Genomic DNA, 111,040 nt, shown 5'->3' on the forward strand with positions numbered 1-111,040 from the left:
TTGTTGGGAATAAAAAACATGTTTTTAGCAATTAGTCAGAAAAAGGGACTACTAGTAATATCAGAGGGTTAATAAATTAGAATAATTGGTTCTTAGACTGGGAACTTAGAAGATAGCAAAAAGCTTCTCACACAACCTCAAGATAAAACTCAGATACAGATTGCCTTACTTTACAATCTTTATTTTTCAGCTAAACTAATGTTTGTGCTTAACTTATTGCCTTCCTTGGTACCTTTGGGTGATATATTTAGTGAAGCCCTGTGCCTTCCCTTTGAGGCTGCCAGTTTCACATAGCAGGGATAATGTGTAACCCAGAGGCCATATATCCTAAAAATTGATTCAGCTCATATCTGTAGACTAGCTCTAAGTTTGCAGAGAGATGCTTTGGCCTTGTAAGTAGAGCTATGGGTTGTAAAGCGAAATAGCCCACTATTAATAGTTAATCCTTAAGCTGCTGAGAAAGCTGCTGACAGTCTGTTCTCATTCTCCTAGACTTACAACTTTATATTTCTTTATTTCTACATTTTTATTTTTGGAATGTGCATTTTTATATTCTTATTCTTGGACTCTTCAGAGAGTACATTGGAATTCCTGGTTCTGCAGTGGCAGAGTTTTTTTCCAAATAATTATTTTGTTTAGAGAGGCTACCTTGTACATATTTTTATCCTTTACCAAAGTCCACACAAAGTTTTCCAAAGGGAAAGGCATCAATATTAAGGATCATTAAAATTGAAAGTAAAAAAGATGCTGGAGAATTGTGGTCTGTGATGTTGAAATGCTAGAACTTTATTAAGCAGCAATGATCACAATACAGTCCACACTAGTGACTACTTACAATTTCCACTTTTTTTAAGATTCATTTATTTATTTATTATGTATACAGTGTTCTGTCTGTCTGTATGCTTGCTGGCCAGAAGAGGGCACCAGATCTCATTACAGATGGCTGTGAGCCACCATGTGGTTGCTGAGAATTGAACTCAGGGCCTCTGGAAGAGCAGTCAGTGCTCTTAACCACTGAGCCATCTATCCAGCCCCACAATTTCCACCCTTCAGTGGAATTTATTACTATGTACAGCACAGGATGAGTGGATCAACATAGGTACATCTAATGCCTGATATTAAATTCATTTCCTTAGTAAAGCATAAAAATGTCCAAGAGTGAAATGTTTTATTACTGATAAATACAGGGTTGGCCTATGTGAATCAGTGGAGAAGACACAGGGAAGGCAAGACAGGAATTGAAGGGAGTGTTCATTTTACAGGCTTTCAAAGAGATCACAGGACATGGCAGAATTCTGCCATTTAACCACAGTATTCATTTTAGATTTATGTATTCATTTATTTATTGAGACAGAGTCTTCATATGTAACTTTGACTGTCCTGGAGCTCACTATGTAAGACAGGCTGGGTTTGGACTAACATAGATTCACTTGCCTCTACCTCTGGTGTGCTGGGGTTAAAAGTGTGCACTATCACACCCAGCCCCATTTTAGAGTTTTCTTTTTGGTTAGGCTTTATTTTTATGTGTATGGTGTTCTGCCTGTATGTACATCTGTGCACCACATTCATGTCTGTTGCCAGTGGAAACCAGAAGACAGCATCATATCTATTGGAACTGGAGTTATAGATGGTTTATGAGCCATTGTGTGGGTGCTGGGAATTGAACTCGGGTCCTCTGGAACAGCAGCCATTGCTCTTAACAGCTGAGCCATCCCTCTAGCCCCAGATTTTTGTTGTTGTTGTTGTTGTTGTTGTTGTTGTTTGAGACAGGGTTCCTCTGTGTAGCTCTGGCTGTCCACCTCTGTAGACCAGGCTGACCTCGAACTCACAAAGATCCACCGGCTTCTACTCCATAGTGTTAGGATTAAAGGCATGCACCAGGCCCCAGATTTTTTTTAATTACATATATGTGTGTGTGCATAGAAGTGCAGATGCCCTTAGGGGGCAGAAGAGGGCACTAGATTCTCTGGAGCTGCAGGTAGGGGCAGTTGTAAGCTCCCTGATATAGTTGTGGTATCTGAAATATCATCCTCTGGAAGAGAAGGAAGCATTCTTAGCCACTGAGCCATCTCTCCAGGCCCTTAAATCAAACACAGATTCTTTCCAATTGCTTTTTAGGTTTCCATTACATAGCCAGCCAAAACTTATGTTCATTTCCCTTCAGGTCATCACTTTTTCTTCTTTCCCTTCTTTCCCTCTGCTTTACCAGCAATACAATCATGTTTTACTTCAAGTACATGCATTAACTCTAACTGTATAACTTTGTCCATATCAACCCAAAAGCCCAAGGGAACTGACAAATGGTACTTTGAGCTGACAATTATTTTGTCTTCCTAGAGTCACCCCAGAAGGAGCAGCACACAGTGGCAATGACAGCAAAAGTAAGAAGCCCCTTTTCTTTGCTAGAAAGGTTATTTTCACGATTCCAAGTTTTAGTGGCTAATTCATTTGAATAGTAAAAATCTTTGTGTGTACCATACAGTGTTTACTAATGAAGAAGAGGGCATAGAACGCTACCCGCTCATCCCCGATGCCAGTGTGCTATAGAGGCTTTTCCTCATTGCCCTGGGGGTAATTTCCACTCAAAAGGTGATATTTTACTGCGAGTTTCTCTTTTTATGAAAGTGTCACCTCGGCTATCTTCCACGGGGTCTTCTACCCTTTATGGAGTTTTAGCATGTTCTCTCAAAGCAATGTAACAGACACTTCATATGGCCAATATGATAGTTTTGAGGAAACATCAGGAAAGAGGAGGTGCAGTATGTATTCTGGAACTGCTTTCTAGTAATATTCATTAGATAAACTTGTGTAAATTTGATTTGGTTGTCATCTCACTGTCATCTGAGCTGCTCCTGGGAATGAAGACTAGTATTTTTTTTTCCTAAGTAGTTAACTATGCCCACGAGCCTACAGCCCCTGCACCAAGCTGCAATCTCTAAGGTGGTTCAGGATTTTGTACTTTGGGATGCGTCTATACCTGTGTTTCTTCCAGCAGGCAATTATCCCAGTGACATAACCCAATGGCGAATAACAAATTTCTTTTCTTTCTTTCTTTTTTCCTTCCTTTTTTTTTTTTGACAGGGTTTCTCTGTGTAGCTTTGGCTGTCCTGGAACTTTTTCTGTAGCCCATGTTGGCTTCAAACTCAGAGATCTACCAGCCTCTGCCTTCTGAGTCCTGGGATTAAAGACATGAACTACTACTGCTTGGCAATGACAAATTTCTAATTGAAAAAAAAAATTAGATGTCAGGCTTTGCCTCCATACTGACTTCAGGATGGTGTCTTTATTTCTTTGCAAACCTCTGCAAAGCTGAGCAAAGCAAAGCCCAGCAGTAGGTGATCAAGCTCTCTAGCTGTGGAGGGCAAGATATCTTTCCAAGAGTGATGCTCTAACGTCACACCGTGAAGGGATCTCTATTCGCTGTGGAAGACTCCCAGCTTTCCAGAGTAGACTTGGAAGAATTCAAAGCTACAGAGATCACATTGTCATGACTGCTGCAGTGGTCAAAAATCCAAGAGCCTATGTTTATCTGTCTGCAGACATTCACAAATTGAAAGATAGGAAATTCATGTGATTCTGTTTAGATCACAGATTTAGAAATTGACTCGAACTAGCGAAACGTAGCGGACTGCAAAATGATTACAGTTCTAGACATGACTCATCCCAGGGAGCCCTGGTACAGTGCTCAGCAGACCACATCCCCACAAGAACACAGAACCACACGGTTTCGAGTTTATTAAGGGCTCCCATCACTCTGGATATTGATCTGTGCTCATTCATAAATTTGAGGATACACTCAAAAGGCAAGTCAGACATGACAAAATATTCTTCTGCTCACTGGGGTGAGTCTCAGGGTTGGCTGGTGAGTGTGTGTCTAGGGAGTCAAAGCCATCAATTCTATGTAGTCAGCAAGGAGGAGTATCACTGGGTATCGTTTCAGAAAGGCCTTCTGCATCAGGTGGTGTCCACATGTTCAGGGCTTAGCTATGGAGTTTTAGTTACGAGAAGGAAGGGCAGGTAGGGATGTAGAACAGATAAGATAATGCTTTCCTAGCATGTCCAAAGCTCTGCCTTTTCTCCCTCAGGACTACATTAAACTGCCACTGGAGGCGCAGAGGTATAATTTCAGCCTTTGGGAGGTTGAGGTGTGAAGGTCATAAGTTTAAGGTCATTCTTGTCTATGGACCCGTTTAAGGGCAGCCTAATTTAATGATCTCTTAGAAACGGTCTCAAAAAAGGGGAGGAGTTAGAATCCTGGCTGCTGGTAGTGGGATGAAAGAGTTCCTAGAGGTTACTTGGAGGTGGACAGGAGAGGAGGGAAGATGATCTCTCAATGTTAATGCAGCCACTCCCTTCACCTTAGCCAGGCTAAGTCCAGACTACCAAGGCATTTACTGCAGCCCCTGAACCCAGAAGCAGCATGTAGTGGCTCAATTCATTAGCCAAAGAACTGGGCCAATTTTTCTGCCAGTTCATGTTGAAAGCTAGGGTTGGTCATCTGATGGAAAGTTTTATCATGTGACAGCTAGTTAAAATGAGTTGGAGACTATCTCATCATGTGGGACACGTAGGCACCAGTCTCCTCCCAGTATGGCAATCAGAAACACTGAAGAGAGAGACAGCTAATCATGCAAAGATATGGATGGTAGAGGAAGTCTACTCTCTTGTGTTAACCAGTATTCCTCAATGACTCAATTTTGAGACAACTCCTACTTTTGAGTCAGGGAATCTGCTCACGGTGACATGAAAGTAAGTTGCGTGTACCCAGAGATGAAAAGGAAAAGGGACAGCTAGCTCCTTGTCTGCCCAGTGAAGTGAAGGTAATACCATATGTTCTGCATGCATTGTACAGTACTGTGCTCAGACAAAGCAGGGAGAGTAAGCAACGGCCTATACTGGTCTGGAGAGGCAAAGAGATAGAGACAGAGACAGGCAGAGAAGCAGAAATAGAGAAAGGAAGAGACAGGAGGTGGGTAAGGCCCACCTTTAAAACAAGAACACAGGGAATGTGCACAGAAGGTGCTCTGAAGTGTCTGCAGCCTCTCAGGACCTCAGGGGCAGACCAGTACTGGTGCCTAAATACTAACACTCAGGCCACACCTTCTTGGGTGGATGAAAGAGCAGGAAAGGTCTTTATGAGGACAAGGAGATGAATGTGCAGACTTGGTTGCACTTCCTATTTTTTGTTTTATTTTGTTTTTCGAGACAGGGTTTCTCTGTAGTTTTGGAACCTGTCCTGGAACTAGTAGACCAGGCTGACCCCGAACTCACAAAGATCCACCTGCCTCTGCCTCCGGAGTGCTGGGATTAAAGGCGTGCACCACTACCACCTGGCTTTTTTTTTTAAATTTTTTCAGTCACATTTTTTAAAAAAATTATCTATTTATTTATTATGTACACAGTATTTGGCCTGCCTGTATGCCTGCAGGCCAGAAAAGGACACCAGATCTCATTATGGATGGTTGTGAGCAACCATGTGGTTTCTGAGAATTGAATTCAGGACCTCTGGAAAAGCAGCCCATGCTCTTAACCGCTGAGCCATCTTTCCAGCCCCACACTTCCTCTTTCAATGACATAATGATGTCAGCAGTGCTGCCTGTAGTTTCAAAGGCTTTGCTTCTAGCTGTAATTTCGAGATAATCTTTGCCAGGACACCCTCTTCTTCCTGCCTCTGCCACACCTACAAGCTTTGGTTCTTTGGATATTATTAGTCACAGCTCTGCTTGGAATTGTGCCCGTGGAGCATTGTACTCATTTGGAGCTGTTGACATAGAGGGAATCAGCTACAGGGCACAGTTCTCTCAGGGCACTGCCATAAACTGGAGACAGTTCTTACTGTAGATCCTCACTCTCTCTCTTTTATGACTTACAGAAAGCACCTTCATGGTCCTCTCTTCCCTGTTTAGTCCCACTTCAGAGGGTAATCCCAGGGTGGATGACAGACGGGCTGCTTAGTTGGGTTCATGCAAGAGATTCAGTGTCCAGAGAAGTCTATGAGTCAGAAGAAAGCTAAAGTTGATCTCATAGTTGGCATCACACACTATAGGCAGGAAAGGGGTTGCCACTATCTCTATTGACTTTCTTGCAGAAGTGAAGTAAGTAGAAGTATGGGAACTACATATCAAGCACTAGCAATCTGGGTAGGTAACTGCATTCTAAGCCTGTTCTGTCAGGTCGGAACTTCTACTTGGTATATGCCCAGTGGTAGGTAAGGACAAGGACGGGATAGATATTTGACTGTGACCTCAAGTGCATGTGGTCCTTGCCCTGGGATAACTTACAGGGTTCATGAGGGAAGCGGAGGTAGAAGCCCAAGGTTCATCTAGTAGCCTATGGGATCTATGAGGAGGATCTATTGTATGAGGAAGTACCTAGACTTTCAGGCTCAGTTTTGTCCCTGTTTCAAGCACTCTTGTTTAAAGCCAGACGCAGAGGGTGGGTTTGGAGTTCATTAAACCAACTTTCCATGTTCTTAAGACTAAGGGCATGGACATATGGGTATGGCTTCTCCTATGATCTCTCTCATATTGATCTAATAGCCCACGTCAGAACCCTGAACCTTATATTCTTCTCTTATTGCTGTTTTCTGATTTGTTTTGTTTTGAGACAGGGTTTCTCTATAGCTTTGGAGCCTGTTCTGGAACTCACTCTGTAGACCAGGCTGGCCTTGAACTCAGAGATCCACCTGCCTCTGCCTCCCAAGTACTGGAATTAAAGGCATGAGCCACCACCACCTGGTAAAACCTTACATTCTTGACCTGTCTCGCCATATCACTATTTTAGGGCTGTCTGTGGTCTGTCTCTCCTCTAATCACTCTGGGACTCCTGTGTCGTCTACTCAGCATAGTTCCAACATATCTTACCCTTCGTGGGGGGGGGGGGTCTGAGTTTATAATCTGAGGAGTCCATTTCTCCCAAATGTCTTTTCCCTGGAACTTTTCAGAAGGACAAGGGCCTGTGCTTGCCAAAGTGAGTCTCCTCTGTTGCGTTCACTTTCTGTGCAGCAGGATTTAGGCCTACTGTTCATAGGCCATATTTGTAGATTTAACATGTTTAGTTTACCCTCTGTAATCTATGGGCGTCAGCTTTTGAGCAGTGTGTCCCACAGAGACCCAGGAGCCATCTGCACCCCGACACTCTCTAGTCATACTTTTCCTGACCACCTCTTACCCATACGCTTCTCTACCCTCTTCCTCCTGCTTCTTCTTTTAGTGGTTCTGTCTATTTTATGGAGGGTTAGACATCTTATCCCCCTGTTACCTTGTTCCTGACCCCGAATCCTGGGCCAGACTGTCCACAGAAGTTTATCTAGTGTGGTTCTCCAGCCTCAGTCCTGAGTGTTCTAGCTCTCTGTGTATGCAATTTTATGTATCTCCCGGTGAAAAACGGTCCCACTCTCTCTACCACAAAGCTTATCTATGACACAGACACAACACCAAAGGTAATGATAATCAGTACAATTCTTAGAGACAACAGACCCAGTAAAATGGACATTTGAGTCGATATAGGCGAAACAGTCTTTGAAATTTCCTGCTTCATGGAAAAGGCCCGGATACTAAGGGCCTTTGAAGGCATCTGAAGACAGATGCCCCAACATTACAGAAGAACTTTGGTGACTGTCCAGGTAGCAAAACATCTATCAATTCTAAAGTTTTGGAAGTTGCTTATGATTCACTTCCTGTTTAATTAATGTTATATCCTTCTTTGAAGACAGATAGTTACAGTTTTCTTTAGTTATGATAAAAGATAAATTAGATATGATAAAAATAGATGATCGTATATTTTCTTTAATTTTGCCAGAAACAAATACACTAAATATTGTAACTGTAATTTTTGCTTGAACCTGTTTTGTTATATGTAATTTTACTATGTTAAAGTTAAAACTTTATTTAGACAGAAAAGGAAAAATGATGTGGGATTTTCCTTTGTATGCTATGAATATATTTTACCACCATTGGTTAATAAAGAAGTTGCTTTGGCCTATAGCAGGGCAGAATATAGGCAGGCTGGAAGAGATATATAGGGAAAGAAGGTGGAGTCAGAGAGATGCCATGTAGCTGCCAAAGGAGAAAGACACTAACTGCCAACGAGAATCTTACCAGCAGGCCACAGGCTCATGGTGATTCACAGATTAATAGAAATGGATTAATTTAAGATGTAAGAGTTAACTAGAAATATGCATAAGACATTGGCCAAATGGTATTGTAATTAATAGAATTTCTGTAGATTATTCATGTCCAGGTGGCCACAAAACAAATGACCAGTCTCAGCCTACACTTACCCATGCAGAGAGAGAGTCCATGGCCATGGCAGAAAGCATGGCAGCAGGCAGGCAGACACCACACTACAACAATAGCTGAGAACTCAACAGAAAATAGTAAGCAGAGAGAGATAACTGGGAATGAACCTGGTCTTTGGGAACCCAGTGACACACCTCCTCAAATAAGGTCATACCTCCTAATCCTTTCCAAACAGTTCCTCAACTGGAGACCAAGTATTCAAATATATGAGCCTATAGGGACCACCACATTCGCCATCCCTGGCTTTGTCAAGCCACTTGTAACAGTCACCCTTCTTGAGTATTGAGTACCCTCCTGAGGACTACTCACCTGTGAGCCCTCAGCCACACTCGTGCCCCTAGGACCACCAACTACCCAAGAGGGTCTAGTCCCAGCAGATGCATCAAGAAGAACTAAGAGGCAATGGTGGCTGCAGCCCAGGCCATGATGTGGTGAGTACTCTGTTTCTGGGAGGTTCCCATCCCATCTTCATCTCTGTGATGATTGGAAGTTTCTGTCATCATCTGTGACCAGAGCTTGACTGGGAGGCTCCAGTCCCACCCATTGCCCCAGCACAGACTAAGTACCTACCAAGGCTCCTGCTTAACCAAAAGCCTTAATGAGGGCTTCACACACTGAGCTTAGATCACAGCCCCACAGTCTGTCCCACCAATGATGTCAGCATGCCCAGGAGGCTTTCTTCTTGCTCAATGTACAGGAAAATCTGTATACATGTGAAACCATGGTCCTGGCCAATATCTCTGTTGAGTTCATGACGCAACCAGGCTCTGGCTCCTCTTTCAGCCTGGTCAGGACATCACCCCTATGTGGTTCCTGTGCAACCCACTGCAAGGGTTAGGACTGCCTGCCTACAGTCTTTCAGTCTTTCATACCATTGGTTTGGTAAGCATTGCCTACTGGGAGATTCCAGTTCCACTTATTACCTCAGCAAACCCTTCATAGCTAGGAAGATTCCTGACTGTGGCCTGGTGAGTACTGTAGCAAAGGAAGCTACAATCCCATCTTCTTGCACCAAGGTAAACTGTGAACCAGAATGGTTCAGCCCTGCCCATCACTTTGGGAAGGTAGCAGACTTGAAATACATCAGGGACACTGAGCAAAGACCAAATAAAAAGTCGTGGGCATGAAAAATGATGAAGGATTCCATTCTAAAAGCAGAGAAACATTTCCAATAAAAATCATTGCAGAAAAGAAAATCTGTAAATGAGGGTAAGGGACACCAATTCAGATAAAGGAGACATTTAGAATACCAGTCAAATAGACAAGAGCAGAAAAGAACGTCCCTTCATGCTATCAGTAATAAGGTCTCACGGTTCAATGGATAAAGGCACTTCCCACTCATGCCTGACAACCTGACCCTAATCTCTAGAACTCACAATGGAAAGACAGTACTTACTCCTAAAAGATATTCTCTGACCTCCCCATGCCAACTATGACACATCCCTATACACATCATATGCACAGAATTTCATACACACACACACACACACACACACACACACACACACACACAAACACTTCAGTAGATACAGGAAAGTCTTTTAATAAATTACTATATCTTTTCATAATAAATAGTCGGAAGAATTTGATAGAGGGATAAGAGAGATGGCCCAGAACTAAGAGCATTAGCTGCTCTTCCAGAAGACAGGGTTCAAGACCCAAAACCCACATGGCAATTCACAACCTTCTGTAACTCCAGTCTAAGGGATCGCATGCCCCCTTCTGGTCATCTTGGGCAGTGCACAGACATACACACAGGCAAAACACCCATACACGCAAAATAATTTTGAAAAAAAAAATAGAAAAAGAAACTTGGTAGAAGGCACACATCTCAATACAATGAAGGCTTTTTATGACAGACCTATAGTCAATATTATATTCTATTTGGAAAAATCTTTAGAACTCCTACTGAAATCAGGAAAAGGAAAATGTTCACTCATATTCAACACAGTGCTGGAAGTCTTAGACCAAAAACATGAAATGTAGATAAATGTTCTACAAATGGGAAAGAATTCACAGTTTCTTTATTTCAACTCCTACTAGTCTATACATAAAGAGACCCCAGACTCCACCAGAAAGCATTTACTATATTGGAAGGATACAAAATTATCATGCAAGAACCTGTAACCTGAACTGATAACAGAGCTCAGTTAGTAAAGATGTTTGCAGCTCAAACCTGAATTCTATTAATGGAATTCATGTAAACATGAAAAGAACCCACTCCATGGCATCACAATCCCTGACTACAAACTCTACTACAGAGCTACAGTACTGAAAACAGCCTGGTATTGGCATAAGAACAGACAGGAGGACCAGTGGAATTGAATCAAAGACCCAGATATTAATCCACACATCTTTGAACACCTGATTTTTGACAAAGAAGCAAAGAATATCAAATGGAAAAAAGAAAGCATATTTAACAAGTGGTGCTGGCATAACTGGATATCAACAGGTAGAAAAATGAAAATAGACCCATATCTATCACCATGCACAAAACTCAAGTCCATATGGATCAAAGACCTCAACATAAAGCCAGCACACTGAACCTTATAGAAGAGAAAGTGGGACGTACACTTGAACGCATTGGCACAGGAGACCACTTCCTAAATAGAACCCCAGCAGCACAGACACTGAGAGAAACAATTAATAAATGGGACCTCCTGAAACTGAAAAGCTTCTGTAAAGCAAAGGACACAGTCAACAAGACAAAATGACAGCCCACAGAATGGGAAAAGGTCTTCATTAACCTCACATCAGAGAGAGGTCTGATCTCCAAAATATACAAAGAACTCAAGAAATTGGTCATCAAAAGAACAAATAATCTAATAAAAAAATGGAGTACAGACCTAAACAGAGAACTCTCAAGAGAGGAATCTAAAATGGTTGAAAGACACTTAAGGAAATGTTCAACATCCTTAGTCATCAGAGAAATGCAAATCAAAACAACTCTGAGGTTCCATCTTACACCTGTTAGAGTGGCCAAGATCAAAAACACTGATGACAACTTATGCTGGAGAGATTGTGGGATAAAGGGAACACTTCTGCATTGCTGGTGTGCAAGCTGGTACAGCCCCTTTGGATATCAGTGTGGCGATTTCTCAGAAAATTAGGAAACAACTTCCTCAAGACCCAGTAATACCACTTTTGGGTATCTATCCAAAGGACGCTCAATTGTGTCACAAGGTCATGTGCTCAACTGTGTTCATGCATCATTGTTTGTCATAGCCAGAACCTGGAAACAACCTAAATGTCCCTCAACCCAAGAATGGATAAGGAAAATGTGGGAAATGTAGTACACAATGGAGTACTACACAGCAGAAAAAAAGACACCTTGAATTTTGCAGGAAAATGGATGGAGCTAGAAAACATTATTTTGAGCGAGGTAACCCAGACACAGAAAGACAATTATCACATGTACTCACTCATAGGTGGTTTTTAAACATAAAGCAAAGAAAATGAGCCTACAAATCACAATCCCAGAGAACTTAAACAACAATGAAGACCTTAAGAGAGATATACACAGATCTAATCTACATGAGAAGTAGAAAAAGACAAGATCTCCTGAGTAAATTGGGAGCATGGGGACCTTGGGAGAGGGCTGAAGGGGAGGGGAGAGGCAGGGAGGGGAGCAGAGAAAAATGTAGAGCTCAATAAAAATCAATAAAAAAAAGAACCAACTCTATAACATTGTCCTCTGACAGTCACCCACATGAAATTGGGACCACACGCCCACACTACAAAACCAGTAAAGTTTCTGTATACCAACAACAACAACAACAACATCCTAAGGAGAGAAAGCCAGGGAGAAAATGCTATTCACAACTGTATTTAAAAAGAAAAACAATAACAACAAAACTAAAATATCTTCAGGAGTTCATGACACACACCCATAATCCCAGTATTTGGGAGGCAGAGTCAGGCAAGTCTCTGAGTTTGAGATCAGCCTGATCTACAGAGTGAGTTCCAGGACAGTGGGAGCTATGAAGAGAAGCCCTGTCTCAAAAAACAAAACAAAACAAAACAAAAAAACCACCCTAAAATATCTTGGAACAAAACCAGCCAAGGGCAGTACAAGATGGAAAGAATTATCATCCTCATGGATTGGAAGAATCAGTGTGAAAATGACCATCTTATCAATGACCACATACAGATTTAACACCTTTGACACCAAAACACTACCATCATTCACCACATAAATATAAAAGTATCCATCTTAAAATTTATTTGGACCAGGCAGTGGTGGTGCATGCCTTTAATCCCAGCACTTGGGAGGCAGAGACAGGCAGATCTCTGTGAGAGCAAGGCTAGCCTGGGTTACAGAGTGAGTTCCAGGACAGGTACCAAAGCTACACAGAGAAACCCTGTCTCGAAAAACAAAATAATCAAACAAAAATTTAATGTGGAAGTCCAAAACAACTGAGAGAGCGGGGCTGGAGAGATGGCTCAGTGGTTAAGAGCACTGACTGCTCTTCCAGAGGTCCTGAGTTCAATTCCCAGCAGCAACCATATGGTGGCTCACAACCATCTGTAATGAGATCTGGCCTGCAGGCGCACACACACATGCACATTGTACACACAATAAATAAATAAATATTTAAAATAAAAGAACTGAGAGAGTCAAATAACCCTGAGCAAAAGTAGTGTTGGACTTATCACAACCCTGATGTAAAATTATACTATAGCTCCATAGTAATAGAGGCAGCACAGAGCTCGCTGTAAAGCTATACCACAGCTCCATAGTAATAGAGGCAGCACAGAACTCGCACAGAAATGGAGACGGAGACCAGTGGTAGAGAAAAGCAGCCCCCTGCCTCAACCCTTTCAGCTACAACCACCTCATTCTTGGCAGACACCTCAAAATACTCATTGGAGGAAAAGTCTCTTCGACAAATGGTGCTGGGAAAAGTGGATTTCTACAAATAGAATAAAACCAGAACTTTATTACACACTGTGCATAAAAATATCTGAAAATGGTCAAAAGTCTGAAACAGTTAGAAGAAAAAGTAAAAAAAGTAGAAAAAGTAAAGAGGGGGACCTTTAAGACATATGATGTGGGATTCCACTCTGTATGCTGTGAATACCACTGGTTAATAAAGAAGCTGCTTTGGGCCTTTTGTAGCACAGAATAGGACAAGGTGGAAATTCCAAGCAGATAGAGGAGGAGAAAGAAGGCGGAGTCAGAGACGCTATGTAGCTGCTGAAGGAAACAGATGCCCAGGAATCTTGCTGATAAATCACAAACCTCGTGGTGATACATAGATTAATAGAAATGGGTTAATTTAAGATGTAAGAGCTAGCTAGAAATACGCCTAAGCTATTGGCCAAACAGTATTGCAATTACTGTGTTTTCTGTGCAATTATTTCAGGTCTGGGCAGCCAGGAAATGAACGAGCAGCCTCTGTCTACAGACATAGTCATAGGTAAGGACTTTCAGAAAAGGACTCTGAAATGGAAGCTCACAAAAGTGAGAAGCCATTGGAAAATACAAATTAAAACAACTTTGAGATCCCATTTCAACCCTGTCAGTTGAAATATAATTTCACCTGTCGGAGATCAGCTTTGACAAAAATACCACTAACCAGGGTAGGGGCATGAGGTTTAGAAAAATAGTAAAGAGAATGAAGATGTGAGTGAAAACAATAAAACAGAAAACATAGGATAGTACCTGGAGGGAGTTTCAGTGAAACTGAAACCGCCCACATTTAATTTCCACAAAAAGGTAGGAGTAAGATAAAAAACTGCATTAACATGATACAAGGAAATGAACATATCAGCTGAAGGTTCCATTCTTAGCTAAATATTCTGTTGCTAGAACAAGACATTCTGTAGGCATACTACTCCCTGGGTGAAATCCATAGTTATCTCCCTAAGGGAGTAGGAACTTAGTTGGATCCTTAGACTTTTATTTGAGGTAGAAATAGATCTATACTCCTCTATGCCTGAACGAAATTCAAGTTCCAACTCTCTGACCTTTGCTCAGGGTGGAAAGGCAACAACTCTGAGCAAGCTGAAACTCTCTGACCTTCAGACAAGGTGGAAATAGGCTCACATTTTTGGGCCTCCACATTCACCAAGAAAATAAATGATCGTAAATGCTGGCAAGGATGTGAGTAAAGGGGAACACTTATTCACTCTTGGTAGGAGTGTAAACCACTATGGTAATCAGAGGAGATTCCCCCCCCCAAAAAAAGCTACAAATAAACTACCACAAGAACCAGCTCTCTTTCTCCTTTGCATAAACCCAAAGGATTCTTGCTCATCCATGTTCCCTGCTGCTCTATTAGGAAAGATGGAATCAGCCTAGGTGTCCTTCGGTGGAGAGATGAATAATCAAAGGGTTACATTTTTCCATGAATAATTCCCATGAAGAAAAATAAAACAAGTTGCAGGAAAATTGCTAAATTATAACATTATAGTAAGAGAGGTAACCCAAGCTCAGAAAGCTAAATAGTCTACGTTCTCACAAGCAGATCTTAGTTTCTAATTTGTATGTATGCATAGTTATGTGAGAATGAGAGACAAAGATGTCAGGAAACTAGAAAGGGGACTAAACAGAGGAAAAGGACACATGAAGGTGGGATTCGGGGGCTGGAGAGATGGCTCAGCAGTTAAGAGCACTCGTTGTTCTTCTAGAGGACCGGGATTCAATTCCCAGCACCCACATGGCAGCTCATAGCTGTCTGTAACTCCTGTTCAAAAGGATCTGATTTCCGCATACAGATATACTTACAGGCAAAATACCAATGTATATAAATTAAAAATAAATAAGTTATTTAAAAAAGTAGAGTAGTAGGAGGGTTATAGAACCCATGTGATATGAAAGTAAAAGGGTGAATGCTGGGGTGAAGCAGTAATTCAAGGATGGGGGTGGAACATGGGAGAGAGAACAGGAAGAATAGGACAGGGTATTTAGAAAATGACTGTCAGATAATTTTCATAGAAAATAATAGATTTCTTCCTGTGTTTCATGGTTTTTGTTTTTTCTGTTCATGAGACAGCCCTGAAAATGTGAACTTGTAGTAATGATCCCCTTCCAAGTGCTGGGAGTGTAGACTTGCATAGAATTGTATTTTTAAAGCAGCCCTGGACGGATACATGGGTCAACTGCTATGTAATCAGAAGGGAAACAGACCTTTCCAAATAACTCCCCAAACCTATTGCCACAAAAGAACAATATGCTACTAATTAAAACTTCTGTCACCAACCATGATATCGCACACCTGTACTCCCAACACTGGGGAAGCTGAGGCAGGCAGATTGATTTATTCAAGCTGCAGACTAGATCAGCCAAGACTATATAGCAGGATTCTGTCTCAACAGCTAAGAGAGGTAGGTTGAGGGTAAGGGCAATCAAGATAAACATATACATGAAATTGGCAAAGAACAAATTTAATATTAGAAAAAAAATCTAAATTTATCCTCTCTGAATGTAAAGTGAAAGGACAAACTATAAACAGAAGTATGAATTTGATGTTTGTATGAAGTTAAGGTTATATATACTCAAAAATAACACTTGAATCTCAAATGGCTCTAGAAATCTTGGGAGCGATGCGTTTCTCTCTTTTGGGAGTAGTGCTCAAGACAGGGTTTCTCAGTGTGTAACTCTGACTGTCCAGAAATTGCTCTGTAGACCAGGCTGGCTACACACAGAGATCCGCCTGCCTCTGCCTCTCAAGTGCCAGCTATCTAGTGTGGCTACTGGGATTAAAGACGTGTGTTACCACTGCCTGGTCTGTAAAGATGACCAGTGTGGCTATTTTACGCTATGATCTACAGGCAAGCTCTATTTATTAAAATACAAATGAAATATCACTACAAGCACCCAGGCACAATTCCTCATTAATGTTAGCACATCAAACCCAGCAAAGTCATTTCTAAAGGCTGCTAACCACCCATTTCAGATTAAGGATCAGAAACTGTAGGGACATTTAAGACTTGCTCTGCTCCTCATGTCTCCTTGAACTCCTGTGTCCATATCCCATTCTGTGCTGTTTGAAATTATTTCTTTACATCTTCAAGCATAGTCAAGACGTATTTTGTGATTGGCTCATTTTAGTTTGATTTTGTTCAGCGTTTTTTGTAATTCCAAGAAGCTTTGACAAAAAAAAAAACCCTCAAAAAACAAAAAACAAGAGCTGGCCGTGGGGGGGTACACACCTTTAATCCCAGCACTCAGGAGGCAGAGACAGGAGGGCAGATCTCTGTGAGTTTGAGGTCTACAAGGCTCCAAAGCTACATAGCTAAAAAAAAAAAAAAAAAAAAAAAAAAAAAAACCACAAAACAACAACAACAACAAAAAACACCCAACTTTGATAAGAGCTTTATTCACATTTCTTCAGAAAGTATTGCATCAAGACATACTGTTGCTGTATCTGGGTATGATGGCAGTCATCTGTAATCCCAGCACTTGAGCCCCTAAAAGGAAGATTAAATCTAGCTTCAGGGAACCTAATACTATAGTTAATTGTGTGTAATTATTTCGTCTAGGATGGACCCCCAGTCCCTACAAGCACAGTGCTAAGATTCTAAGTGTCCTCTGAGGGATGGTTGACCCTCTGAGACATGTTCAGACAATTTGAGAATCCCAATCCCAGCAGAGATGCTGTGGTTTAGCCCTCCTGAAGGAGTGTATCCAGCTTCAGAATCCTTGCAAAGCAAGGTGTGCTTCAGCCTTGCCTCTAGTCTTTTACTTATATTAGCAATGGGAAATTGTACATAGAGTCTCCTATGGTAGGCAAGTGCCCCACACCTGAGCTGTATCCCCAAAGCTTTCATCGGTTTATTTTCGTTTTAAAGATAAGAGTCTTACCAAGTTGCCAGGCTGACCTTAAATTCATTGTGGCACAGACTCTCCTGCCCCAGATCTTAAGCCTGCACCATCAGTTCGTCTTGAATGTGAATTTCGAGGCACGGTTGAGATCCAGGCACGTGTCCCAGGCTCCAAGGTGCGAAGTCCTCAGGCTGGGTGACACCAGGAGTCTTACAGGTCCAGGCGGCCGCGTGACTGCGAGCGCGGATTGGCCAGGCCGGGCAGGCCCCGCCCCCGAGGCGCGGCGACCAATGAGCGCGCCGAGGACTGGCGGGCGAGCTCGCGGGCCGCAGCCGAGTTTCTCCGACGCCGCGGCCTGTGCTGCAGAGTCGGCGGGGAAACGACGTGCGACGTGCGACGCGCGGCTCTCCTGAGAGCCATGTCTAGGCGGGAATCCGCAGCCAACGCTTCCTCCTCGGGCGTTGCTCCCCGGCGAAGCTCGGCGGGGTCCCGCGGCGCCGGTCGGACGGCGGCGGAGGAGCAGAACCGGAGGGGCCGGGTCGGTAGCAGCAGGGGGGCGGGCGGCGGCTGGAGAGAGCCCGCGGGTGCCACCGCCGAGGCCGCGGCCGCAGGCGGCCGCCGCGAACCGCCGCTCTGCTTCGGGGTGAAGAACGACGTGGTGGGCGCGGTGATAGGTGAGCGCGGACGGGCGGCGGCGGGAGCAGCGCGGGGCGCGGTTCTGGGACGGCCGGCGGGGTCTGCGGGAGAGAACCTCCTGGGAGACTCGCGCGGGGTCCGCGGTGAAGCCGGGTGCTGACGGGCGGGTCTCTCCGCGTTCCCGGAGTGGGGCAGCAGCGCGGTACTGAGCGGGCTGTTTGGGCGAACACCCTCGAAGGTGACAAGTCAGAGCCTGGGCTTTGCCTTCGTTTAGCTGAACTGAACTGCAGAAAGCTGCATACGGGGAGTCCTAGCGGTGCAATGTTCAACTTCTCCTAGATGCATGTACAGCGATGTGGATGTTTCCCTCTGGCGTTAATTCTTAGCTCCAGTTACAGTTTTTATCCCCTGGGTCCTTGGAGTTAATATTTTTAGTTCTAAGAACCTGCGTTGTAGCATATTTATCATATTTTAAGGCTGTTTACTAAAGTAGACAGATTCCGTTTCCAAGGTTCATGCTCGAAGAATCTAAGCGAGAATCCCAGTATTTGAACACCAGAGAGCCAATAGGATTTTCTGTTTGTTTGTTTTTGTTGTTTTAGAAACAGGGTTTCTCTGTAGCTTTGGAGCCTGTCCTGGAACTATCTCTTGAAGACCAGGCTGACCTCGAACTCACAGAGATCCACCTGCCTCTGCCTCCCAAGTGCTGGGATTAAAAGTATGCGACACCACTGCCCAGCTGCTAATTACCTTTTTTAAAGAGAAGGATAAAGAAGGACATGGTGATGTAGGCCTTTAACCCCAGTCCTCTGGAGGTGGAAGCAGTCCTGGTCTATATATCAAGTTCAGGCAGGTTGGCCCTGTATAGTGAGACCCTGTGTGATGGCCATTTGTGGTTGTCAACTTGACTATATCTGGAATGAACTGCAGTTCAGAATGGAGGGCACACTTGTGATCCAGATCTTGAGGCAGGAGGAACCACACCTTATGCTGGAGTCCTGTATAAAGTCAATGGAAGAAGGAAGTGTTCCTTCTTTGCCTGCTTGCCCACACCTTGCCAGAAGATCCATTCCTTCGCTTGCAATGGAGCCTACCTCTTTGGGGTTCCCACATATTTTACAGAAGACCAGTTGAGACCCCCAGCTTTGTGGGACTGAACAACTACTAGCTTATTTCCATTCACAGTTGGCCTTTCTCCAGTTCTTTCCCAGAGGGACCTACAGCCTTTTACAAAGATAACGAACTGTACACTAGGGGAAAGGAAACAACTTCCGGGATCGCTTGGACACTGATTCTGAATTGACGCTGATTCCCGGAGATCCCAACGAACATTGTGGCCCTTCTATTAAAGTAGGGGATTATGGAGGTCAGGTGACTAGTGGAGCTTTGGCTGATGTCCAGCTCATAGTAGGTCCCTGAACTCATCTGGTGGTTATATTTCCCCAGTTTCAGAATGTATAATTAGGATTGATATACTTAGAAGTTGGCAGAATTCTCATATTGGTTCCCTGACCTGTGGGGTGAGGGCCATTATGTTTGGAAGGGCAAATGGAACTCGTTAGAGTTGCCGCTGTTGAAGAAAATAGTGAACCAGATACAATATTGCATCCCTGGAGGAACTGCAGAAATTAATGCCACCGTCAGGAACTTCAAAGATGCAGTCAGTGTTAGCTCTCACACATCTCTCTCCCTTTTAACTCCCCTATCCGGACAGTGCAGAAGACAGATGGATTGTGGAGAGTGACCGTACCTATCAAAAACTCGATCAGGTAGTAACTCCAGTTGCAGCGGCTGTACCAGATGTAGGGTGTCCTTACTTGAGCAAATTAACACATCTGGTACATGGTATGATTTAGCAAATGCCTTTTCCTCAGTACCTGACCATAAGGACCACCAGAAACAATTTGCTTTCAGTTGGCAAGACCAACAGTATACCTTTACAGTTTGCCTGCTCTCTGTCATAACTTAGAAGAGATCTTGATCATTTGTCTCTTCCACAAAATATCAATCTGGTGCATTATATTTATGACATTATGCTGATTGGATCAAGTGGGCAGGAGGTAGCAACCATTTTGATAACACATATGCACATCAGAGGATGGGAAATAAATCCAACCAGAATTCAAGGGCCTTCTACCTCAGTGAAATTCTTAGGAGTCCAGTGGTATGGGGACATGCAGAGATATTCCTTCTAAGGTGAAGGATAAATTATTGCACCTAATCCCTCCCACCACTGAGAAAGAAGCACAATGTTTACTAGGCCTCTTTGGATTCTGAAGACAGCACATTCCTCACTTGGGTGTGCTACTCTGTCCCATACTAAAGTGATTTGGAAAACTGCTAACTTTGTGTGGGGCCTGAAACAAGAGAAGGCTCCTCAACAGGTCCAGGCTGCAGTACAGGTTGCTCTACCACTTGGACCATATGATCCAGCAAGACCCTATGGTACTTGAGGTGTCAGTGGCTGATGGGGATGGTGCTTGGACCTTTGACAAGCCCCTCTAGATGAATCACAGAAGACATTTTGGATTTTGGAGCAAGGCTCAACCATCATCTGCAGACTCTTCTCCCTTTGAAAGAGGACTATTGGTCTACTATTGGGCCTTAGTGTAAACTGAGCGTTTGACAGTGAGCCACCAGGTCATCAAGTAGGACTTGCATAGAAGCAGTTTATTATCATATGGAAGTGGTATATACAAGATTAGGTACAAGCAAGCCAGTAAGTTGCTCCTCTCCATGGCCTCTGCATCAGCTCCTACCTCCAGATACCAGCCCTGCTTGAGTTCCTGTTCTGACTTCCTCCAATGATTGACTATGATCTGGAAGCGTTAACCAAATAACGCTTTCCTCCAACTTGCTTTTTGGTCATGGTGTTTTGTCACAACAATAGAAACCCTAACTAGGAAACCATGTTTTTAAAATAAAATCTTTTTAAGACAAAAAAGAAGGCAGTCTTTTTGTAGTTATAGTCTATGTTTTACTCTTAGGAGATGCTGAACACCTTATAGACTTAAATGTTTCTGAAGAATGTCTGTTCAAACCCCTCACCCTTCGAATTTGTCAGGGATTCTAACCAGGGTCCTAGGCTACTCAGACAGGTGCTGTACCACTCGGCTCTACCTCTCCTTCCTTGCTAGATGTGCTGGTTCAGTGCTTGAAATGCCTCTACTTAGGAGGCAAAGGCAGGAGGATGGCCTTGCGTTTAAGGCCAGTTTGGGATGCTTTTGTGAGTCATTGTCCTAAAACACAAACAAACAAAACACAAAAACAAAAATCCTGAATTTTGCTATTGTTAACAGTGGCTCCAATTTCTTTACATTGTTTTCAATGCAGTTTGGATCCAATTTTTGTACGTACTGGAATAGACTCTTTGCCTCCATCTCAGTGAAAGAAGCCTCCTACTCTGCACACAATGTGAAATGTCTGCTAAGTGTCATGGCACACGCCTTTAATCCCAGCACTCGGGAGACAGAGGCAGGCGGATCTCTGTGAATCTGAGGCCAGCCTGGTCTACAGAGAGAGTTCTAGGACAACCTGGGCTCTTAACCAGAGAAACCCTGTCTCAGAAAACAAGAAAAAACAAAATAAACAAAAAACAAACAACAAATATGAAATGTCAGCCTCTTCCCCCTTCCAAAAGAGAAAGTATTTCCTGCACCCTAAGAACCTGCCCTCGAATGATCTGAGGATGAGCCACACAAAGGCCTTTGAGGGAACTACATAGACCCCTTTTACTGATTTCAGTTCATAATCATAGATTTCTTTATTTTTTTTAAACAGGTCGTGGTGGGTCAAAAATTAGAGAAATCCAAAATATAACAAACACTAGAATACAGGTAAGTGATTTGTGTTCCTGAAACCTGAGAGCATAACTCTTCATAAGGAACCCCTGACTAGCATCTGCTTTGTGCTTAACGTGGTAAAGTACACGGCCAGAGCTCTTCATGTTCTTAATCATACTGACAGTGAAAGGCGTCACTAAATTCTCAGGCTGAGAAAGCAGCCCTTGTCTTCTGCAGAGTCTTGTCTCTACCCTGTATTTTCCATGGTTTTCATTTTCCCTTAGTTGTCCAGCTTTCTTCTAGTCTCCTCACCATTCTCCACTAGTCAGAGGAGTCTCCCTAAAATATAGTCATATAGTTCCTTTTCTGCATAAGAGCCTTTGGTGGTTCTCTAGTCTTTTTTTTTTAAGCTATTTAGTTGGGGTACTGGGGACTGAACCCACAGTCTCGTGTGTATTCTAGGCAAGCATTCTACCACAGAAATACATCCCAGACCTTTTATTTTTATTATATTTATTTGTGAATGTGTACATATGTGTGCATTCATATACTAGCACCTGTGACATGTGGAGGTCAGAGAACAGCATTCAGGAGTTGGTTCCCTTTCAGTATGTGGTTCTTAGAGATCTAGCTCAGGTCACTGGGCTTGGCAGCAAGCACCTCTACCCACTGAACCATCTCACCAGTCCAACCCAAGGTCTCAATTTTCAACACAGATTGGCCTGGAACATGGTATTTAGTTCAGACCGGCCCTATAACTCCAGAGTCTCCTGTTCTTCAGCCCGTGAATGGTAGAATTACATGTGTACACTACCTGCAGCAGCCAAGATCCGAGCCTGGTAATCCCAGACTCCTGGGCATAGTCCACTTGGCCTGGCATATTTGAAGACTGCCTAATACTTCCTCACACTGTCACCCTGCAGTTGTCTCTTTCTAGGCAACTTCCACTGAACTTCAGATGAGTCAAGTTATGACATCCTCCCAGCATCTTATAATGGCTTCATTTAGCACTTAACACAGAGTTGTTTATATCTGTAAACCCTGGAGTTGACAAACATTGAATAACCATCCAAGAAAGACAACACTTGACGTAGAGTAATTTTCAAGATGAATATTGATAAGTACATTTAAATATGTCATTTGCTAGCCCTGGTGCTGTGGGCCTATAAACCCATTTGCTCAGGAAGATCACAAGTTCAGGGCCTGCCTGGGCTACAGTATGAGTTCATAGCCAACCCCGGGTAAATTAGCATGACTCTGACTCAAAATACAATGTGAAAAGAGGGCTGGGAGATAGTTCCCTAACCTGTGTGAAGCCCTGGGTTCAGTCCTCAGTGGTGTAATAAATTGTATTCTATCCTAGTTCTCATTACCCTAGCCTTGAAAACCCAAATCTGCAGGGCAACGGTGACACACACTTTTAATCCCAGCACTCAGGAGACAAAGGCAGGCAGCTCTCTGAGTTGAAGGCTGGCCTGGTCTACAGAGTGAATTCCAGGACAGCCAGGGCTACACAGAGAAACCCTGTCTCAAAAAACTAAATCAAAAGCAAAACTAACTCTATCATTGCATACATGTATACATACATGTGTTAATTAGAGAATCCTTTTATTTTAATTTTACTTTTTATATGGGGCGGGGGGAGCACAAACACCAGAGGGTTGTGTGTGGTGTTCAGTGGGATCCAGAGATTGAACTCAAAGCCAGGCTTTGGGAGTGAGTTCCTTTGACTGCTGAGCCATCTGAGCAGCCCCTGTATTGTTTTATTTTTCCCTCTACCAGTGTGTTCTGAATTTAAGTTTACAGATTGTCATTGTTACCCATCAGGAGTCATAGGATCCTAGTCAGACTGGATATGGAATAGTAGCAAGACCGTGTTTACATTCTTTCTTACTATCTGAAGTAGAGTAATTAATTATTAGGCTTGATGAGGAGACTTCAATCTCACCTTTGTTTCTCCCTTTTTAACTAGGTAATAAAAGGAAGTCCTGAGGCAGAAATCAAAATTTTTGGCAATAAAGCCATGCAAACAAAAGCAAAAACAGTGATAGATAATGTTGTTAAAAAACAACAAAATTACATTCCAGGACACAAAGTTGGTAAGTAATTTTTACACACTTAAGTGCTTTAGTTTATTGTTTTTATTGATGTTGTTATTGAGACAGATTCTCACTATGTAGCCTTTGGCTGGTCTGGAACTGTGTGTAGACCAAGCTGACCTTGAACCATAAAGATCTGCCTGCCTTTGCCTCCCATGTGCTGGGATTAAAGGCATATACCACAATGTCCAGCTACTCTAGATATTTTTAAATTTTATTTATTTATTCTTCTCTGATATATTACATCCCAACCACAGTTTCCCCTCCCTCCTCTCTTCCCAGGCCCTTCCCATATCTCCCCTCTCCCTCAGATCCACTCCTCCTTCATTTCCCTTAAGAAAAAAGCAGGCCTCCCATGGATATCAACCAAACATGGCATAACAAGTTATAATATGACTAGGTTCAAACCTTCATATTAAGGCTGACAGGACAACTCAGTGGGGGAAAAGGGCCCCCAAAGGAGACAAAATAGTCAGAGACAGCCCCCACTCCCACTGTTAGGAGTCCCACAAGAACTCCAAGCTACATAACTGTAACACATATGCAGAGGACCTAGGTCAGACCCATACAGGCTCCCTGATGGCTTCAGTCTCTATGAGCCCCCTGTGAACCCTGGTTGATTATGTGGGCTATGTTCTTCTAATGTCCTTGACCCCTCTGGCTCCTATAGTCCCTCCTTTCCCTCTTCTGTGGGATTCCCTGAGCTCCACCTAATGTTTTTGGCCCTGGGTCTTCTCCCATCAGTTACTGAATGAAGCCTCTCTGGTGACAGTTATACTAGGCTTCAGTCTATAAGTATAGCAGAATATCATTAGGAATCATTTTATTGATTTTTTTCTTGTCGTATTTTAAAGATACTTTTTACCATTATTTTTTATTGGTTTTGTTCTCTTCTGTGATGCAGAGTCTCCATATGTAGGACAAGGTGATCTCAAACTCATAATCCATTCATTCACTCAGCCTCCGGAGAAATGGGAATACAAATGCGCTTCACCATACCTGGTTCTTTTTCAGTGTTATAAACATCATACTTGATTCCTTTCTTCAGGCAAAGCTTTAGATGTTCCAGATCTACACAATTTTTCAATAAAGGGCTAGATTACTTTGGCTTTTTAAAATTACATAATGTCAGTAAAGTTGCTTGCCACCAAGAATAACAAACTAACCTGAGTTCTATCCCCAGAATGCATATAGTAGAAAGCGAAAACTACTTCCTACATGTTGTCCTCTGACTTGTACCCCATGGCATATTCAGGGACATGTGAGTGCACACACATACACACACACTGTAAAAATAAGCAAAAATAAATGGATGTAAAAAAAACATACATAATACCTGTGGCTACTTAACTATTATGGTTAAATCTAGTCTTACTTTTAGCCACAGGTAAGTTCAAATGAGAGAACTCTTTAATGCACACTTTAGTATTAAGGGTAAAGATTGGTCCTGTGTGTGTGCTCTAACTTGTATTCAGAGGCCAGCAGTAGGTCTGGGTGCTCTCCACCTATTTTAGGTAGGGTCTTTGATTTACTGCAGACTGACTGAGCTACTCAAGCTGGCCAGCCTGCTCTGAGAACCTCTGTGTCCACCTCCCTCTTCTGTGGTTCCAGGAGGACCACCATGCCCACTTGGAGCAGACGTGGGGGCTGGGGATCCAAATCTGGTCCTCATGCTTGCTTTGTGTTTTACATAGAACCATCTCCCTAGACCCTGGAAATTACAGATTTTTTTACATTAATATTAATATCCTCATATAAATAAACACAAAAATATTGCATTGGGGATCTTGTGCTGTCAGGATTTACTTCAAAGCTAATTTTGTAAAAATCTTTTAACAGATATTATTGAATTCCAACCTTCTGTTGGAACAGATACCAGCACAAGTGACAGTGTAACAGAAGATCAGCCTTTGATAGATTGGGACCAAATCCGAGAAGATGCTTTGAAATGGGAAAAGAAAAAGTGGGCAGGTCAGTGCTGTATCCTACCATTTGTGGGCAGAGGCACTATTTCTTTACTGAAGTTCATGTCCTCTGTAACCCAGCTTCTTAACCTGTGAGTCATGACCCCTGCAGGATCATGTAACTGAATTTAAAGGTCATGAAAAATGTGGCAACAGTACAAGGTTTCTGGACACTCAGTGACCAAACATTAATCAAAATCAGAAGCATAATAGATCTGAAGCGTTTTGGGCCGTGCTCACCTGTGTCACAGCACAGGCAGCCTTCACCACAGCCTTGGTTTGGACATGCGCTCTGTGTTTACACATAGATGGTACATTCCATCCTACCGCACACCATCACTAGATGCCGCCTGAAATACCTCTGCTCAGGTTTGATACTCTATGTTATCAATTGCAGGGTATTTTACTGTACATGCAAAGTTTTCTGACTGTAGAGAAACATAATGCTTTAACTACAGAAAAAGAGTTGGTAGTTTTTAGGCATTCCTCAGCATATTAAATATCAAATTAGTATATCTTTGAATTATGCTGTTTTAGAATGTTTGATTCTAAAAGTTGCTGGTCAGGCATGGTATCATACACTTTTAATCCCAGAATTCTGTGGGCAGAGACAAGGAGATCTCTTTAAGTTTGAGGCCAGCCTGGTCTATATAGCAAATTCCAAGCCAGCCAGGGCTACATAGTGAGACTCTGCCTCAAAAAAAAGTAAAAGAATAATTAAAAAATTGATATTTGAGTTGCAGAGGACTCTCAAAAAAGAAAAATATTCAATGATTTGCCTTGGAATTAGCATAGAATTTCCAACAGTTTATGAAATCACCGTTTTGTACTATATATTTGTGTAAAGTGACATTCTTAAGCATAAATGATTAGAATATAAAATACTGACAATTCTAAAAACTAGTGATAGTGCTCTATACCCTGCACTATAGTTATTCAACTAAGATTTAATTCTTTGTATAAAAATAAATAAGCTGGGCAGTGGTGATGCACATCTTCCTAGCACTCAGGAGTCAGACTGCTCTACAGAACAAGTTCCAGGACAGCCCGGGTTATGTAGAGAAACCCTGTCTTGAAAAACCAAACAAAAAAAATAAAAGAAAAAATAGATAAGCACATCTATCTCATTAGAATACAATCTTACATTAATCTTTAATAAATGGTAAAATTCTATATATACCAAAGAATTTTTTAAGTAAATCTCTGATTTAATATCAGTGATTGTTTGATATATTTACCTGTTTTATATAACAGTCAAGGTCATTTAAAACTTTCACAAGTGAAAAGTGGTTCTGAGATAAAAGTTTAAGAAGTCCTGCTTCATGAAATGTCTACTTTCAGGCTCGAATTAAGCACGAAACTTGGCTATTAAAATGAAGCAACAATACAGCATCATTATTTAATTTTTGGTTGTATAGGCTGGAGAGAGATGACTCAGTGTGCAAAAGTATTTATTGCACAATCATGAGGACCTGGGTTTAGCTCTTAGCACCCCACCCACATAAAAAGCTGGATGTGGTCCTGTGAATGCCTGTACCTCTAGCTTGGGGTTAGAGGGGTGGAACCAGGAGGACTGGCAGCCAGCCTAACTGAAAAATTTGAACTCCAGGTCCACCAAGACAACTTGCCTCAAAAAAATAAGATAGAAAGGGATAGAGGGGAATTGTAGTAAGAGGGGGATGGGCCACATCCCACTGCCTGGCTAGCTTAACCCCCGAAATAACCACACAGAAATTATATTAATTAAATTACTGCCTGGCCTATTATTTCTAGCCTCTTATTGGCTAACTCTCCCATATTAGTTTAACCCATTTCTAATAATCTGTATATCACCACAAGGTCGTGACTTACGGGGAAAGATTCTAACCAGTGTCTGTCTCAGGCAGGAGAATCATGGTGTCTTCCTGTCTGTCCTTCTTCCCAGCATCCAGTTCTGTCTACTACGTCTACCTAAGTCTGCCCTATCAAATGGCCAAGGCAGTCTCTTTATTCAACCAATGAAAGCAACACATAAACAGAAAAAACTCCTACACGTATCCAGAGAATATGTGATGTCCTTTGGCCTCAGTAAGCTGCAACATACTCTTACACACAGATGTTTGTATACACATTCATACATACTTCACATGTACACAAAAATAGTACATTATTAATAAACTAATCAAAGTGTTAGTGACTACATCATCGTGTGGGCCTGAACCTCTACATGTTAAGTTTTTAGTGCTATGGGGCACTGCGTAAGGATTTAAGCTTAGAAGAGGTGCTTTTACATCCTCAGGGTCTGCAGAGTCACAACAGAGCTTGTCATATAAGCAGCAGGATCAAGTTCAGATCTCCAACACCCACATATAAAGGAAGATGGGGGCTGATCGTCTGTAATCTCATGGCTTGGGGAATGGAGAAAAGTAGATCCTAAGAGTTCACTGGCCAGCCAGTCTAGCCAGTTGGTGAGCTTCAAATTCAGTGAGAGTGCAACTGAGGAGGACACCCACTGTCATTCTCTGGCTTGCACGTGCACACATATATGCATGCATACATCCATACATGCATACACTATGCTCACACAAAGAGAGACTCAGACAGACAGAAACAACCTCAGAAAATTGAGAATTTATATTTAAGGCCAAAAAGAAGTAGTATGGGGGCTGGGAATTTGTGGATCAGTAGTAGAGTAAGTTTCTGAACAAGAAGGTCTGGGTGTGGTTATCAACATTACAAAAATAAATGCTAATGGTATGGGCCTGAAGAGATGCCTTGATTAAGAGTGTATGTACTGCTCTTGCAGAAGACAGGAGTTTGGTTCCTAAGGATCAGTTCCAGGGGGAATTCAATGCCATGACCTGCAAGCCTCACTCACATGCTCACATGTAGACACACATTCATACACATAATAAAAGTATCCTGGTGTGATAGCAGATGCCTTTATTCCCAGCACACAGGAGGCAAAGGCAGGCAGATCTCTAAGTTTAAGGCCAGTCAGAGCTGCATAATGAAATTTTGTTTCCAAAACTAAATAAATAAAAATAAATAAATCTGAAAGATTTTAAACTAATGTTATGGACCTTTGAAGAAAAATTAAAGTCAATCTAAAATGTTTTAAAGCAAATTCATCTGTTGCAGTAAGTTGGGCTTCTTTAAAAATCATGCTCTCCAGCCAGGCCCAGTGGTACACACTTTAATCCCAGCATTCAGAGTGTATGAAGAAGGCAGAGGCAGGTGGATCTCTTGTTAGTTTGAGGTCAACCTGGTCTACATAGTGAACTCCAGGACAGTCAGAGCTACACAGTGAGACCCTGCATAGAAAAAAAAATCATACTTTCCTTTCCTTTAACGTAAAAGATTCCTTCCTGGAGGCTGTAGGCATGCCTGAATGATTAAGGATACCTGCTGCTCTGGCAGAGAAGCCTAGTTCAATTCCCAGCACACTTGTTGGGTGACTCACAACTGCCAAAGGACCTAACTGCCTTTTCTGGCCACCCACAGGCTGTGGGTGGCATACACCCACACAGATATGCATAAACATATATAATAAGTAACAAAATACAAATTTTTTTAAAAGAGTCCTCCCTGGGTGAAAAAAATATAGTTGAAAGAGAAACCAAAAGGAGATCTTTTAGACTGGCATAAGCCTAGACAGCAACATGTAGAACTATCAAAAACTGTGCGCATAGAGAACTTAATATTATTCTAGTTTGAAATCTGTAGTTTTGAATAAGTGTTAGTAAATGTACATTCTCATTTTTTATCTAAGTTTGGATTGTCATCTTTGTCCCAGATTTACCTCCAATTAAGAAAAACTTTTACATAGAATCAGCAACGACCAGCTCAATGTCACAAGTGCAGATAGACAACTGGAGGTGGGTAGTTGCTTCATTACCTCAGTGTTCTTAGGTTCTTACTATTGACTTGTTAGGCAAGGATTTTGAATGGTTGTATTGTAACACTATTCCCAGCTTTCATGTTTGCTCGACTGAAATCTTAGCTGCATCTTATATGATGAGTTTTAGAGCAGTGTTGTCAAATACTACAGTGGAGCATGGTGGCACATGTCTGTAATCCCAGCACTCAGTAGGCAGAGGTAGGAGAATCATGAGTTCAAGGTCAGCAAGACTGTCACAAACAACAAATGTCCAGTTGTGATGGTGGAAGCTGGTCTGTTTGTGTCTCAGAGGCCATGCTTAGCACCCGAACACTTACTGTGGTTCTTATAGCCAAGGAACTAAATGCAATGCTGGGGATGTAACAGTCAACCTCAAAATGCATGATAGTGACCCCATAGATTATAACGTACCTGAAGAAGTACTATTTTGAAGTGATTGTAGCTGCAATAAACAATGCAATGCATTATTCACATGTATGTGGTGACATGACGGTGGTAAACTAAAGCTATGCTAGTCAGAGTATAGTGTGTTTATGTACAGCTTATAAAACTTCATGCTGAGAATAGACAACTGCTACTAGTTTATATATTTGCTATGCTTTTATTATTATTTTAAAGTATATGCATTCTGACAAAAGTATTCTAGGGCTGGAGGTGCCTCTTAGTAGTAGAGTACATGCCTAGCATGTGCAATACTCTGTATTTGGTCCTCCCTGTCCCTCCCCTGCCAAATGAAAAAGTTACTCTAGGACTGAGGATATAGCTCAATTGGTAGAATGCTTGCCTAGCATGCACAAAACCCTAAGTTTGGTTCCTAGTATCGTGACGGCAAGATGGCACATGCCTGCAATCCCAGCCCTCTAGATAAAGGCAAGGATCAGAAGTTGAAGATCATCCTTGTCTATATAATGAGATTGATAACAGTCTGGAATACAAATCCCTGTCTCAAAGAAAAAAAGAGCTGCTGTATGTCACATTATCCTCCTGCCCCTACTTTTCCTTTGATGAGATTATAAGTGTGTACCATCATGCATTCGAGGCCAATACTCTACAACTTCGCTATTTCCTCAGCTAACAGTGAAAAGGTTTTTAAAATTTGTTTTTTTAATATGGTAATTTCTTTTGTAATGAATCCCATTGCTTTTTAATTACACTTATATATGCATGTATGTGTGCATACATACATGCACAGCATTGGCGCACATATGGAGGCCAAAGGATCACTTGCAGCAGTTGCTTCTCCCCTACTCTGTGGGTCTCAGGGATGGAGCATCAACTTCACTGTCACGCACCTTTATTCACTGAGCCATCTGACTAGCACTTCTTTTCATTTTTAAAAATTTCACATATGTGTACTGTACTTACATCATTTCTCCCTTGCCTCTCCTCCCTCCAACTCCTCATTTGTCCCTTCCACATCTTCTCAAATGCATGGTTTTTTTCTCTTTCTCTTTGTTACTATTACATATCATTGTTACATGAATTAAACAACCTGCTGAGTCCATTTGTTGTTGCTTATATGTATGTATGTTTTCAGGGCTGACTATTTGGTGGTAAATAACCAGTTAGGGCCTTTGTCCTTGGGGATGACTGATTCTTCCTCCCTCAACATTCATAGTTCCCTATAGCTCTTCATTTGGGGGTGGGACCTTATGAAAGATTGACCCTGTCAATCTTGGCATGTCAACTGGTATTTAGGAATATATTTGAGATTTCATGGGTATATCTTCCCTCTCATATCTAGAAGACGCGATTTCACCAAAGGTGACCTGGTCCTCTGGCTCTTGAAATCGTTCCACCTTGTCTTTGGTGGTGTTCCTCTGGCCTGAGATATAGGGCCTGTCTCAGATGTAGATCTATCAATTGGAGCTGGACATTACAGTCAGTTTGTTCTCTCAGTTTTGGCCAGGTGTACTTTTCTGTAATTATCTGTCTACTACAAAACAAAGAATAATTTTTCAACCTCTTGAGTTCTTATCTGAAGTAATAAGATTTTTTTTGTGAGTCTATGATTGTTTGGGCTGCATGTATATATGTATACCACATACATTAGGTTCCCAAGGAAGCTAGAAGAGGGCGTAACTGGAGTTACAAACTGTGATAGCCACCATGTGGGTACTGGGAACTGAACCCCAGTTCTTTGCAAGAGCAAATAGCACTCTTAACCACTGAACCATCTCTTCATCCCGTTAATAGCAACCTTAAAAACTGACACAAATCTTACAAATAAGTCTGTTGTAAAAATGACAGGCGGGCATAGTAGTGCATGTCTGAAATCTTAGCACTTTGGAGTTTGAGGTAAGATGATGAGGAAAGAGTTCAATGTCAGTGTAAACTACGTGTGAAGTTTGAGACTAGCCAAGTCCACATGAGGTTCTGCAAAAAAAAAAATAGATGTAGCAGAAAGATGATTGAGATAATGCTAAGCCTTGGTCAAATAACTCATCTTAGGACATCTGCTAGCCTAGTTTTATATTATCATGCACATATTTGGGTCCCATTTTCCATATTTATTTATTCATTCATTCATTCACCCATAGAATTAGGTTTTCCTTTACCTCTGCACCCTCACTTAAGAGGGAAACAGGGTCCTAGTTCTTTTGTTTAGTTATTTGTTTTGAAACAGAGTGTATAGCCCAAGCTGGCCTCAAACTTTTAATCCTTCTGTCGCCACTTCCAAGTGCTGGCATTCCAATTGTGTGCTACCATGTCCAGCCCTTCATTTCTTAATCTATAGCACCTTAAAAAATCTGGTTTTAATCAATCACAGATGACTTTCTGGCTATTACCTGAACTGACTGTAAGAAATATGCTTTTCTTGGGCAGGGCCGTGGTGTCACACGCCTTTAATCACAGCACTCGGGAGGCAGAGGCAGGTGAATCCCTGTGAATTCGAGGCCAGCCTGGTCTTCAGGATCTAGTTCCAGGACAGCTAGGACTGTTAAACAGGGAAACCCTGTCTCGAAAAACCAGAAAAAGGAAGGAAGGAAGGAAGGAAGGAAGGAAGGAAGGAAGGAAGGAAGGAAGGAAGGAAGGAAGAAAGGAAGGAAGGAAGATGCTTTTCTTTTCAAGTCAAGAGAACAAATCCACTAATACTTGTATTTTCTATAAAGGAAAGAAAATTTTAATATAACGTGTGATGACTTGAAAGATGGTGAGAAACGTCCTATCCCTAACCCTATATGTAAATTTGAAGATGCCTTTCAAAGTTACCCAGAAGTTATGGAAAACATTAAAAGAGCAGGCTTTCAAAAACCTACACCAATTCAGGTATGCTTTTGTTAACTCCAATATTTCATTGAACACTCCCCCCCCCCAGATAATATCTGTTAAATGTTAGAAGTTAAATCAGGGAATAGCTGTGTCTTAAAAGCATGTGCCCAGTACCTCCTGCAGCACTGCCAATGACTGACAAGATGTGTTTAAAAACCTAGAGCTGACGGGCACAAACGGATGGCAAGAGGAGTTGTGATTTTTGTTTCAGTATTGATCTTTTTTTCAGTCACAGGCGTGGCCAATAGTTCTACAAGGAATAGATCTTATTGGAGTAGCACAGACTGGAACAGGAAAGACACTGTCCTATTTAATGCCTGGATTTATCCACCTAGACTCTCAACCACTGTAAGAACTCCCTTGGCTCTATTTTTTTTATTAGGGATTTATATATCTATATAAATATACTATATAAACATATATAGTATATAACAAAAACTGTAATTAAGTTGTGTCATTTCTTGCATTGGTCAAAGTGATGCCTCTTCTTTGCCAGGCTGCACATGGCTATGCTTATGATATATACTGTCATAAAGCCATTTTAGGAAGCAATAGATACTGTCTACCAGAAGTCAATAAAAAACACTGGAATCAAATTGCCTAAATTGTTCTAAATCATATTGTTTAATTAAATTTCTATGAATGTATTGTCCAATATAGTTCCATTCAATGAAAAAATGTTTATCATTTCAAATGAAATGTTAAAAAATGTCATGTTAAATGAACAAGTAAATATTTGAGGCAGTGGATTTGTGATGTATGTGACTTATTTTCTGGCTTTTGTCATTTTGTGGTAACTCTACCTTTATAATAAAAATTATAGAAACTTATACCAACAGCTTATTTTTTAGGTATATTAGTTGTAATTAATAAAATTAAGTCTACACGAGGAACTTATTTATTTATTTATTTATTTTGAGACAAGGTTTCTCTGTGTAATAGTTCTGTCTATCCTGACATCTGCTTTGTAGACCAAATTGGCTTCAAACTCACAGAAATGCCTGCCTCTGCCTCCCAAATGCTGGTATTAAAGGCATGCACCACCACCACCTGGCCTACAGGAGGAACTTTTTAATCATATACTTCACCAAAAAATAAAAATGTGTCTTTTCTGCTTCTTTGACACTCATCATTACAAATCTTGCTCTAAATGACCTTGCCATGCACCTGAGACAAATAACTTACTATTATTGTTTCCTTTTAAAGAGCTAGAGAACAAAGAAATGGACCAGGCATGCTAGTCCTTACACCAACCCGGGAATTAGCCCTTCAAGTAGAAGCTGAATGTTCTAAATATTCATATAGTGATCTTAAAAGGTAAGTCATTTCTATAGAAGTGTTATATTCACCTACACATTTGTAGTAACTTTATTTAAATTGTGTATGTGTGTGTTTCTTTGATTCAAATTCACAGTCTTGTGCATATTTGCCAAATGCTCAGCCCCTGAACTATCACTCCAGCTCTACAAATTAATTTTCAATTGGTACACAACAATAAAATCATATTTATTAATGGGGTACCATGTTATGCTTTGGTACGTGCATGAATTATGTAATGTTTAGGTTGAATTAAACGTTTCCTCAAACTTTTCTTTTTTGAGACAGGGTCTCTCTCGCTGTCCTGGAACGCACTATGTGTATCAGGCAGGCCTCAAAGTCACAAAGATCTCCATTTCTCTGCCTCCCTAGTGCTGGGATTAAAGGAATGTGCCACCACTGGGCTTCTTAAATATCATTTTTTGAGTTGTAAACATTCAAAAGCCTTCTGATTCTTTAAAATGTACATTTTTATGGACTGACATGCTAGCTCATCAGTTAAGAGTGCCTGCCCCTTACAGAAGACCCAAGTTTGGTTCCTAATACCTAAGTCAGCACACACCCACTTAGAACTGCAGCTCCAGGGAAATCCCACACCTCTGGCTCCAAGAGCACTTGCACTTATGTGCATATACTTGTGTTCAGACAAACACATAATTAAAAATAGTAAAAATAAATCTTAAAAAACATACACTATAGCTAGGCAGTAGTGGCACACTCCTCTAATCCCAACACTTAGGAGGTAGAGGAAGAAGGATCTCTGAGGTCAAAACCAGCCTGTTCAACAGAGAGAGTTCCAGAACAGCCAGGGCTCCACAGAAAAATCTTGTATCAAAAAACAAAAATACATTGTATTATTAAAATCACTGCTGTATGGGGCTGGAGAGATAGCTTAGTCAATAAGTACATTTGACTGCTCTTCCAGAGGACCCAGGTTCAATTCCTAACACCCACATGGAGGCTTACAACTGTCTGTAGTTTTAGTTCCAGGGGATCTGACACCCGCACACAGACACACATTCAGGCAAAGCGTCAATGTATGTAAAATAAAGATAAATAAATAAATAAAATTTTAAGTTACTGCTGTGCTGTAATAACACAGCAAGTTCTTGCTCTGAGTTTACCTTTTATTATCATAGCTTCTGACGTCTTCGTTAGTTTAATAACTTAGGAATCTGATTTAATTAACAGTAGCCATGTCATAAAGCTCAGAAATGTAGAAATATGGTTCTTTAGGAAACACTGTAGGCTGGCAGTGTGGATAGTTTGCATAATGGGACGGCTACTCCTAAAAACATCAGATATTCTTTTATTTCATCTTATCTATAACCGAAATGCTTAGGTTAGTTGCAAATTTGTGTTATGATGGGATGTTCTTTGTGTAAACATGAACTTCTGGATTTTTTTTAAAGTGTTTGTGTATATGGTGGTGGCGATAGAGATGGACAAATACAAGATGTTTCAAAAGGTGTAGACATCATTATTGCAACTCCTGGAAGATTGAATGACCTACAAATGAATAACTTTGTCAACCTGAAAAGTGTAACCTATTTGGTAATCATGGAGTAAGGGCTTGGAATACTGGGAGGAAAAAGAACTGAATTTGTAGAAAATCGGGGAGGGAATGGCTGTTTATTGGGCTTTGTAATCTGGAACTATTTTCCATTCTGTTGAGCATAGTAGGAAAGTTATACATTCGGTTTTTCTCATTCAGTACTCATAGAAACTGTTGGGAATCAAGTGAAACAAATCAGTCTGCATTCTATGTCCACAGAAAGTTTATTCTGGTCTTGAGAAGTTGAAATGTCTTAGATAATAGGGAAAATAAGTGTTTAGAAAAGAGATTGGCCACATTCTTCGTTTTGGATACAGGTTTTAGATGAAGCAGACAAGATGCTGGACATGGGATTTGAACCCCAGATAATGAAGATTTTGTTAGATGTACGCCCAGACCGGCAGACTATTATGACAAGGTAAGTATACCTAATTATGTATGTATTCAGAGTAGAAATCAGTAGATTAAAAACTTATTCTATTAGGTTACTTTCTCAACTACCTTTCAGAGCTTTACTTGAAAGTACTTTGAGATTCTTGAATGTAACAATGAATACTTTATCTTTGACTATTATACCTTTCCTACATAATAAATGGGTTTGTTATTTTTGTTACCTTTTTTTGAAACAATATGTAGTTCTGTCTAGCCTAAAACTTTCCATGTAGACTAGGCTGGCCTCAAACTCACAGAGATCTGCCTCCCAAGTGTTGAAATTAAAGATATATACTATCATGCCCAACTATACTTTGTGTGTGTGTGTGTGTGTGTGTGTGTGTGTGTGTGTGTGTGTGTGTGTATGCATATGCACTGTGGCATCTGTGGAGAGGTCAGAGGACGACTTGCAGGATTAGGTCTCATGTGGGTTCTGGGAACGGAATCAGATTGTTAGCCTTGGCAGCAAGTGCTTTCGCCTGCTTGAGCCACTCATGAAGGATTTTACATGAAATTTGTGTTTCTTGGAAAGACCTTATGTTGAATAGATGATCACTTATCTTTAGAGATAAATATTTGATTTCTGATTACTATTCCTGATATAAAACCGAGAAAGCAATGATTGTCTGTGTAATCTATAAAGAATAATTCTTCCTAGGCCCATTTTCTTTATTTGAAAGATGGTTCAGTGATTTAGAATGCTTGTTGCTCATACAGAGGAACCAGATTCAGTTCCCAGCATCCACATCAGGTACATATCAGCATCCACTCCCACCTGTAACTCCATTTCCAGGAAGTCTGATGCCTCTGGCCTATAGGGGCAACTGCAATCATAAGCATATACTCATGCACACATGCGTGTGATGAAAATAATAAAACTAAATCTTTTTTAAGAGTAGTGTATGACTCCCCCTCCCACAAGGCTCATGAAATATACAGAAAATTGAGCAGAAAGAATATAGAAACCAGAGATCAGGGAGGACTTTAAAACAGTGTCTTCTGGACATTGTGAGCAGTTGCTACACAAGACCTGCATACAATCGATCTAGTCAATATCCTAGCAGGAATTAAACAACGTGGGATGGGATATTCAAGGCAGTTGCCACTTGCCAGTAGAAAGCCAATTTTCTTCAGGGGTGGGCCCCTGTTAGGCTCTTATGCTAAGGTGGGTAGCCCTATACCCACATGCATGTGGTAATACGTTTGAACTCAGTAAGGTGTGTGTGTGTGTGTGTAAAGAAGACACAGTAAAAGGGGGTAGGCATGAAGTTGGGAGGTGGGAGAGAAGAACTTAGTAGGTGTTGGGTAGGGTAATAAAGATTTGATCAAATAAAATGCATTTGTGTATTAGTAGAAAATTTTTAGTTTACAGAAAGGATAGTTGAATGACTGTGGAAAAAATACTAAATCACTTTTTCTGTTATCTACCATTTCAATAAAATGGAGTTATATTTCATTGTATATGAAGGTACAAAAGGGGGACCAATTTCATTTTATATATATATAAATATATATATAAAATGAGTGTGTGTGTGTGTGTGTTGAAGAAAAGTATGAACTTTTATGGCCTTTGACCAATATACTTAAAATGATTTGTATGGGCCTAAGCACTTGATTTTCCTTGCTGACACTGTGTGATATAGATTGTTTAATTTTGGCGGTTTGTTTGTTTTGACTTTTATAAAGAATGAGACACAACTAAACTTTTATTACCTTTTTACAGATAAAAATTTATTTGACGTTATAGAGGCATTATTAACCTTTTGGATAATATAAACAAAGAATAAGTAAATGAAAAAAAACTTAAAAGTTATGTCCAGTGGCTTGACTGCAGCTAGACAGCTCAATAGAATTTAACTGTAAATTTGTTTGACTAATTTCAGAGATTAGGAACATAAAGATGTCTTTCATGAGTAGTTTGGTACACAGCATAATTAAAGAAATTTGGTAACATGTTATAATAAAGTTTTGATGTTTGTGTATCTTGTTTTGTTTCCAGTGCTACTTGGCCATCTGCTGTCCGGCGTCTTGCACAATCTTATTTGAAAGAGCCAATGATTGTTTATGTTGGTACTTTGGATCTAGTTGTAAGCTTGTTTTTATTTCTATTAAAACTTTTTATAGGGCTGGAGAGATGGCTCAGAGGTTAAGAGCATTGCCCGCTCTTCCAAAGGTCCTGAGTTCAATTTCCAGCAACCACATGGTGGCTCACAACCATCTGTAATGAGGTCTGGTGCCCTCTGCTGGCCTGCACACACACACACACACACACACACACAGACAGAATATTGTATACATAATAAATAAGTATATATATAAAAAAAAACTTTTTATAATTACACTTAAAGAACATAGGTAAAGGCAGTGGGATGTACTTCAGTGAGGGAGTAGATATTTAGGATCCATGAAGCTCTGGGTTCAGTCCCAACACAAGGGGGAAAAAGGCTGATTTTGATATGTCTGTTTTGTCAACTCATTAGTTTACAGAGTGTGTGTGTGTGTAAATATTTTCTAATATATTATGCATATTTCTAATATGCATATATACTAAATTATATATATATGTATATATATATATATGTATTAGAAAATAGAGGGATTAGGAAGAGGTCTCAGTGGATAAAGTGCTTGCTACTCAGGCATGGAATTCAGATCCTCAGAACCGAAGTGAAAAGTTAGGCAGATGTGGCAATCACAAAGACAGATTCCCTAGGACAAGCTGACTGACTAGTGAGACTAGCCAAAGTCAGAGAACTCCAAGTTCAGTGAGAGACCCTGTCTTATTTATTAAAGTGGGGAGCAACTGAGGAAGATCTTGTCAACTTTGGGCCTCCATACTCAATGTTTCTGCACACATACACATAAAAAATAATAGTAAATATAGACTAATACTTTGAAAAGTGATAAACATTCAGAAAAAAAACTATGTGAGTACTTCATTCTTTGACTAAGTGTTACTACAATCTCTTTTATCTAAAGAGATTTTTTTCATTATGGTTAAAAAATGACACTAGTCAATTTTGTATTAAATTGACAAAGCACTTCCTGAGTTGAGATTCATGTTTTATCACCTCATCACTGATATACAAAGTTCAGGAATATAATGCTTACAAACATGATATTACTTGATGGTTGTCCTTACAACAGTAGTCAATAGCTTTTAGCATGCCTGTCAATCATTCATGTGTTCCCAGACTCAGTGTGGGTAAATAAGTGATAAAAATCAAAGACTGAGCAGTAAGTGTTGAGTAGAAATAGCAATTTTGCTATGCTCACTACCTTTCTATTTTCAAAGTCTTAACTTATTATAAATGCATTTTTGAGTCATTTGTGGGTGGTGCTAACGTACTATGATCTCTGAATTATTTAGGCTGTAAGTACAGTGAAGCAAAACATAATCATCACCACAGAAGAAGAGAAACGAACTCATATCCAAACCTTCCTAGAGAATATGTCACCTAAAGATAAAGTCATTGTGTTTGTCAGCAGAAAAGCCGTGTAGGTATTTCTTTGTGCTTTCTTTATCATCAGCAATCCAGCTGACTTACTCATGACTGTTTCTGTATATAAAATTTCAAATGGGGAAGTTGACAGACTGTTTGCTAGTTGATGAAGGTATTAGAATAAGCACTTCAGTTCACTAACTTTCTTCTTTGGTTCAGTGCTGATCACTTATCAAGTGACCTGATTCTTCGACACATATCAGTGGAGTCTCTGCATGGCAACAGAGAACAGAGTGACCGAGAGAAAGCCTTAGAGAACTTTAAGACAGGTGAGTTATAATTGCTGTCTGTGGCAGTTTCAGGGATTCCAGTACCTGAGCTTGCCTGAGTGATGGTATCTTTTCATGTTTCCTATTTCTCAGTCTGTCCTCACCTTGTAAACCCAAAATAGACTTGTTAGAGCTCTGAATATTAATCTGCTTCTGAGAAATAACTAGCTAACTGTACAAAGACCAATTCATGAATGAGTCACGTCAGAATACTAACTTGTAGTTGAGACTGTATTAGTTTCCCTGAAAGATGTATGTCTTAGTTACTTTGCTATTGCTGTGTTAAAACACCATGACCAAGGCAACTTAGAAAAGCTTTATTTGGAGCCCTTCACCATCATCATGAGCTTGACAGCAGGCAGAGAAGGTGTTGGAGCAGCAACTGGGAGCTCATAAAGCAGAGAGCTGCCCTGGGGATGGTGGGAGGCTCCTGAAACTTCAGACCCTCTCCCAGTGATGTACATTTTCCAACAAGGCCACACCTCTTAATCCTTCCCTAAAATTATAACTACATGGACCAAGCATTTAAACATAGGAGTCTATGGGGCCATTTTCATTCAGATCACTGAAACATTTCTTTTTCCCACATTTGTTCAGATAGTTCAGGAGAGGACCATTTGCTGAACTGTGGTATGGTGTTGTGACTTGCCAGTAGTTTAAAAGTCTTTCTCAGATGTGAGGGCGATCTGGCTGCAACATCTGTCACCCCATTGATCTCCAGGGTTGATTCGGCTGATCTGGCTGGCTAGGCGGGTGTCCCCTTCCTCCCTCACCGCTAAAAAATAAAAGTCTTTTCTGCTTTCACTATAAGCAATAATCATCTAATTAAATACTAAAAATAATAAAATTTCACATGTCTTGGACTGGCTGTTACCAGACAAGTTTAGTGTTTATTTGCCTTTACTCTTTAGGTAAAGTGAGAATACTTATCGCTACTGACTTAGCATCTCGAGGTCTTGATGTCCATGATATCACTCATGTCTACAATTACGATTTTCCACGGAACATTGAAGAATATGTGCACAGAGTAGGACGTACTGGGAGAGCGGGGTAAGCCAGGGGGTCAGCCCAGGAGAGAAGCCAGTTCTGGGTTCCCTTCTCTCCCTGCAGAAACCCATTTTATTCTCTTGTATATGTTCTGTTCTTCTCTAGACCCTTATTGACTCTTTTATCCCTTTTTATCTGAATGAACTAGATCCCGCCATGATTGTAATTTAAGTTTTTTCAATTGTTGTCCATAGGTTTTGTGTGGGGTTTTTTTTTTGTTCTTACTTAGAATTTTGTTCATCTTTTTAAAAGATTTGTTTATATAGATGAGCACTTTATTTGAATGTTCATCTGCACATGAGAAGAGAGTGTAGAATTCCCATTATAGATGGTCATGTGGTTGCTGGGAACTCAAGACTCTGGAAGAGTGGCCAGTGCTCTTAACTGCTGAGCCATCTCTCTAACTCCTGTGTGTTTGGGGGTTTTGTTGTTTTCAGTACCGGGGCTGGAATTTAAGGCCTCACATACTAGGAAGTGCTCTATCACTAAGCCATATCCCTGGGCCTCTTTGTACTCCCCCCACCACACCCCTACCCCACAGTCTTACTAAGTTGCCCAGGCAAGCTTTGAACTTTGTGATCTTCTTGTCTTAGCTTTCCAAGTATGTACTTGTTTGTGCTAATGTTTTTTTAAAAGATTTATTTATTATGTATACAGTATTCTCAGTATTCTGCATGTAGGCCAGAAGAGGGCACCAGATCTCATTACAAATAGATGGTTGTGAGCCACCATGTGGTTGCTGGGAATTGAACCCAGGACCTTTGGAAGAGCAAGCAGCGCTCTTAACCGCTGAACCATCTCTCCAGCCCCCTTGTGCTAATGTTTTAAGCCTGCAGTATTCCAGCAGTAAATGTGTTCAGCCATTACTTTTATTGTTATTGACAAAGTATTCAGATTTGTATTAACATGAGAAGAGTACTTTTTTATCCCTGTTGAATCATTGGGCTGTTTTTAAAGTAACTGAAAATTCCACCAGCCTTCTGGACCCAGAATTTCTGTGTTTCAGACCTGATGAACCATAAATTAAAAATATTTTTTTAAAAAGTACCTGTGTAGGATCCATGGCTGCTCTTCTAGATGCTGAGTTCAATTCCCAGCATCCATATGGCAGCTCACAACTGTCTATAACTCCTATTCAGGGCATCTGGCACTTCATACAAACATACATGTAGGCAAAACACCATTGTACATAAAATTAAAATAAAAAAGTAAATAAATTTAAAAAAAATTACCTGTGGTGAACAGATTTTTTTCTAGTCTTTGTTACCAAGATAAAAAAAATTATAACATCTGTTTTTGTAGAGTGTGTATGTACACATATAGTAAGTATAATCTAGGTATGGTTTACATTATTCAGGACAGTACATAGATGTGATACCATTTTATGGAAGAGTCTTGAGTATCCTCTGATTTGATGTCCTCATGGGGTCCTGGAGCCAACTCCACTGAATGCAAAGAAATGACTTTATTTAGATTCTAAATTGCAGTTCATGTGATATTTACTCTATAACACATACGTGTAAAGGTTGAGGTTTCTTGTTTTTCTTGTTTTCTGTATTAACCAAATTAGGAGTATATGGTATAAAATAAATTATGTGAACTTTTTTCCTCTTAAAGGCGAACTGGTATGTCAATTACCCTTATCACAAGAAATGATTGGAGGGTTGCCACTGAATTGATTAATATTCTGGAAAGAGCAAATCAGGTAAGAATTTGCAACTTATAGAAATTTTTATATTAATGTTTTAGTTATACATTATGTCAGGTACTGAAGGCCTGCTTGGCAAGTAAGGTATATAACAAAACACTAGTAAGAGGGTTATGACATGGCAGTGATTGTGAGCTATGGGAGTATATGACTGGGAATGTGACATGAGTGAGCAATAGATAGCCGTGGGGACACTCTAGGGTCAGTGGTGAGACAGAATACACGAGAAATGATACCATTAAAGGGGGTGTTGGAGCCGGATGGTGGTGGCACACACCTTTAATCCCAGCACTTGAGAGGCAGAGGCAAGTGGATCTCTATGAGTACAAGGCCAACCTGGTCTACAGAGTGAGTTCCAGGACAACCAAAGCTACACAGAGAAAAACCTGTCTCAAAAAAACAGACTGAGGCAGACTGAGAGAGAGGAGTTGACCAAAATGAAGGATGTAAAAAAAAAAAAAGCCATATAGTAGAAAGCTACTGTTTTATGATTCAATTAAATATATATATGTCATTTAGATGGCTCAACAGGTAGAGGCATGTACATGTAGGGCTGACAACCTGAATTTGATCCCCGGATCCCTTAGTGTGGCAGGAGAAAACTGACTCCCAAGAGTTGTCCTTGGGCTGAACCTGAACATATACAAAATCAAATATAAAGTTATTAAAACGTGAAGGAGCTGCAGAGATGGCTCAGCAATTAAAAGCACACTTCCAGAGGACCCGGATCAATGCCCAGCACCCACATGATGGCTCATGATCATCTCTAATTCTAGTTCCAAAGAATCCCCTTTCTGGCCTCTGCAGACACCAAACTCACAAGTGGTTTATAGATATACATGTAGGCAAAATAGTCATACACATAAAATTAAAAAAAAATGTGTTAAAGGAACTGTTAGGCAGCTAGGAAACAATAGAAACAGAGTAGAAGGATGAGCACATGATTCTGTAGCTTAGATATATTTAGGACTTAACTGGCAAAGAAAGACCTTTTTTTTCCTTCCTTTTTTTTTTCTCTTTTTGAAAGATGTCTTGTGATTGTGGGCTTCTCTGAAACAATTTAAAAGTTATCCAGCATATTGTAGAAAGGAAGTCAGAATCCTAATAACACATTTAATAATTTCAGAGTATCCCAGAGGAACTTGTCTTAATGGCCGAGAGATACAAAGCAAATAAACTAAAAAGAGAGATGGAAAAAAAAATGGGGAAACCTCAAGGAAAGCCACAGAAGTTTCACTAATTTACTCGTGTGCTACAGGTAAGTTTTTATGGTGTAGACATTCAGATCTTTGTCTTTCTTTTTGTTTTGTTTATTTTTTGAGACATGGTCTCTTTTTGTATCACTGGGTGTCTTGGAACTCACTATGTAGACCAGGTTGGTTCTAAACTCAAAGATCTGCCTGCTTCTGCCTCCCGAATTCTGGGATTAAAGGTGTGCACTACCACAACCAGCAAAACTCTGTCCTTCAAAACTAGGTTCAGATGGTGTATGTATTACAGTCAGGATACTTTCTAAGAACTGCTAACATAATAAATGATGAATTCTTACTTTTTCACCTATTACCAAAGTCTAATTAATAAACCTTTTTTTAGACATATGCCACCCAGGCTGGCCTCACACCCGCAACCTTTCTGCATTTCTACCTTAGTTTTCTGAGTGCTAGGGGGTTACAGGTGCATAACAGAATATCCAGCCCAGAAGTAATTTATATATTTATCAAATAACTCAAAAAGTATCAGGTTTTGGCAAGCACATGAAAAAATTGGACATCTTGTTCACTGTTGGTGAGGTTGTAAATTGATTTGTCTCCTGTGGAAAACACCATAGTGTTCCTTAGCAATCTGATGTCACCAGTCTACTTCTGGCTATATATTCAAAATGAACAGGAAGCAGGACCTCAAAAATGTATGCTCTTATTTCAGAGCATATACTTTAAAAACAACTCTACTGTCTTAGAAGGAACCTTGTTGTGGAATTTTTTTTAAGTATTCAAGGATGTGTTGAATTTGTTTGACTATGTAAACTAGTGTTGCGTTTGTTTATGTTGCAGAATATTTTCTTAACTATGTAAAGATGTGTTGCATTTGTTTAATTATGTAAAGATAGTATTGCTCTTTTGCCTGCCTAAAGCACCTGATTGGTCTAATAAAAAGCTAAACAATAGTGAGGGAGGAGGTATAGGTGGTACTTCTGAGCAGGGAGGGTAAGTAGGAGGAAGAATTTAGGTTCGAAGAATGAAAAGGAGAAACCAGAGAGATGTCAAGGGCCAGACAGACAGACATGGAGGAGGCAGGAAAGTATAACATACAGAATAAAGAAAGGTAAAAATCCCTGAGGCAAACATGGATTAAACAGGTTAAATTAAAAGAGCTAGTGGGATAAGCCTAAACCAAGGCCGAGCATTCATAATTAATAATAAATCTGTGTCTTTATTTAGGAGCTGGTTGGCAGCCCAAATAAATTTCCAACCACACAACCCAAAGGTCCAAAAATAAGTTAATACAGTGCATCACATAGATAACAGTGGACAGACAACCTTAAAGGGCTTGTGGCCTGTTGCAATCAAAGTGAATCTTGAGGATATTATGCTTTAAATGAAAAAGCTGCAAAAAAAAACCCAAATACTATATATGAATCTAGTATGAGGCATGTAAAATAATGAAATCCCAGTGAAGACAGCAGGATCAGCAGTTCTAGGGTAGCCTGGGCTTACTGAAGCCCTGTCTTAAAGAAATGTCACAGGGACAAAATAATGCTTTCAAGGGTGAGTGGGAGTAAGGTAAGCAAAGTGGACGATACTGCTTAATGAGTATAGAGTTTGAATGTTGTACGTTGAAGACTATAGAAATTGCACAACAATGAATATAGTTATCAGCACTGAACTACACACTTGAAAATAATTGGATATATATTTTATATGATGTAATCATACTGCCCTTTTGAAAACTGGAAAGAATTTTGAGCTGAGCAGTGGTGGTACATGCCTTTATAAGCATTTGGGACATAGAGGCAGGCAGCTCTCCGAGGCCAGTTTGGTCTATAGAGCAAGCTCCAGAACAGTCAGGGCTATACAGAGAAACCCTGTCTCAAAAAAGCAAAACAAACAACAAAAAAGAAATTTGTAACTTTTTTCCCCTGCTTGTTTTTCAGGATTCAAGATTTTATTCAAAGTGGAATTGTTCAAACGTACATCAATGTGAAGAGACTTGGCTGATTCTTAAAATAATAGTGTTTATAAATGTAGAATTCAATGTTTTATACTTTCTTTAATAAAAAGCAATAGTTTTTAACTTTGTTTAACTTTTTTTCATTGTCATTAAGGTAGTACTAAAAGATTTTATTTATATTTTTAATTGAAAAAGAGAACTTTTGGGGCTGAAGATGTAGCTCAGTGGTAGGGTGCTTGCCTAGCATGTACAAGATCAAGGGTTCAACCCTCAGCTCTGCAGAAGACAAAAACAAGAAGACAATTATCACCTGTAATGTTGCTGCACCAGCATCTGTGAAGAGTCTGATGCTTGCTCAGATGTTATCATGCACTGAAAAGATGCTGTGAACAAAATTGTGGATTTTTGCAATAAAAAAAGTTGACTTTTTTCTTTCTGGATGGTATTTTAGTTTTATATTATACAAACAGTTATCTGGATGTACTATGTTCAGAAAAGCACAGATCCCCTTCTGGAAGTGTGAAACAATTAACAGAGAAAAGGTGAGCTATTTGTCCCTCTTTACATTTCAACACATAACACTTAGGCTGACATCCTGGGAAAATCAAACAGCGTTTGCATTAACGTTTCTTCGGTCTCATTCGTTTTCTGCCCCCTTATGGTTTTGTGTTACCTGTTCCACTGTAAATGACAGTTACTTGAATGTTTATGAGCCCTGGGGTTATTGTAGCTCTAATCTGTGTCTGTATATTTGTGTATTATGCATGATGGTGTTAGGCCATACTCACATCTATATTATTCATCCGGTGTTTGCTGAGATTCTGTGGCAAGATAATAATAGAGCCTGATAGGAGCAAGGAAACCATCAGAAATCAACAGCTGAATCTTCAGAAAAATACGCAAGTAGCAGGTAAATTTGAGGTTTTCAAGACAGGGTACCATGTGTCCTAGGCCTGCCTTGAACTTGCTGTGTAGCCTAAGATGACTGTCAACTGTTGATCCTCCTACCTTGACCTCCTGAGTGCTGAGATTACATGCCTGTCATTTTAAACGGCTTCCTTTTTTAGGTACCCTTTGAAATGTGACAGTTACAAACAGTCCCTTATTTGAGGAGACTGCATTCAAAGCCCCGCAGTAGATGCCTGGAACTGGATAGTACTGAATCAAATGCATGTTGTTCTTGCGCATGCATATCTGTAAACAGAGACTGCGCTTTGTTTCCCAACCACCCAGACCTGAATAATCACACAAACTATATTAACTACAACACAGTTTGACCAATGACTCAGGAATATTTTTAGATAGCTCTTACATCTTTAATTAATTCATTTCTACTAATCCGTGTATCACTACGAGGCTGTGGCTTACTGGTAAGATTCTGGCATCTTTCTCCTTCGGCAGCTACATGGCATCAGCCTGACTACACCTTCTTTCTGTATTCAGTTTAGTTTTCCCCCTACCTATATTCTGCCCTACTAGAGGCCAAAACAGCTTCTTTATTAACCACTGGTAATGAAACATTCATAGCATACAGAGGGGAATCCCTCATCATTTCCCCTTTTCTGTCTAAATAAAAAGGAAAGTTTTAACTTTTAACATAGTAAAATTACATACAACAAAGTTGGTATCAAGCAAGAATTAGTTGCAGTATTTCTTTGTGAATCTAAAGTTTCATATCTAATTTATCTTTTACCATAACTAAGGAAAACTATAATTAGAACTATCTAGTCTTCAAAGACCCCTGAAGGATATATTACCTAAGTAAACAGGAAGTGCATTGTAAGCAACTTCCAAATTTCTAGAAACGAAAGAGATATCTCATCACCTGAACAGTCACCCAAAGTTCATCTGTAACGTTGGGGCATCCATCTTTATAGGCCCAGAGTATCTAGCAGGGTTTCTCTGTAGCTTTGGAGCCTGTCCTGGAACTAGCTCTTATAGACCAGGCTGGTCTCGAACTCACAGAGATCTGCCTGCTTCAGCCTTCCGAGTGCTGGAATTAAAGGTCTGTACCACCACTGCCCATCTTGGCAGACATTTCAAAGAAGTAGGAAATTTTAAAAGCTGTTCTCTGCCTTATACTGGCAAAGTTTGTCAGTTGCATTCCTGCAGAATGTCTAGCAGTTTCTTTTGTGAAGCAGGAACCCATCTTTTGGAAAGTTCAGCAGTCACTTTTCTGTGGGTCCTGCACATCCAGTTAATACAACATACTGTCAAGCAGTCCAGGCAAGAACAATTTCTTGCCCAAATGGCTAGTCTTGGCACATTAAAGGCAAATTCCATAACAAGTTTCTTCCATGCCCATCAACCTTTCTAAAGTAGTTGGTGCTGCCAGAAGCAGACATGTCTCACTGTCAGGAAAAGTCTAAGTTCTTAAAATCTTTTAAATGCCATATTCTGCAGGTCTTTGAAGTGTTGAAGATTATCTCACTGAAATATCTCTGTATATCTAGAAAAACTAACATGACAAGTTTGACTATTATAAATGACTATTAATCTAATTTTTAATTATGTGTTACATTTTTTAATGAGCTGTATAAACCATACCTTAAACAAGAGTGACAACTGTACAATCTGGGCACTGGGCAGATTTCTATCACTTGGTCTTACAGAACCTGCACCCAAGTACTGGGATGATGTGAGAACAGTCAGAGCCCCAATAACCACTAGATTACCTCATTTAATACCAGAATTGAGGCACAGGGCTCTGAGTTCAAGGCCAGCCTGGTCTACAAAGTGAACTCCAGAACAGCCAGGACTATACAGAGAAACCCTGCCTCAAAAAAGCAAAACAAAAGAAAGAGGAAAAAAGAGAAGAAAAACACACTTTTTGAGGGAGTAAAGTGCTGGACCAGCATGTATGTGGTCCTAAGTTTTATCCCTTTTTGTAACAGAAAACAAACAAACTGCAACCATCACATTGAAAGTGAACTGGTAATAATTTGGAGCTAAGAAGATGGCTCTATAGTCAAGAGAACTTGCTGGGAATGGAAAGATGGGTGAGTGATTAGGAACACTACTGTTTTTACAAAAGACCAGGTTCACCATGGAACTGTACACTTCAAATGGATCAATTGTGTTGGGTGCATGATATTTCAATAAAGTTGTTCCTTAAAGTGCTTTAAAAAGCCATCAGAACAGTAAGAAACTAGTTTTCCAAAATCTAAGCATGAGTTGAACTCAAAAGAATGGTACAAACCCAGCCTGGTAGTAAGTATATGGATGGAATCCCAGATACTGGTGAGGCTGGGGCAAAGGGAGCTGAAGTTCAAGGCCTCTGGTTTTATTTTTATCATATTTAGGTGCCTGAAACTGAATCCAGGGCTTTGTGTATCTTTCTTTTCGGGAGTGGGGGAAAAAGATACATTTGAAGATGTTAAGTAGAGCTTGATTTTTTGGGGGGGGGGGGGGGGCGTCTGGCATTCTTGTTCGTTGTCCTCAAAACTTTCCTCCCCACACTGACTTTTTCTATGGCATTCAAACCTACTGTTGTTAAGTACAAGGCGCAAAGACTGATAAAGTCAACTACATTAAAACTTTTAAATCTTATTTATTGTAAGATACCAAAAAGTAAAGAGAACACATATGGTAGGCATGATTTGTTATACAGGAACTAACAACTGCAGAGCGACAAGGACGAGGCTCCTGCGACCATCCATGCACTAAGTACCCTGGTGACTGCTGCTTGAATGCAGAGGAGTCCCACACCCATTTCTCTGCGCTGAGTACCACTGATTTCATAGAAACACATATGAAACAAAAATAAATAAAATATAAATTACATACATACACGCACATGGTAAAGGACCTGAAGTAGAGATGATGCAGAAGTCAATTTTCCTTTCCTTTCCTACCCTAGGACACAGGACAGAACCAGGCATGGCTTCCATGTCTATTTCCTGTATTTGTACAAAGCCTAAATCAACCATTAGGGTCTCCCACAACCTTCTGTAGACTTCTGTATCACGACTGTAGGTGAGAAGTGATACTCATTAAGTACTTAATGCATTTAATTGGAGAGGTATGTTTTCCAAAATGGCAAGGTTTTCATTTTCATTACTTAATTTTTCTTTATAATCTTGATATTTGAGTGAATTTATGAAAAAATGAGAACTAAATAATTGTATTCATTTTATTCACCGTTGTGAAATTTTGAGTTATTAGAATCACATTTGGGGGGGTTGCTTTGCATTCAAAGAAACCATGAGCCACATGATAGACAAGCAGCCATATGGGGGGCGGTGTCGAGGGGTTGGGGAACTTCAAGAGAAAGAGAAAGGAAGCACAAATACCAGGTAAGCCTCCTTAGGTTCTGACCAGCACCCAAAAAAAGAAAAACAAAACCATTGTACCTTTCAAAGTCAGGACAGATGAGCAGACTCAGGCCAAACCTCATGTTGACTCACAGGGATTACTGCTGGCTTTTGATGTTTTGTTTCTTGAGACAAGATCTTATTCTGTAGCCCAGGCTGGCCTTGCATTCGTGGCAACCCCCATACCTCAGCTTCTCAAGTGCCAACACACTTAACATATCAGGGATCATATCACAGTCTCATTTTCTAGGTTTTCTACTTTTAAAAAATATTTATTTTGTATGTGTGTTTATGTGTGAGCACCAGGTGCAAGCAGGATCCTGTAGTGGTCAGACGAGATTCCCTAGAACTGGAGTGACAGTTATGACCTGCCATTGGGTGCTGAGAACCAAACCCAGGTCCCCTGAAGGAGCAGTAAGTGATCTTCACTACTGAGCCATCTCTCCAAGTCCCTTCATACTTTGTTTTAAGTAGGTTTCAGGTAACCCAGGCCAAGGATTACACTGAGCTATTGTTCTGCCTCCGCCTCTCATGTGCTGGGACTAAAGGCATACACCACCACAATGGACTTAAGGCACTTTAACCCAATTTCATTTCAAAATATAATTTCAGGCTAGGAAGATGGCTCAGTGAATACAGTACCTGCCTTGCAAGCATAAGGACCTGAGTTCAGATCCCAGCAACAACGTAAAAGCTATAAAGATAATGTTCATCTATAATCCCAGGACTGGGGAAACACAGACAGGTGAATCGTGGGACTCACGGGCTAATCACCCTGGACACCTCCATGAGCTCTGGGTTCAAAGGCAGACTGTCTCAAAAAAGTGAAGCGTGATCGAGGAAGACATTTGGCATCAATCTCTGTTCTAAACACATACTCACAAGAACACATTATAACACATAGACAAATGCATTAATCTCAAAACTTGTCAAAAATTGGAAATCCATTGTTTCTTTCATATTCTATTTTCCTTATCAGAAATTCTTTACTTTTTTGGTCAATTAGTTCTTGAGAGAAGAGATTGAACTTTGGAATAAAATAATGCATCAGTTTCTCTGTCCTGAGGCATTCAACAAAGAATGTCAAAAAGTTATCAAAGCATCTGCTGAGGTGCTTGGGGTCCCATTGACTGTCCTGTGGGTTCTCAGTCCACATGTGAAGGATCGCAGTTTTCACGTGGTAAGAACAGAATTCATCTAGTTCTTGATACTCTTTTTTCAACTGTTCCAAAAGGTATTTCATCAATTTTAAACAATCTTTCCTGTTTTTTTAAAAAAAGATATTTTTACTTATTTACAACCTGCATCTTTTGAGACAGGGTCTCTCTTTGTAGCCCTGGCTTTCCGGGAACACACAGACATCTACCTGCCTCTGCCTCCCAAATACAAATGTTGGAATTAAAGATGTGCACCATCTTGTCTGTCTTTTTTCCTTTTTAAATGCATTTCCTTCTTTATTTATTTCCAGGTTTTTGAGGCAGAGTCCCATATAGCTCAGGTTGGCCTTAAACTTGTCATGTAACAGAGGCTAGCCTTCAGCTCCTACTTCTTCCCCCCTCTCAAGTGCTGGGATTGCGGTGTGTACCACCACCCTTGGCTCAGTCTCACTTCCTGATGGTGTATATTCTAACAAGAAAAATGACCCACTTAGTGTGATTTAAAGTTTAGGCAGTCAGTTCCTAAACAGCAACAAAACTACTCCTTGCCAGAGCAGCTACCACTATCCAATAAGAACCACTCTTTGGCCTCTTCACCTATCATGAAAATAATCTACTCAGTCAGTTATAGTGTGTATGCCTATAATCCCAGCACTTGGGAGGCTGAGGTAGAAGATTACAATGAGTTCAAGATCAACACTGGCGCCAAGTGGTGGTGGCGCACACCTTTAATCCCAGCACTCGGGAGGCAGAGGCAGCTCTGTGAGTTCAAAGCCAGCCTGGTCGATAAGAGTTAGTTCCCGGATAAGCTCCCAAAGCTACAGAGAAACTCTGTCTTGGAAAAAAAAAAAGACTTTAAAAAGAGTATAATAAATATTATGTTGATATAATATGTATATATACATACCTCCTCTGCTTCCTTCCCTTCCTCCATTGCTCCTTTCCCCTTGATCTCTACCCTAAATCATCCCAGCACCACCTTCTCCCAACCCAGGCCAGCAATAATCATCCTCACATCTGGGCTATGGCGCCAAGAGAACATTAAATGTTAACATCATAGGCAATATTCTGTTTAAATAAAGGACATTACCTGCAACATTTCGCTCCACCAGCTTCACAACATGTTTTGTTTATCCCATGATTTGTCAAAATGTATTTTTCAGTGTGAGAGAAAGACAGGCGCCATGTCTTGCCTTAATTTCAGAAAGAAAAACAGCTGTTTTACTAAAAGAAGCCACATGTAAATAATACAATATTTACATTTAGATCCTACACTAAAATATCATTCTGGAGACATTTAAGAGGAAGACAGACCAAAAGAAGTGAACGGATACAAAAAGTAATTATTAAAATAAATATTATACACCAAAAGTGGGTCTAAATGAGGAAAATTCAGGGCTGGAGAGAGGGCTCGGTGGTTAAGAGCATTGCCTGCTCTTCCAAAGGTCCTGAGTTCAATTCCCGGCAACCACATGGTGACTCACAACCATCTGTAATGAGGTCTGGTGCCCTCTTCTGGCCTGCAGACATACACAGACAGAATATTGTATACATAATAAATAAACAAATAAATTTTTTTTAGGAATGAGGAAAATTCAAAGTTCAAAACTTAATATACTTAGCCAAGATCAGATATATTATCTCTTATATTGTGTTAAATTCATGTCATTAATATTTTGCTTCTCTGGTGGTTTAACTCCCCCAGAATCTTTCAAGAAGCTTTGATTTGCACAGATAGATGAGCTGCTAAGCAGGTTTAAAGAGGCTGCGAAACTAACACAAGATCACAGAGCTGGTCAAGGGAAAGCCTTGAGATTCAGAACCACAATAGTGTGAGTCCAAGCAGCACTGTCTTTGCTTAAAAAGAAACACAATTTAGTATTCACTATGTAGTTGAGATGACCCGAATCTCCTGTTCCTCCGTCCCTTGCCTCTGTCTGCTCCCCTCTTGGCAATAGTACAAAAGCCATGCATTTCTCAATCCTAGCTAGCCACGCTCATTTTGTGATCTGTTTAGTCTGATGGTTCTGGAAACGCCTGCACACCGTGGACTGTTGATCTCGTGCTGCCTTTGTATGTAACACTAATGATCCTTTTACATTCTTCCCAGTGATCTTCACATTTAACAAACCTTGAAAACGATTTCCAACTTTGGCATTCTTAGGTACAAGATAAAAAGGCTCTCGTCTTAAATTGGTCCTAACTTTTGTGCCAAGCCAGTTTTTGATGGGTAGTCCTTCTTCGGTGCTATTAGGCCAGGAGGTTTTTAATTCCAAAGCCAGAATTATATCCACAGATATTTCTTCCGGGTTTCTGATCAGAAGTGTTACAGCAGGGCTTCCTGGTTTTTTCTCTTCCACATGGACATCTATATCTGTTTACACATATTGAAGAAAGAAAGGGTTGATCAATTTTCTCTGGAAATATGGAAAATTTACAGAACTATAATTTAAAATCCAAAGCCTAAGCCCCAATTAACATCAGCTTCAATATACAACTACACCCCATGAGGCACATTGTTTTAGCATGTAACCAATAACTATCTGGAGACACTGTCAGGATTCTATCTAGGACCTGTGGTGAAGCATTTCTAAAGACTTTGGATTGGAGAGTGCTGTAACTAATTTTCATTTAGAATTTTAAGTGGTATTTAGAGAGAAGCCACATCACAGCAGGAAACAGAGTAGAGCAGACCACAGCTACGTCCAGCAGAGAGGCCGCGAGTACACAGTAGCAGAAGTGAGAGCAATTGCCGAGATTCAGGCTATGGTCCAGTGGTAGTGCTTGCCCAGTATGCACAAGATCTTGAGTGCAACTCCTAGTGTCCCCCAAAAAATATTTTCAAGGCCAGCCTGCGTTATTTAATAATACTTCATCTCTAAATAGAGAAACATATTCTCAAATCAAGAGGGCACAAAGTCTGTGAGCTAAGGAAGGAAGGCAGATGCCTTTGCTGTGATTGCAGGAGTCTGTCCTATAAAATGGTGACATTTCTATTTCCCAAAACAAAACAAGCAGGAGGAAGAAAGACTGAGCAAAGGGGAGCTCAACATGAGCTTGCTGGGAGTGTTGGTGTAAGGTTTTAATGTTAGCATTCAAGGGACAAGGCCGGCCTGGTCTACATAGTGAGCAGGTAGTACACAGGTCAGCCAGGGTTCCATAGTGAGATCCTGTTGCTGAAGATAGACGAACAGCTCGATGTCCATGTGGAGACAGTAGGGTGGTCAGTTCAGGGAGCTTTGGGAGGTGGCAGTAGACTACTCCAAGTAAAGACTGCTGGAGTGCCCACAGAGCGGGGAGAGGGAAAGAGAAGTTGGGGAAAGAGACAGAGAGATACACTCATGGGTGCACGGAAAAGGGAGAGGCCATCGGAGATCAGGAGAGGAATGTATGTGAATAAAACTGCATCTGGTCTGCAAGAAGCAAAACCAAAAATCTCACCTTTGATTTCTTTAACTTCTTCTTTAATGATTTCCCTAAACTTTGACAGCATCTTGGAAGCTGATAATATTTCCCCTTCTAAAAAGTGACTCAGAGGATTTCCACCTGCAATTCTTTTGAACTTCACATAATAATAAGCCCCAGTGTCACAGTACTCCTGCAGCTGGGCTCTGGGAACTTCCAGCTTAAACATGACATCAAATTCATTAGGAGCAGAAATCTAAGGGGTAGGAGAAACAGCATTAAGATATTTTCTTGTAAAATATTTCCAAACAACTGCATTTTTTGGTGGAAATTTCACTTGAGACTCCGCATATGAAAAAGCAAGTGAAAAGCAAGATCCCAGCTAGCTTTGGGGGTGCACACATTTCATCCCTGCTAGCCTTGGGGGTATACACATTTCGTCCCAGCTAGCCTTGGGGGTGCACACATTTCGTCCCAGCTAGCCTTGGGGGTGCACACATTTCATCCCAGCTAGCCTTAGGGGTGCACACATTTCATCCCAGCTAACCTTGGGTGTGCACACATTTCATCCCAGCTAACATTAGGGGTGCACACATTTCATCCCAGCTAACCTTGGGGGTGCACACATTTCATCCCAGCTAGCCTTGGGGGTGCACACATTTCATCCCAGCTAGCCTTGGGGGTGCACACATTTCATCCCAGCTAGCCTTAGGGGTGCACACATTTCATCCCAGCACTTGAGAGACAGAGGCAGGGGGATCTTTATGAGGTTTCAGACAACCAGGACTATATAGAGACCCCGTCTGGAGGGGTGGGGGGTAAGAGAGAGGAGAGAGGAAAAAGAGAGAGAAGCAATATTATTGATTTTAGATTGTAGATTAAATTCTCTCAATTTTTTTAAGCACAAGCAATAATGTTTGTTTCGTTTGTTTTAAAATAGGGTCTTACTCTGTAGTCCAGACTGTCCTGGAACACATGGCATAGCCCAGGCTAGGTTTAAACTCAAGTTTGGTTCCTAGCATCCACATCAGGCAGCTCACAGCCACCTGTAACTGCAGTGCCAAGTAACATGATACTCTCTTCTGGCCTCCACGGGTCCCTGTACACAGGGTACATATAAACTCACACATATACATAAATAGCATATGAGTAATTTTTCTAAATAAAAGCCTTTCCACAAAAAGAACTCTAGTGTTGGATTGCTTCTCTGGCAAACTGTTCCAACACAGAAAACAAACAAACAAAATATAAATAAAATTTACATATCAAAACCCTAGGAATAGGGGTTAATCCCAGCATTCAAGAGACAAAAACAGGTAGATCTCTGTTGAATTGACACCACCCTAGTCTACCTAGTGACTATCATTCAGGTAGGGCTAAAATGAGGTTCCATCTTAAAACACAAAGTCACCAAAAACACTTTTTTAATGAACTTAAAAATGTTGTTGTGGTTACTTTTTTTTTTTTTTTTAAGGTTTTTGAAGACAGGGTTTCTCTGTGTAGCTTTGGAGCTTGTCCTGTAACTCGCTTTGTAGTCCAGGCTGGCCTCAAACTCACTGAGATCCGCCTGCTTCTGCCTCCTGAGTGCTGGGATTACAGGCATGTGCCACCACCCAGAGTGATGTTCGTTACACACTGCAGCCACCCTCCTGCCACAGTGGTCACAGAAATGTGTGTTGAGGTGACACACACCTATAATCCTGGCCCTAGGAAAACTGAGGTAAGAGAATCAAAAGTTTGAGAGACCAGCCTGGGCTACACAGTAAAACCCCATCTAAAATCAAAACAAACAATAAAACTCTTTTTCATGTTCTCAACAACAATCATAATGTACACTTTTCCAAATTAAATACCACAGAGAGCTCTGGGAGACGGTTTTGCTCAGCGTGCAGGAAGGCCTGGGTTCCATGCCCAGCACTGTATAAACTAGGCGTGATGATGGCGTATTTCCAGTGCTAGGGAGGTAAGTCAGTAGGATCATCCTTGGCTACACAATGCATTAGAGGCCAGCCTGGGGTACATGAGACCCTGTCATAAAGTAGTAAAGTAGACTAAAGGAAATAAAAGTATCACACAGACTTCATCAGAGTTGTGCTTTAAAAACAATTATTTATGTGGGTGCTTTGCCTACATGTATGTCCTTGCACCATGTACATGCTTGGTGCCTGTGCAAGCCAGAAGAGGGTGTCAGATCCCCTGGAAGTTCAGATGTTCAGGATAGTTCACAGATGGTTGTAAACTACCAAGTGGGTGCTGGGAACTAAACCCTGGTCCTCTGGACCAGTAGCCGGTACTCTTAACCACTGAGCTGTCTCTCTCCTGCCCCCTACTGGTTCTTATGCTATGTTTATCTCATTTGCACATCTCTTGCTAGCACCTTTAAATAGGTCATTTTAGTTTATTAGTTTTGTACCTAGTAATCTTGCTAATTCTTTTTTTTTTTCTTTTTGGTTTTTTCGAGACAAGGTTTCTCTGTAGCTTTGGTGCCTGTCCTGGAAGTAGCTCTTATAGACCAGGCTGGTCTCGAACTCACAGAGATTTGCCTGCCTCTGCCTCCCGAGTGCTGGGATTAAAGGCGTGCGCCATCACTGCCCAGCTTTTTTTATTATTATTATTTTAATAGTTTGTCCATAAACATAATTATGCCATCTGTACATAATAGTTTTTTGCCCTTTTGCCAATCTTACTCATGTGGCTTCTTTTTCTTGCCTTATTGTAGGGACTGTATGCATTAGTTCGTTTTTATAATCTATTCATGCTGTAAGTTGCTATGGTTTTTTCTTTTCCTTTTTATTATTTTTGTTTTGTTTTGTTTTTGTTTTGAGACAGGGTCTCTATAGAACCCTGGCTGTCCCAGAACTCTCTATGTAGACCAGGCTGGCCTTGAACTCACAGAGATCCACCTGCCTCTGCCTCCCTGCTGAGATTAGTGTTGCCATATTATTTGGATAAAACTACTAAATTAATTTACTTCTTGCAATCTTCATTGTGTTTCACGTCTGAGCCATACTGCCACTATCTTCAGGAATTCAGCTGGGCCTGCTCTCCAAAGATCACCAGAGTTAGGCATGCTGGCTGTTGATGCTCTCTCTCAGAAGGAGGTCGCAGAAACCTCACCTGAGTGTCCAACCACCTCATGCAACTAGCTGTAAACAATTCTGACCATGTCTCTGGAAATAACTAGACTCAATCTAGATATACTTGGGGAAGGATTAAGAAAGGCGACTGTTGGGAGCCACCTGGAGGCACAGGTGGTCCTGCAGTTTGGAGGTAGCCACGTGGGGCTGAGCAACCCTGCCTGCACCCTTGCCTGCACATGCTCAGAACAGCAGAATGGCATTAACCAATCAGGACAGCGTTCAAGCCGCTCCACCGTTTAAAAGCAGATGCCTCGGGACCCTACTTCCTCTCTCTAAGCTTTCTCTCGTCCCTGCTCTATCGCCCCTTCCCCCAATTTTCCTCAAGGGAATGCTCCAAATAAAGATGTGACCAGAGAAGGAATTCTCGTTTTTGGTGGCGTTCATTCCTGCGGGACAGGATGGCCCCCCGCAACTGGTGCTCGAAACTCCGGGACGCTGAGGGACCCTGACAACTACGCCGGGGGACCCTGAGAAAGCCCGGGAGAAAAAGCCAAGATCAGACACCAGCACAGAGAGCCTTGAATTTCAGAACTCTGAGAACATGGAGCGGTGAGTGACGTCGGTTGAAATCCCCAGAAAGGGGAGGAAAAGAAATGTAAAAAGGAATTTCAAAGGATAGGCCTAAATAGAAAAGAAAATACAAAAAAAAAAAAAAAAAAAAAAAAAAAAAAAAAAAAAAAAAAAAAAAAAATCAAAGTTAAGGTATCTGAAAGAAGGTACAGAAAGCAACGGGGAAGAAAAATCCCTTAAGTTCAGTGCAGGTGGAGCTGAGAAAAAGCGAGGTTTACGGTTGGGAGATCCGCGGCTTCCTCCGTGCGTACTCGCTGATAGAGACTGGAGGCAACAGTCTCGTAGGGAGGCAAACTTGATCACTGCCTTCCCTATTCTTAAAGAGCCACAGAGCTTTTGGAGGTGATTTTCGCCTAATTTTGTTAAGAGAGCTCAGTCTCTGGCTCTCACGTACAAAAAACTTTAATTTTTTGACTGAGAAAGACAAGCTGCTTGATCGTGCTGAGAGTGCTGGCGGCAGCCGGCCCGCCTTTGAGCGGTAATGCCTGATTAGAAACACGGAAGTGGGCCAGGCACGGTGGTGCACACCTGTGATCCCAGCTACTCAGGAGGGAGACGCAACCAGTTGCTGGCGGGGAGTTTGCTGGAGGCCTGCGAATAGCCAGGTCGCGGGCGGGCTAAAGTCCGTGTGACATCAGAGGCTATATGTCCCGGCCTTCTGGCGGGGCTATGGTTTTTGGAGGACCTTTTCAGCACCTGAGCGGACTCGCCTGACTGAGGCGGAAGCTGCGTGGTGAGCAGCGGCGCCATAGAAAGCAGAGAGGAGCTGAATCGGCTCTGCGGAAAAACTGTGTTTCCATAGCAACATGGGCGAGCGGGGAGGTGAGTTCCCAGAGAACGGGGCTCTGCGCGCGGGCGGACCGGGCAGGAGAAGCCCCTCCACGGGTGGGCGGATGCCCCCCCTCGCCGGAGCTTGAAAAAGACTCACAGCCGGTGGTGCGAGTTCATTGCCTGAGGTGAAACGGCGAGCCCGCGCACGGCCCGGGGCGGGGCCATGCGGAGCGCGCCACATTGGGCCTCAGAGGCGGAGCTATGGCAGCCGCCGCCGTCTGCTGCCGCCGCCGTCCGCTGCCGCCGCCCTCAGCCAAGGTCGCTAAGAATTCAGTCAGATAAAAACATTTGTCGCCAAGAATTCAGTCAGATAAAAACATTTATCCCCCAAACATCGCCCCTTTGTCAGCAGGAAGTAGCCAGATGATCGACGTCCATTCTCCCTCAAAGAACTGGTCCTAATTATCATAATAAAGGCGCGTCAACCTGGTTATCATTACCTATTGCCCCTGGCAACGGGTGAAATAAACAATGTTACCTAGAGGTTTTTTCATCTGAATAGGGGAGCTGGAGAGATGGCTCAGAGGTTAGCCATCTAACCTTCCAAAGGTTAGATGAGATGACTGCTCTTCCAAAGGTCCTAAGTTCAATTCCCAGTGACAACTGCTTTGGTTTTTAAACAATAGAGGGGGACTACACTACCAGTGACAGCTTCCCCCAGAGAAAGGATTTCTCTTGCATTCTTTACACTTAATTTTAATTCAAAATTTTGCTGGTACAGGCAAACAAGATTTGCTCTTTGAAACGGAGACATGCAAGTCTCTAAGTTCAAAACCAGCCTACTTCCAGTACTGATTGTGCTGAATTTTTACACTGAGAGTTTTTAGTACTCTTAAATGTTTATTTGGGAGGAGAGTTTTGTTTATGTTTTTCTAGGAATGCTGACATACATCTGGATGCCAGCGAGACCGACCAGAGAGATAAAGAAGATGACCCAGTGGATGCTGAGTGTCCTGCTGTGGAAGATTCGTGCGGAGGCAGCAGAGATGACCTTCTGGGCGGTGCCAAGAGCAGCTGTTTCACACCATCGACTTGAGCAACACCCTGTGCAACCTCTTATCTCTTAACAATTTTCTGACTGACTCTATTCTGCCTTTCTCCCTCCTTGGGGATGGGTGGGAGCAGAGATATCCTTGGCATGCTGCGTCTAGGTGGGGACCAGATTGAAGAATAGTTTTGCCTTATTGCTCTTAAAGACAATAATTAGGGGGAGATGTTGGGAGCCACCTGGAGGCACAGGTGGTCCTGCAGTTTGGAGGTAGCCACGTGGGGCTGAGCAACCCTGCCTGCACCCTTGCCTGCACATGCTCAGAACAGCAGAATGGCATTAACCAATCAGGACAGCGTTCAAGCCGCTCCACCGTTTAAAAGCAGATGCCTCGGGACCCTACTTCCTCTCTCTAAGCTTTCTCTCGTCCCTGCTCTATCGCCCCTTCCCCCAATTTTCCTCAAGGGAATGCTCCAAATAAAGATGTGACCAGAGAAGGAATTCTCGTTTTTGGTGGCGTTCATTCCTGCGGGACAGGATGGCCCCCCGCAGGCGACTCCATTCACTCAGCTATAGCATGGTCATCATCCGTACTGGGATCAGACCTTCCACTCTGATTGCTTTCAATCACATAGCCTCTCTACCAGAACTCAGGAGGAGCCGAGTTCTTCCAAAGAGGAGTGTTAGGAGAAACTAGCAATCGATATTGGTCTGTCTGCTAACTGAATGAATTTCAAAAAAAAAAAAAAAAAAAAAAGAGCGTGGGCTGTTCCAGAAGGGAAGTGAATGAACCCAAGGGTGTGGGGAACCCCAAACAGATGAGGGAAGTGAGGCGGAGTGGGCCTGGAGCCCCTCCAGCAAAGCAGGTCCTGGCAGCTCACCTTCACATGCTCATAGTAGCTGCCAGTGTTCAGTTGCTGCACGCCTTTGAACTCTGACTCACGGTTCTTCATTCTAGTCAGCAGACGCTTCACGACCCTATTCACTACGTCGGCCGCCACCGAGATCTCCATGCTTTTCAACCTCAATTTTTCCAGTACATTCTTGAGTTTTCCCTCGGGGGTCTCTTCCGGTTCCTTCCTGGACGCCCGAGGCGTGCTCAGCTGCCTAACGGAGCGCGCGCCTCTCCTGCGGCTAGGACCCTTTGCGACCTCAGGAGCCTTGGGGTGCGCGGGAGGCAGGAGCTCCTGGAAAGCGGGCAGTTCGGGGTAAAGGATGGCTGGAGGCAGGTGCTCCAGGAAGGCGGGCTGTTCGGCGACTCCTGCGGCGCCAGTGGCTGAGGACCGTAGGTCCGTGATGCGCATGGACGCCTGTCCCGGTCGCGCTCGGGTGGTTGGCTTCTCCGTGGGGCCCCCGTCACGCTCCGCACGCCGCGACCGCGCTCCCCTTTGCGGGCCGCAGCTTCCGGCGTGGGACGGGGCGGCCACGGTCCCGTTGTGCTCCGTCGTGGTGCACGGTTTCTCCGTGGGGTTCCCGTCACGCTCCGCACGCCGCGATCGCGCCCCTCTTTGCGGACCACAGCTTCCGGCGTGGGACGGGGCGGCCACGGTCCCGTTGTGCTCCGTCGTGGTGCACGGCTTCTCCATGGAGCCCCCGTCACGCTCCGCACGCCGCGACCTCGCTCCCCTGTGCGGGCCGCAGCTTCCGGCGTGGGTCGTGTTGCGCTTCGCAGCCGGCTTCTTAGCGCTCGACGCCGGTGGCCTTTCGCGCTGACCTTTCATAGCTGTGTCTCACAACTCTGGAAGGGAAGAATCGACTTCGGGGAAAGACCGCGGGAAGGAGAACTCTCGGTAATCGCTGGAAATCGAAACCCAAATATCTGGCGGGAACGCAGCCCGCCTGTATCGCCGCGAGCAGGCTCCGGGACCCACGTGAGCTCTCACGTCGCGACCAGGAAGAGGCAGTCCAGGAGTTGAGAACTTTCTCACCCACTCCCGGGGACCTGCTGAGCCACTGGCTGGGAAACCACCCACCCCTCCTTTATCGCAACGACACGGAAAACACTGACTACCGCTCAGCCAGATTTGCTGACCTACGAGATTTATTTAGGGACATCGTCGCTCGTACATTTGAAGTTGATAATGTTTTCTGTGTAAACTTTAAATAGGAATTTGGTGCTCTTGTTCATGAGAAATAGAGATACACAAAAGCTTTACAGGTAGATGACTGCCTGGAATTAGTATTTCAACTTATTTGGCTTTCTCAAAGCACACGAAATCTTCAAGAACTTGCTTCAAGTTCCTATGTGAGTTTAAGTAGCGCAGTGTAAGACACCTACTGATCTGACTGCTCAGATTCTAGAGCACTTCAATGCGGACTTTGAGAAAGTGATCTCTAAAGTCAATCTTGGCAACAGTGGTTGTTTCTTTGAAAGCTGTGCTTAGCACAATAAATTTACCTTCTTCCGCCTTCACCTGACAAAAACTAAAACCGGCTCTTTCTGTAGATTTGCACAGCCCAGAACACCACTTAGCCTCCGGCTAACAGACTGTGTAACTCCACTCCTTATTACATAGTTCTGTGTGTCCACCAACACAAAACTCACAAATCCCTACGGTGATTAACTTCCCAGAAAGGTGGGGGGGGGGGGTAGACAATGGCACGCAGTGGGTGGTGAGGTGACACATCGCCTGGATAAAAAGACACTAATCACTGTGATGCTGTCCCATCGCCCCTACAATTCTTTTCCCTCCTTCCTGTGAATGCCAGTACATGAGTTCCCAAAATGGGAAATGGTCGTCTAAATATTGGCTTTTGAATGCCAAGCAGACATGCCTGCGGACAGAAACACTTCCTCCTTTCTCCTTTGCAGAAATATGCTTTAGACATGAAACTTCTATATTTAGAATGCCTTGCCGGGCATGATGGCACAAACCTTTAGTCCCAGCACTTGGGAGGCAGAGACAATTCAGCTGAAGTCTGAGTTCAAGGCCAACCTGCTGGTCTACAAAGCAAATTCCAGGAAAGCCAGGGCTACAGTGAGGACCTGTCTTTCTTTTTTCTCTGCTCCCCTCCTTGCCTCTCCCCTCCCCCCTTCAATCCTCCTTCAAGGTCCCCATGCGCCCAATTTACTCAGATCTTGTCTTTTTTACTTTCTACTTCTCATGTAGATTAGATTTATGTAAGTCTCTCTTAGTGTCCTCATTGTTGGCTAAATTCTCTGGGATTGTGGTTTGTAGGCTGACTTTCTTTGCTTTATGTTTAAAAACCACCTATGAGTGAGTACATGTGATAATTGTCTTTCTGTGTCTGGGTTACCTCACTCAAAACAATGTTTTCTATTTCCATCCATTTGCCTGCAAAATTCAAGCTGTCATTTTTTCTGCTGTGTAGTACTCCATTGTGTAAATGTGCCATATTTTTCTTATCCATTCTTCGATCGAGGGGCATTTAGGTTGTTTCCAGGTTCTGGCTATGACAAACAAAGCTGCTATGAACACAGTTGAGCACATGTCTTTGTGGTACGATTGAGCATCCTTTGGATATATACCCAAGAATGGTATTACTAGTTCTTGAGGAAGGTTGTTTCCTAATTTTCTGAGAAATCACCACACTGACATCCAAAGGGGTTGTACCAGTTTGCACTCTCACCAGCAATGCAGGAGTGTTCCCTTTTCCCAACAACCTCTCCAGCATAAGTTGTCATCAGTGTTTTTGATCTTGGCCATTCTTAAGGTGTAAGATGGAATCTCAGAGTTGTTTTTATTCGCATTTCTCTGATGACTAAGGATGTTGAACATTTCCTTAAGTATCTTTCAGCCATTTTAGACTCCTGTTGAGAGTTCTCTGTTTAGGTCTGTACTCCATTTTTTTTATTGGATTATGTGTTCTTTTGGTGTCCAATTTCTTGAGTTCTTTGTATATTTTGGAGATCAGCCCTCTGTCTGATGTGTGATTAGTGAAGACCTTTTCCCATTCTGTAGACTGTCGTTTTGTCTTGTTGACCATGTCCTTTGCTTTACAGAAACTTTTCCGTTTCAGGAAGTCCCATTTATTAATTGTTTCTCTCAGTGTCTGTGCTGCTGGGGTTCTATTTAGGAAGTGGTTCCCTGTGCCAATGCAGAGAACCTGTCTTAAGAAAATAAAAAAACAGTCGGGCGGTGGTAGCCCATGCCTTTAATCCCAGTACTCGGGAGGCAGAGGCGGGTGGATCTCTGTGAGTTCGAGGCCATCCTGGTCTACAAGAGCTAGTTCCAAGACAGGCTCCAAGGCTACAGAGAAACCCTATCTTGAGGGAAAAAAAAAAGAAAGAAAACCAAAAAAAGAGATTCACAAGAGCCTGTTCTCTAGAATGTGCTGATTAACTATTTATTTATTTATTTATTCATTTGTTTATTTGAATTTTTGAGACAGGGTTTCTCTGTGTAGCTTTGGAGCCTGTCATGGAACTTGCTTTCTAGACTAGGATGGTCTCTTGTCTCTGCCTGTTGAGTGCTGGAATTAAAGGCGTGCGCCGCCACCACCCGACCTGATTAGCTTTTTAAAATCGGCCATTCCTAGGTGCAGTTTTTAGGTAAGCATGATGGCTCGTCCAGCATCCATCTAAAGGTGGAAGGGGAGAACCAGCACATCTCTCCCACACACACAAAAGTGCACAGTACAGTGATAAGCACATTTACACTGTTGGGCAACCCTCACCACCACACATCTCCAGAAGTGTACATCTTGCCAAATAAGCGCAACCATTAAACAGTTCTTTGCAGCAGTCTCCTTCGCAAACGGCACTTCACTTTCTGCCCGTGATCTTGACTTCTTACTGCCAGTGCTTTAAGTTAGTGGGGTCCTTCATTTGTAGAGTTTGTCTCTAGTAATTCACTTACTTGATCAATAAATATTTGGCTGCCTAAGACATGTCAAGTTCTGTTATTAACTCTTGGTATTTGCTAACAATGATTCTTGTCTTCCTAGAGCTTATATTCTCTCAGGGGAAAACAGGCAAAAAAGCAACATCAATGTGTAGGTAGATTATCCCATATGGTAAATGATAATCTCTATCGAAGAAAGAAAGGGACCTCTCATCCCAGCACTCAGGAGGCTGAGGCAGGAGGGTCTCTACGAGTACAAGGCCAGCCTGGTCTACAAAGTGATTTCCAGGACAACTAGAGCTACATGAAAAATAAAGAAAAGAAAAGGAACTAGAGAGGTAACTCAATGGTTAAGGTACTGACTGCTCTTGAAAGGATCAAGTTCATTTCCCAGCACCATTTCATAGCAATCAATTCCAGGGGATCCATTATCCTCTTGTGACCTCCAAGGACATTAGGTATACACATGGTGCACAGACAAAAACACAGGTATTTTTTTTAATGAAAAGGAAAGTAACCAGGCAGTGGTGGTGCATTCCTTTAATCCCAGCACTCAGGAGGCAGAAGCAGGCAGATCTCTGTGAGTTCGAGAACAGCCAAGGCTACATAGAGAAACCCTGTCTGAAAAAAACAAAACAAAAAAATAGTACAAAATGGTTAGGAAAAAGGCATGTGCATCCCGAAAGCATGACACTTGGGGATGATTTTGAAAGGGGCATAATTCACTGCAACAACCATTCCGTAATTGTTTTTCTTCTAATGTGAATCTTTCTAAGTTTATCTGCTTAGCCTCACCTGTGGTGGCACAGGTCCACAGTTCCAGCTACTCGGGAGGACAAGCAAAGCATCTCTGAGCCCAGAAATACAAGTCTGGGTAAGAGAGTGAGCGCTTGTCTCAAACAAACAATAATAAATATGAGGTCCATTGTTGGGGACCCTGATACAAGGCATCACAGACTACCTTCTACATAAGGGTTTAATATATTTTCACAGTAGAAGTTCAGTTAATCATATACTTAAACTACAGGCTTAAAATAGTTAAGATTTATTTATTATGTATACAGTGTTCTGCCTGCATGTGTCCCTACAGGCCAGAAGAGGGCACCAGATCTCATTATTGCAAAGCCACTATATGGTTGCTGGGAATTGAACTCAGGGACCTCTGGAAGAGCTGTCAGTGCTCTTAACCGCTGAGCTATCTCTCTAGCCCCAGGCTTAAACTATTTATGAAGTTGTTGTGGAATGATCTCTTTGAACACTATAGATATGTATTACTCTCATTGGTTAATAAAGGAGATGACTGACATACACTTGGACAGGTAGAGTTAGATGGGACTTGTAGACAAAACGAGAGGATGAAGAAGTGGAGCACTCAGAGGAGACTCAGAGAAAAGCAAGATAAATTTGTCATGCTGGAAAAAGGTACCGTGAGCCATCGATGATGACCTGGAGTTCTCTAGCAAGTGTCCTGGATACCACAGACCAACCAGAGAAGTGTGTGTGTGTGTGTGTGTGTGTGTGTGTGTGTGTGTGTGTGTGTGTGTCCACATGTCTAAAATAAAAACATGTGCAACAACAAATAAACCAATACTGAATACAGTGTAAAAAACATTTTTTAAAAAATAGTTTTTACTTGTTTTTGCTTTTTTTTTTCCTGAGACAGGGTCTCTCTACATGGTTCTAGCTATCCTCAGACCCACTCTGTAGACCAGGCTGACCTCAGACTCACAAAGATCTGCCTGCCTCTGCCTCCTGAGTGCTGCGATTAAAGTTGTGTGCCATCGTGCTCAGTTAAACAAATAAATTGTTAAGGGGACTGGCCAGATGGTTCAGCAGGTTCAAGTATCTGCTACCAAATCAGGGGTCCTGAGTTCAATTCCCGGAACACACAGGATGAAAAGAAATGACTCCCTCAAGCTGTCCTTTGATCTCCATATATGCACTGTGGCATGAGTAAGTCCATGCACATACGCACATGCAAATGGATACATGCAATTAAGTTTTTAAATATCTATGGTTAAGTGGAGAGGAGTAAAGTGAAAGATAGCATCATCAATCACACAATCCATGTTCAAGGTAATAGCATTCCTATGTTGTGTGATGTGTGCCCCCCTCCCCGCCCAGTGGTTCCAGAGCACCAACAAGCCAAAAAAAAAAAAAAAAGTATTTCACTCAAACCTAGCTTAGTGAAACTGAGTTCATTGGCAGCATGTGCAGGAGGATAGGTGACTCAAAGGCAGCTGCAGCACAGAAAAGCCCACCCCAGCATGGATGCATCCATGGTTGCATTCCTGGAGCTCTCTGCAGGACTTGCATGGCTGATGGCCGTGAACTCTTTCCCCTGGCAATAGTCCCTGCTTATATAGCCTGGGATGCGGGTAACCTGGAAGCTTAGAAATCTTGCTTCAACTGAACTTGTAAATTGTGTTCAACTTTGGAGCTTTTTGAGACTCCCTCCTCCAGGAAGGAATATTTCAATTTAGAGGAAATCATTGTACATGCATATAAAAAGTTACTTATATCATGATTAATAAAACCCAGAGACAGAAATTGGGTTCATCCTGAAGGTCAGCAAGCAAAACAGCCAGTCACTGGCTCTTACCTCTACCTCAGTACAAAATGGTGACCATGCCTCCAGAAATCTCAGAATGAGACTGTGTCTGTGAGCTGTCTCCTCCTCCCCTCTTCCCTTTCCCCCCCGCCCCCCTCCCCTCTCCCCCTCTCTGCCCTCTCCCCTCTCCTCTTCTTCTCTCTCTCTCTCTCTCTCTCTCTCTTTCTTTTTTTCTTTTTTCTTTTTTTTTGAGACAGGGTTTCTCTGTAGCTTTGGAGCCTGTCCTGGAGCTTGCTCTTTTAGACCAGGCTGGCCTTGAACTCACAGAGATCCGCCTGCCTCTGCCTCCCGAGTGCTGGGATTAAAGGTGTGCGCCACCACCGCCCGGCTCAAGAATGTTTCTTATTAATACAAGCAACAAAACTGTATATGTGATGATTTTACTTATCAGAACACGGATTGCCTTAGTCAAACAACCTCTCAGAAGAAGGCTTTAACACTGTCAACTCCAGAAGACTGGACATTGAACCTCCATTGAAGTCCACCTTTTGCCTGCTCCCACTGTTCCACCACAAAGGTAATTTGAATTTATTGTCAATGGTACCCGAATTTCAGACTGTAGTTTTCACAAAGAAAATCACAATTGTTAAGTATTTTCTGGCCGACAAACCTTCCCACCGACGCAATAATCCAAATTAGACCAGATCAGACCGAATTAGAAGCCGGCCAAGGAAAAAAGAGAGACCACCTGTTCCGTCGCTGTGGGCGTGGTCTCACCTTCCCGAGGGAGGGGTCACCGTTTGGCCCGCTTTCATGGAGGTGGAGTCTGAACTGCGGCCACTCCCAGGGGAGGGAGCTTGGAATGGAGTTTTCCGCCCAACATTTTAAGATGGATGCCAGGGGACTCGGGTGAAGCCCCCCATCTCAACAATTCAGACTCTTTGTATAAAGGGGTGCCGGGGAACTGAGGTGACGCTTCCGACCAAACAATAATGTGTCCGCAAATTCAAAGAATCTGATAAGACAAACTGGTCAAACTCATTGTTTGTCAGTGGCAACCTGGCTATAAAGACTGGCCCACCTGAAAGGTCTAACCTCAACCTTCAAGGCAGAATCCCCAGCCGGCGCCATATGAACCCGGCAGCAGGAGAACGCACAAAACCCGTCTGCGCGCGCCACCCCACGGCCTATGCGACTCCAACCGCCAATCAGAGGCGACGCTGGGCGCAGGCGTGCTGCGTTCTGACGCAGAGCAAGGTGGCGGCGCCCAGCCGGCTTCCACTCGCCAAGTTGTTTCGGGTTCTCTGTCCGCCCTCGGCATGTTCCTTCTCCGGGACCGTGGCCGCTGGGCCGCGGCGTCCCTCGGCAAACGCCTGCCCTCGTGTCGCCTCCGCAGCGACAGCGCCGCTCCGTGCCGCGCGCACTTCGATGTGGTCGTGATCGGAGGGGGGCACGCGGGCACCGAGGCGGCCGCCGCCGCTGCTCGCTGTGGCTCGCGGACTCTGCTCCTCACACACCGCGTGGACACGATCGGTGAGCAGCCCGTGGCCTCGGACGGCCTGAGGCCAGGGGTGGCGCGCAGCGGGGACTCTGCCGCGGACCGAGCGCGGGCAGAGTTGCGGTGGGCGAGAGCGGTGGGTGCGCGGGGTGCGGGAGCGGAGGACTGGAAAACGCGCTAGGTTGCTGGGTTAACCTTCCCGGATCTTCACCTCAAAGACAGGGTGAGGGAACATTTTCACGCCCGCTCGATTAAGCGACATAGTGCGCTCACCGAGAGCTTGTCAAGCCCTTGTGACAAATGGCGCCATTGAGAGTGTCGTGCCTAAGACTTGCTGGTTCGCGGGGGTCGCGTACGCGCCACCTCTTTATCTCTTGTCACTTGACGAACATTAGAGTGATCGCATTTCTTGGTTCTTGCAAGTAGTGTTATTTAAACGTAGAAGTACACTTGTCGGTTCAGCACAATGCATAAATCACAGTCGTGCAAAATCTTTATTCTGTCAACTCAGTAATATATGTTTAAGAACATTTGAGAAGCCTATTAATAATTATGATAAATGAGTTTAATAAAAGCAGCCCTAATTTGAAACGAAATGATTGGGGGCTGTTGTTATTTTTTTGTGACAGGATCCCAGTGCCTGACTGATCTGAAACTTGCTGTGTAGACCAGTCTGGCTTGGAACTCACAGTGATCCACCCATCTCAGCCTCCAGAGTGATGGGATTTAAACTGTACCCCATCACACCTAGCCAAATACAGTATCAACAGTTCCTTGGCTTCCAGGAAGAAGAATGACTGTCTCAGAAGGTTCAGTCCATAGGAACACGGCGGGAACGAGCCACTCATCCTCGGCTACTCCCTCCTCTCTTTGAAGTTAGAGGAAAAAGGTTTTTCGTAAATGAGTCTAATTACCTATAGGAGCAACTCTTTATTAAATAATATGTACAAGGTGCTCGTTTATTTACCATGACCGTGTCCATTCTCTTTAGGTCAGATGTCCTGTAATCCTTCCTTTGGTGGCATCGGAAAGGGGCATTTGATGAGGGAAGTAGATGCCTTGGATGGTTTGTGTGCGCGGATCTGTGACCAGTCTGGTATACATTATAAAGTATTAAACCGGCGTAAGGGCCCTGCTGTGTGGGGGCTGAGAGCGCAAATTGATCGGAAGCTTTATAAACAGAACATGCAGGTGAGCGGAGGTGAGGACAGGAAGGACTGTGGGTCTCTCCAGCTGCTCTTTCAACTGGCCGTCTCTCTTGACAGAAGGAAATTCTGAATACGCCCCTGCTCACTGTTCAGGAGGGAGCTGTAGAAGATCTAGTTCTTACAGAACCAGAGCCTGGATATGCTGGGAAGTGCCGGGTCAGTGGTGTTATTTTGGGTATGTACTGGCTAATAATGCTCATCCCAGCAAACAGACCCTGTGAGACATGTGCTTTAGAGAAGAGTATGGAGATGTTTTTCCTATGCTGGGAAATTCTTGTTTTCTCTGCCCAGGTAAGGAAAATTACGGAAACAGCCCTCTATCTCTTCATTTTGTCCATCATGGATCTCAGCCAAATTCCGGGTTCATCAGTACTGTTTTAGCGTAAGACTCCAGAGCCTGCATAGGTTTATCTTTTTCACAGGTTCATCTGTCATAAATTTGTTTCTGTACTTGTTATTTTATGTGTGACGTGCATGTGTGTGTAACTTAGAGGACAGCTTTCGAGAGCTGATTCCCTACTCTCAACAGGTGGTTACCAGGAATGGAATTCAGGTCACTGGGTTTGGCAGCAAGCTTCTTTACCCACTGAGCCACCTCAACCATGTCCCCTTCTTTTTAATATCCCTCCCCCCCCCATATATCCTGGGCTGGGCTCTAAGAGTATAGCAGAGAATGACTTTGAAAAACTTCAGACTCACCTGCCTTTACTGTGGTAGTTTCTTGCAGAAAGGAAGGTGACCTTGGTGGGTTGGAGCCAGAGATACCACCTAGTCACACCTCTCACACGGGAGGTTTATTTGGGGGGAGGTGGAGAGGCATCCTTTGAGCATAGGCAGAAGGAAAGAGAGTGAGGGGGTGGGAGGAGTTGGCCCTACACGGGCGCATAAGGAGAGTGCTCTACTTGGTGTCTGCCATGGCTATAGTGTAAGGGCTCGTCTGCTGTTGATGACGTGTCTTACTAGGTCCCTGAGAGCAGGCCAGTGTAAATGCCTGAATGCTAACTCTGCCTCTTAAATGCTTTGATTATAGGCACGTGCTGTCATGTCTAATTCATGTCAAATTCCCTTCTCCCCACTGAGCTGCATTCCTATCTTAGTTAGAGTTACTGCTGCTATGACGAAACACTATGACCAAAGGCAAACTGGGGAAGAAAGGGTTTATGCGGTTTAGCTTTCATATTCGTAGACCATCATTGACAGAAGTCAGTACAGGAACTCAAACAGGGTGAGAACCTGGAGGCAGAAGCTGATGCAGAGACCATGGAAGGGTGCTGATTACTGCCTTTTCCCCCAAGATTTGCTCAGCCTGCTTTTTATGGCACCAAAGGGTAGCACCATTGTTGTGATAGGCTGGGCCCTCCCACTTTATTCACCAATTAAGAAAATGCTCTACAGGCTTGCCTATAGCCCAGTCTTATGGAGGTCTTTTCCCACTTGGGGTTCCCTCCTCTCAGATGACTCCAGCTCATGGCAAGTTGACATAAAAATTAGCTCTCACAGTTCCTTATCATAGGTCTTTTCTAACTACCTAATTCCTGGGCCTTTGCAAGGAGAAACTAATTCAGTCTTCCTGTTTTCTCCTCTTCCCTGTATCAATTACCATTCTTCCAGCTACTGTCTAGTATTCAGAAATAGAATAAACTTTTTTTTATGAGTCAGGTCTCCCTGTGTAATCGAGGCTGGCCTCAAATTTACAAATCCACCTGCTTCTGCTTCCCTAGTATTGGTATTAAAGGCATGTGGCACCACACATGGCCTGTTTTATACATTTTTTTATTCCTTTAAGTTTCTGACAGTTTCAGAAGGATGAAGAAATCATGTCATGTTTAGCCGGAAGTCTAAAATCAGCTAATTTTCCTTTTTTTTTTTTTTTTTTTGGTTTTTCAAGACAGAGTTGTTCTGTAGCTTTGGAGCCTGTCCTGGAACTAGCTCTTGTAGGCCAGGTTGGCCTCGAATTCACAGAGCTCCGCCTGCCTCTGCTTCCTAAGTGCTGGGATTAAAGGCAGGCACCACCACCGCTAAGCAATTTTTCCTTTTTAATATTTTTATTTTATGTGTATGAATGATTGTCTCCATGTATTTGTGTACAATGTGTGTATGCCTGGTTCAGCCAGAAGAGGGCAATTGATCCCCTAGAATTGGAGTTATGAATAGTTGTGAACTTCCATGAGTGTCCTGGGAATTAAATATAGTTCTTTTGTAAGAGCAACCATTGCTCTTAACTGCTGATCCATTTTTCCAGCCAATAATTTTCTAAATGAACCTTCATAATTACACTGTGCCCATGTGATCTTAGGAACATGCATTTACTGCTTTTGGGGTGTTGTTTTTTGGTTAGTCGGGGTTTTTTTTGTTGTTGTTTGTTTGGTTTTGGTTTTTCAAGACAGGGTTTCTCTGTGTAGCCCTGACTGTCCTGGAACTTGCTCTGTAGACCAGGCTGGGCTCCAACTTGCAGAGTACACTTGCCTCTGCCTCCCAAATGCTGGGTAAAAACGTGCACCACCACCACCAAGCTGATTTTAGGAATATGTGAATTGGTAATGATATATCATGTTTTCCCTACCACACTTTTTAAATTCTTGAGATTGATTACGTGTGTGTGTGTGTGTGTGTGTAGTGTGTGTGTGTGCATGTGCACACGCCCATATGCATCCAGGTATATGTACATGTGCGTAGTGGCCAGAGGTCAGCGTTAAGTGTCTTCCACACACTTATTTTTCTGTTTGTGGAGGCACATGTCTCAGTGGAAGTCAGAGAACAGCTTGTAGGAGACAGCTCTCTCCTGCCACCACGTGAGTTCCAGGGGTCAAGCTCAGGTCATCAGGCTTCATGGCAAGTGCTTTTTTGTCTGATGAGCCATCTTGCCAAGCTCCTGCATTGCTTACTTTTGGAAGCAAGTGTCTCTGACTGATCTTGGAACTCACTGATTCAACTAGCATGGCTGAACTGTCTCTATCTTCCCAGTGCTGGGGTCACAGACACTGACTATTGTACCCTACACACTTAACTTTCTTACTCATTTAAAATTCTTTGTCTTGGGTGGGAAGTGGGAAGGTGTTTACCTAAAGGCAAAGCTTTCAGTTATAAGTTGGATGCTTTCTAGAGATGTAATGTATAGGATGGTAACTATAGTTGATAATATAACATTGTACCCTGAGATTTTTCTAAAGGAATAGAGCATAGGTATTTTGAGGTACATGCATGCGCAGTAGCTGTTAGGTAGTAGGTATGCTAACTAGGATTGTAAGAGTCATTACACAAGGTGGACCCATAACAAAACACCATGATATACATCATAAAATATATCGTTTATTTGTTTATACCTTAATAAACAATTTTTATTTAAAAAATTGTATTCTGGCTGGGCGGTGGTGGCACATGCTTTTAATACCACCACTTTGGAGGCAGGAGCAGGCAGGTTTATGTGTTCAAGGCCAGCCTGGTCTACAGAGTGAGTTCCAGGATAGCCAGGGCACACTCCAAAAAAAAAAAAATGTGCTTTATTGCTGGGTGGTGATGGTGCATACCTTTAATCCTATCACTTGAGGGGCAGAGGCAGGTAGATCTCTGTGAGTTTGAGGCCAACCTGGTCTACAAAGAAAGTTCCAGGACAGCCAGGACTGTTATGCAGAGATACTCTATCTCGAAAAAAAGCAAAAAAAAACCAAAATTTTTCTTTCAGTTTATGAAATAAATTTATTAAAAATAAAAATATTTATTAATTAAAATGTATTTGTTGGGCTGGAGAGATGGCTCAGTGGTTAAGAGCATTGCCTGCTCTTCCAAAGGTCCTGAGTTCAATTCCCGGCAACCACATGGTGGCTCACAACCATCTGTAATGAGGTCTGGTGCCCTCTTCTGGCCTGTAGGCATATACACAGACAGAATATTGTATACATAATAAATAAATAAATATTAAAAAAATGTATTTGTTTATGAAAAATAAAATTTTCATACTTTAACAAAGTTTTTTGGTGGTAGTTTGGGTTTTGTTGTTGATTTTGGGTTTTAGGGTTTTTTGGGGGGGTTAGTTTGTTGTTGTTGTTTTTGTTCCTTTTTAGGTTTTTTTTGAGACAGGGTTTCTCTGGGTAACAGCAGTAGCTGTCCTGAAACTTTTTCTGTAGACCAGAATGGCCGAGAACTCACAGAGATCCATCTGCCTGTGCCTCCTGAGTGCTAGGATTAAAGGTGTGTGCCGTCATGTCCGACTACACTTTAATAAAGTTTTTAAAAATAACTAAAAATTCTCACATTTCTAGAGGCAGGAAGCTTTTCTGTAGTTCTGATAGAAAGTACTCACATCTGTTTTGTTCTAGTAGTTTACTGGTTTTGTTGTCTTCTGGTCATTTAGCAGATGGAAGCACAGTTTCTGCAGAGAGTGTAATTCTGACAACGGGGACATTTCTGAGAGGCATGGTCGTAATTGGATTGGAGACGCATCCTGCAGGACGTTTGGGGGATCAACCCTCTATAGGGTTGGCTCAGACTCTGGAGAAGTTAGGATTTGTGGTAGGAAGACTGAAGACTGGGACTCCACCCCGACTTGCCAAAGATTCCATTAATTTCAACATTCTAAACAAGCACACACCAGATGATCCATCCATCCCATTCAGCTTTCTCAGTGAAACAGTGTGGATCAAGGTAAGATGGTTTATGACAACCTATTTTGATAGCTGATGCTGGCTATTGATAGCAAAGGTATCCTATCTTTCTCTTCATTTGCTTTTATTTATTTATTTGGGTTTCCGAGAAAGTGTAGTTTTGGAACTTGTCCTGGAACTCACTCAGTAGACCAGGCTGGCCTCAGACTCACAGAGATCCACCTGCCCCTGCCTCCTGGGTGCTGGGATTAAAGGTGTACACCACCACCCAATTTCTTTTGTTTTTGTTGTTTTTTTTTAAAGATTTATTTATTAATTATGTATATAGTGTTTTCCCTGCATGTATGCTGCAGGCCAAAAGAGGGCACCAGAGCTCATTACAGATGGTTGTGAGCCACCATGTGGTTGCTGGGAATTGAACTCAGGACCTCTGGAAGAGCAGTCAGTGCTCTTAACCTCTGAGCCACCTCTCCAGCTCTTTGCTTTTTTTTTTTTTTATTTCATTTTGTTTTTATTTATATGTTTGTATCAGTATGAGGTGTGTATTGCCTGTGGAGGCCAGAACAAAGTTTTGGAACCCCTTGGAGCTGGAATTACAAGAGATTGTGAACTGCTCATTCTGGGTGCTAGGAACTGAACTCTGAGCCTCTAGAAGAGCAGCAAGCATTCTTAACTACTGAGTCATCTCTCCAGCACCTCCTATTTTTCCTCTCTTTTATGTGTATGAATGTTTTGTCTTTATTTATGTCTGTGCCGTGTGAATGTTTGGTATCCAAGGAGATTAGCAGAAGATGTTGGATTCCACAGAACTACAATTACAGAGAATTTTGAACTACTGCATGGATGCTGGATATTAAACCATGTCCTTTGGAAAGCAACCACTGTTCTTAACTGCTGAACCAGTCCCATCTTTCCTCCCTTCTTCTTCCTTCCCTCCTTCCTTCCCTCTCTCCCTCCCTCCCTCTGTCCTTCCTTCCCTTCCCCGCCCCCCCCTCTTTTGAGGCTGGGTTTCTTTGTGGAGCCTTGACTGCCCTAGATTAGGCTAACCTCACTAGGCTGACCCAAAACATACAGAGATCCGCCTGCCTCTCAAGTGCTGGAATTAAAGGCAAGTGCTACCACTGCCCAGTACAGCTGGCATTCTTAACTACTGAACCATTGCTCCAGTCCCCCACGTCTTTCTTTTTCTGATTTGTTTTGTTTTTGAGACCGGGTTGGTTATCTAGAACTCACTGTGTAGCCTGTGCTGGCCTTAGAATTTGTGACAGTGCTACTTACCACGCTCAGCTTCTTCTGGTGGCAGTTTATATCACTATTGCTTAGGGTTTAAAAGAATCTTTAAAAATAATAGCTAAGGCCAGTGAGGTGGCTCTGCAGATAAAAGTCCCTGGAAACCTCATAGAGGTGGTGAGAGAGAGCTGACTCCCAAAAGTTGTTCTCTGATGTGCACCTGAATGCAGTGGCATGTGTACCCACGCATACACATCATGCACACATAGCAATGAATAAAAATGTGAAAAAAATGAAAGTGTTAGCTCATTTAGCAGTTGGGTTTTTCCTGTACATTCTTGTGTCTTCTACATAACTTACTTTGTACAATGCCTTGGTTACTTTTCTATTGCTGTGGTAAGATACCATGACCAAGGCACATACAGAAGAGTTCATTGGGGGCTTACAGGTTCAGAAGGTGAGTGTGACCATCACAGCAGGGAACATGGCAGCAGATGTGGCGCTGGACAGGTTAGAGCTTAAGTTGTGATCCAACAAGCCTGAGGCAGAGAGAGAAAGCTAGCTGGAAATGGCCCTAGTCTTGAAACCTCAAGCCCACCCCCAGTGACACACCTCCTCCAACAAGGCCATACTTCCGAATCCTTCCCAAACAGTTCCAACAACTGGTGACCAAGTATTCAAATATATGGCCCTGTGGGGGCCATTGTCATAGAAATCACCACATACACTAATCTTTTTGAAAGTTTCAGATTTACAAACTAGAAAAACAGACTAGGACTAGGGAGATGACTCAGCAGGTAGAAGTTCCTGCCACCGAGCCTGGAGACCTGGACTCAGTCCTCTGGACGCAAATGGTGGACAGACAGACCCACTCCCAGGAGCTGTTCTCTGTCCTCCACACATGCTGAGACATGCGTTTATGCACACATACACATGTAAGCACATGTACAAAAATGTAATAAAATACAAGACTGTCAAGCTGCCTTTAATTCTAGCACCTGAGAGGCACAGGCAGGCAGATCTCTTTGAATTCCAGGACACCCAGAGTTGTTAACACAGAGAAACCCATCTTTGGGAGGGGGGAGGGGGGCGACAAGACTGTGATAACAAACTTTTTTATTTAAAAAAAAATTTAGACTTATTTTTATTTAAAGTATATCAGCTTTGCCTAAATGTGTGTTTGAAAGCCACTCATGATAAGTATTTTGCCATATTACCTCCCCATAAAGTTGTGCGTGTATATGTGCATATTTATTGTATAGCACAGTAAAACACATTTTGTTTTATGGAGCATTCAACAGTAAATGGCGCAGATTGTGAGCCTTTCTCTCTAAAGAATTCAATCTGAACCTCAACTAAATAGACATCCTTTTTTATAAATGCAGAGCAGTGTTGAGATTGAGGACTGAGCCAGTGCTGTTATTTAATAGGCGACCCCCGTCAAAGTCTCCTGATTTCCCATCCTCATCCTGATCTGGCTTTGTACAATTGGTTTTGTTTGTTTGTTTGTTTGTTTTGACGTTTATTTGTAAATTTCTTTGTATTTGTTTGCATGTTACTCATGCTCGTGCAAGTCAGATGACAACTTTTAGGATTTGGTTCTGTCCTGCCACGTGGGTCCTAGAGATTGCAGTCAGGTGAGCAGGCCTGGCAGCAAGTACCTTAACCTGCTGGTCCGTCTGGATGGCCCAACACTTTCTGCATTGTGTTTTTGTTTTTCGGGTTGTTCTTGCTTGTTTGTTTGGGTTTGTTTTTTTTTTTTTGGAGTGGGGGGGTTCGAGACAGGGTTTCTCTGTCCTGGGACTAGCTCTTGTAGACCAGGCTGGCCTCGAACTCACAGAGATCCACCTGCCTCTGCCTCCTGGGTGCTGGAATTAAAGACATGCGCCACCACCGCCTGGCTTGTTTGATTTTTGGATGAGGGTTGTGCGGAGTATTGAACCTAGTTTGCACATACTAGGTGAGTGCTCTGCCGCTGAGGTAAACTCCCTATCTCCACCTGTCAGTATAGTGTGTTTAGAAGTAAGGGTTAGGGGCTGGAGAGATGTTTCAGCAGTTAAGAGTACTGTCTGCTCGTCTAGTGGTCCAAGGTTCAATTCCAAGCACCCACATGACAGCGTACAACCGCCTGTCACTCCAGTGCCACGGAAACTGCATGCATGTTGTGCACACACATACAATCAGGCAAAACACTTGTAGACATAAGATAAAATCAAATCCCCCTGGGTAGTGGTGGCTGATGCCTTTATTTTCAGTATTTGGGAGGCACAGTAGGCAAATCTTTGTGAGTCTGGGTCTACAAAGTGAGTTCCAGGGCAGCCAGAGCTGTTACACAGAGAAACCCTGTCTTGTGAAACCAAAAGTAAATAAATCTCAAAAGCAATCGCGCTGAGTATTAGTAATTGAGGTCCCAGTTTCTCATAAACTTCCTGATGTGAGTAGCTCAAGTATTCTATTGTTTTGGGTCTGTGTGTGTGTGTGTGTGTGTGTGTGTGTGTGCGTGTGTGTGTGTGTGCGTGTGCTCACACTGTGGCATGCAGTAGAGATCAGTGGGAGTTCATTCTCCTCCCGTGTTGGTTCCTGGGGTTAAAATCAGGCATCAGGTTCACCTGTGTCTTTTTCTGCTGAGCCATCGCTGGCCCACTTTAATGTTTTTGCTTTGTAGGATGCAACTTAACACTGGCATTTTCTTAGCTTGTGTACTTTTAAACCTTTCGGTGACAGGGCTTTGCTGTGCACCCCAGACTGCCCTCCCATCCAGTCTTCCTGCCTGTTTCTCAAGTGCTTTAAATTTTTTATTGTAGCTTGTTAGTTTGGGTGGTTGGGGATGTGGCTGGGTTTGGAGGGCGAGTGCTTGCCTAGCATACACAAAGCCCTGTGCATTCCCCAACATGACAGAAACTTCTCCTTGTGGCGGATGTCTATAATCCTAGCCCTTGATAGGCGGAGGAGAATCAGAGGTTTAAGGTCATTCTCAGCTACATAGTGAGATTGAGGCCAGCCTGGGCTTCATGAGACCCTGTACTTTTTCAGGTTTAAAGCAGACACACACTTGTAATCCTAGCACTCAGGAAGCTAAGGCAGAAAGATTTGTGAGTTTGAAGGCTGCCTGTGCTACTTTGTTAGATCCTGTCTCAAAAAAAAATATTTCACAAATTTGGGAACTAGTATAAGGAATTAAAATTTAGATACTGTTGTGTTTTTTTTTTTTTTTTGGTATATGCATGAGAGCAGGTGCCTGGGCATATGAGAAACATCAGATATACCCAGAGATGGAGTTATAGGTGGTTGTAAATCCTCCTGGTATCTATGCTGAAAACTGAGCCCTCCGCAAAAGTAATCATAGGTGCTTTTTACTGCTGAGCCACCTCTCCATTGTCTTCCCACCCCTGCTGTAAGATCGGGTCTCAACTGAATAGCTGTACCAAGACTTGCTGGAACTCGTGGATGTGTGAACCACCACATCTGGCTTGTTTCATTCCTCCTCCTCTTGTTTTTAGTTTAGTTTTATTTTTTAGATCGATTCTCACTGTGTAGCCCAGGCTGTCCTTAAACTGTAGACCAAGATAACCTTGAGCTCTTGGAGATCTACCTGTGTGTACTCCAGTACTGGATTAGTGGCTGTTTTAGAAAACATTTATTTGTTTGGGTGGATGGGTGCCTCTGTGCTATGACTCATACAAAGGTCAGAGGACAACTTGAGAGAGTCATTTATCTCCTTCTATCATGTAGGGATCAAACCCAAGTGATTAGGCTTGGTGACAAGTGCCCTTATCCCCTGAACCTTTGATTGATTGATTGATTGACTGATTGACGCAGAGTCTCACTATTAAGCCCTGACCTAGAACTCACTATGTAGACAGCTGGCCTTAAACTCAGAGACCAGTCTGTCTCCAAAGTGCTGAAATTAAAAGTGAGTGCCACCATGCCTGGCTTCCACTGAGTTGTCTTGGTGGGTTCTGTTTCATTCCTTCTTGGTGATTTTTAAGACATTTATAGATAACAGATCACTTCGTTTATATTTTCATGTTTTAATAAAGAAAAGCTCACACCATTATCACAATGAAACTTTGTTTAACATTGGGTTTTCATGAGAGAGGGTCTCGCTATGTACCTTTAGCACATCTTCCTGCCTTACCTTCCTAAGTACTAGGATTACAGTTGTGAAGCACTGAGTCCTACTAAAACATCATTCCTTTTTGATGGGTGGGGGAGTGTTTTCAAGACAGGGTTTCTTTGTGTATCCTGGCTGTCCTGGAACTCTCTCTGTAGACCAGGCTGGCCTCAAGCTCACAGAGACCTGTCTCTGCCTCCCAAGTGCTGGGATTAAAGGTGTGGTTGACCGCCACCCAGCTCAAACATCATTTTTCAGTGTCATCTCATATTCAATTTTTCCTAATTTTCTCAAATGTACTTATTTCTCTCTCTCTCTCTCTCTCTCGTGTGTGTGTGTGTGTGTGTGTGTGTATGTATGTATGTATGTATGTATGTATGTGTGTATATTTCTGCCCTGCCCCCTCGATTTCTCTCTCCCACTCCCTCTCAAAAGTGTACTCTGACTTGCATTTGGAGATCAAGGGCAGCTTTGGAAGTTGTTTCTCTCCTTCCACTGTGGGCTTCCTGGCACTCGAACTCAAAATGTCTCACCTCATCCCTCAGATGTGTTTTGCTTTAAACAGGAACCAAAAGAAAAGTGCACATACTACACTAGAGGACGTTTTATTTTTTTTTTTTAATATTTATTTATTTATTTATTTATTTATTTATTTATTATGTATACAATATTCTGTCTGTGTGTATGCCTGCAGGCCAGAAGAGGGCACCAGACCCAATTTCAGATGGTTGTGAGCCACCATGTGGTTACTGGGAATTGAACTCAGGACCTTTGGAAGAGCAGGCAACGCTCTTAACCTCTGAGCCATCTCTCCAGCCCCTAGAGGACGTTTTATAACTACTGCTCCAACCCCTAGGCTTTTTTTTTTTTAATCCCGAGTGCTGGGATTAAAGGTGTATGCTACCATTTCTGGCAGCACCCCTAGTATTTATGTATAAAAGAAGTTAAGTCATTCCCCAGCCCCCAGAATTTAGCATATTCTTGATTTGCCTATTTCCTCTACCTTCTTTCCTAGAAACTGATAATTAGATTTAGAAACTTGCTTAAATTTAGGTTCGTCTATTGAGTTGTGCTTATTGTTGGCAGGAATACTAATTATGCTCAAATTTAATGTGTGCTAAAGTAAGTCAGTATTGTGTAGGTTTTATTTGAATAAGAGGCAAATCAGTAAGTAAAGAAGCAAAATAGCTAGCAGTGGTGGTGCACACCTTTAATCCCAGCACTCGGGAGGCAGAGACAGCAGATCTCTGTGAGTTCGAGGCCAGCCTGGTCTACAGAGCGCGTTCCAGGGCAGGCTCCAAAGCTACAGAGAAAGCCTGTCTTGAAAAAACAAACACACAAACAAAAACAGTTATATGCCAGCCATGGTGCCCCACATGCAATCACAGCTGTCGGGAAGTCAGTAGAAGCTTCTCTACACGGAGCATTCAAGGCCAGTCTAGGCTACTAGAGACCCTGTCTCAGAGAGAGAAGCAGTGAAATCTGTGCTGTATGTGCTTTCTGTTTTCTAGCCAGAAGATCAACTGCCATGTTACTTGACTCACACCAGCCCCAGAGTGGACGAGATTGTCCTTGCAAACCTGCACCTGAATAGTCACATCAAGGAGACGACACGAGGGCCCCGGTAAGGACGAGAGGGAGTGCTTAGCCTCTTTAAGGAATGAGGTAAACTTTGTCATCACATTTACTTTCAATTTCAATGTCTTATTGTAGGTACTGTCCTTCCATTGAATCTAAAGTTTTACGTTTTCCAAACCGTCTACATCAGGTTTGGTTGGAACCGGAAGGAATGGATTCTGACCTTATCTACCCTCAGGGGTTATCTGTTACACTGCCAGCTGAGTTACAAGAGAAAATGATAGCGTGCATCAGAGGCCTGGAGAAAGCCAGAATGGTTCATCCAGGTAAAGAAGGTCACGGGTCTACTTCAGTAAACAGTGAGGTGGTCTTCCATTGTTGCTTAGTGCTCCATAAAATAAGCCAAAGCTGGACAAGGTGACACACATCTGTAATTCTCTGGGAAGCTAAAACAGGAACCTTTCTTCAAGTTTGAGGCGGTGTGTGGCTACATAGCAAGACCCTCTGTCAAAATCTGTATTAATAGATGAAACCCAGCGTGTATACATTTCCCGTAGTCTGATAGACTTTGTAGTTCCTCTTTGAGGCAGGTGCAGCGATTTTGGCTTACCTTGTGCACTGTTCTTTGGCCAGGCTATGGTGTTCAGTATGATTATTTAGATCCCCGCCAGATAAGTCCTTCTCTCGAGACACATTTGGTTCAGCGGTTGTTCTTTGCTGGGCAGATAAATGGAACCACTGGCTATGAGGAAGCTGCAGCTCAGGTAAGATTTGTTTTGTTTTGCTTTGCTTTACTTTGCTTTGCTTAAGACAAGTTCTCTCTAGGTAGTCTTAGCTGTACTTAAACTTACTATGTAGACCAGGCTGGCTTCAAATCACCTGCCGCTGCTTCCCAAGTGCTGGGATTAAAGGTGTGCTCTACCATGTCAAGCTCCAGGTAATAATTTATTCATGGGGCTAGAGAGATGGCTTACAGGTTAAGAGCACCAGCTGTTCTTCCAGAGGTCTTGAGTTCAATTCCCATCAACCACTTTGTGGCTCACAGCCATCTATAATGAGATCTAGTGCCCTCTTCTGGCATACAGGCAGAACACTGTATCTATAATAAATAAATAAATTCTTTTAAAAAGAAAGAAAGAATTTATTCAGGTGTTGCTATAAACCAAAAGAGACCATTTCATTATACAGATCTTGGATACAACAGTATTTCAGGCTAAATGGATATAGCTGTTGATAGCTGCTATATATAATACACTTGTTTTGTTTTGAAATAGGGTCTTGCTATGAAGCCCAGGCTGATCAAATAGAGACTCATGAGCCCAGATGAGCCTCAGACTTGCTGTATATCCAAGGCTGGCCTTGAAAGTCCAGTCCCGCTCTCACTTTGCTAGTGCTGAGATTACAGGTCTGCTTTGCCTCCCTAGTGTTGGGATTGCAGACATGTGCCATGGTGCACAGCATGTCGGGCATAATTTTGAAAGCATGTATAGTTAGTTTCTGAGTCCCTAGATCTGCTAGGATATTGAGGGGAAAAAATATGGAATTGCTTCTAAAGTGTGAAAAAATAACATTAAATTCTTTTAAGATTTTTGAAAATTATCATGTTGTTGTTACTATTTTGTCTTTCTGTGTTGTGTATGTGTGCACATTGTGTATCTTGAGGCCAGAAATTAGCATTAAATATCCTTCTCAATTGTTCTTCACCTTTTTTTTTAATGTATATGAGTGTTGTGTCTGCATGTATGTCTGTGTGCCATGTGTGTGCCTAGTACCTATGGGGGTCAGAAGAGGGCATTAGGTCCCGTGAACCTAGAATGCACATGATTGGCGCCACCATGTGGGTGCTAGGAATCAAATTCAGGGCCTGTGGAAGAGCAGCCTTAACTGCTGAGCCATTTCTCTAGCTCTCTGTTTTGTTTTGCTTTGTTTTTCCTATTATTATGTATGGGAAGGGAATATGTGCACATGACTGGAGCTGGAGTTGTTATAGGTAGTTGTAAGCTGCCCAGCATGGGTACAGTAAACCAAACGAGTTCTCTTTAAGAGCAGTATACACTCTTTTTTTGTTTGTTTGTTTGTTTGTTTTTGTTTTGAGACAGGGTTTCACAGTAGCTTTGGAGCCTGTCCTGGAACTAGCTCTCATAGACCACAGTATACACTCTTAACATCTTGAGCCAATCCCACCACCTTATTTTTTGAGACAGAATCTCTCATTTCACTCACCAGTTAGGCTAAACTGACTAACCAGTGAGTCTCTTCCTTCTTAGAGCTGAGGTTACAGGTCTGTTCCACTCTGCTCAGCCTTTTCATGAGACTGTTAGGTATCAAATTGAGGCCCTTACACTTTAGAGGTAGGCATTTTATGAAATCTTTTCAACCTTCCATAATATTCTTTACAACTGTTTTGGTCACTGTTCTATTGCTATGAAGAGACACCATGACCACAGCATCTTATAAAAGAAAGCATTTAATCTGGACTGGTTTACAGTTTCAGAGGCTTAGTCTATTCTCATCACGGGGGAGAACATAGTGGCATGCAGGCAGACAGTGCTAGAGAAATAACTCAGAGTTCTATAACTGGATCCACAGGCAGCAGGAAGAGAGAGATACTGGGCTTGCTTTGGCTTTTAAAAATTCCAGCCCATGCCCAGTGACACACCTCCTCCAACCTTCTAAGCCGTACCTTCTAATCCTTCTCCCTGATGACTAAGCATTCAGCCTCAGGGGGTTTTTACTCAAACCATCACATAGTGGTAAATTATATCTTTTGTGTGTTTGTACATGTAAAGAGCTAGAGAAGTCTCACAAGTAGGTTTATAAAGATTATCCACCCCCACACTCCCAATCCTCTGCATAATGAATCCTAGCATTCTAACATGTGTTCTGTTTCTGAATGTGGATCGCATTTATGTTCCTTATGAGCCTGCTTTCTTCCTACCCTGTATGTTTGTTTTGGTTTTTTGAGACAGGGTTTCTCTGTGTAACCCTGGCTGTCCTGAAACTCGATTTGTAGGTCAGGCTGGCCTCTAACTCAGATCCACCTGCCTCTGCATCCAGAATTCTGGGATTAAAGGTGTATACCCCTGCTGCTGCTGACCGGCTCTTCCCTTTGTGTGTGGTTTTTTTTCCAGGTTGTGTGCTAAATAGAATAGCTATTTGTTCAGTTCATAATGGCCTCTTAAACATTTCAGTCCTCTTATAGGGTGTGATAGCTGGAATCAACGCCAGTCTTCGGGTCAGTCGAAAACCACCCTTTATTGTAAGTCGTACAGAAGGCTACATAGGAGTCTTAATTGATGACCTCACCACACTGGGCACCAGCGAACCATACCGCATGTTTACCAGCAGGGTAGAGTTCCGTTTGTCACTGCGCCCAGATAATGCTGACATCCGCCTCACATTCCGAGGTAACTTAACCAAATCCTGTAAGGTATTGCACTGCTTTTTTGGGGTTTTTGTTGGCTTGTATAGTTGTTTAGAGGCAGGATCTCTTACAGCATAGCTGTTCTACATCCTGCCTTGGGAAGGGGGAGTTGGGGTGAAGGGCTATTGACAGTGTCCCCATGTGTAGCTTGGCGAGCTCTGAATTACTGTAGTCTCCCTCCCTGGCCTCTGGTGCTCTTATAATGGTGTGTGCTGCCGCCCTGCGTTCTATTGCTCTCTAAGACTTCTTCCCTCTTCCTTACCTAGCCCATAAGGACGCTGGCTGTGTGTCCCCACAGCGGTATGAAAGAGCTTCCTGGATGAAGTATTCTTTAGAAGAAGGCATGTCTGCGTTGAAATCCATTGAGTTTTCAAGCTCCAAGTGGAAAAAGTTAATTCCACAAGCTCCTATAAGTATTAATAGAAGCCCTCCTGTCAGGTATGGTTTTCTTAGTTTTTACAGAAAAATGAGATTTCAGAGACACATCATATACAGGCCCCCTACCTACACATTTTAAATGAATGCAGCTTGCTCTTAGCTTCTCAGAAGCTTTAGTATAATTCATCTTCTTATTCAGTGTATATCAACATGTGAGCATGTGGACATTAATCTCAGCAGTTAGGAGGTGGAGACGGGATCAGGAGTTTCAGATCAGTCTAAACTGGGCTCTGTAAGACCCTGTCTTCAAAAATAAATTTTAAAAGAAAAGTAAAATGTGTATGTCTGGGCTTGTAACTTATTTATAGACTGTATGTTTAGCATGAGCAAGGCCTTAGATTCAGTCCCCAGAGTCTCTGCCTCCCAAGTTTTGACTGAAAGCATGTATCACCATAGCTAGTGAAAATTTTTTCTTAATAAAGTATATTCATGTATGATTATAAGTTAGTTTTTACATATAGGTGATTTGCCTACATGTATGTATGCGCACTATATGCATGTCTGGTGCCCAGGGAACCAGAAGAGGGCATCAGGTCCCATGAGCTAGAGTCACAGATGGTTATGGGCTGCCCTGTAGATTCTGGGAATCAAACCCAGCCCTCTGGAATAGCAGTCAGTGTTCTTAACCCCTGAGCCATCTCTTCCGTTCTTAACTTTTTGTATATTATAATTTCTTTGTGGTGCCCATCTTTTGTTGTTCTTCCTCAATTTTAGAAGCTCCAAACCAAAAAGTAGAAGGACACATTTTCTTGGCTAGGTTCCAACCAATTAGAGTGGTCCCATCTAATACATGGACTATAATAAGGAAAATCATTTAATTTAAAAAAAATACATTGATAGACAGTGGTGGCTCACGCCTGTAATCCCAGCACTCCACTCGGGAGGCAGAGGCAGGCGGATCTCTGAGTTCAAGGTCAGCCTGGTCTATAGAGTGACTTCCAGAGGAGAGCCAAAGTGTCACAGAGAAACCCGTCTTGAAAAAAAAAGAAAAAAGAAACTAACTTAAAAAACCCATAATATTATAAATTCTTTTTTGTTTTTTTCATTGCATTATATATTCTAAGTTCTTTTGTTGTTGTTGTTGTTGTTGTTTGTTTTTTAAGACAGGGTTTCTCTGTAACAGCCCTAGCTGTCCTGGAACTAGCTCTTGTAGACCAGGCTGACCTCAAACTCAAAGAGATCCTGCTTGTTTCTACCTCCCAAGTGCTGGAATTCAAGGCATGCGCCACCACCGCCCAGCATGTTCTAAGTTCTTATTTGTATTTATTATAAATTTTTTGAAGTACCATGCCTTCTGAGATTTTCTTTCCCTCAATTTACTTACATGGCCTCTGAGACTAAAGGACGTTCATAGAGGAGCGCTTTTGCTACAGGAACAGGGGTGTGTCTGTGTTCTGTAGTCCAAGCCAGCCTTAAATTTGCTCAAAAGCTGAGGTAGCTTAGGATAAATAAACCTGCACCCTGATCATCCTGCCCCACACTCAAGTGCTAGGACAAAAATAAGTTCTGGGGACCTTGAATAACACAAAATGTGTGTGCTCACCATTGTTTTTTGTTTTCTCCATTTGAAAAAAAAAATGTGCTTTAAATAGGAGACGGAGCCAGCAGGGCACAAATCAGTAATCCTCTGTACTTTAGAGGTATGTTGTGCATATCATGATGGCATTGGTACTCTCCCTCTGTGACACTTGCTTTCTGTGACGGCTCTTAGGGATGTTGTGTGCTCCCAGTGTTTGTTGTGTTGTATTTAGTTTTGAGAGTGGGTGGCCCAAACTTTCTTTGTGACTGACAATTACTTTAAGCTCTTGACCCTTTCATGGTAGACAGACTCCTGGTGGCCTCTTTTATGACGGCACTAGTCCTATGGCTGGCCTCACCTCTTTATATTAGTCTATTAGTTATTCGGATCTAACTTACAAATTCGGAAACACCACATTCTCACCATTGAAGTTAATATATCTGTTTACTAGCTCTGTTAATCAATTTTATGTTATAATAAAATATCTGAGGCTGCATATTTTATTTTATTTATTTATTTATTTTTGGTTCTTAAAGACAGGGTCTCTCTGTAGCTTTGGAACCTGTCCTGGAACTAGCTCTTGTAGTCCTCAAACTCACAGAGATCCGCCCACCTCTGCCTTCTGAGTGCTGGGATTAAAGGTGTGTGCCACCACCGCCCAGCGCATATTTTATTTTTGAAAAGCTTTATATGGCTACAAATTTGGAAGCTGAAACTAAGGTTAGGCAGCTCCCTCTCTTTGAACTCTGTTGATGCTTTTTTAGGGTATTATAACCTTTCAGATCGATTCACAGTGGCATTTAATTTGAATGTAACCCATGAGGGCCTAGAGAGGTATCTGTGGTTAAAAGTGTTTGCTGCTCTTCAGAGACCATATAGAGAGATGGGAAGCCAGAATCAAGGCGTCAAGGCAACTCTTCTGACGAGAACTCACTAGCGTGAACACTAACTTCAAAATAGAGTGTTGATATCTTCTGAAGAGCAGAGACCTAATTGCTGTGGTCACTGTCCTTCCTCGGGTGTGCCTCAGCAATATGACATAGAGACTGCACTTCCAGAGCCTGTGAGGGACACCAATCATATCTGAACCCTAGCATGCAGAAGGATGGCTCATTCATAGTATACTAACCAAGACTGAATAGATGTGAAACACTTTCCTCATCCTCTGGATGGATGTGACAAAGCCCTTGTTAGCAGAGGATATTCTTTGTAAGTAGAGAGAGAGGGGGGATGAGAGGGAGAGAGAGCTCACGAGTGCCTCATAAAACCTTAATAACAGTGTAATTCTAATGTAGTCGGGAAGTCAGGAAATCAATACTTTTGGGTGGGGGTTTTTAAGCTGAGACTTCATGTAACCCAGGCTGTCCTCAAACTTTCTGGGTAACAAAGGCTGGCCTGGTATTCCCAGTGTTCCTGCCTCTGCCTCTCAAGTGCTAGGATTATAGGCATGTGTTACCAGGCCAGAGAGAATCGTGTGTGTGTGTGTGTGTGTGTGTGTGTGTGTGTGTTGCTATGAGCATGTCAAATCCCCTGGAACTGAAGTTATAGACAGTTGTGACCTGCCATGTGGGTGCTGGGAATTGAACCCAGATTCTCTGGAAGAGCAGCCAGTGAACCATCTCTCCAGCCCCAGTTATTCCTTTTCTTTTCTTTCTTTCTTTTTTTTTTTTTTTGAATACCTATTTTACAGATGCTAAACTCTTTATTTTATTTTATTTTGCATCAGGGTTGCAGCCCTGATTGGTTAAGTAGACTAAGCTGGTCTTGCCTTCTGCCTCTGCCTCCTGAGTGTTGGGATTAAAAGTGTGCACTACCATGACTGACCGGGTGCTACTGTATTTGCTCACTGTACATGGAAAAAAATTAAAAGTCTCATTTAATTATTCTAATATTTGGTATTACACCAAGGAATTTTGTTCTTAGTTTGCCTTATAGGGTATAAATCCTTATGTTGATAAACTCTTTGCATTGGCAGTGCTCTAGATGTTCTTAAGTATGAAGAAGTTGACATGGAGTTGCTGGCCAGTGCTGTTCCCGAGCCCCTGAAGAAGTATACTGCTTATAGAGAGCTGGCTAGAAGACTGAAAATAGAAGGTAAAAGGGAGTTGTTTTCCTGCGGTGCCTGTATTCTCTTTTCTGGATGTGCAGATTATGAATGCGCAATAGACCTATCTAACTACTTGCATGCCTGAGGATAATGCTGGCTTTAGGTTTTAGTAGGTTTGCCCTCCAGAGATACTAAGCAGTGAAAAGGACACAGAACGGGATCATTATGGGAATGGTGTACAGGAAAACACCTTTACTCTTTGGAGAACAACCAGGGTGGTAAGAATGGTGCATTCCATGCAAGGTTGGCGTTCTCTTTCAATTCCACAGAGGTCTATCAGTTTACCATGCTTTGGCTGTGTGTGTAGAATGGCCCATATGTTGACTGCCATTGCATTATATAATTTTATAAAAGACTAGCAATGAAAAGAAACCTGTCAGGAATTCTAGAAACATTTTTCCAAATGACCCATTACTAAAAAATTAAATTTGATTTAAAAAATAACCTTGATGGGGCTGGAAAGATGGCTCAGTGGTTAAGAGCACATGCTGCTCTTCCAGAGGACCTGAGTTCATTCAGTTCCCAGCACCCACGTCACACCAGTAAATTCGGCTTCGAGGAATCCACAGGCAGCTGCACTCGTGCACACACACCACAGACGCACACACACCACAGACGCACACACACCACAGACGCACACACACCACAGACGCACACATACACATGGTTAAAAATAACTTGTGAAATCTTAAAAAACAAAACTCATCACCTAGTACTAGTGACAACCTACAAGAAGAGTACAGACTTTATTTCGCCATTATGACTTCTCTTCTAAGAAGCTTCTTTAGATATTTAGGGTGGAGCACTGGAAACAGCTGTTTAGATTACTTCTTTTTAACTTGGTGCACAGCTTTACTTTGTTCAGTAAATATTAGGTTCCAGTTAGCATAGTCCAGAAGCATTTATCATTAACTTGCTCCCAGGAAATAACTCAACCATGACATAGCTGTTCTTGCTCTGTGAAGACCAGTACTTATAAAAATTCCAGCACCCACTTGAGGTTTACAAGAAACCAGTTTGGGTTAAAGTACAACATATATGGGTAATTTTCAAGTTGCCACTTTAATATCCCAACCTTACAAGTTTCTTTTAATCTTTTTCATTTTTAACTTTATTTTTATTTACATTTTTATGTTTGCTTCTGTGTGTGTAAGCACATGTATGTAGGTGCTCATGGAGCGCAGAAGAGGATGTTGGATCCTCTAGAACTGGAGTTACAGACTTCAGTTGTGAACTGTGTGATATGGGTGTTGGAAACCAAAGGACCCTTTATAAGAGCAGCAAGCTCTCTTAACCACTCTCCAGTGATTTGTTTGTTTGCGACATGGTCTCATGTAGCGCAGGCCATCCCAAACTCCTAAGCAGCTGTGGAAGACCATGAGCTCTTAGATCTCCGAAGTGCCAGGATTTCCATTGTATGCCACTCACTGTACCTGGTTTTGTGCAGTGGTGGAAGATGATGTTTGAATCCCTGGGACCACTGTAACACACATACACAGCTTCACATGAAAATAACTTAGAAAACCATTTTCTTGGAAAAACAGCCCATCCTTAGGACTTAACATTTGCACTGACAAAGTCAGATTCAGCTGGGCGCGATGGCAGACACCTGTAATACTTACTACCCCTTTGCCAGTGGAGGCTGGATGACAGTCAGTACTTTAAAGTCACCTTAGCTGTATGTAGTACAGCTCTGTGATACCCTTCAGTTTTTTCACCTCAAAAAGAACACCAACTAGGAATTCAAGGTCAGCCTCACTGTAAGTTTGAGGCTAGCCTGGGATACATGAGATTATCTGCCCTACCTGTCCAGAGGATCAAGTATTGTATGAGGTGATGCAGCCAAAGCTGTTTGTAAATAGTAAAGGGTTGTACAACACAGTTATGTTTCATAATAGAATTCTCATTTTTTTTACCAGCTAATTATGAGTCAGTATTGTTGTATCAGCTACAAGAAATAAAGGAGGTTCAGCGAGATGAAGCTTTCCAACTGCCACAAGACTTAGATTATCTAACAATCAAGGATGTGTCGTTGTCCCAAGAAGTTCGAGAGAAGCTACACTTGAGTCGCCCACAGACAGTAAGCAAACAAGCAATGGGAAAAAAGAAGTTAGAAGCTAAGTCAGAAAGGGCTAGTGCTTTATTTTAATCCTGTACTTAGAATGGTCACATGAGTGATCTTGAGAAACCTAATCTTGGGGCTGGAGAGCTGACTCTAGAGCTAAGAGTCCTTGCTGCTTTGCAAAGGACTCTGGTTTGGTTCCCATGGTGGCTCCCAAGTGACTCCAGTTCCAGGGAATTTGATGCCCCCTTCTGACCTCTGAGTGCACTGCATGTACATGGTATACTTATGTACATTCAAAAACACTCAACATCTGGGCAGTGGTGGCACACGCCTCCCAGCACTCGGGAGGCAGAGTCAGGCGGATCTCTGTGAGTTTGAAGCCATCCTGGTCTACAGAGTGAGTAGGACTGACAAAAAAAAAAAAAAAAAAAAACAAACCACTCATGCGCATGACAATAACCCAGAAAGAAAATTTTTCTTTAAATATTTTTTTAAAGACTTGGTTTGACTGCATATATACTTTCATTCTAACCCTGTGCTAAAGCATTGGCGCACACCCTTTATTGTACAGCCACTGAGGCAAAGCAGTGTAATGTTAGCATAATGCTTTCTCATCTAAAACAAAAACGAAAAACAAAACTGATTCTTTCCCTTCCTCCCAGTAATTATGAAAAGACAATAACTGAGCTACAGGGGGACTTTGTGCTCCCCTCCTCCTCCTCCCCTTCCTCACTCCATCATGAGATTTTGCCTGGCTTGAACTTAGGCAAGCCTTGTCTGTTATGTCCTGAAAACACTGCTTCCTTTAAGTAATCCACTCTTAGCATCTTTCCATCCCCTCTTCCTCCATGATCCCTGAGCTGGGAGGGAATAGTGTTGGTGCAGATGTCTCGTTTAGGACTGAGCACTCCAAAGTCTTGTATTTTCTGCATGTTGACCAATTGTGAATCTGTGTTAATTGCCATATATACCACATTATTTTCTTTCTTAAAAGGGGGGGGGGTTATATGTATGTTTTCCCTACATGTGCTTATGTACAGCACATGCATGTCTGGTGCCTGTGGAGGTCAGAAGAGAGCATCAGATTCAGGTTCCCTGGAACTGAGTTATAGATGGTTGAGCCAGTCACCTTGTGGGTGCTAGGAGCTCAGCTAGTTTAACTAATGTAGTCCTGCCGGACTCTGTAGGACAGGCTGGCCTAGAACTCAGAATCACCTGTCTCTACCTCCTGAGCGCTGGGATTAAAGGCTTTCTAATGGCCACCATCACCCAGCTCTCAGATAATTTTTAATAGCTGGATGTGATGGCACCTGCCTGTAGTTCTATCATAGTGGGAAATTTGATGTGTTTTTATGTGCCATAGCTCACTTTTGTTCTTTCGTCATTTTAATTCCTAGATTGGGGCTGCTAGTCGTATACCTGGAGTGACACCAGCTGCCATCGTCAATCTGCTCAGATTTGTGAAGGCCGCTCAGCAGAGACAGGCAGGAGTGACGGAACACCAAACCAATTAGTACTTACGTTGATATAAAGAAGCTTCCAGACAGAATTGTAACTTTCATTTCATAGAGGACTTTTAGAAAGAGAAAGAGGGCTTAGAGAGTATAAAAGGAGATAATAATACCTGTAAGAACAGCATTGTTAGATTATTTTACGTTTGTCCTTATAAGACAAAGGTTACAGTTGTGCTTTTTTAAGTATTTTTATGCAAAATACTTCAAGACATCAGTAGGTCATGTAGCATTCATCAAAGGGTAATAATTGAGCCAGAACTAAACCTGAAACTGAGTGTTGGTACAAATTTTAAGTAATCCCATCTGTTACGAGGTTGAAGCTGGGCTGGACAGTGGTGATGATGCACACCTTTAATCCCAGAACTTGGGACGCAAAGAAACCCTGTCTCAAAAAAAAAAAAAAAAAATGATCAGGAGTTCAAGATGAAATTGGCCACACACAGAGACCTGGTCTCTAAGAGCCACTTCCAGAGCCTATGCCCCTTTGGCCTGCCCACTTTTGTCAGTTATGCAGAAGCGCTTTTCCTGATACTCTGGACTTTTCGCACTCATTCTCTGAAGCGCTTCCATTCCTGCCTGCTTTCTTTCAGCCAAGTGGTATTTCTCCCTCTTTCCAGCTCCCTCTTCCTGGCAGTAAAACTGTCCTTGAGCTCTAGAAACAAAAAGTATTCAGGGGCAGGAGAGATAACCCAGAGTCTTTCTGCCTGAAGAAGACCCGAGTTTGGTCCACATCAGCCTGATGCCTGGAACTGCAGTCCAAGGGGTCTGGTGCTCTCTTCTGATCTGCTATAAAATCTCAGGGGGGTTGGCTCCAAATGCTTGATGAGCATGTTATTTTGTCAGGAAAGTCTGAGGCCATCCAGAGACTAAGCCTGAGACTGCAGAATAAGACAAGCAGTGCCCATTTGGTGAGTGGACATGCTGAGGGTATCAAGGCCCCAGTCTGCCAGTATGGAGACTGATGAATTTATGTGATAACCCCACCCCCCATATTGTATGCAGGTGGTTAGTCTACTGTCCTATGATGTTTTTACAGGTAAACTTAAGATGGGGAAATTTCTTAAGCCCATATGTCAAGTTAATTTGGTATTTTTTACTCATAAAGCACACCAGACCACAGGCTTAGTCTTGTCTGCTTACTGTGGTTAGAAAACGGTGATTCAAGTCCTGAACTAGAATGAAAAATGAAGACTGAACTGGCAATGGTGGCACACACCTTTAATCCCAGGACTGGGAAGCAGAAGGTGGATCTGTATGAGTTCAAGGCCAGCCTGGTCTACAGAACAGGTTCCAGGACAGCCAAGTCTGCACAGAGAAACCTGTTTCAAAAAACTCCAAAGAAAAATGGAGACTACAAAACCACCCCGATTCACTCAGCTGTCTTTTCCTCTTTTGAGAACAGTTTTCAGCTGGTGTGCTATTACAGCATTATGTACATCATCCTAATACTGGGAGAGGCAGGGAGAGCAGGAGAAATGGGTCTGCAGGTAAGTGCAATGGCTGCTTTTTCAGAGGACAAGGGATCAAGACAGGATCCAATACCTGGCCTCATGGCCATGTGATACACAGACATACATGTAGGCCAAGCACCCATACGCATACTTTTTTCTTTTTTAGTTTGACAGAGGTAGCAGGAAGCTCAGAAATTCAAAGTTATCGTCAGTTTGAGGCTAGTCTCGACTACATGAGACTCTCTGCCTCAGGGGTGTAGGTGGGTGAGGGCTGGATGCCCATACAGTTTCTAATTCTGGAATTGTGTAGGTTAAAAGCTGACCCAGAACATTTAAATCTTAGATTTCAGCACTTTGGAAACTTTCAATAGTCATTAGTTTTGAACATTAGTGGAAACTTTCAATAGTCATTAGTTTTGAACATTAGTGGAAGTACTATAAAAGAAACACAAACGTATTTTGTAAGCAGGTTAAAGGTGGTCATATTTCATACAATAAAAATGTTTGCTGATCCAACTGACCTGGCCATGATTTAACATTAATAAAGCAATCTATAATTACTGATGAACCGTGTCTAGTGCCGTATCCTTTCTTTACTGGTGCAGGGATAGTATGTGCTGCATTGGGGTGACCAATGTGGGTCCCTTGGCTAACCTTTATGTGTAGACTAGGTGATGAATATAACTAGATGGGCCAGACGGTTCTGTTTGGGTTTTTTTTTTGCGGGGGGGGGGGGGGTTGAGACAAAGTTTCTCTGTAGCTTTGGTGCCTGTCCTGGAACTAGCTCTTGTAGACCAGACCTGCCTCTGCCTCCCAAGTGCAGGGATTAAAGGCATGTGTCACTACCACCTGGCCCTCCCAGCCCTGTTTGTTTCTGTAATACTAGCCAGGCTGTTAGCCTACCTAGGAAGAAGCCTCATGTTTGCTTAGGCTTCTGCTAGAACTTAGTGTTCCAAGGCCTCTAGTCACTTTGGCCCTATAACTAAGGTCTGATTATAGGGAAGGCAACCAAATATTTTGTTATAATTTAGCATGACTATTTGAATGTAGTTCAATGTAGTTATGAATATAGTTAGATTTGCTTGTTCATCTAAATTTAGTCCAGGTCAGGTCAGGGTCTATTGATTTAAAATTTATTTTTATGTGCATTAGTGTTTTGTCTGTATGAATATCTGTGTGAACTTGCCATTTCCCCTGAAACTGGAGTTACAGTTGTGAACTGCAGTGTGGGTAGTGGGAACGGAAGAGCAGCCACTGTTCTTAAGTGCTGAGTCATCTCTTCAGCCCTGATACCTTTAGAGATGTAGCTTTTAATCAATACCATGTGTGTGTACAAATACAAAGAATACATAGGCTTTAGCCAGGCATGGCATGTGACAGCATTTGACATTTGAGCATAGCTTGGACTGTACAGTGAGAAATCCCAAGACTTGAGAGACAAAATTGACTCAAATTGGAGGCAAGCATAGAACACAGCAAAACAAAGCCAGGCTAGCCTGTAATCCCACTGTTGGGGAGGCGGAGACAAGAGGAAAGCCACAAATTTAAGGTCAACCTGGTCTACCTAGTACCTAGGAAGTTCCAAACAAGCCAGAGCCACATAGCAATGTGATCAAAAGTAGAAGGGTGAAGTGGGGAGAGATAGCTCAGCAGTTAAAATCACTCACTACTCTTTCAGATGACTTGGGCTCAATTCCCAGCACCTACAATGGTGGCTAATACCCAGCTGTAACTGAAGTCCAGGCATTCCACACAGCCCTCTTCTGGTCCTTTACAGGTACCAGGCATGTATGTGGTGCGGATATATATACACCTACAGGTAAAACACATGAGCTCCAAGCTAGCTGAGCTGTGAAGAGTTGGACTTGCCTCAAAAAGGGAAGCGATGCCAGGTGGTGGCATGGGCCTTTAATCCCAGCACTAAGGAGGCAAGGATATCTAAACTAAAGGCCAGCCTGGTCTACAGAAGGTCCAAGACAGAAACCGTCTCAAAAAAAAAAAAAAAGAGGGAAGAGGGGGAAAAGATGGTGAATTTTAGTGTATGTAAAGAATTTAGCAAGTGGGTGAAGGGGGAACCTCTTGCATAATTTGCTCTTTTGCTTTTATGTAGGATATAATACATTAAACTTAATGTTCTTTGTTGCCTATCTCCTAGAGATCACACTAGACAACCTGGTTTACAGAGCAAGTTCCTGGAGTTCCATGCCAGGGCTGAATGCACAGGGAAAACCCATCTCCCAAAAAAAAAGTTATTTCAAGATACTTTTGGTGGTGTGGCCTTTAATCCCAACACTTGGGAGGCAGAAGCAGGAATATTTGTCCTGCCTGAACCTGTCCCAATAAGTACTTTAAAATCCACTTATTGATCCAAATATAATAGGTTGTAGTAGGCTGGAATGAAGGATCACAAATTTAATGACTGCCTGAGGCTGACTGAATTTTTATAAAGGAATTAGTAAAGTAGTATACCTAACCTACCATGTTCAGTACCCAGTACCCACTTCCAAATTAAATTGCCAGACTAGCTTGATTTAAAACACCCCCGGATGAGAGAGTAGTAGTGTAGCATTGAAGAGCATTAACAGTGATTCATCCTTTTACTAGAGTCATGTGCCTGTGGAATAACTTAGCAATTTTTCTTCCTCTTGTCCTCAGGGTCAGCAGCACCCCTTTACCCACTGAGCCGCCTGGCTTGACACTATTTCTAAGGATGTTGGACTCCCAAACCTGTGTAATCCAAACAGACCTGCAACTCCCTGAGGAGCCAGAGGAAATGTCAGTAGCAACAGCCCTTTATTGATAGGCAAAGGCCAAATAGTTTCCAGCATTAAAAATACGGCAAAGCAGGGTAGGGTGCCTTGGCACTCACATTTAATCCCCACACTAGAAGTTGGAGTTTGAGGCCAGCCTGGTCTGAGCTAGTTCTAAGGACAACCAGAGTTAAAAGAGAAATCCTGTTTGTAAAACTTAAGCCCAAAATATTTCTCTAGAATACCTTCCTCCTTCCTTTAACCTTTCCTTTAAATTCCTTAGATTTATTTTATCCACACATGTGCACAGACCATTAGACTCAACCAACTTAAAATGCTGAAACACCATATGAGTGTTGGAAACTCAAAATGCTCCCTCAGTTTACACAACAGAATCTGAGGGCAAGTCTAGTCATTTGTAACCTGAAATGTAATCAGCTAGCCTACTTAAAGCAGGTACTTTATTAGCTTTCACTTCTGGGCTTATCAATGCCAAAGGATTACAGATGCACTCCTGCTATGTAGTTAACTTAGTAGTGGGCTTCTCTAGCAGGCAATGCCTCGAGGCTCTGGATCCCATACCCAGACCTTTTCCAAGTTTTGTGCTTTTAGTGCCAGGAGGTGGTGCTATCCACTGACTTCTACACATGCACAAATCTTCATATCCAATGAACTACATCTTAACATCTCTTGGATTCAATCCTGCCTTTATCTGCTTTCCAGGTAGATCTTGCTTTCTTACAGCTTAGTAAAATTAGCAATCTATCAATAACCTGACAAACCTTTAGCCACTGATTTACAGATCTCACCCAGTTTAGTGAAAATGCCACTTCTGACTGCTTATGGCCCAGGGACTTCAAAGTGATTTTTAACCCTAGACAATCAGCTTTATCTAAACTTAAACTAGGCCACCTGTTGTGATCAAGTTACCCATGAAGAGCAGCAAACCCTTGCTGGAATAGTGGTGCAGGCCTTTAACTCCAGCACTTGAGAGGCAACTGTCTTAAAGCCTCCCTCCCCCATAACAAAGAACAAACCCCTAACACACAGAACTATATTATGCCACCATCTCCAGTTCAGTGAATATCCTGGGTACCTCAATTCATAATTGTGTATTACTAATTATATCATTTTAATTCAGACTTGAAACAATTCTAAAATTAGGTTTTAAAACAGGATGTTCCTGGGCTAGAGATGGCTCCAGTGTGTAAAGAAGCAGCAGTAGCTGTTCTAGAGGACAAGAATTCAAATTCCCTCTGAACAAAGTAGTTAAACGTTCAATTCCCAATCAACATGGTGCCTCAAAAACAATCTACAGATGATCTGATTGATGCCCTCTTCTGGCTTAAAGCCATACACTACATGCAGTCACAAATCATTTTAAATTTTTCTTCCCATCTATTAGCTAAAATTTGAATGATGCCATTTACAAATACACACTACCAACAGTGTTATATATATATATATATATCCCCCAGAAAACCATGAAACAAAAATCCTAAGCTTTTAAAAACTTGCTGAGCATTTATCGTTTCTCTTTGGTTTTAAACTGTAGCCAACATTTACTATCTCTCCTTGAATGTTTTTCTTTCCTTAGACTAAACCACTAAACCAAAGCCTGCCTCCCATTTTAGTTCTCAAACAATACTCAGTATGGTAGGGCCATTTATCTTTCATGTACCCAGAGTGAGGAGGGTATAGTTCCAGTCCCCATGCCTGCCAAGCTACATACTGAACTATAATCCGTTTTGTCAACCAGTAACTAGATTACCTATATCTTTGAGACTCCCACAGCTAATTAAGATTACAAATTTACATTTTTAAAGTCATCTATTGGTTGGGGCTAGAGATGGCTCAGTGATTAAGAGCATTGACTGCTCTTCCAGAGGACCTGGGTTCAAGTCCTAGCACCCACATGGCAGCTGACAACTGTCTTTAACTCCAAGATCTGACATTCTCATACACACATACATGCAGCACATTAATGTAAACAAAATAAAAATGAATTATATTTAAAAAAAAATACTGTCATCTATTGGGCCCTTAAAATGACTGAGCTCTGAGTCAATACAAATCCCTTGGGACACACCTTTCCAAGCACTTAGAAATGACGTTTTAGCATTGACGAGACAGATTTCTCATTAAACTTGTTTTAATGGGTCTCAAAATTCTGTGACAGATTTTTGGTCAAGTTGTTTCCATTAAAAAGTACTGATTTTGAAAACTAATAACTTAAAACTGCCACACACAAAAAAATGGTCCACAAAACATTCTCCTTTCCTTCTGAAGGTTTTACGATGCATTGTTATCATTAACCAGTCTTTTACTATTAAACTTAAATGGCCAATTGAGACAAACAGTTCTGAGACCGTTCTTCCACCACTGATTAAGACTGGGGTGGCAGGTGTTAGGGATAATATTCATTTAGCCTTCTGAGCTTTCTGGGCAGACTTGGTGACCTTGCCAGCTCCAGCAGCCTTCTTGTCCACAGCTTTGATGACACCCACAGCAACTGTCTGCCTCATGTCACGAACAGCAAAACGACCTATACAGAAAAAGATCGTTTTGTGAGAATTATCTCATTTATCATTTCATATTCCATGATATTCAGTACAACAGACTTTTAAGTTATGCTTACCCAGTGGAGGATAGTCAGAGAAACTCTCAACACACATGGGCTTGCCAGGAACCATATCAACAATGGCTGCATCACCAGATTTCAAGAATTTAGGGCCATCTTCCAGCTTTTTGCCAGAACGACGATCAATCTTTTCTTTAAGCTCAGCAAACTTGCATGCTATGTGAGCTGTGTGACAATCTAGTACAGGAGCATAGCCAGCACTAATTTGGCCTGGGTGGTTCAGGATAATCACCTTTAATTTAAGAAAGAGCATTTAATTTTTGCCTTCAAGTTCTGGTTACATGCAATCAATCTCATACACTTGCAAACTATGTTGTTACCTGAGCAGTGAAGCCAGCAGCTTCCATTGGTGGGTCATTTTTGCTGTCACCAGCAACGTTGCCACGTCTAACGTCTTTGACAGACACGTTCTTCACATTGAAGCCCACGTTGTCCCCTGGAAGAGCTTCACTCAAAGCTTCATGATGCATTTCAACAGACTTTACTTCTGTCGTCACGTTAACTGGAGCAAAGGTCACCACCATTCCAGGTTTTAGAACACCGGTCTCCACTCGGCCCACAGGGACAGTCCCAATACCTAAAATTTACAATAGGCATGGTGAAGGCAATTGGAGACATACCTCAAAACAATTCACGTCAGTGTCCTACTGTTCTACTTACCACCAATTTTATAGACATCCTGGAGGGGCAGTCGCAGAGGCTTGTCAGTTGGACGAGTTGGTGGCAGGATACAGTCCAAAGCTTCCAACAGGGTGGTCCCACTGGAACTACCATCTTTGCGAGTGATCTTCCATCCCTTGAACCAAGGCATCTAAAATACAAGACATTAAAGTTATTAATAACCTCATTTCCAGCTTTCTCCATTCAAAAACCATTTAAAAGTCACTTACATTAGCACTTGGCTCCAGCATGTTGTCACCATTCCAACCAGAAATTGGCACAAATGCTACTGTGTCAGGGTTGTAGCCAATTTTCTTAATGTAGGTGCTGACTTCCTTAACAATTTCCTCGTATCTCTTCTGGCTGTAGGGTGGCTCAGTGGAATCCATTTTGTTGACACCAACAATTAGCTGTTTCACACCCAGGGTGTAAGCCAGAAGTGCATGCTCACGGGTCTGCCCATTCTTGGAAATACCAGCCTCGAATTCACCAACACCAGCAGCAACAATCAGGACAGCACAGTCAGCCTTTAAGAAATGAGTTATACTTCGTTAATTAACGATAAAGCTTTCCCACCGGAATGCAAGTCAGGAGTTAGTAGATTTTACGAACCTGTGATGTGCCTGTAATCATGTTTTTGATGAAGTCTCTGTGTCCTGGGGCATCAATGATAGTCACATAGTACTTGCTGGTCTCAAACTTCCACAGGGAGATGTCAATAGTGATACCACGCTCACGCTCAGCTTTCAGTTTGTCCAAGACCCAGGCATACTTGAAGGAGCCTTTTCCCATCTGTGAAGTGATTCATAGTACACTCAAACCTCTGGTTTTTAAGAAAATTATTTCCTGCTTAGAGGGTATTCCCACCCTCCTCCTCTCCCTTCTTATACTTGCCTCGGCAGCCTCCTTCTCAAACTTCTCGATGGTTCGTTTGTCGATTCCACCACACTTGTAGATCAGGTGGCCGGTTGTAGTGGACTTGCCGGAATCGACGTGTCCAATAACGACGATGTTGATGTGAGTCTTTTCCTTTCCCATTTTGGCTTTGAATTAGCGGTGGTTTTCACAACACCTAAAAAAAAAAAGGTGGGGTGTGATAAATACCTTTGATCCGCCAAGCAGCTTGAGAATTAAGAGTTTCGCTCCAACCTCAAAGGGGCAAATTCCAAGGATTTCTTCCATTGCCAGGCTGGCCTGGCTGCAGTCTCCACCCACCAAAACGTGAGCAAACTCCAACGCCATTAGATCCCCTCCCCCAGTAGAGACGAGCGGTGCTCCGAAAGGAGGCTCCGGGGTGACTGAACTGCGGCCGGTACACCACGGGGTCACAGGAAGCAGCGGCCAGCGAGGGGCATGGCCCTCTTTCCTTTGTGTGGGTGACTCACCCGCCCCGCTCCGCCGGGCAGCCGCGTCCTCCATTTTGAGCTCCTGGCTACAGGACCCGGGAGCGGCCATCTTTCCGCGCACGCAACTGGTGCCGGGCGGACCGGCCTCACCCTCGTCGGCGGCGAGATTCACAGCGCCGCCGGGGCAGTGTGTCGGGCACCGGGACTACCAGTCCCGTAATATGAGCCCCACGCCTGGTCACCTCGGTGAACCCCAGGCCTCGCCCCGTCCGAGTGGCGTCGGACATGTGCTCCGAGACGGGCGGGCCCCAGCGCCCGCACTTTGGCCGCCTTCTTCCTGCCCGCCCAGATGTCTATGGGCTCCAGAGGATCCAAACCCACAACCTCCCTTTGTTAGCCCAGGCCGCTGGAGAAGACCGGGGCGCAGGGCCGAAAGCGAAGTGCTCTCCGAGTGGCACGCGGCCGCGGCGCGGAAGCCACGCTAGGCCTCAGAGCGGACACGAGGCGAGGATCCGGGGCCGCCGCTAGGCCGCACTCACTCCCTCCCGCCAGGCCCGCCGATCGGGGCGGCGATGCTCGCAGGGGAGCCCGGCGGACGACGCCCGCACGCTGGCCCGGCCCGCTCGAAGCGGAGCTCCCGGGCCCACAGAAGCCACACCCGCCACTCACCTGCGTTCTGACGGCAAACCCGTTGCGAAAAAGAACGTCCGAGGCGACTACCGCACTTTTATACCGTTCTCCCCCACCCTCGGGAGGAGGGCGGAGCCAGCACACGACACCACTTTCCCAGTTTGCCCCGCGCCGGCTCCCCGGCCCCCGCTCCGCACGCCCTTCCCCCACCGCCGGGGACCGTGGGCTTGTGCACTCCGGCCCACCCGCGAGCAGCCTTCGGCGCATGCTCCTCCTCCCCGCTGTGCAGGGCGGGCCCGGAGAATCCGGGCTGCGACGGAGGAGAGAATTTAGCGACGGTCCCTGGGATTCCCCGGGGCGAAGGCGATACCTCCTTTTGTATGAATTACTCTGTGCTACAGCTGGGGGTGGGGCGGTGAGGAGCTGGCCAAGAGGGCGTCCAGAATCCGTCCCTACCCTTCCTGACTCCACTGCCAAGGCTCTATCGGGATCCGGGTGTCCCTTCCCACGGAGGCCACCTCCCGACGTCAGCCCTGCCGTCTCCCCCTGCTCGCCCCCCACCCTCCTTGCCGAAGAGGAGCACAATGCTGGGGACCCCTCGTGGCCCCAGAAGCCAAGGGCTTAGCTCAGGGACCGAGAGCTCGACGGATCTGCCCCTGTCCTGGCCTCTTGGTTCGTTCCATCCAACGCCAGCTGCTTCTCTGGAAGCCTGAAGCGCGCTTCACGCCCTAGGAATTCCGTTCAAAACGTACTTCAGTCCTACAGTTAGCTATACTTCTCATTCTAGGCTTGTTAACGCTAAAAATGATTGTGTGTGCGCGCATTTGTGTGTGCGTACAGTTATTTGACAGAGCACGAGGAATCTGAGAAGAATCTATTCACTCCACATGGTCTCATTTAGAGGCCAGCATCATCAGTCTTGCCCTAACACTTATGAAATCAGGGCTTATCAAAAATTGCTCGTCCTGTCATTTAAATGCTTTTCTTTCCTGCAGTTCCAGGGATAACTGTATTTTTTGTTTTGTTTTGGTTTTTTGAGACAAGGTCTCTCTTTAGGCCTGAGTGCCCTGGAACTCACTGTGTAGACCAGGCTGACATCAAACTCAGCAGACGTCCGCCCTACATCTGCCTCCTGCGTGTGCCACCATGCCCATCCTGGCCATTTTTAAATGCCTCTCAGGGCAGGCACTCAAAAGTGTTACTGAGAAGAAAGAAAAACTTCTTTGTTGTTTTGTTTCTTAATGCTAGGAATGAAAAGAAGTATTTTGAATGGGATATGGGCTGGTGGAGAAGGAACCCAGGGCCTCTGCACACCAGGCAAGCACTCTAATCTTTAAATTACATTTTTAGCCCATAGAGCATTTATTTTTAATAACCTGACTGTGGGTCATTAGATCTCCTCTTCCAGATGTACAACATCACTGCCTAGTAACAAGCATTTGATGTCTTTGAACCAACTTAGTAAGGCGCATTTGAGGACCTACTGTCCAGTGTCCACAGAAACACATGGGATCCTCAAAGGAACTCTTTGCTTCTGTACAAGAGTTCACAGTCAAGCTAGAAAGGAAAAAGCTGAAATATAAAACAATTTTGAAAAGAGTTCAAAGCGAATTTACATGATGCTTACTTGCTTCTTATCTATTATCTAGTTCTAGTTTTCAACTTTTTCACAACCCAAACTGTTGTTTTTTTAACTTTTTAAAAAGTAGCATTATCTAGTGTGTGTGAATGCATGCCACAGCGGCTGTGTGGGGACCGGAGGACACCTTTCAATAGTTACTTCTCTCCCTCAACCACGTAGGTCCTAGGGATCCAACTCCAGTCAGGCTTTGCCGAGAACGCCAGACCCACTTCACCACCCCACCACCTCCTTATGTTGCTTTTGTTTGTTTGAGACAGAACCTGATGTAGCTCAGGCTGGCCTCAAACTCACTATCTTGCCAAGGCTTGCCTTCAACCTCTAAGCATCTACCTCAGTTTCTCAAATGCCGGGATTACTGGTGTGCCCCAACACAGGCTTCTTTTCTTCCATGATTGAAAAAGAAAAAAAAAGAAAGAACTTTCAGTAATTGCCTTCCTAATTCTTATTTTGCAGCTCTTTACAACCTTCTAAAAGCAGGTTTTCTCAGTCATCAGGAGGTTTCTAGCTTCGTTTTCATTTAACTCTGGTCATTTGTAACCAAAGAATCTAGGACAAAGTTTCCCTAAAAGTAGATATAACTAATCATTTTCTATCCACAGAAGCTTTTTCTGGTCCAGGAGGGTATTAAGGGATCAAACACAGGGCCTATGCACGCTAGACACAGAAAGCCTTCTCTCTAATGTTCACATTACCTTCTCTCATTTCACAAATTCTTTTCACAGGGAATTTTTCTGGGATTCTTAACCAATCATACAAAATTATCTTGATACCCTAGTGCCTATTTATAACAAGAGAAATTGTAAGAAATACACGAAAACCAATCAGTAGCAATAGAACCAATCTCTCTGCTCTCATTTATTTCCTTGGAAACACTGGTTAGTGATTCCTCTTTGGAACTAGTTTCCCACAGTCAGCTAGCTATATTAGTGTATTATAGTAGTAATAACTGTACCACACTAGATAGTATTTTCCATGCTTGCTTTAACAATGTATGCTTCTAATGGTTTAGGCTTATATATTATTGGGGTAGTACAATAGTACATTTTTTTCTGTTTGTTTTTGTTTTTGTTTTTTTTTGTTTTTTTCCCAGATAAGGTTTCTCTGTATAACAGCTCTGGCTGTCCTGGGATTCACTTTGTAGACCAGGCTGGCCTCATTCACAGAGATTTGCTTGCTTTTGCCGCCCCAAATGCATCACCATGCCTAGCAACAGTACATATCTTAACAAGAAGGGCAAATTTTTGACCACATTAAGAAGTGAATATTTCATGACCTAAGGGATTGAAGCAAAGATTAAAGAAAGACTGAAAGTTTGGGTGTTTTATCTGTTTTAATATTTTTTTAATTTTATGTGTATGGGTGTTTTGCCTGCATCTGTGTCTATGCACCACGTGTGTGCCTGGTGTCCTCGAAGGCCAGACTGTGTCGGGTACCCTGGAGCCAGCTACAGATGGTTGTGCGCTGCCGGATCTGGGTACAGGGAACTGAACTCCTGTCCTCTGCAAGAGCAGCAAGCGCTCCTAACTGTCATGCCATCTCTCCAGTCCTAGGTGTTGTGTGTTCGAGGGCTGTTTTCTGGGGCAGATCTTACTGTATAGCCCTGGCTGGCCTAGAATTTACTATGTAGACTATGCTGTCCATGAAGATCCTCTTGACTCTCTCTCCCAAGCTTGGGGGTTTGGCCTTTGTTCTATTCTGTCTGTTGGATTTTTGTTTGTTTGTTTGTTGTTGGGTTGTTTTTTTTTTTTCGTTTTTCGAGACAGGGTTTCTCTGTAGTTTTGGAGTCTGTCCTGGAACTAGCCCTTATAGACCAGGCTGGCCTCGAACTCACAAAGATCCACCGGCCTCTGCCTCCCAAGTGTTGGGATTAAAGGCGTGCGCCACCACCGCCCGGCGTCTGTTTGTTTTCTTGAGACAGAGCCTCATATATGCTAGGCTGGCCTCAAATTCATATGTCACTAAGGATAGCCCTGCCTCCACCTCCACCTCTCAAATGCTGAAAATATAAGCATTCATCACTATGCCTGGTTGTATGCAGTGCTGGGGAATCCAACGTCGGGCTTCCGAAATGTTAGGCAAGCACTCTAGCAACTGAGACTGGTCTTCAGTCCTGAAAACTGAAAGTTGAGTTTGGAAAGTTTTATATGAGGTCCAGATGAAGACTAGAATCTCCTCCTTAAGGACAGTCTTGATATTTAACCCCCAGTACTGAAAGAAATGAAAAAGTGAAAGTAGATATCAGTAACAAGGAAAAGCATCAAAGATAATTTTAGTTTATTTAAAAAAAGTAATTTCCAAGACGTATGTAAATTTATTGAAATAACATCGCAAACAAATGGTTCTGTACAATCTGGAAACTAGTAATTGGAAGTGTGCGTTCAGTTTAGTTATTCTAATTGAGGCCAGCCTGATCTACACAGAGAGAGCTCCAAGACAGCCAAGGCTACACAGAGAAGCCCTGTCTCAAAAACCAAAAAACGATGAAAGGACAGGGCTGGAGAGATGGCTCAGTGGTAAAGAGCACTTGCTCTTCTTCCAGAGGGGAGAAGTTCAGTTCCCAGTTATAGGGGATCCATCACCTCACGCCTCCCAGGGCACCTGCATTCGTTGACACAGGTCCACAGCGCAGACATACAACATACCTACATATAATTAAAACTAATAAAAAAATAAAGGCTGCAGAGATGGATCAGCACCTAAGAGCAGTTATTTAACTGGTCTTCCTGAACATATAAGATCAGTTCCCATCTTCTGGGGAACCTGATGTCTCTGGCCTCCAAGGATAACCCACTGAGGAGGCAGAGGCAGGAGGGTCTCTGGGAATGTTCGAGGTCAACCTGGTCTACAGAGCAAGTTTCAGGACAGCCAGGGTAACACAGAGAATAAATAAATAAATAGAAATAAAATGAGTGACTCTAACTTCTAAAGTATATGGACCTATTACAAACTGTCTTACAGAGGTGTGTTTGTGTACATCCGGCAATATGTTGCTTTTCTTTAAGAAACTAGACTTCCACAGCTTATGAAAAGTACATTTCCTGATTGAAATATATCTTAAGCTTTTGCCTATTGTTTAAAAAAATTCAACATTCTAATCAAACATTCTAACTATAATTAACTGACAGAATGGATCCAAAATTACTGTTGAAACAAAAATGATACTCAGCCATATATTCACCATCACCATTTATTATTGCTATTATTGCAGTTGCTATTTGATAGTGGAGATTGAACCTAGGCCCTTGCACGCACCAAGCCAGCATTCTATCTGCATTCTAAGGCAGTTAAAAAATATTTTACTTCAGCTGGGCGGTGGTGGTGCACGTCTTTAATCTCAGCACTCGGGAGCAGAGGGAGGCGAATCTTCGTGAGTTTGAGACCGGCCTGGTCTACAAGAGCTAGTGTCAGGATAGGCTCCAAAACTACACAGAGAAACCCTGTCTCAAAAAAAAAAAAATTTATTTCCTTGGATTTGAAGGTAGTTTCACATAGCCTTATCTCCCTAAATCCTGGGATTTTAGGTGTGGATTTCAAAATCTGATTTGCTTTAGTTTTTGAGACAGTGTCTTGCCAAATTGTCCAGGCAGGCATTGAGCTTGGGATGATCTTGCCTCAGCATCCTAGATAGTTAGAATTACAAACCTGAGACACCAGGTACAGCTCACATTTTGGTTATGCTAAAAAAGAAAGGCAGAGAGGAAATATTTAAAAACTGAACCACTCTTCCCAAACCTATCCAAGAATGTAGGTCTTTTCTTAGATATTGAAGAGAGCATACACTTTATAAACGCCATATGGAGGATGCTATCTAAGATACCAACCCGAAAAAGAGAAAAATCATATAAGACTCCTTAGTTTGTAAGTAGCCTACAGGGAGCTCTTGAAGTTAGATAATGGCTGGAACTTTCTACAGAGGAAGGGAAAGCGCCAGTCTTGTGTTTCAGCATAGACACCTTTTAGTCGAGGAGACTCCACACGTAGTTTTGGTCGACCCTGGCCACAGCCTGGGCTCCTGGCAGGCAGCCACTTCCGCTTCGGGGGTGGGGAGGCAGCGCAGTCCCCTCCCTTCTCCTCCTCCCTCCCCCCCCCCCCCCCCCCCCCCGCGGGCCAGCGGCGACTCCCTGTTGCCGGTGCACTCCCTTACCACCTGCCCCACCGAGGGCCACGTCTGTTCTCCCAAGAATGAGGTGGCCCAGGCCACCCCTCCACCCGCCCCCACACTGAGGTCACTTTCGTGTGTCCTCAGTTTGCAAAAGAGACCTGGAGGGTGGGAAGGTTCAAGGGTTTCTCTTCTAAAAGACTGAAGTTAATATCAGGATTTATTAAAAGCACATTTTGCGCAACCTCTGTTTTGAGCGCAGCCCTAACTCATTTTTGTCTCCTTCTCCCCTACTTCATGTTACAGCTGATACAGTATGCTTTTTACTAAAATCAGTGCTGAAAACAGTGACTTTGTTGAGACTGGTCTTCAGTCCTGAAAACTGAAAGTTGAGTTTGGAAAGTTTTATATGAGGTCCAGATCAAGACTAAAATCTACTCTGTAATTCCAAGATCTGACACTCACACATAGACACCCATGCAGGCAAAATACCAATGCACATAAAATAAGAATAAATTATTTAAAAAGAAAAAAGGAAAAAAAGAATAGGATTAGATCAGGAAGTGGTGGCACATGACTTTAATCCCAGCACGCAGAGGCAGAGGCAGAGGCAGCTGGATCTATGATCCAACTTGTTCTATATAGCAAGTTACATAGTGCAACCCTACGTAGAAACAACCCCCCCACACACAAAGGCAATGAAATAATGTTTTGAAGTGATAATCCAACTAAAATGGCCAAATTTTCAGTCTATAATGTAGGACCACTATCAACATTTTTGAGGTGTAGCAGTTAAAAGTTACTCATAGTGCCAGGAGCAGAGGAAGCCCTGTGTGAGTGAAGTCCTGAGTGAATGTTTATGCATGATGTAGCAGGGCGGCCATGTAAGGACCCATAGCCCTAGGCTCACAGAGATGACAAAGCCTTCCTGGGGGACACAGTTTAAAAAAAAAAAAAAAAGTCCAGCAAAGCTTTTTTACCTCCTCCATATTTCCAGCCTGGAGACTCTTCCCGACAGAGACTGTTTCTACTCAGATTAGCTAAACCTGTCTCCTTGGTCCAGCTGTACACCATAAACTCTGCCTTCTTCTTTCTCTATGTGAATAAGGCGCCTCCTTGTTCAGCTGTACGCAATAACGCCACCGTCCTGTCCAACTCTTTATAACAAACACACAGAGCTTCCTGGTTGCTGCAGCTTCTCCAAGGGAGCCCAGACACCCAATCCCCAGCTTTCTCTGTGTGCTTTTCTTTTCTTCAGGTCTTTCCTTGAAGCAATGCACAGTTTATGCATAAGCATGTACATTGTTTCCCGTTTTTTTTTTTCAAATAATTTTTATGCCAAACAGTAAAATACAACATATTACCTTGCTATTTTCTTTTTCTTTTTCTTTTTTTTTTTTTTTTTTTGATTTTCGAGACAGGGTTTCTCCGTAGTTTTTTTGGTGCCTGTCCTGGAACTAGCTCTTGTAGACCAGGCTGGCCTCGAACTCACAGGGATCCACCTGGCTCTGCCTCCCGAGTGCTGGGATTAAAGGCATGCGCCACCATCGCCCGGCCCTTACCTTGCTATTTTCATTTAATGCATCTTGTCAATCTTCTGGTATGTATGTGGGGGAACTATTGGGGTCTAACAAAGAAGAATTAGCATTCAGATGTGGCCTGGCACAAGGCACCTAGCAGTGTTCCTGGAGCCTGATAATTAGGGATCAAGTCTACACACTCCTTTGTTCACAGACGTTGTGAATCTCTCAAACTCATCTCTCAGAACAGATGGCTCCAGCCATGTAGTGGTGGCGCACACTTTTAATCCCAGCACACAGAGGCAGGGGCAGGTGGATCTCTGTGAGTTTGAGGCCAGCCTAGTCTACAAGAGCTAGTTCCAGGACAGGCTCCAATGCTACAGAGAAACCCTGTCTTGAAAAATCAAAAAATAAAAAAAAGGAAGAAAAGAAAAAAGAAAAAAAGGAGATGGCTCCTTAGTCATACTTAGCATCAACCTCACAGTTCAAATGTGTCGTGACATAAAAATGACATTGTGCACATGTTTAGCTAGGAAGACACGTGCCTATAGATTTTCTGAAGAAAGACTGCTCCCAATATATGTGCTTTGTGAATCAGTCCAGAAAAACTCATTGATTTCTTTTTAATTATAAACATTTAAAAATGACTGGTAATGTGAAAACATAGCCGACAATTGCCAGAGGCTGTACAGTGGACTATCGCTTTCTTGTTTGAAGACAGGGACATGTTCTCACTATATATATCCCGGGCTGGTCTCAGACTCACAGAGATCCACCTGCCTCTGCCTCCTGAGTGTTGGGATGAAAGGTGTGCGCCGCCACTACCCGGCATCACAACCGGCTTCTCGCATTCTTTCTTGCAGTTGAAGGAAAATTTGGCGACCGGTGGTGAGGTATTCTGGCAGGTGAGGGCTTTGGCTGTGCTAGGCTTCACAACAAGTGGTCCATCCCTGGAATCAAAGTGTTGGGAGGAGAGAACCAACCGAGGCCTGCAGGTTGTCCTCTGACCTCCATATGCGTGCTGGGGCCCTTCATGTCCTCCTCCCACACAAGATTTTTTAGTTAAAAGAGGCTGGGATATGGCTCAGTTTGTAGCATGCTTGCCTACCTATGTTAAGCCCTGGGTCCCCAGCTCCACATAAATCTGGCACAGTGCTCTTTCCAAAAACAAGAAACAGTTAGCTTGGTGTGATGCTATGTGCCTAAATTCCAGCGCTTCCAGGGTTCAGAGATGGGAGTAGAGAGAACACTTTTAGGAGAAACTAGGCTACATAGCAATATACTGGGAGGGAGGGTGGGAGGGAGGGAGGGAGGGAGGGAGGGAGAAAGGGACATATTCCTCTTATCAGTTTGTGGTGAGGATTAAATTATACAGCCAATAGAAAACTCTTAGCACGACGCTGGAGAGCTGGCTCAGTGGTTAAGAGCTTTGGGTGCTCTTCCAGAGGACCCAAGTTCTATTCCTAGCGACCACATAGAAATGTATCCACCCGAAACTTGAGTTCCTTGTGTTCTGACACCCTCTTCTAGCCTCTGTGGGCA

The 111,040-nt window shown here is 42.7% G+C and overlaps 4 protein-coding genes and 1 pseudogene across 8 annotated transcripts; 3 read left to right on the forward strand and 2 right to left on the reverse strand.

Moving 5' to 3' along the window:
- The first annotated feature begins 17,402 nt into the window (after positions 1-17,402).
- On the forward strand, positions 17,403-46,138 carry Ddx43 (DEAD-box helicase 43). The gene is made up of 17 exons (XM_085689440.2): positions 17,403-17,744; positions 21,487-21,542; positions 23,461-23,587; positions 25,427-25,558; positions 29,327-29,408; positions 32,545-32,701; positions 32,934-33,052; positions 33,911-34,021; positions 35,434-35,575; positions 35,894-35,994; positions 38,008-38,095; positions 39,379-39,506; positions 39,671-39,780; positions 40,692-40,830; positions 42,445-42,532; positions 43,662-43,793; positions 45,687-46,138. Exons 1-16 carry the CDS (start codon positions 17,489-17,491, stop codon positions 43,773-43,775), a joined length of 1,950 nt encoding a protein of 649 aa, XP_085545566.1. The 5' UTR covers positions 17,403-17,488; the 3' UTR covers positions 43,776-43,793; positions 45,687-46,138.
- Cgas (cyclic GMP-AMP synthase) lies at positions 40,887-62,046 on the reverse strand. 3 transcript variants are annotated; one of them, XM_085689443.2, is made up of 5 exons: positions 60,989-62,046; positions 54,615-54,834; positions 53,305-53,547; positions 52,264-52,366; positions 40,887-42,272 (listed from the first exon to the last, which is right to left on the reverse strand). In XM_085689443.2, the coding sequence occupies exons 1-5, from the start codon at positions 61,826-61,828 to the stop codon at positions 42,248-42,250; spliced, it is 1,431 nt and encodes a 476-aa protein (XP_085545569.2). In that variant the 5' UTR covers positions 61,829-62,046; the 3' UTR covers positions 40,887-42,247. The 3 variants fall into 3 exon arrangements, with proteins under 3 accessions (XP_085545569.2, XP_087761548.1, XP_048291669.3); XM_087905422.1 differs by lacking the exon at positions 40,887-42,272 and adding an exon at positions 46,486-46,547; XM_048435712.3 differs by lacking the exon at positions 40,887-42,272 and adding an exon at positions 49,234-51,278 and having other exon boundaries at positions 60,989-62,045.
- On the forward strand, positions 59,062-59,251 carry LOC148122240 (Nuclear RNase P; annotated as a pseudogene).
- Positions 62,047-68,698: 6,652 nt separating the features above from the next.
- On the forward strand, positions 68,699-94,778 carry Mto1 (mitochondrial tRNA translation optimization 1). 3 transcript variants are annotated; one of them, XM_085689444.2, is made up of 13 exons: positions 68,897-68,996; positions 69,591-69,850; positions 69,953-70,152; positions 70,227-70,344; positions 74,521-74,810; positions 81,626-81,738; positions 81,828-82,018; positions 82,326-82,456; positions 84,895-85,099; positions 85,383-85,554; positions 89,049-89,167; positions 91,100-91,260; positions 92,643-94,778. In XM_085689444.2, the coding sequence occupies exons 3-13, from the start codon at positions 69,958-69,960 to the stop codon at positions 92,757-92,759; spliced, it is 1,812 nt and encodes a 603-aa protein (XP_085545570.2). In that variant the 5' UTR covers positions 68,897-68,996; positions 69,591-69,850; positions 69,953-69,957; the 3' UTR covers positions 92,760-94,778. The 3 variants fall into 3 exon arrangements, with proteins under 3 accessions (XP_048291672.3, XP_048291671.3, XP_085545570.2); XM_048435715.3 differs by lacking the exon at positions 69,591-69,850 and having other exon boundaries at positions 68,699-68,996; positions 74,524-74,810; XM_048435714.3 differs by lacking the exon at positions 69,591-69,850 and having other exon boundaries at positions 68,700-68,996.
- Positions 94,779-96,986: 2,208 nt separating this feature from the next.
- Positions 96,987-102,430, reverse strand: Eef1a1 (eukaryotic translation elongation factor 1 alpha 1). The gene is made up of 8 exons (XM_048435717.3): positions 102,277-102,430; positions 101,156-101,333; positions 100,874-101,053; positions 100,492-100,788; positions 100,262-100,412; positions 99,922-100,178; positions 99,599-99,833; positions 96,987-99,505 (listed from the first exon to the last, which is right to left on the reverse strand). The coding sequence occupies exons 2-8, from the start codon at positions 101,297-101,299 to the stop codon at positions 99,381-99,383; spliced, it is 1,389 nt and encodes a 462-aa protein (XP_048291674.1). The 5' UTR covers positions 101,300-101,333; positions 102,277-102,430; the 3' UTR covers positions 96,987-99,380.
- Between the last annotated feature and the right edge of the window lie 8,610 nt (positions 102,431-111,040).

This window comes from Myodes glareolus, chromosome 4, assembly GCF_982192425.1.
Source record: "Myodes glareolus chromosome 4, mMyoGla1.1, whole genome shotgun sequence".
Classification (NCBI taxonomy): domain Eukaryota; kingdom Metazoa; phylum Chordata; class Mammalia; order Rodentia; family Cricetidae; genus Myodes; species Myodes glareolus.

Coding starts and splice junctions, on each gene's coding strand:
- Ddx43 (XM_085689440.2), top strand. CDS start 17,489: ATGTCTAGGCGGGAATCCGCAGCCAACGCTTCCTCCTCGGGCGTTGCT. Junction 35,576..35,893: donor TGAAAAGTGTAACCTATTTG/GTAATCATGGAG, acceptor TTTTGGATACAG/GTTTTAGATGAAGCAGACAA. Junction 42,533..43,661: donor TTCTGGAAAGAGCAAATCAG/GTAAGAATTTGC, acceptor TAATAATTTCAG/AGTATCCCAGAGGAACTTGT.
- Cgas (XM_048435712.3), bottom strand. CDS start 61,828: ATGAAAGGTCAGCGCGAAAGGCCACCGGCGTCGAGCGCTAAGAAGCCG. Junction 52,367..53,304: donor AGTTGGAAATCGTTTTCAAG/GTTTGTTAAATG, acceptor TCTGAAATTAAG/GCAAGACATGGCGCCTGTCT. Junction 51,279..52,263: donor GGTGGAGCGAAATGTTGCAG/GTAATGTCCTTT, acceptor TTAAAAAAACAG/GAAAGATTGTTTAAAATTGA.
- Mto1 (XM_048435714.3), top strand. CDS start 68,783: ATGTTCCTTCTCCGGGACCGTGGCCGCTGGGCCGCGGCGTCCCTCGGC. Junction 82,019..82,325: donor AGCCAGAATGGTTCATCCAG/GTAAAGAAGGTC, acceptor TTCTTTGGCCAG/GCTATGGTGTTCAGTATGAT. Junction 91,261..92,642: donor ACTTGAGTCGCCCACAGACA/GTAAGCAAACAA, acceptor TTTAATTCCTAG/ATTGGGGCTGCTAGTCGTAT.
- Eef1a1 (XM_048435717.3), bottom strand. CDS start 101,299: ATGGGAAAGGAAAAGACTCACATCAACATCGTCGTTATTGGACACGTC. Junction 100,789..100,873: donor TGATTACAGGCACATCACAG/GTTCGTAAAATC, acceptor CATTTCTTAAAG/GCTGACTGTGCTGTCCTGAT. Junction 99,834..99,921: donor CTGCTGGCTTCACTGCTCAG/GTAACAACATAG, acceptor CTTAAATTAAAG/GTGATTATCCTGAACCACCC.